The sequence below is a fragment of the Meleagris gallopavo genome, chromosome 22, assembly GCF_905368555.1.
Source record: "Meleagris gallopavo chromosome 22, MGAL_WU_HG_1.1, whole genome shotgun sequence".
Classification (NCBI taxonomy): domain Eukaryota; kingdom Metazoa; phylum Chordata; class Aves; order Galliformes; family Phasianidae; genus Meleagris; species Meleagris gallopavo.
The window spans coordinates 130020-270827 of NC_139425.1; the positions used below are offsets into that span (position 1 = coordinate 130020).

At 50.6% G+C, this 140808-nt stretch overlaps 2 protein-coding genes and 1 long non-coding RNA gene across 16 annotated transcripts; all 3 read left to right on the top strand.

Annotated features, from left to right (window-relative positions):
• Window positions 1–13787: 13787 nt before the first annotated feature.
• Window positions 13788–82405, top strand: EPB41L1 (erythrocyte membrane protein band 4.1 like 1). 14 transcript variants are annotated; one of them, XM_085241942.1, is made up of 26 exons: window positions 13788–14011; window positions 23610–23659; window positions 49828–50017; window positions 50787–50951; window positions 53698–53802; window positions 53885–53927; window positions 54945–55020; window positions 55351–55569; window positions 55665–55752; window positions 56802–56954; window positions 57745–57842; window positions 58359–58534; window positions 58959–59107; window positions 59831–59866; window positions 61917–62108; window positions 63338–63436; window positions 68332–70980; window positions 71519–71626; window positions 72771–73169; window positions 74551–74658; window positions 75061–75141; window positions 75358–75420; window positions 75700–75795; window positions 76976–77056; window positions 77992–78108; window positions 79348–82405. In XM_085241942.1, exons 3-26 carry the CDS (start codon window positions 49841–49843, stop codon window positions 79354–79356), a joined length of 5487 nt encoding a protein of 1828 aa, XP_085098068.1. In that variant the 5' UTR covers window positions 13788–14011; window positions 23610–23659; window positions 49828–49840; the 3' UTR covers window positions 79357–82405. The 14 variants fall into 14 exon arrangements, with proteins under 14 accessions (XP_085098068.1, XP_085098075.1, XP_085098070.1 ...); XM_085241949.1 differs by having other exon boundaries at window positions 68332–70977; XM_085241944.1 differs by having other exon boundaries at window positions 13788–13968.
• Window positions 82406–83221: 816 nt separating this feature from the next.
• Window positions 83222–90893, top strand: AAR2 (AAR2 splicing factor). The gene is made up of 3 exons (XM_085241957.1): window positions 83222–84086; window positions 84921–85150; window positions 89735–90893. Exons 1-3 carry the CDS (start codon window positions 83336–83338, stop codon window positions 89900–89902), a joined length of 1149 nt encoding a protein of 382 aa, XP_085098083.1. The 5' UTR covers window positions 83222–83335; the 3' UTR covers window positions 89903–90893.
• A 17248-nt stretch (window positions 90894–108141) lies between these two features.
• LOC146542901 (uncharacterized) lies at window positions 108142–123729 on the top strand. The gene is made up of 3 exons (XR_014887810.1): window positions 108142–120434; window positions 121367–121524; window positions 122453–123729. It is a non-coding gene; the product is annotated as an uncharacterized LOC146542901 (long non-coding RNA).
• Window positions 123730–140808: the final 17079 nt, after the last annotated feature.

Here is a 140808-nt window from a genome sequence, read left to right on the forward strand (position 1 = left end):
TTTATGTCCCTTGGACTGGAGGGCAGATTTTGGTTGGGAACATATGGCACACATGGCTGCCGATCCTCATCATCTCCCTCTCTTCTACTGAGGCTCATTTGGATGCTCAGCTTCTCAGAGCCGTACCTCTTTCCTGCATAATCTTGCAGCCCACCAACACCAATAAATATTGATTATCCAGATGGACACATAGGCAAATATTTTCCAGCTTCATAGGGCATCTCTTTCCTTCAAGATCTTCTCTATCACTTAGAAATACACCTCCTTCTCACATCAAATCTAATCTGAAGCTTCTGTTAGCCCAGCCAAATTGCTGGCCAGAGCATTCTTGCCCCTCCTGGACAGCTGCATTTCATCCGACATCAATATGCTTGACATCTCAAAGTTGCGTTGAGGATCATAGTACACTGTACAATTAATGAATAAACCGATGTTATGGTATAGCAGTGTACAATCAACGAATATACAGATGGTATAGTATATCCAGGAGCTTGGCTGATGTAATTATTATACTGGAGTGGGAAAAGAAAGACACTCACCCCATCCTGGGCTCACAGAATAGACTCTGGTGGAGCAGATCTCCAGAAGGAGATCCTTCCCCACTGGCAGTCAGCTCTTCATGGCTTAGGAGAGGTGCAGCCAGGCTCCACCCCTTCTTACAGCACAGGTGAATTGCCTTCACCTGTGCTCCCATGGCTGACTCACTGCTCGCCTCGGGTGATCAATCAGAGGTTCAGGCCCCATCAATCAGGTGATTCAGGGGCCCCATACAGTACACATAACCCTAACCTTCCGCCATGGAAGAATTTCTTCTCAGAAGGAGTGGTGAGGTACTGGAGCAGGCTGCCCGGGGAGGTGGTGGAATCACCGTCCCTGGAGGTGCTCTCAAAGAATGTGTGGATGTGGAACTGAGGGACATGGTTAGTGAAGGTGGTGGAGGTGAGCTGGACTTGATGAGCTTAGAGGTCTTTTCCAACCTTTCTATGGTTTCTATGGTTCTTTGGCTCCCTATTGGGTGCTGGGTAATGGTTAACTTTCCAAAGCCTTCCTCCTGGCAAACAGACAGCCTTTCAATGTTTTCTTTAATCCCTTCTTTAATAAGTATCCAAAGAACTGGTTGGTATCTGGTAAACTTTTCTCCACACCAGGTAGAACTGGTACCCACTTTGCAGATCCTCAGTGACGGTGCACCAGGAGACAGGCAGAGATGCTACTGCCAGGGCAGTGTGAGCTGCATCCAGCCACAGACACCAGCAGCAGGATACAGGAGAGGGCCTGGGGAGGGTTTCATTTCACTTGAGAATTGTAGAAGCTTGGTTTGACAGAGGGCTACAGATACAGCTGAGGACCTGCGTTGCCTAACTGTTTGTCATCAGGAAAAGAGCCTGCACCAGGAAGGGGTATGGCAAGGGCACTGGGGCTACATAGCCCTCTGTCTGTTGGGTACCTCTGCAGGGTGAGCTCCTGGTGCACAGCCCTATTCCCGGGACCTGTCTGGGATGTGCACCCAGTGCAAGGTTGGCTGTGTGCTACTCTCTTGGGCCCAGCACAGCGCAAGGCGGAGAGATGGGAACGGTGAGTAGCAGGGAGGGTCAGGCCAGCAGGCTGGTGGAGGGAACCTGGCAGAATGGTGTGTATCCCCAGCACAGCCAGGTTCCAGGCCAGGTGCTGGCAAACATTTCTCTGCAATTCCTTTCACATGTCTTAACACTATGTGGAAAAGATCTTTCTCCCCTTAATAGCCCTCGAGATGGGTGGCTGCAAGGGGCTATATGAATCCCTGTGAGCAACTGTGATGTCAGACTCCACCACCCATCCCTGGGAGTGCTGAGGTTCCTCAATGCTGTAAATGAAAATTCAGCCCTTCTCCTTCTACAAGTACAGAGTAGGTGGGAATGGGCTTGGTGCTCTGATGTACCCAGTGGAGCCTCAGCCTCCTTACCAGCGAATGTAGGCTCTGCCAGGGTATGCTGGCAGCTGGTGCTAAGGCATCAGCTGCTGTGAGCTGCTGGACAGCTGTGGCTGTCACTCTCTTCTAATGAAAGAGAAAACATGTACACAGGTTACTGCTTATACTCTCTAACTATTTTCTTGCCCAGAATTACATGTATTTAAAAGGAAGAGGTTCAAATTTGCTATTAATGGTGCAAAGATGTAGAATATTTCACAATCTTGTTTTTATCTCAGTGATGCCCATTCACAGATGGTTAGCACACGGTGACCCTCAACCCATGGAGCAGAGCAATTGGGTCTGACCTTTGGTGGGCAGCAGCATGGCTCTGTGTGGCCCCTCCACCCCAAGTGGTGAACACGTGTTTAACACGTGTGTTGAAGTATTACTGGATTTCCATTTTCTCTGCCATGATGGAAAAACAAACAGGCATAGAGGCTTTGCATTTGGATAGTTAAATTTTCACAGCAATTTAGCAAGGTTGGTTGGAAGTCATTTTCTACCTAATTTCAATTTGTCTGCACTACTCCTGAGCTGCAGCGCCTGGGCTAAAAATGTGACAGCAGGGAGCTGCTCAGTTGCTGCTCAGAGTCTTGTCATGGAATAAAGCTGACCTGGGAAGCATTGTTATCAGCATTTGGTAAGAGATCATAATACTAATTTGAGTCCTAAAATCTTTTCCTAGTAGAAATCATCAGCTCGGATGTATTTTGTCAATTATAGCTGCAAAGAGCTCACACAATTACAGCACATCCAAGTTCTGCAGCTGAAAGAGGAGATGTTTACATGGATAATGAGAACTAGTGCTAACATGGGTTTTTCAAGGAATTTCTCCACTTGGAGGTTAAAGCAGCACCTCAGTTTTGGAAAATGGGTCCTATTCTCTCTTTGCAACATCTGGCTTTAGTCCTTGCAGCAGCCAGGAGGCAGCACCTGGCTATGCTCCAGTAGCAGTGTGGATTTGTGCTGAAGATCTGACATTTTGAATGGCAGGTTCCATGTGGGCATACAGATCCCAGCCTATTCTGGATCCCAGAGTCCTGACATCTGCTCTGAGCAATGTGACCTGCTGAGGCTTGCTTGCAGAAGTGGACAGCCCACGTACCTAATCCAGTACGTATGGCCCAAAGGCTCAACAGGACTCACGGACAGAGCATGTATATCTCTGCAGTGGGGATGCTGCCTTGCAGCTTGCATTACAATGCCACAGTCAGATCTGCAAGGCCTTTGTAAGGCATAGTCCTGCAAGTTTAGCAGCAAAGAGAAGACAGTTTTCCAGACCTCTGCACTGCAGAGCAGTCCTCAACACAGCTCACTGACTGCTATCTATTAGCAACATTAACACTTAACCTGCCTTCTTCTGCCTAAATAAGTGAAAGTATCTGCAGGCCAATGGAGCTGGTGAGCGTTGTGTCCAGCACTGATGGATGGACAGGAGGTGCCAGGGTCTTCTCTGGCCACGGGGTGATTCATCAATCAAAGGAATCAGTGTGTGCTGCTGGAGGAATGCAGCCATTCAGAGTGGTGCCTGGGCAGCTGAACCTACTGCAGGGGCAGGGCTGGCATCAGTGCTCCTGCCATCACAACCTTTTATAAAAGCTTTTATACAGAGCACTGGAACAGGATCCTCAGGGCAGTGTTCACAGCATCAGGTCCAACAGAGTTGAAAAAGCATTTGGACAACACTCTCAGACATAGGGTTGCATTTTATGTGGGGCTGTGCGGAACCAGGAGTTGGATTCAGTGACCCTTGTGGGTCCTCTCCAGTTCAGGACATTCTATGAGTCTGTGAATCTATGATTCTGTGATTCCGTGTACAAACCTCTGAAGCCAAGGTGGGAGGATGAATTCACTAGTGCGCAACAAGCCAGTCCAACTAATTTATGTAAAGGGGAAAACACTGGCATTTCTGCCTGATCTGGGTCTCATGCAAACAGCCTCAATTTTAGCTTGTTGGGATTTTCAGAAATTTGATTCTTTGAATCCACTGGCTGGGAGTCACTGAACCCATCAGCACTGCCCATGCTCACTCGTGAAGGCCATTAACCATTACTTCACCATACCCAGTCCTCAAGGAACCAGACCTCAGTGGTCCCTTCCAAGACAGTGAAATGTGATTGCAAATGTCCAGGGTCATGAGGCCCTATGTCGGGATCCTGCTAGGCTGATGGTGCAAGGTATGCCACAAGGGATGAGGAGGGCACACTGCTTTTACCTGGTGTGACTGCTCCTGACATCCCCCACATGCTGGCTTTGCAGGAAGGTCTCTGAGGGGTGGGTTAACCCCATTGCTGCTGCTGGCAGTGTGCTTCAGAGAGGAACCAGTAGACAGCACAAAAACTCCTTGTCTCTACTCCTTCCCTGAGAAACTCCTGCTCCTCCTCCAGCAGTCTGAGATCAACTCTGTCTTCAAGAGTAGGGCTGGAGAGTCTGTGGCAGTCCTGAAGCCTGAGAGAGCCCTGCCAGGTCCTCTGGGTCTGCTCCCTCCTCCCATTTCTGGCCCCATTCACTAGCATGAGCCACAGAGGCAGAGGCTGAGGAGTCTCGGCCATGTGAGCAAAAGGGAACCCCACTGCCAAGCCCAGTCCTCCACCGAGAGAGGCCCCAGCTGGGTGCTGGACTCCCTTTCAGGGTTTGGCTGTGCAGAGACTTTTATTTTCCAAATACTATCTGCAACCCTGCATATTATAAGCAATAATAGATCTGGGACCCTGCTATTTGCTGATGCCAGGACTCCCCAGCCAAGGAAATTTACAGTGGTGGCATTGGAAGTGTCTTTGCAGCTGCATTTTGCAGCCTTGCCCCACACCTGGAGGTGTTGCTCATGGCAGGGGGGGCTCAGTGGCTTTGAAGTCCCCTCCAACTCAGCTATGCTGTGGTTCTATGCAGAGGATGAGACCTGTGGCTGCAGTGAGGATGCTCTCTGTGGGCCTGTGGGTTGGGGGAGGCAGGAGTTTGGGACAAAACAAGGTTTGTTTCACCAGCCTCAACTTCTCTCACCAACTCAGCTGAGTGCTGTTTTGTTCTTTCTTCTCAGTGTGGGCATCACCTGGGAGGGTGCTCCTCTGGCCCCACTGCATTTGTGGAGTCAAGGCCAAAAGCCCTGTGTCCCCACCAGAGCCTTGCTGAAGACCTGACAACACATGGGAAGAGTTGCTGCTGACTGGGCCAGAGGGGAGGAGAGCTCAGCAGGCAGTGGGGCATCACAGAGGGGAGGAAGCACCCTGACCAGCAGGTTTAGGTTCAGTTCATCAGTGCTGGTGCTCAGTTTGGAGAAGTTACCCGCCAGGGTAACTGCTGGGACCCAGGGCTTTAGACCTTCTGGGAGCAAGCCATGTGCTGCAGGGCAGACTGGATCTGAGGCAGAGACACTTGGAGAGAGCAGCAAGCAGGGCCCCCACTATTCCTGGAGGTGTGAGAGGGCTGCGGCTTCTAACACTACAACACTGCCCAAAGCAGTTGCACTGGCCCAGCTTCTGCCCTGGGCCTCTGCAGACTCATGTTCCCCTCTCAGGAGGGGAAAGCAGAACCGGGCTGAGAGAGCCCTAGAGAGGAGAGCCCAGCAGTGAGAAGGCAACACCTTTCCTAAGGATAGGGAAGCACACATTTGCCAGTTGGTGGGGATCTCTGTTGTCTGGGCACTCCTCACACTGACATGGCCGGGGCCATCCTGCTGCCCTGGTGGCAGCCAGCACAGGCAAGGAGCAGGAGAGTCTGCAGGGGGGCAGGAGCCCTCCTTTGCCGCTGGGGGGCTGCAGTGCCCCCACCACTGTCACACACCCCCAGTGCTGGGCAGAACTGACACAACCACATAGCAGCCACCCTCATGGCCTCAGCTGCCATCAACACCTGCACCTGCCTTACTGCCGTGCAGACGGAGCTGCAAGCAGAGCTCGGGCTTTTGCTGAGAGTAGTTTTCCATCCAGCAGAGCCAGAGGTGTGGGCTAATCCAGAGCTCTTCCCACCACACTGCTGCTCCTGATCACAGGCTTCCCAGCTTTCTCTCACCCTCTGTTAGATGCTGGGGACACTCCTGCCACAGGAGATAGTTTCCCTTGGAGATGGACCAAAGGCAAGTGTTCATGAGGAGCTGGGACAAAACAGTAGGAATTCAGCATTGTCCAGTGCACAGAGGCTGCTTGTGCTCCAGTGAGGAGTGAGTTAGGTGCCCACCAAGGGAAGAGACCCAGAAGTGCTGGTTCACACCTGTTCAGCAGAGGACACGGTAAGGTCTTACACACACAGGTGGCACATGGTCTCTCTGCAGCCCCGCTCATCCCTGAGCTTTCACTGAGTGTAAAACATGAACACGGGCTGATCCTCACCTCAGCATCATGTGTGAGTGTTGGAAGGCACCTGCCTGCAGGATAGGTGGAGGAGAAGGCAAAACACAGTGACAAAGAGATCTTACAGGCCTCCACAAAGTCATTATGGAAGGTCTGGCTTGGTTCAAGGGGAAAGCCATTCTTCAGCTACCTTCCCTGCTGCCCTTGAAGTCTATTTTCCAGCTTCCTGCTGGCCATGGGCAGAACCTAGCAGCATCCACTCTGCCCACTATGATCCACAGGATCCAGGTTCAGGATGAGGAGGTTTGGGTGGTCTCTAGCTGAGAGCAGACAGCCCAGGTGTAGATTATTTTGAAATAATCCCCTTTCTTTCTCTCAGAAAATCTTGGAATCTGTTCCTTTGGTGCCTGCTGTCCCATCTATGGCCAGCTGTGAGAGTGTGGCTCATGAATATGGTATCTCTGGTGAATTTCTGGTGTGTATGCTGGGATACTTGGCAGGAAATGCAAGACACATGAATCCTGCATGTACACCCACGAGCATCTTGCCAACATCTAGTCCTCAGCCTAGACACTTTAGGACCAAATGTGGCTTTGGTGGCAGTTTTTCAAGCTATTCAACTCTCCTCATGTACTGTTCCCATAGGACTCTAAAGGATCAAAATCTGATGATCCTTGTGGGTCCCTTTTAACTCAGGCTGTTCCATGACAAAATTTATCCCAGGTCTAAGGCCCTTTTGTACTGTCTCTAGAAAGTCCTTGCAGCACAGCTCTCACGGTAATGTCATGCAATGTTGGTGGTTTTATGTCACTGTGTTTGAGAGAAAAGTTTTAATGGAAAATTTTTATTTGGAAGAGTCTTAGGAAGATGCTGTCAGTAACAAGGAGGTATGCTATCTGCTGTGAAGGAACTGGAAGGAAACCTCTGCTCCTTGTGACCCACATCCCTACGATAATTCTGCATTGGTAGGGAGGGGAGTTGTACTCACCTCTTGGCCAACTTCAGCCCAAGTTTGGTGCACAGAGTCCTGAGAATACTTAATAAAGAAAGCGTTCTTTCTACACCAATCCTGTAGCATTCGTGTATGGAGCAGAGTCCAAAACATGTCTTAAAATCATGGGTATTCACTGACGTTATCTATGATGTTGAAAGAGATCCAAAATAGGGTTTGCAAGTGCACTTGGGGGTCATAAGAACCTGCTTAGAAGTGGGAGACTGAAGAATTTCTGCTCACTGAGTATCTAAAGAAGAATGCCCAGAAATGTGATTGGGGGCTGCAGGCACCAGTGTGAGAAGAGGCATGTCTGTAACAGAGAACTCATTTCTGAGATGCATAGAATCATGAAGGCTGGAAAAGAGCAGGAAGGTCAACTAGTCCAATCATCAACCCATCACCACCATGCCCACTAAACCATGCCCTTGAGGGCCACATCTTGAAAGGATGGTGGTTCCACCATCTCCCTGGGCAGCCTGTGCCAATGCCTGACCACTATTTTGAAGAATAAATTATTCCTAATATCCAACCTGAACAGTCCCTGATGCAACTTATGGCCATTACCTCTCATTCTATCACAAATTACCTCTGAGCAGAGGCTGATCCCCACCTCACTACAACCTTTTCAGATCTCCCCTGAGTCTCCTCCAGACTGAACAATCTCAACTCCCTCAGCCAGTACCCATAACATTTGTGGTCCAGACCCTTCACAGCTTCATTGTCCTTCTCTGAATATGCTCCAGGGCCTCGATGCCTTTCTTGTAATGAGGTGCCCAACACTGAGCACAGTAATCAAGGTACAACCTCACCAGTGCTGAGTACAGAGGGACAATCAACTCCTACTACTGCTGGCTGATCTATTTCTGACTCAAGCCAAGAAGGCCACCTGGGCACACGACTGACTCATGTCCAGTCAGCTGTCAGCCCTTAGATCCTCCTTCTCCACACAGTTCGCCAGCCACTCTGCCCCAAGCCTGTAGCACTGCCTGGGGTTGTTGTGACCAAAGTGCAGGACTGGGCAATTGGTCTTGTTGAATTTAATTCCAAGGGTTTCAGCCCATATATCCAGCCTATTCAGATGCCTCTGCAAGGTCTTCCTACCCTCTGACAGATCAACATTTCCTACCAGCTTGGTGTCCTCTGCAAACTTACTGAGGATGCACTCAGTCCTCTCGTTCAGATCATCGTTAAGGATATTAAACAGGACATCTCCAGTACTGATATCCCTGGAAAACACCAGTTACCAGTTGGATGTAACTCCATTCACCACCTCTCTGGGCCCAGCCACCCAGGCAGTTCTCTACCCAGTGAAGAGTACACCTTTCCAGGCCATGGGCTGTCAGCTTTCACAGGGGTATTCTGTGGGAGAGAGAAACAAAGGCTTTGCTGAAGCCTAGGCAGACTACTACAACAGCCTTTCCTTCTTCACCAGGAAGGTCATCTTGTCATAGAAGATCAGTTGGTCAAGCAGGATTTGCCTTTCATGAACCCACATTGTCTGAGCCTAATCCCCTTCTTGTCCTGCACATGCTGCATGATTGCACTCAATATATCTGTTCCCTTGCCCTCCCCAATACCAAGGTGAGGCTGACAGACCTGTAGTTCTCCAGATCCTCCTTCCTACCCTTCTTGTAGATGAGCAGCACAATAGCAAGTCTCCAGTCATTTGTGGCCTCCCCACTTGACCAACACTGCTGATAAAAAATGGAAAGCAGCTTGGCAATCATACCCCTTAGCACCCTTGTGTGGGTCCCAAAGGTTCCCTATTCAGCCAGGACATTCTTCTTCCCTAATAGCTCATCTTACAGAACAGAGTGACAGCCTGGTTGGGTGGTCTATAACAGACCCCCAGAATGTCATCTTTGTTAGCCTTCCCCCTGATCCTATAAGAACTCAACATCATCATTCCCAGCATTGAGCTCTACATCAAAATACTTCCTAACACAGACAGCCACACCACTGCCCTTCCTTCCTTGCCAGTCCCTCCTGAAGAGCTTACCTTGTCCAGAAGGATTTGGTGGCTGGAAATTGGACTGATTCAAATTATGGCTGAGATTCTGTTCATATGGAAGAGGTCATTAGCTTTCTCAGGACAATGGTCCATTCACCACCACTCCTCAGCTTCCCATGGGCACCTCTGCTCAGCCACCAGACCCAGGCCTCATGGAGGCTGTGGGGCCACTTCTTCAGGTTTCACTGTGGAAGGCACCAGTTTGGTAAACTGTAATGTTATGTGGCACCTTTCCTGCTGTAAGAGGACTTCTTGACCCTCTCTTGATTTATTTTCTTACTTTCCAGCTTTTATATTTCAATCTTCTTTCATATCTACAGGTGTTAGAAACTAACATTCCAACACAGCCATCTGGCTCTAGGAGCTGGGGCACTAGGACTTTTAACTGGTAACATGAAAGTATGAAATCCAGAACATATTTTGTTTTGTTTTGTTTTTGTTTCTTTTTGTTTGTTTGTTTGTTTTTGGTTTTATTTTTTTATGTCCTCTTCGTGTCTATGGTTCTTAACATTTGCACAGTCTAAAAATGTTTGCACTGATAAGTAATAGCTTGGGAAGTCAGTTTCTTAGTCAGAAATAGCATTTTCTGCTGGGGCAGTCCCCCAAAGTCAGCACTCCTACTGCAGTTCAGTAATTCAAACATCACCCTCCTCTGTGGTTCCCCGGAGCACAGCAGTTTAGCACACAGCCAGCTTTAAGGAGCAACAATCTAACTAGGGCAGCCAGGGGATGCAGGAGCCAAATGAGAGGACAAGATATTTCGTTGGGAGGTACTACCACATCAACCTCTTCTGCCTCAGAGCAGTGAAGTCAGCAGAGTGGTTTGCATCAAGGAAGAAAACAAGACTGTGTATGCTCCTCAGTTTGTACCTTGTTCTTCATCTTTCTGTTTTCTCTCTCCTTGGTGCTATGGGTTTCTGCTGGGTTGGTTGCAGCTGTTGCTCTTGGTGGGCAGGCTGGCATCAGACATGTTGTACTCAACCCCTGCCATTCTCAAGCTGGCTGTTGATTAAGTTGTCAGAGCCTCCCCTTTAATCAGAGTATGTCAGACCCATGCCACGGTCTCCCCTCAGGAGAATGGATAATTTCCTGGCAGCATCAGAATGGAAAGACACAGGATATCCCATTTTACAGTATCTAGGGTAAAGCCTCAGCCTTGTGAGGCTCGTAACAGGATGGAACTGAGGCTCTCCAGATATTTGTTGCCCAGGATTGCATCCAGCTCGTTCTTCCTTTCCAAAGAAGGGAGAGAGCTCTAACTTGTACGGGGAAACTTGCACAACGGGTTGGGGCTGCAGCTGGAAGCAGATCCTGCTCAACCCTTTCTCTTTCCCCTTACAGCTCACAGAAAGGAGTAATTGGTTGCAAATGTTGTTACTCTCTTCGTTTGTCTCTCCTAAGCCCATCACTGATTCACTGTGGACCACATCTACCCCACAGGCCTGCTGAGACAGCTGTAGCAAAAGTACTTTCCTGGGTTACTTTGCATATTATAGCTCTTCTACAGAGCAACGCATATCCCACCCTGGTTCTTAGATTCGCTGCCTGGAAAGTGGGAAATATTCTTTCTTCCCTGCCTCCCAGAGATGCTACAATTCTTTCCACTGCAACCCTCTTATGCCTGCAAGCTGTTAAGTTGGGATGCGTCACAAATATTAGATGGGCCACTAATCTCTTCTAGTTAAATTTTTGAGATGCATTTCCTGTCACTTTTATTCTCAGTTATCAGTGGTGTGCATAACTATCTGGAGCTACACACAAATATCCAAAGGTCAGCAGGCAGTGATGGCGTTTTCGTACTAGGTCATGTTATTTGGGAAGCAGAAGGAAGGCTGCATATCCCTAAAACATCAGGGCTCTTGACAAATAGGGATGTAAGAGCTTGGCCTAATTTCTCTGATGACATCTCAGTTCCAGGGACTTCCGCAAGGTCTGAGTCCCACTCAGATAACCTGGAAGAAGATGGACCAGGTAGCCTTGCATGAGCAACCAAAAGCTGGATGTGTTTTCTGTGGGTGGAAACATTTGTCTGGAGCTGCTGGAATGTCAGCACTGCATTCCCAACATCCAGAAAGTGCCTCGGAGCCCAGCACCAGGAGCAATGTTCCATTTCTAGCTGGGCTGACTATTTCTGCAAGCCTCTTGCAACTCCTGTGCCTCACGGCAGGCACAGCTTTGCAAGGGAGAAGGAAAGCAGCACACAGGGAGAGTCTCACTGCTCCCAGCTGGCAGCTGGCTCCCCAGGGGGCACAAAGGGCCTTTTCACACCCTGCATAAACAAGTGAGGGCCGAGAAAGGCTGCTATCGAAGAGCATCAGTTCCAGCAGCAGCTCAGGCCGGGACTTCCCAAGCTCACCTCACCTTGGAAGCGAGGGCAAACACAATCTCACTTCAACTTCTGCTGCGATCTGAGGATGAATACTTGGCAATGATTATTAATAACCAGAAGAGCACTTCGCTAATTCGTAGTTGGTTCTGCGCGTGGAAGCGTTAAGTGCTAACAGTTACTGTTTCTGTCAGGGATACCAACTCTGAATAAAATAGAAGTCATTAAAAACAATGTTGCAACAGAGAGCATAGAAGTACCCTCAAGGGGAACAGCTGACACATGTGGTAACCCTCTTTGCTTTCTATTCAATAGATGCAGACGGGATTCCTTGAAGGTATAAGCTGTATAAGAAAACTTGCTGGAATAAAAACCAAACAAATACATAACAGCACAAAAAACAGAGGTTCTCAAGGAGGCCTGGTGACCAAATCTGTCCTAACACTGAACCATCACATGACTGCAAGCCCTTTCAATTTGTGCCAGGCCTCATTTCTTTACACTGGCACTGTTGTTCCAAGCTGATTCTGCCAGACCATGAGAATATGGCCATGAGATCCCCTTTGGTGACAAAAGCACAACCTGAATGCCTGATGGCTTTCCCATGGAGCTGCTGCCCAGGTAGGGAGCGGTGCACACAGGCTCCTTTCTCCACATCATGTCAGATAGGAGACACTGGGCAACCAAGCAGCAGCCAACATGCAGTTCCACCTGGCTGAGTAATGGCTGCTTGCTGTAACAACGCTTCCTGATGAAAAAACTAACTTCTGGAGATGTTTATGTGAATAACCAAAAAAGTTCCTGTTGCTCTGAATTTCTGTATTTTCTTGTTTTGATTTAGTGTCCCTTCCCTCTGTCCCATCTATTACATGTGGGACACCTGAGCAGGTATCTCCATTGCTGCCATCACAGAGCAAGACTTGACAAGGATGCAAAAAAAGCTTTTTTTGTTATTAAATAAACATAAGAGGCCCCATCACGATGATGGTCGGTATTTTGCAAATTAAGCTCTTTTCCTCATTTCAGGGGCAAAGGGCAGTTTGGCCAAATCTCCATATAGACTGGATTTTCCACATCTTCAGTGCTGTTGAGGAGTTTCAGTTTTAGCTGAAAAGGAAGGATTGAGCTTCCTGGCAGCTGGCAGACAGCTCAGGGCCGTTTGTACAGCACCAGCAGGGATTCATCCCTGCAGGGATTTGTCCTGCACATTCCTGCTCTGGCTGCTCAGCTCCACAAGGGGAACACTCTCAGCCATGCACTGTGAATGCACTGAGAGTGTTTGAATGCATGTGGTCAGCCACCAAATTTTTGACCCAAATTCACTTTTAACATTTAAATTTCTTTTTAGGATATGAGAGAACCTGACCCACTGAACAGCAACTGTTCCACTGGGTGACCTGAAAGTAAAAATAGGCAGCAACTCAAGGACTCAAGACTGCACCAAGACCTCATCTTTTTAGCAACACAGCAGTGCCAATCTTTTTCCTGCGACCGTTCCCCAGAAATCCTGCACCGCGGCAGCGAGGTGTGGCATCCACTCAGCAGCACGGCAGACAGAGGGCCAAAGGCAAAAACTCTGTAAAGGGAATCCGTGCAACCAGAGTACACGCCTTCTGTTTGTAAGTGAATGCCACCGCCTCACTCTTGGCTCTGATGCGGCGGTTTATCCCCGAGAGGTTCTCGCTATTTACCCAGCTTTACGAGGCCGCACCTCCCGGAGGGCGATGCTCGGCGGACACCCCAGTACGGGGCTCGGGCGGACACCGGGCCGACCCGCAGCCGCACCGCGCTCCGTACGAGCGCTGCCCGCGCTAGGAGCAGGCGTCCGGGCCGTGCCGGGCCCCGCGGCGCGCTCCGGGAGCGGTCACACCTCTGGGAGCGGCAGCGCTCGCCCCAGACTTCCTGCCCGAGGGAAGCTGAGCTCCTTCGCCGAGCAGGGACGCGTAGCACCGGGCTGCGGCCCCCGGCGGGCTCCGGAGGACCCCAAAGGACGCGGGGGAGCGGGGTGCCGCAGCCGCGCGGGCTGAGCCGCAGCGGGCGAGGTTAAGGCAGCGCAGCGGCAGCCGCCGGGGCTCACTCGAGAGCGCGGCTCCTCCCGCACGGTCCCAACGGCAGTTCTGTTCGAGGCGGCGGATCCAGGCAGGGCCGAGCCCCGCACCATGTAGCCGCCCGGGGCTTCCGCAGCGCGGAGCCGAGCGGCCCGGCCGGGGGAGGCTCCCAGCGGGCGGGGCGGGGCGGGGCGGGGCGGGGGCGGGAGCGCGGCAGCGCGGGGCCGTTCCCTCCGCAGCGCCGCGGCCCGCCCCGCGCTGCGCTCCCGCCGCACGGCGGGCTGGCGGCTGGCGGCGGTCGCTGCGGCGCGGAGCCGCGCCCCAGAGGAGGTCGGCGGCGGAACGGGCCCGGGTGAGCGCCCGCGCGGGGCACGGCCGGAGCTCGGCGGCCCCAGGTGCGTTTGGCCGCGGAGAGCGGCGGGCGGGGCGGGGCGGGGCGGGACCGGGCCGGGCCGGGCCGCCTCGCCGGGCCGCAGAGAAGCGACTGCGGCTCTCCCCGCCCGGTCTCCCTTCCTCGGTGCTCCGGGAGCGGCGAGCAGCGCTTCTCGCCGCCGCCGTTTTTGGCCCGGCCGCAGCGGGGCGAGCGGGGCGCTGTGAAGCAGCAGCCCGGCCGTGCAGCCGGACCAGCACAGCCCAGCACAACCTAGGGATCCGCCGGCCCTGCGGCCCTCCCGCCGCTGCGGATTGCGGTAACTGCGTTTAACCACGGGGCTGTGATTTCAGAGATACGATTTACATTAGAGAGAGAATGTGCAGAGAGCCAGGAACAACTTGGACCGGGTCCTCGCATATTTCTGTGGTTATTTTTGGAGTATCGTCATATGGCAGGAGGTGGGCTCTGGAGGTATCCTCGAGCTCAGCGTTTTCTCCACAGACCGGTTACCCGGGTGATCGTATTAGGGGTACGCGGGTCCCCTTTATCAGTGTTTTCCGTATGAAGCACTCTTCCTACTGCTGCTTCTGCAGTAGTATTGTTCCGCTCCGTGCCTAGCCACGCGTTGCGGTGGGGACCCTTCTGCAGATAAACAATGGTCGGGTACGTGTTATGGAGTATTTGCAGCACTGCAGGAGCGGGCGGTGGAAGAGCTCTGTTATTGGGCTGCAGGCGGTGTGAGGTGACTCCTGATGAGCCCTCTCCTTGCTGACATGCCCTGAGAGGTGTGGCTTTCTCAACACACCTAGAGACCAGTCTCCTCGTCAGTTCCTTCCCCCTGTGGTCTTCTCACGTTGGGCTTGTCCAGAGGGGCTCTTGCATCAAACAGCTGGAGACATGGGAAGTATGTTGTGACCAAGGTCTGCCTCTCAGAGTTGCTTTGCAGCTTTCTGCCTCCTCTGCTGCCCACTGCATGTTTGTGAGTGTCCTTTGGCTGCCATGACTGGGGATCTGCACTCATGGCCTTCAGCAGCCTGCCTGCCCATGTTGCCTTCAAGCAAGTTTGGAGCTTAGGGAAGGCTGGGTTTGAGTGGTGATCCTGACAAGAAGACAATTAGTGTTTAATTGTGTTTTTTGGCTTCTGGTTTGGCAGCGTGAAGCCTGTCTGCAGATCTCCCTGAGTGCTCAGAGCCCTACTGTTAGTGAAGACCCCAGGCTCACAGGGTGTGTTCTGTGAGTTGTGCCAGACCCTGTTTATTGTAGCACATGGAAGGTCTACAATCACTCTCTTTCTCCCAACTTATCCCTTATGCGAGGACAATCCCCAAATTGACTTTTGAATAATCAGCGTGCACGTGTCCCCAGGGGATGTGAGCTGCCTCCTCTGCTTGCAGCCACTGCTGGGAGCAGTGAGCATCTCCTTGCAACCATTGTGCCATGTTTATTGCTTTAACAGCAACTTCAGATGGTAGTGGGGCCATTAAAGCAGACAGTGTTGCATGTAGCAGAGCCCTGGTTGTGACAACAGCCTTGTGAGGGGCCCAAGTGTGATGGACAACCAGGAGGGGGTCTGGGGTGGCTGAAGAAGGCTGTGGTATTACTGCATATGGAATGGAGAAAATTTTCAGAATCAGTTTTCCTCCCCAAGGCAGCTGATTCCTCTTTTTGGCCCTGAGCAATGACTTTGATCCAAAAGAGGAGATCACCTTGATTTACACAGTAACCTTTTCTTCTTTCTGCTTCTAGCAGTCCTGTAAATGACTGAAATGTCTGTTCCTTGCTCTAGCACTGCAGAATAATCATGCATATCTAGAGGAGGTTTTTGTAGATGGACAAACTAGTCAGGTTTCTGGCTAATTTTTTTCCTAAAAAAAAAAAAAAAGTTTCCTGTAGATAATTATGATTTCTAAGTGATGGAATTCAATGGAGAATGGCCTGCTAGTTAAAATGTAGGAGGTGGGCTTGGCTGTGTTCAGGATTGCTCGGTTTCCTGTCTGTTCTCACAGACTTTGCATGAGTGTCTCTTGCCTTAATTCTGTTCAGCTAGGAAATTATATTTCCTCACTGCTTTGGGCACAGTGATACGCTGCCTGAGCGACAGCTGGGATACTGATGGTGCAGTGTGTGTGAGGAGATGGGTTGAGTATGGGCTTAGGCTTGGTGGCAGATCAGTGTGGGCGTCTGGAAGGCCTGTGTTTAGCTATATCGTAGACTTTCATGTGGTGCCTGTCACTTGGAGGCCTGAGCCTGTTTTGAGAGTATATGCAAAAAAAAAAAGAAACACAAAACAGTGGAGATTCCCAAGCTTGGTGGTTGGAAGCTCCTGCATGGAAAGACTTGTGCAGTTACAGATACATGACTCTCATACAGCACGTAAAACGTGCTTGCGCTGGGGCCGTGACAGTGATGGCTGTGTGGCTTATTGTTCTCACTAGAGAAGTCAGATGGCACTGAGTCAGCAGGTTTGGATTTGTCACAGCTGTGGTGATTGTGCTGGAAGACCCAGGAGGTTTGGCAGTGTGAGGTGAAGGGACTGGCCTATGCTGCAGCCATGCTGGGGTTTGAGCTTGGACTCAGGTCTGCTGCCGGCTTGTGCTCTCCTCTGAGTCTGGATGAAGCGGTGGCATTGGAAGGGACTGATAGGCCTTGAGACCCTGCTCTGATATTGTGAATTCATCTGCTTTGTGTCATTGGTTCTGCTGATTTGGATGCCAGTAACTCACGGTGGCGTAGCCTGCAGAATGAACACTTTCTCTCACGCGTCATTTTGTCTGGATTACGGGAGACAGAAACATCATTGGGAAGAGGTTGTCTTTGCTGAGCATGTGTTGCAGTATTTCCTTGTGTCTCCAGATCCATCTTTCCTCTCAGTCCTTGAGTGGAAGCCGATGGTTTGTCCAAGACCTCAGTGAGCATTAATTCACAGAATCCACCATGCCTGGGACGAAGGGCACCCCAGCCCTGCCATGTGCTGGCTGCTCCCCAGCTCAGGCTGCCCAGGGCCCAGCCGTGGCCTCAGGCACCTGCAGGGATGGGGCATCCACAGCTCTGGGCAGCAGTGCTGGGGCTGCACTGCCTCTGAGTAAAGGACTTCCTCCTCACATCTGGTCTAAATCTCCCCTCTTTTAGATTAAAGTTGTTTCCCCTTGTCCTGTCACCACCTGCCTGTGTAAAAGGTCATTCTCCCTCCTGTTCTGAACCTTCCTTTAAATATTGAAGGCCATCGTAAGGTTTTCCCCACAGCCTCCTCTTCTCCAGACTGAACAAGGCCAGCTCCCTCAGCCTGTCTTTGTAGGAGAGGTCTTTCAGCCCCCTGAACATCAAAGAAATAGAAGATTTGGGCAGTTGTATCTACTGCAGCTTTCCTGTCCCAGGTCCTGTGGGCGTCCCCAACTTGGATGACAGTTGCTCCACCCTCCCCTTCTTTTCTCCAAGGAGGTGAATGGCTGTGCCAAGAGCTCTACCAGCTGTTATATAATTGGAGCAGAAGCCAAGGTTTGCTCTCCTTGCACTAGACAGGGGAATGTGGAACTGTATGAAAAGGAAGTGTCATCTTAGAGCCCTCTTTGGTGATTTTGCCCTCTTGTCCCAGTACACAGCTTTGAAGGTGCAGAAGGTGCTTTGAATTGAAGCTGAGAAGTAGTTAGTGCCTTGCACATAGTGTATGCATGTACATCTACATACTCACGCACACCTCCCAGATTTGCTATTTGAGAAGGTGGAGGTAACAGGCAGAGCCTTAAAACCCAGAAAATAATGCTTTGGAAGAGCAATTCCCTTCCATCTTTTACTGGTGGTCTGTGTTTTGTCCTCCAAAGGGCACTACACTGTCGTGTGGGCTCAGCAGTGTGTCAGACTGGATCTGCCCCATGCAGTAGACGATGGGTCTGGTGTGATCACAGAGAAAAGGAGTCTGGGCTGACACCATTGTGCTCAAACCATGAGACAAATGAGGCTGAAGCTGCAGATCTGCAGTTTCCAAAAGGTCAGCAGTTTCATTTGGGCACTTGGCCTTTTTGTGGAGATGAAATGTGGTACTGCTTTAGTATCGGATCTGTTCCCATTTCAGAAGTCAGGCCTCTGCCCACCAGCTGTAATTGGACCCAATGGTAATCATGTTGAGCTTCATCTTGCCAGTTTCCCAGTCTGGTCCAAAAGACAAACACTGCTTTCCATCGAGGCTATCAGAGACACAGTCAAATCTGGCACCAGATGCCAGATGTTAATGTAAAATGCATCCTGTGTGTGAGCAGATAGTGAATGGGGATTTACAGTATGGCATTTTGGCCAGGTTCCACCCACCTGACTCCTTCCAGCTATCTCACTGCCTGTGCCCCACTTGCTGACTGGTGACAGAGCAGAAATGTGTGCTGGTATCCTTTGCTGTGTATCAGATGGAGAGGAAAACACAGGGTGGAGTCGTCTTTTGCACAAAGGAAAAAGTATCATTTCTGCCTTTGGTGGATTTTTAGGTGGCTGGGGGGAAATTAAATAGAATTTTATCACATTCATAGCCCTCTTCCCACCTCATTTTCCTGTGAATCTGTTATTGTCATGGTATCTTTCAGAAGATATTTTTAGATTTGCATTTTTTTCTTTCTTTTTCCGTATCAGGCTTCTGAAGGGAAACACATTTTTATGGCAGAACAGAACGAGCCATTTCATGAGGCATTTTGTTATGGGCAGAAGAGACTGGAATCTGATTGTGTTTTTTAAATGACATTTTCCCTTTGTAATCAGCTCATTGTGCTTGTCATTGTGTTTGCACTGGTGAGCCCGGAGGCAGCTAGGTGCATGCCCTGGCAGGCTGCTGCTGGGGGGGGGAGTTGGCCCTGCTCACCGTTCCCATGCTCAGCCACCCGGGAGCACTTCAGAACTTCAGAACACGTGAAAGATCCATGTGGGCAAACATGAAGGGCTGCAGCCCTGGGAGAAGTCCTGCAAGTGTTTCTCCCTAGCAGTCCTGGCAGGGATGCAGTACCCCTGTGTTTCAGCGAAGCGATTAAATCTTATTAGATGGACTATTGATTTGGCTGTGTCTCTGCTGGCAGGGGCTCCTGCTGAGCATTAGATGGCGTGGTACCTGATGAAATATTGGATCTCCTCTTTGCCAGGGACCAGAGGGAAGTGGCAAAATGGGTTAATGATGCTGTGCAAAGGCCTGATGGGTGGTCAGACTGCTAGGTCTGTCACTTGCTAAGGAACCATGGAATTTTTTATCAGGAATACAAATCCAGTGTTAATGCTTAGCTTCGGGATAGGAAACTTCCAACCTGAATTCTCAGTAGTGCTGCCTTTTAAGAGAGATTTATTGCATGTGATGTTCCTGCAGAGTAATGGTAGAGCAACAAAAATACCCTTTGATGTTTAATCTGTCTCTGGATATATGCGTGCCTATGTGAATCAGGGGCTGTTACTTCTACAAATTCACTGGGACGTGAATTCAGGGAATCAAAAGATGAGGATGTTCTTGTGGGTTACCTTAGTCTAGCATGGGTGCTCAACCCTTTGGCTTGCTTGTGCCACACTAAGTGAAGGGAAGTTGTCTTGGGCCACATATAAAAGATATGCAATAGGTAATGTAAGTAACAAAACGTCTTATGTGTATGTATGGGGCTGCTGAATCACGGCCAGAACCTCTGATTGATCACCTGAGGCGAGCAGTGAGTCAGCCATGGGAGCACAGGTGAAGGCAATTCACCTGTGCTGCAGGAAGGGGTGGAGCCTGGCTGCACCTCTCCTAGAGCCATTGGAGAGCTGACTGCCAGTGGGGAAGGATCTCTGGAGATCCACTCCACTGGAGTCTATTTTGTGAGCCCAGGATGGGGTGAGTGTTTTTCTTTTCCTACTCCAATATAATAATTACATCAGCCAAGCTCCTGGATATACTGTACCATCTGTATATTCATTGATTGCACAATATATGTATTATTTAAATGTAAAAGAAGGCAACAAAACCATAAAACTAGTGGGTTGGAACATGTATGGTAGTGCATCATATGTCTGTAAGAACTACAGCTGGCTTTAGGGTGACAGCCAGAAATAAATAAAGGAGGTAAAGGTAGAGAAAATGCAGCTGCCACTGCTGTGTTTTGATGGCAATTTCCACTGTAGCTATAACCCTCCCTGGCCCTTCTACTTTGGTGGAAGAGCTTTGAAGCTCAGCCTCACCCCCTGCCTGGCACAGCTTAGTATGCACGGCAGGACAACATGCGAGGCTGAAGATGGCTGTGGTGTTGTGGTCCAGTCATCTGCTGAGGACTGGCAAGGCTGCTTCCTCTCAGTGCACCAGAGCTGATGTTACCCAAAAGTGGGGTGCAGCTGTGCATGGCTGGACCTCTACTCAGGTCTTCATTCTTCAGTAAGCCGCCCTGGGGTTGCTGTGCTGCTCTGCCCTATTTATGTTCCAGGACAAGCAAAAGGAACAGCATGAATCCTTGTCCCCTTTCTTGACCTTTGTTGGACTGATCGGGGTTCTTGCAATGCATTGGCCTAGATTTGAGCAAGCTGGGTTTGACAAACGGCTTCTCCTAGCCCCTGTGAATAGATGTGCCTGCCAGCATTGCTGGCTCAGATCTGCCCCTTGCAAGGGCTGTAGTGTTTGTCCGAGTGATCCAGCCTCCTACCTATGGTTGATGTCCCAGCGCCTGCTTTGACAGCCGGTACTTGTGCTTGCCCTGTCAGGGTCAGACTGGATAATTGCTATGGGGTTGTGATGATGTGGGTCACTGTGGAATGTTTTCAGCCTGAAGCACTTGTCTGCAGCTGAGATGGTGTACACACCAGCCTTGTGCTGAGGACAGCTGTGTGGCAGGAGCTTGCAGAGCAATCTAGCGTGTATTTTTGCTAGCAGTAGTAGAGAAGCTGGAAGCTAGCAGGGGTGGGGGAGGGTCTTGCTCCCAGATGCCTGTGTTCTCAGAGCATGTCATTAATATGATGTTAATTGATGCAGTAGCTCCAATTCCAAAGTGTCTCCCTGCTGAAATGCAGCTGGCTTTGGTGAAAGCCGCTTCATGCAGCAGCAGCAGACAGGAAGGAAGGATGGTCTGTGTCAGCTCCAGAGCATGGTGGCTTTGTTTGGTAGTATGTACTGGTGCTGCAACACAGGCAGGTAGGGGGGGAGTGCCGAGTGTCACTGCCCTGTGCTCAGTGACTGCCTCCTCTGTCCTCCCTTCTGTAGGGACGTGGTGCAGCCCTGGTGAGCCCTGCGTCATAGACTGCTGATGGATGCTCATTCCTCAGGCTGGACGAAATCAGGCTGCTTCTATGTGTCTGCCTGCCTGCCTCTGCTCTTATCTCTTGAGCTGGGTTGGAGAAAGCCAAGTGCATGAGATCGGGAGCACTGTGGGGCCCCACAGAAATCTTTGGGCTCAGCAGAAGAGAATCAGGGCCTTGGGGGCTCATCCCTGTGAGGGCAGTGACTGGGAGGAAGCCCTGCAGATCACTGTGTGTTTGTACGGCCATCTTGGGGCAGGAGCATGAGCTGTGGACTTCGAGCCTGCTCAGCCCGGCCTGCTGTGCCTAGCAGCTGGTAGAGGATGGGACAGCACTTCTGCTCAGCTCCTCCATCTGGCCTGCTGACATAGGCAGTGTCTGCCTGAGGAGGTGGGTGTAGAATGTGGTATTGAGGTGTGTGTGTGTAATGACACACGTGGCAGTAGCCTTGGCACCCCAGTGGCATCCCCTGGCCCACAGATATGGGAGCAAGGAGTGTGAGGCCTGTGGTCAGGGAGGTACTGCCCTGGGGTCTGGGGAAAGGTGAACTGTATGCAGATGCTGATGTTGGGGCATAGCCAGTATGAGCTGGCGTTATGACCTCACAGTGAGCCTGTGTACGATGCAGCATGTGGCTAGGCCACGACTGCCATGCAGTTATGGAGAGCGGGGAGGGCAGGGCCTGTAGCTGAAGCAGCCACACGCTCTGTGCCGCATCCCAGCTCTGCTCCCAGTGCAGAGACAGCCCAGTGAGAAAAGCAGGCCGTGCAGGGCTGCAGCAGCACTTTCCTAGTGGGCAGGGCATATGGAGCGTGGCCAGTGGGATAGCATCAGCACAAGAGCCCTCGACCACGGGAGCCTGTGCTTTCCCCTGTGAGGGCAGTGGCAGAGACCTGGGGAAGGGACACAGCATTACAGGGGTTGGCTGAAACTCGCTCTTTCTTTTCCTTGTAGCTCTTGTGCAGATCATCTTGGGACATCGTTTTTTCCCAACCTAAAGGCATTGTTGTTACCTTGGAGGTGCTGATGCTCCTAGCTTACTGCATCGGGGCTGATGGGTGGCAGAAAGTCCTGTCCTTGTTGTTGAGGGCATGGGCCTGAGCCAGCTGCAGTTTCTGGCCTAGCTGCTACAGATTGACAGTGTGAAAAGAGATGCTGTCATTGCTGTGTATCACCTCGTATTGCTGTGCTGCTTGGGGACTCCATCCAAATGGAAGCTGAACAGCTTTTCTGCTCTGAGAAAGCTTCTGAGAAAGTTGCTGTGGATCCGTGTCACTCCTGTGGAGCCAAAGCCTGTTCTTAGAATCTCCATGCAGTGCAAGCTGTGTAGGGCTATGTGCAGCTGATGTTTGCTTGTGGGAAGTGAAAGAGTTTCACTGCATCCATGTGAAATGTGAAGTAAGTGAGCTGTGAGTCCTTGATACTGAATGCTCAAGGGACTTTTGGTTTTGATTTATTTTGTTTATGTTATGGAGCGATTGAGTTTTCATAAACAAGTTATCCTGCCTGCTTTGCATTTGTCCTTGTGAGAGGATTGCCTGTGTGTGTTGAACGTACAAGTTAACTCTTGTAAAAAAAGTCGGAAATATTCTTGCTGGGCTATAGGACTTTGCTTCCTCTTTCATGTAACTGTAGCACTCATTGGACTGCATTTCTTCCCTGGGCACATGAAGGTCTTCTTTCTTTTCTTTTCTTTTCTTTTTTTTTTTTTTTTTTTTTCCTTCTTCATTGTATATAGTTGCCATCTAAAAAGTGGCTCTGGAAATTCTGTTATAGGATCCAGTTCTGAGATCATTTCCTTTTAAAACTGCTCATTTTACTACCTGTGTGCCAAACTGCCTCTCCATGGATGGGTGAGCCAGGTGGGCTCCTTGTGTTGTGTGTGTCACTGCCTGGGATAAAGGTCCTGCCAACCAGATGTTGCCCTTAGTGTCACCAGTCAGGGCTATCATCAGAGGGGCCATGCAGGTGACGCAGAGGGACAGAAGGCAATAATGTGGCACAGATGGCCCTGAAATGAGAACCTGGGTAGCAATTGTCTGTGCAAGCCAAGAGTCTATCTGTTTCACTTCTCAGAGGTACTGCAGTACTGCCCATAGTAAATATTTGCTTTTATTGCTCAAAATTGGCAGAGCCGGCTCTGAACACATGCAGCGAACAGACCTGCTGCTTTTGGAGGTACTGTTTTGACATCGGTCTCTTTGCGAGTAAAGCTGCATATAAAATAATCTGTAGCAGAAAATCTCCAGCAAGTGGATTTGTATGGAGTCTAAATGCAATGCTTAAGCAGTTCAGGCACCATCTTGTGAAGAAACACACTGCTATCCATCCATGTGCTTGTCATCATTCCTGGAAAGATTATTATTTTTTATTATTTCTAACCAAATCCAATTTCTTCTTTGCAGATTCTGAATTGTGCCTGAACAGAGCATTGAGATCAGCCCCTGGAAGCAGTGTGAGTTTATCCTGAAAGCCTTTATTCTGCTTTCTAGATCCCATGTAAGGCCAAGTAGGTTTTGTAGCATAGAATGGGTTGCAGTAGCTGATGGTGGAAGATCAGAGGTCATGCCGCAGTATGAAAGAGGCTTGTATGGTAACTGGTTCTTTGCTAGAAACCCTCTTGTGATAACTGGAAATCTGGCCTGCTACTGCTGGAATGCAGAACTGTTGTAACTTGGATTCCTATGGCTTTCCTAATGTGTTGGGATTTTTCCTATTTTAGGCGTTAGGCAACAGCCCCTTTGCTAACAGAAGGGTTCGTACCAGCTGTCTGACTCTTTGCTTGCTGACAATGCTGTTTTGGGGGAATCGCACACTAAGTTTCCATGTGGTGTGTTTTTGTTGTTTTTTTTTTTTTTGCCCAGTGTTCTGGAGAAACTGGTGTGTTTGCAAACCATAAAATGTGCCACTGAGTTTTGTGAAATGAGGATCTGAGGTCCAAGCATAGATCCCAGGCCTTCAGGAGGGACTGGGCATGGCTGTCATGAAGTGTGTCCCAGTGAGCCAGCTTGGACTGGACAACAAGAGAAGACCAGAGATAGTTCTGAGTTGCAGAATTATTTTTGAGACTCCTGAAAGAGTGGAGGCCTTGTAGCTCAGGCTTTCTCCAAGAGGGCTTCAGGCCCCTTGGATTTGGCTTCTGCCCACCTGAAGCAGGAAATACTCAGTATGTGGGTAGGCGATCCACATCCTTGCTGAGAGATGCAGGTGTGCTCCTTGGGGCTGGAGATGTCCCTGGCTCTGGGCAGAGCCGTTCATTAGTTTTTATGAGCTAAGAGATTATCCTTCTGTGGAACTTCTTTGAAGGTCCAGACCTACTCAAGATCTGGGGTGCATGTCTAAAGGGAAAGCAAGAAGGACAGGGTTTCTATGTGCTGAAGAACCACTTGGCTGTTGGAAATACTGGTTTTGGAACTAGAGGGGTAGAAGTGCAATGAGAAGGGATGTCCGTGTGGCTCCCTGGCATTTCTCAGGGACAGCCTTAAAAACAGAGCCAAAGCAGAAGGTGCTGTGCAGAGCAGACACAAACTGCTCAGGATGGGAAAGGAACACTATTCTCCTGAGGAAGGGAGGAAAAAGATTATCATAGCAATGAGGGAATGGCTCTGCAGGTGACTCCCAGCAGCCTTATCATACAGGCAGGGACTCACCTCTGCAGTGCAGGAGCAAATCTTCCTGACAGGAATCATGCAGCAGCCAAATGCTCCCATCAGTCTTGGCCTATGTGCCTAGCACCCACCCCATTCCTGAAGGAAACTGAGGCACGTGATGATACAGAGTCACATGCAAACAAGCACTCAAGTTGGACTGCATTTCTACCCCTCTTGTTACAAAACTGATATTCCAATATCCAGACATTCTCATAGCTTTACTGGGAGGAACTGCTCGTAAAAACTAGCTAGCCGCTCCAAGCCTAGGGGTGCCAGGTGGCGTGGACTGGATGGGGTGTTGGGAATGGGAAGCAAGAGAAAAACCCCTCTGCTGCTTCTCTGCAATGGGTGCCATACCAGGAGCTGCAAGAGAGCCCTGTGGTGACTCCTAACACCCAGTGATGCCTTTGTTAGTAAATTTGGTGTCCCAGGTGCAGCAGGAGATTGGTGGCCCAGGTCTGGGTATGCTGTGTTTCTTGTTTCCCCTTTTTTAATTCTGCTTTGTTAACAGACGTCCTGGTTAGCTGTCCAAGGCATAGATCCACCAGTGGCTTGGAGCAAATGCACATTAAAGAAAAGTAGAACTGATCTGCTGCTGCGCTCTTGTAGCAGCTCTGGGGAGACTTGCTGAGCCATGCACTGGGGAATAGCATGGAGCCCACAGGTCCCGTCTTTCTGACAAACCTGGGAATGTGGAGCCATGTTGGAACAGGTGTGGCCCAACCTGCTGGTGTTCTTGTGTTGGGGAAAGCATCCACAGACTTCTGGAAGGGTTGGTAGTGCTCCTGACTTGGCATGATTATCATCCTAGGAGTAAGCCTCTAATTTCTGTGCATTTCTGCAGTTCCTTTGCAGCTGATCCTAACTCTTGAGTATCACAAAGGGCTTACTCATTGAGTTTGTCAGGCAGAGTGAAGAGCAAAAGCTTTCTTGGGTGCTTGCTGTAAGGGAATGGCCTTCCTCCTAGAATTGATGCACAAGATATGAGTGGTGAAAATAGAACTTCGGTCCAGGTCTAAAGCAGTGGATACAAGGCTCTTTTGGAGATGCAGAACATAGAGTCACAGAATGGTTATGATTGGAACTTCCAACTCTGCTCCAGCAGAGTAACCAGCACCATGTCCAAGTAGCTTTTGAAGGTGTCAAAGGAAGAGACTCTACCACCTCTCTGGGCAACCTGTGCCAATGCTCTGTCAACCATGTGGTAAAGAAGTGCTTCCAGGCAGCCAATCAGAAGGACTGAGACTATCTTCAAAGCAGAGCCCTCTATGCTGTCATGATGATCATCACAGGGATGATTTGGCCCCATAATTCTGATTGCAGGCAGTTTATAGTGGCAGCCAATCACAGATGAGCATAGAGCAGCTGCTGAGTTCCCTTCTCAGTGCCCCAGGCAGGATCAGCTCCTTACTGCAAGAATTAGCTCAGGATGTTGCACTTCCCACCTTATGCTGTGATTTACTCTAGGTCTGCTTTCCAGAGTTGGCAGGAAGATGAAGCTGCTCTTTCTTCCTTAGTCTTTACCTCATGCAGTGATGGGATGCTGGCCAGGGCTTTGACTGCCATGTCCCCTGGGGTGGCCTGGAGTGCAGACTGTGGGAGCCTTTACTGCTGGGCAGTGGTGCTGGGGCAGCACTGTGCCTGCTCCACCATCCTGGCTCAGGGCTGCTGGTGCATTTTCTTCTTAGAGTCCATACTCCCTAGGATACGTGCCTTGATCAATGAAGATTATTCTGTGTCATTCCAGCTGCTTTGGTGTTGTCTGAGCAAATTGGTTTGTGGTATGCAGCAGTGTGTGCCCTGAAGGCTGGTAAGAATGCTACCAGCTCCCTCAAACTCATCTTGGGAAATGATGGCTGCTGGTGAAGCACTCTGCTTACTTCGACTGATACTTCTAACCTCTTCTGTATCATCTCAGTTAGGAGTCCAGCTTCCGCCCTGTTGCCAAATATCTAGAGTGAACACCCACTGCTGATCTCTTTGTCTCTGCTCAGCTCTTGAAGGCTTCTCTAAGATGTGTACTGAGGCTGTAATCTTTCCCCACCTTTGGATGTACATTCAGTGAGGCCTGCTTGAGTGTCAGGAGCTGTGCCTTTTCTTCGAAGATGCAGCTTTGCTGCTTGCCCCTGAAGTCCTGGCAGGTCTTGGGGTGACTGTCTGAGAGCTCTCAACTCCTGAGCTATATAGTACCTTCATCACAGCCTTTGGCCATGAGCTTGAAGGATGGGCTTCCGCCCTGCTGAACTGATGAACTTCAGCACCGCACTGAAGGAAAGAGCTTTCCATTCCTAAATTTCTCCAGAGGAGAACTCATCACCTGTGGCTGGAGTTTTGGCAGTGTGTTTAGCACAGCAGGACATGGGGATAAAACACTGTTATGTTTGGATCTGCAGGACTTGCTCCCAGGAATGGATACTACTAGAAAAGCAGGTTGCTAAAGCTGCTCGAAGTGAGGCCAGTGGGCTCTGAAGGAGTTGCTTGGGGCTGCTGTGCTTATCTGAGTTTTCCGGGCTCAGCTGCAGGCTTGCTGCAGGATGGGGATGCTGGGGCTCACCTGCATCCCACTACCTCCCTTCTGCCAGCCTGGGAGATGCTCCTTCTGTAATAGCCAAGGGCTTCTTGGGCTTTTCTCAGCCTTCCAGGAGTGTCTTTGGTGGGTTTGGAAAAGGCCAGTTCTCCATTGAGCTATATGGCACCCTAGTGTTCGGTTCTTGGTTTGTGTCCTTTGCTACTTACTGTAGCAGCAGGCTGCATGGTATGACAGTGGGGAAATTGACAGTGCACTGGAGGGAGGTTGTGTTGTGGTGAGAAGCTTTTAGAACTAGAGAGGTGACCAAGCAGGTGGTTTGGAAAGAAACATCGTATCTTCTCCCCTGCAGTGTCACACAAGGGCACTTGTCCTGCTCCCACATGCATGTGGTGGCCAAAGGGCTATTCAGTGGAGCTGGTGCCGTCTTCCTCGCCATGGACACATGTCCATTGAGCAGCTGTTGTGCAGGCCCTGCTTCTTCCAGCAGAATGCCCAAGAAACGCAGTGGGCCCTGTGGGCAGGTAGTGGGACAGTGCTTGTTCCTCACCACGAAGTTATGATTAAACACTGCCTTTGGGATGAAGAGGGCAAGGGAGAGGGCTGCTGGCATTCTGTTACAGGTGCACACTGCTGCCTCCGGCACAGGGCAGCTCAGCTGTGAGTGCCAGGGGGCTGTGTCTGGAGTTGTCATGGAAACAGAGGGTTCTGGGGCTGGGGAGATGGAGATGGTGCTGGTGCTACAGCACTGTGTGTGGGTGGTGAGAGGGGGTCGTCACGGTTTGCTGTGCTGGTGACAGCCCCCGTGCTGCTCCAAGAGCTGTCACAGAGGACACCTCGGGCAGTGTGTGTGCCCACATCTTCCCACAGAAGGTCCTGGAGTGCTGGTGACAGAAACCCCTGGAGGGTGACTCCCTAGCAGGCTGGGCCTACTCCGCCATGGGCTGATGGGTGTCCACAGGCAGTGGAGGCCTCCTGCCAGCCAGGCTGGGCCGCATGGGGCAGAAGGGCTGGGCTGGACCTGGCTGAGGCTGCTTGTCTGCAGCTTGGGGCAATGCAGGTCCCTGAGGGAGCTGTTGTTGCCTTTGCTCCCCTTGTCTTCACTGCAGCCTTGCCCGGTTGAGTTGAAGGACGAGAGGCCCACCAGCCTGAGTCTGCTCTGTTTGGCACAAGCCACTCTCACAGTCCTGCTGGAGTGCTGCTGTTCCTGGCAGCACGTTGTGCCTGCACTACAAAAAGTATGTTCTGTGATTGGGCTGTCCTGGACGCTGGATGCAGATGAGAGCTTGCCTTAGTTCTGCACAGCTTATGTCTGGACTGTACAAGTGTTGAGACCTCTGCCCTATTTTGAAAATAATTCTCTACTTGCCAGATCAGGGGAATAAGTTATCCCCATTTCTTGACTCAGGTTTTTCCTGCACTGTGTAAACTTTAATCTTTTTGTTAATTGCTTCAGTGGTAAAACATTAATTTCTCACTACATGGTGCTTCCCTGGAGCAGGGTGTGCTCAGCTGCAACCCCAGGCACAGGCAGCCAGGTCCTGCTCCCTCAGTTCACATCTGCCTGCAGCAACCTCCTGTGCTGGGTGCATGGTTTTGTGCCCTGCCTGCCCGCACTGGGACTTTCCTTCCACTGCCGTGTGACAGCAGGAAGCACTGGTAGCCCTTTCACTGAGAGCTCTGCCCTTGGGTGTGGTGGAGAGAGGCTTAATTCGGTTCCCCCTGCCTCCACCTTTTTTCTTTTTTTTTTCTTTTTAACCTCTCCAGCCCTTCCTTTTGTTGTCATTTAATTGTCCAAGTTCCCTGAATGCCTGTTACCTGCCTTGGGGGAGGATTCGAGACACATCAAAGCAAGAAGAGCATCTGCAATCACTAAGTATACACCCTTTGGGAGCTAGAGAGAGATTAAACTGCGAGGAAAAACAACTGCTAAAGATTGTCCAAGAAGTAAAATGGAGTGCTGGGGGAGAGCAAGAGAAATCAAACAATATTTGCTTACCAGAAGTTGTGTCTCTTGTTCCTAAGGGACCCCACTGGGGTGATATATTCCCTCAGGGTAAAACCTGGCTGGGTGCTGGGGAGGGCAGCAAGGCTACTGCGTTTTGCAATGGAAACCAAGGGTCTTGGTGTGTCCTTCCAGTTCTGGTCTTGGCATGGGCTTGTACAGCTATTTGTCAGGACTGAGTCTATGCATGATCTTGTGACTGATACCCCCTTCCCCTAGGGAGCCTCCGATCCTTACTCTGCATTCTGGGTGCTTATCCACTCCTGTGCAAGCTTTCCTTCTGCAACTCCCCTGCAATGGGGGCAGCATTTGCTGTAACCTCCCCTAATGGTGTCAGTGCTTCTTAGGAAGAGTTGGCATTTGATTGCGTGTAGAAGGTAGAAAAGAGGTGCTAGCAATGAAAAGTGTTAAGTGGAGCTGTGAACTTGGTGTCCTACCAAGTTTGCAGGTGGACTTTGCAGGTGCAGCTGGGCAGGGCAGCAGAGGGGTACTCAACCAGCAGTGACTGCTGTGTGGGAAGCCTGCCTGGGTGCAGGGGAAGTTGGACTTTGTCTTTCAGCTGAATAGGGAAAAATAATTAAATTTAAAGCTTTGTATTTTGGGAACAATAGAAAGCAAACAGAATGAATCGCAGAATCTTCCTTAGCAGTAACATTTCTTGCAGTCACAGGTCAAGATTAAATCAGTGCTTGGGGAGGTGTCAGCAGCTCAGTCTCTACCTGAAGCAGTCTGTGGTGTGTAGCAGCTGCTTGGGTGCTTGAGGGTGTGAGACATGGGCCTCAGTAGAGCACCCTGCTGTGGCATATGCCATGGCCCTCCTGGTGCCTCAGGCCAAGCCTGTAGGCTTTTTCTTAAACTTGCATTCAAGGAAGGTTTGTTTTTTAATTTTTGAGAAAACTATATTAGTAATAATTTTTGTTTCACAGAGCATCTTCTTCCCACATCTTAAAAAGTAGAATAAGTCATGAACTGGAGATACTCTTCATCGCTTCAGTGAAATGTTTTATCGGTGAGGGGCTGGCAGCAGCATGCCTGCAGTCCAGCACATCCCAGGACGTGGCAGAAGGGAAAGGAAGGTCCTTCAGGAGAGCAGCCTCTGGAAACTCACCCACTGTGTCTTGGGCTCCGTTAACTCAAGGGTCGTTTGTCTCATCCGTGCTGATAGCCTGAGCTCAGCAAGTTGCCTGTCACTGCAGGGTTAACCAGAGCTCTTGAAAACCTCTCATTTCTTTTAGAGTAATTTTAGGGCAAAGCATTTGCAGTTACACTGATTCCTCATAGAGCTGAAGATTAATCACATTTCAGTGTGCCAAGTCAAAGGAAAAGCTTGTTTTCTCTATGGCTTTGATGAGTAGGCTGTGCTCGTGAGAGGCTAGACCTCTGCTGCAGATACTGGTGTTAGGAACAGCTTAAGGAAACCCAGGAAGTCTGGGTCTTTATTTTTCTTTCTTTATTTATTTTTTCCTGTCTTTATTTTCCATGGTTAATAGAGCAATTTCCTGCTCCTCTTTCTAGCCAGCTGCTAATCTGTACTCGCTCAGAAACAGGCTGAACAGCAATATGAATTGCAGGTACCGTCCAAAAACTGTTTCCAAGAGAAATTCCTTGAGCTCCAACTCCTGATTAGTGTTTCACTTACTGAATTGCTGCTTTTCTTCCTTTGAACTTACATTACTTTTTTCCCCGCAATGTAATTTTGTGACATTTGGAGGAATTTGCCCAACACATGGGTCTATATTGCTTGGGAGGCAGCAGTGATGCTGAGGGTTGTGATTTGCCCTTGGAGCAGAGCACTCCCCTCTTCTGCTTGCAAGGCTCTGTCCCTGTGGGTTGGCATGTAACAGAGGTAGAGAAGTGTGCTGCACTTCCAGGGCTTGTTACAGATTAAAACTTGACTGAGACTGGGGTAAGGGCAGAGGTGATCTGTTGAACAGCAAATGAGGGCATGGTATGGTGAAGGATGGAGGCAACCTGATAGGTTGTGAATCCTACTTTGGTGACACAGCTGAGAGTTGGTATGCAGTGGAAGGGGAGCAAGTTTTTGGGCAGGTGCTTGTGGATTCATGAGAGCTTGCCATGCCTGGCTGTTTCCCCAGTGTTTGTAGGTTTGGGACCTGGGACAGAGAAGCTAAGCTGTAAAGGGTGATGCTGGACAGAGCGTATGGGGAGCTCAGATGATTGGTGTCCTTGGGAGCACGGATTGTGTGGTGCCGTGGGAATTGCTGGTTCCCAGCTAGCCAGGCTGGCTTCTTGAAATGGAGCAGAGTGGTTTAGATTTGATTTTCCCTTTTGGAATCTAGCATTAATCAACTTGCAAAGGCAGCAATTAGACTTGGAGTGGGAGGTCAAGCTTGTCTAAAAGCATTGTTCCTTTTCCTCTAGACCTTGGCTACAGCACATGGTGTGGGGCACATGGTCAGGCATCAGGGAGAGGTGGCAGCAGATGCCAGGTGAAGGAGATGCAGGGTTTTCCGGTCCCACCCCTGCTGCTGGAGCTACAGCAGCAGAGCCGGCGCGTGCAGGCAGGTAGCTGCTGCAGGATGGCTCCTGTGGGATGCTGGTTGCTAGGCAACCTCAGAGGTGGAGCTTTGCAGGTTCGGAAGCTGCTGCAGGCTGCTTCTGCCCTGCCTGCATCCTATCCTGCACACTCTGGGAGATGCTGCTGGCTGCCCTGCTCTGCATGGGGAGCTGGGTTCCCCAGTGTAGCTGGGCATTACTATCGAAGGATTTGGGGTTTCTCAGACTGAGATTGTTGACCACCTCGCTGTGGAGATGGGAAGTTGTTTTGGAGCTATGATGGCTTTTTTGTTTGGAGCTTCCACCTCAGTGATTCTGATGGTTTGCACCTAAACAAGGAGAAGAGTTGAGAGCTGCAAGGCCTCAGCAGTTCAGGCAGCACACCTTTGGTCAGGATGGGTACTGACCCCAAGACACGGGGGAGGAGGTGTCCTTGGTCCTCTTTAGGTTGTGGCTGTGTCGAAAAGGGTGTGCGAAGGAAAGGCTGGGTGCTACAGCAGTTCAGATAACCTGTGTAGGCATCAGCAACTGCCAGTTGTACTGGCGCAGATGCCAGTACAGCAGGCTGTCTCCCTGAGCAATTGCAAGCTTGTCTGGGTAAGTTACTGCTGTGGGTCTCTTTTCCTTACAGTTTATTCCCAAGCATAGATGTTCATAGGACACTTGGGGAATCCTTTCTTAGAAACAACAAAATCTTTGGATTAAATGAGATCCAGAAATGCAGCAAGAAGCTGTGCCTGTAGTTGCCCCAGGGCTGGAGTAAAGGGAGGTTACTCTGGGTGGTGGCTTAAAATTTTTATTTCAAAGCATCCTGATGCTTCAACCTGTGGATTCAACATGGATTTTACATGCTGAATGTTAAGCAACCTATTTTCTCCTTTGCTCTTTTTCCTAGCACTTGTGAGTTCCCTGCCCACAGCTGGTGCATCTTGCTGGACCTTTGCTGAAAGTATTGAATGTCCTGGGTGCACCATCATATCGTAATACCCTCTTATCCTTTCTCCTAGAGTCTCCTCTACACTCTGCTGACTCTGCAGATGTGTGTTGTAGAAGGTACTTGCTTGCCTGGAAGAGGCACATTCCTGGCTCTGCAGAACTGCCTGACGTGTTAGAGAAGGCAAACTGTGCAATATTGTCTCTGTTGGAAATACCATCCTGACAAAATTATTTGGATATCTCAGATAAAAGCAGATTTTATTCACTATTGCAATGGCAGGCATCCCACAAGCAGGAGAGTGCACTTATGGACACAATATGACAGCTTTTGTATCTTGTTTCCCCTCCTTCCTTCCCCCCCTCCCCTGTTTCCCCATTGGCTGGACACTCCAAGTTCACAGTCTTATTGAAGGTTTACATTTGTTAATTCGTGTGTTATCTGGTGTCAGTCAGCAGCCATCCTGTTGTTTCCAAGATGTCTGGGTTCTCTTCTTGCCATATCAATATGGTGATTTTCTTCAAAGTCTTTGTTAAACAAAGAGTACCGGGGGGAGGCGGGGGGGTGATGCCAGGCCTTCCCAATGTCTCTTCAGATGTTTCCTTGGGCATGCCATGACTTGTTCTCTGGTTTGATAAGTCTTGTGCAGGATATTCTTTCAATGTGTATGACAAAATATACATACATACTTCACCTATATACTAAGTGTGCGTTCCTGGGGTAGGGTTATCTAGAGGATAAGTGATGCAAGCTATCAGAGACCCCCCCACCCCCCCCAACTAAAGTAGTAAGACTACCAAAATGAATGATGGCAACAGAGACCATGAAATAAAAAATTCTTATCTAATTCTAGTGCAGAAACAACATTTGATTCCCACATGTATTGTGGGAATTTTAGTAAACTTCATTCCTTCTGCACTTTCCTGGAACAGAGGACAGGATGCAGGCAGCCAGCAGATGGGGATCACATGCAGGGTTTGGTGGTGGTGCATGTCTGTCTGCTGGCTCTGGTGTGTGCAGGACTCTGCTGCACCAAGTGCGTCTGTGCTGTGCTGCTGAGCAGCCGAGCTGTGCGGGGCTGTGCTCCAGTCCAGGTGTGAAGCTGTGAGCTGCAGGGTCCCCATAAAGATGCAGGACAGAAAGCCCTTGGCTCCACAGTGCAGGTGGTCAGTGCCTCATCTGTCCTCAGAGCCAGGTGTGGAGCACTGGAGGGAGGGAGCATCCCACCTGCGTTCTGATGGGGGTCTTGAAAGTGGTGCATGGAGAGTGGTGAAGGTTGGCTGAACTAGCCAGTGTATTGCAGTGGGGTGCTGAAGACAACAGTTGTCCCAGGGCTCCTCCAGAAATCTTTGTGCTGATGCAGCAACATGGCCATCCACATGTGGAAGGGGAAGGGTGCTGGAGAGCCAATGCATGCCGTGAGCTGCCCTGCTGCAGAAAACCAGCTGCCAGCTGCCCCGATGTTGGAGTGGCAAAGCCCTTCCCTAGGCTCCTGTTCGTGGGTGCTATCTCACTGGCCGGAGAGCTATCAGCACCGGCAGCCTGCAGAGGGGCTCTGGCACCTAGGGGACTGGGACGGCTCTACAGAATGTAGCGGCAGAAGGAGGAAGGCAGCTGCGCAATGCCTTGCCTTGCAGCGAATGGGGTTTTCCAGCAGGCTGATGACAGTCGGGCATTTCGACTTTTGCTAACGAGCTGCTGGCGTCGGGGGGAGGGGAGCCGATGCCTGAGGGAAACAGTGAAATCGGAGTGCTCTGAAATAGCATCAGCCCCTGCTGTGGCGGCAGCAGCTGTGTGCCTCTGACATCACTGCTGCTGCCCTGGCCAAGCTGCAAAAGGTGCTGCGGAGGGTCGGGAGTACGGGGTTTGGAGGGGACAATGGGATCTGTGGTTGCAGTGGAAGACGAAGTCATGCTACGGGTACTGAACAGGCTGTTGGTGACCTGCTCAGTACATAGCGCTGTGACATTCAGGCATTAGTGATGACACATGGTGTGCTGTGGCCATGGAGATAGTGTCTCATGCCAACAATCAGCATGGGCTGACTGGCCGTGTGGCCAGCTCTGCTTGTCACTGCTACCAGAAGCCTCGTGGGATGCAGGAGGAATAGGGAAATAAGGAATTTGCCAGCAGCAGAGCAGCTGCAGGGATGCTCGTCTAGCAGTAGGCTGGACATGAGATGGGCTCTTGTCCTGCCCCAAACTGTAGGTCTGGGCGCTGGGGTAGAAGCCAACCGCGTCCTGGGCTAACTTAGATGGCCTTATGAGAGAGGGAGGGAAGCAAACCGCAACACGGGATGTGGCACAGGCATCACGAGTTGCAATCTGTGCCCAGTTTTTCAGTTTGCTGTTAGATGTCTCAAGTAGCTCATTATCTGGAGAAATGTGTGGTGGTTTTGCAGAGCTGAATCATGCTCGCTCCCGAGCCACCAGCTGAGAGCTTCATTTCCATGCTAATGGTGCTGTGTGAAAGGTATTTTTTGAATTCCTGATCTGTCCACCTGGAAGGGTTACAGCAGTTTATTCCTGAATTTACATATTCAGCTGGGAGGTGTCACTTGAAAAGATGGGAAGCTGATGGGTGAAACCTGGTTTTAAAATGACTTGGGTCTTGAAAAACAGCTGTTTGCTGCTGTGTGTGGGTGGTAGCTAGACAGCAGGAAGGAGAAAATAATGGTCTTGCATTCAGACAGGCTTGGGTTCGGAGCAGTGCGGTCCCACCGGCCTGGTGGTGGACATACTGCTGGACAGGTGAGCTGCTGAGCCCTCCTGGAGCATAGGGAACATGATGCAGGTCACAGCATTCTTTCCTAGTTTTCTGATGCCAGCAGGACTGTGTGTTGTTTTTATTTTCTTTTAAAGCAAGGCAGAGTCTGCCAGGTGGCAGAAGAGAGACTGTGGAATGTGGCCAAGCTGCCATCATGCCTTGAACTCAAGGCTGGTGTGTTCTATTCCTGCTCTCTCCCTGTGAACCTAGTGACTTCTTCACATTTTTTGCCCCAACTTTCTCATTATTCATCTTTGACCCAAGTTCTGTGTGGCGTGATGCCATTGATTTCACATCATGAGGGAGCTGACCCAGGCTGTCTGAGGATAGCTTGGTGAAATACATACGGACTGTTTTATTGACACTGCAAGTGGGGTTTGTTGTTGTGGGAAGCTGCTGCCTGTCTCCAGAAGGCAATGCCATTGGAGGAGTGGTGTGGTTTGTTTGTGTAGGGGAGGCACTTTTCTGTCTGTAAGATGTGTTGGAAAAGCACAGCTTTGTGTTCCAGGGTCAAATGTCTGCACTGCTGGGCTAACACATGACAAGTAAGCAGATATCCCAACTCTTTGCAATTGCTGACATAATACAATACATAATTGTCCAAATACAATTTCAACACATGTCAATGAAGTCTAATCTCACTGCATGAGAGCAGCTAGCCAGCCTAATTCCAAAAGGCTGAGAGCCCTTAGTTTGGAGTGGGCCAGTTTCCCCATAGCTGGTCTGCACAGAGGGCCCTGTGCTCATCTCACTAAGGCAGAGACATAAAGCTTGTAGAGACTTTGCAGAATCATCTCTTCCTCCTATCCTCACCCTTGTATTTTTCCTACTTGACCCAGTGCATATCTCAGCAGCTCTAGCCTTGGCCGTCATGTAGCCTGTGGATGAAAAGCTGCTATCTGCTGCTCACCACAGTGCTCCGCAGCTTCTTCAGCCCTGGGTTTTTACCAGCCCAACATCCTTGTTGTTCCCAGAAACTCAGGATCAGGTCAGTGGTTGCAGAGCATACCAGCTGAACAGCCCAAGCTTCCCAGGCTGTGCACAATGTTAGAAAGGAGTCATTTCTCCGGCCTACATGTCTGTAGTAGTTGGCAAAGCGTCATGCTGATTTAAACCAACTGGGCAGGCAGACTTCTGCCTGTCTTCAGAGGGGGAACGTTCCAGACAACCTTGATGAGACATTGCTGCCCTCCATCACCAGCTGGACTTTGAGGTAGACCTGTTAATTGCTAGTGAGGCAGGAGCTGCAGGAAAACGGTCCTCTGCAGTTACACTGGAACATCCTCTTGTGGTTAGATGGGCAATTTTCTGTAGTGATAGGCTTATGCCTTTATTGCTCTTTGCTAGCTGGAGATAGGAGCATCCATCTCAGTGACTGAACTGAAGGAAGGACAGAAAATAGAGGGAAACAGAGGACTTAAGGCAAGTGGGAAGGACTTAAGTCAATACTGGGAAGGACCAGACATTGTGAGAAGGAGAGAGGAGCTCTCTCCTGGTGCCAGGGGACAGGAACTGCGTGGAAGGAGGTTTGGGTGTAATGTGCAGAAGATGAAGCCTTGAAGCAGGCTGATGTGCAGAGGAAAACTGTTTTCACTGCAGGAGACTATTAAAGGCTTGTCAGACTGGTATAGATGGACCAGCTCCATGCATTGAGCTGAATGGGATTAAATGACCACTCGAAGCATCTTTTTGCTGCAGTGTTTGCACTGCTGATGAAAGGATGTGGTGACCTCCCTGGGGCTTGCAGAGGAGGCAGCACAGGGCCTGGAGAAGCGCTGAGGGGAGTGAGTGCAGGCGGCTGCAGAGATCAGAGCTTCTACGTCAGCGACATCTGGAGCCTCATCTCTGTGAGTCAGCGGTTTGGGTGGTGATGAGTCATAGTGGTGCTGCAAGATGGCCATGGGCTGCTACAGGGCTGGAATCAATTGTCTGGAAGAATGGCATCTTGAGAAGAGGAAGACAAGATGTTTTCCCTCATTTTTTCAGCAAGCCTGGCTGTGAGGCATGCCAGCACCAAGCAACTCAGCCCTCTTCTGCTCCATGCTGTGGCACCTCAGTGAGCTGGAGCTGGTATCTGGCTGCACCTGCCAGTACATGGCTGTGGTCACATGCATCCCTATGTGGAAAATGCAATTTGTGGTGTGTGTGCTGGGAGACATCGCTAATCCCCTAAACTGGAATCCTGGAATCTACACAGAGTGTGTGCGTTCTGGAATTCAATTACAAGTTGATCCTGGGTCATAGGAACTGGAGGCTGTAAGCTGCTGCCCCATTCTGAGGTGATTGAAATGGCGAGAGTGGACAGAATGGGTTTGAAAACCAAGTGGAGGTAATCCCATAGTGTGCCAGGGGATGAAAAAAGAGGTAGCACTCCCCTCTTTTCAGGCAGCCCCTGCAAGAAGCAGCCTGTCCTGCTAGGAGTCTCTCCTGTTTGTCTGCAGCGTGCAGGTGATCTTTGAGTACGTGTGGATATCCCTGTAAATGCACTGAGGTATTCAGAACCAGTTCAAAGATGGGTAACAAATACCATTTTCATACTTAAAGAAAATTACTCAGGATTTTTCTGCATCTTTTCTGAGTTCAGATAACCTCAATGTGTGATTTGAATCTTCAGAACTACCACAGACCCATTCCTGTCAGAAGGTTCAGCCCTGCCCTTGGTGCTGCAGGTCAGAGCTTCAAGTACTACGTCCTCAATGCATGTGCGTCCAAGTTAGTGATTGCCAGCTTGAGATTTATTTATGGACACCTGAGGGATATTTGTAGACAAGGTGGAGATGTCCTGCAGCAAGCTGAAGCCTGATGGCAGTACTTGTTTGCTACTGTTTTGCAAGTTGTTGAGGGATTTTCCATTTATCTCCAGTTTAAGATTCTGTAGTGTCTGGGCCCTCTCAAAAGCCAAAGAAGAGATTCTCCCTAGCTCTGTGGCAGATGGCTGGTGAGATGAATGCTGCTTACAAATATGCAGAAGTGAGCCTAGTAAAGTATTTTGTTAGCACAGTAGGCTTGGAGTGACATAAGAAAAGTTGTTCAACTCCATGAGCCTCTTGTCTTCCATCTCCAGAAGTTGAATTTTGTCCCTTCTCAGCTCACATCGCCAGGCTCCTGGTTACTATTTCTGGCTGCTGCTCAGTCCTGTGACTTGTTCACTTTGCTTTGACACTTTGTTGGTCCTACTTTCACATATCCATTAAACGATTTTGAGCATGGAAATTTCCAAGTCACAGTTTTTCCCACAGCTGCTGTAATTCATCCCTGCCTGATGTATGTTTTGGGACTCCAGAATACAAGCGAGCACTGCAGTGCTGGTCGCTGTGGGCATGCTGGGGGCCAGCATTATGGTGGCTTTGGGAATCAGACCTGAATTCCTGATGGTCACTGTGTTTGACTGTGAAGCTATGGAGCTGCATTAATGTGGCTTTATTTTCTGTCCTGAATATAAAGCAGAGATGAAAAGCAGCACAGGCAGAGCTAATTGTTCCTTAAAGACAATTGGGGGTGAATGAAGGGTATAAAGTGGGAGGGAATTAAGGTAAATCTGTTCCTGAAAACCAGCTATCCCATGTAAGAATGCTTCTTGCCTTGTGCAGGGCTGAGCTTGCCTCTAAAGGCAGAACCCTTGTCCCCGGGGGAAGTGATGGGGAACAGGTGGGAGTGCTGAGTGGATCCTGTCTCCAGTCCAGAGAGCTGCTACTCTGCTCCCACTCACTGTGCTTGGACCGTGCACTGGGGTTCACCCAGTGCTCTGAGCTGTCCCTTCTGGGGCTAGGAAAGGAGGGCTGGTAGCCCTTGTGTTGTCATCTTGGAGGCACTCTGTGCTAAGCCTAACAAAGCCCAGGTCTCAGCTGTTGGCTCCACAGTTCTCCCACCAGCAGGCACCTTGAATCCAGCCAGCATATCTCCTGGGGAGCTTTGTGTCAGGTCCAGTCTTTGGGGCCTGCTGTGGATCTTTGGTGATCCCAGGCACTGGAACACCATCTACAACAGTGAAAGGGTGAGCCTGGCACAAGGCACTAGGAGGTTCCCCAGGCCAATGGGAACTGCTCGGTGTGTTGGGGAGCTGCAGGACTGCAGGGCTGGAGGCTGCCCTGGGAAGATTGGAGGGGAATGATCATCCTTGCAGCCTTGGGGCTGGCATAGGTTCCCATCATCTTGTGCTATGTGGCAGCTACAGGCTCAACGCAGGGCAGATTCTGCACTGCCATCAGGCCAGCCAGAAATGCTGTCACTGCTCGGGATTCAGTTTGGGTTGCTTGGTGACCTGGTTGTGCACAGATCCATCACTAATGACCCCAGTACTGGGGCCCTTGTACTGCATTGTCCTGTGTACCTGGGGGCACAGTGAGCATGTCTAGAGTTTGGTGGGTGGCAGGAGGCAGGCTAGAGCCCAGAGCCTGATGCATGGCACCATGATGGTGTGCGTGAAGGGTGATGTGGGTTGGGGCACGCCCCAGGGCAGTGACACAGAGGAGCAGGACTGAGGTGCAAGCTCCTCAGCACCAGCTGTTTTTCTGAGTAGCCCTGGATTTGCCTATGTGCCCTGAGGCCCTGCAGTGTCCCCTTATGTCCCGTGTGCAGGTCAGAGCAGGTAAGCTGCAGGATTACCTGCAAGAAGTAATGTGTGCTGCTCTGCTCCCTGCCTCGCTTGCCATCCCAAGCTGCCTTTCCTTTTCTCTCTCTACACTCCTTTCAGCCGTCTGTTCTTTAACACATTTGTTTTTCATCTTTGATAATTGCCTGCAAGGCTTGAACATCTCCAAGACCTCAGAGCCATTCTTGCTTTGGAAGGAGGCCAAATCTCCTGCTAAAAGGTTGTTTTTTCTGTGCCTGGGCACATTCAGAGATTGTAAGGCCCCTTTGCTGCAGCAGCCTGGAAAGTTTGGGATGATATTTCCCTGTTCTGCTTAAGCCAACATCCCTCCTTTTTTGCACGTCTACTCCTCATTTGGGCAGTGGGTCTTCACCAGTGGCCAGGCTGCTGCTGCTACTACTCCTGCCCTTTTTCTCAGGCCCTTCAGCATCACTGCTGGCTCTGCTCTGGCCTTACTGGGAGTCTGCTTGGGACACACCAAGTGCTAATAGGTGGGGAGACCGTGTTTTGCATGCTCATCTCTTGTCACTTAGACTCATTTGGCTCTGGGATTTCTTAGAGTTCTAACCCTACTTTGATCTGTTCTCAGCAATGGGGGCATGGTTCATGTTCTTGTCCAGAAAGACTGGAGCTGAGTGGGTGCTTACAAGCTTGTGTTGGTGTGACATAGTCAGACTGTGTGCCTGCTCTGCTGGCATGCAGCACTGCTTGGCCCCACTGCTGATGTCTTTAAGCATTCAGAAAGAACACACTAGGACTCACAAGAAGAGGTGAGATGGCCTAACGACACCCAACCTGTTGTAGAAGCTGCACCTGCCATCTTTGTGGCTGCCCAAGCAATGGCCTTGCACTTCCACCATGGCCCATATGCGCTGGGCCTTCCATTCAGGCCCTGTCCCCATTCAGTGCGGTGTCTTCGTTCTGTGTGTATTCACACAGTTGCTTTATCAGCGTCTCGCTTCTGTCCTACATCCCCTCTGCCTCCCCAACTTGGGATTTCATGCAGGTATTTGGATGTTTGCAGCTGAAAGATGTAAAGCCTCAGTCCATCTATTTGCTGGCTCATATGTTTGTGCAGTAGGAGGGATGCTGCTGCTCCCACCTCCTGTTGGGATGATGTCTTATTGCTTGGTGTTGAGCTGAGAGAGAACAAGCTTTCAGAGCACTTGAGCTGCCTTCTCACGGGTCTGGCCATGAGCGCCCTGGGTATCCCATGGTTACCTCCAGGAGCCAGGGAATAAGAGCATTCTCCTGAGAGTGGGCTGGCAGGACCTTTACTGTCTGCAGAGCAAAGGGCTGCAGTCATCCTGGCCTTCCCTAGGCATTCCTTACCAATGAAGGCATTTGGAGTGATCTGGGTGTCTCTCCTGTAAGGTTTGGCATGTCTTAGTGCTAGTCCTGCATGTCCAGCCTGACATGTGCACATGCCGGGCACTACAGGTCCCTCTCTGCCTGGCACCCCTGGGGCTCAGGCGCCTTCCTGCCCCTGCTGGAGGGCATTGCTTCTTGCTAGGGACTGAAGTAATTTTGCTGTTTTTCTCAGGCTGCCCTGGAGAGCTGGCACAGGGACATTTCACACCATTAAGAGTGGATCAGATGATGGAGGCATTACACAGTATTGCCTGGCCTGCACCAAGCCACTCGGTGTCCCAAGGAGTGGGTCTGGGGCAGTGGCACGGTGTTGGCACAGCTTTCTGCTGTGGACAGCACTGCCAATGGCCAGGAAGTTTAGCTGTTATGTTGGGCAGTGTGCATGACACAATAAATTAGGTCCTTCCCATCATGTGTCAAGTCCTATCTGAGCCATGGTTATGGTCTCATGGTCCTTGTCTGCACCATCCCATTTTCCTCCTCCTCCTGTCTGTGTTTTGTTTCCTCTCAGCTCTGACCTCACTTGTCCCCCTGCTTTCTTCCCTGTTTCTTCTTGCCTGCAGCCCCACTGTGCACAGCTGGTGCTGGGGATCTGTGGCCATAATAGGCACTGGTGGAGGATTCTGGCTCTGTGCCTCAAGGAACCTGAATCATCTGTGCCCTCTACATTTCCCCTTTGTTTGGGAGCTGTGAAGTGGCTGCTGTCCCATGACAGTGGGCAGGATTATCTATTGGGATGCTTCTCCCAAAGATTCAGGTAGTTTTGCCCCCAGATGCTTGGAGATAAGTGGTACCAGATCAGGCCGGGTTGGGGACGATGTCCTGCCAGCTGAGCTGCTTAGCTGTGACAAGAGGCTTCATCCTGCTGGGTTAGTAGGGGTCACATCCTCAAGTGCATATGCTGCTGGGGTAAGACCAGGTCAGCTTTTGGAGCCTGCCCAGGCAGTGCAGGGAGGTACCCACAGGCTGTGAGGCTGATGTGTGCCCACATTTCCAAAGGGACCAGGGAAGATGCTCGCTTATCTGATGTGTGCCTGTAATTGGACTTACTATTTAGAGAAGTGTGGGATGAGGCCTTGGTCCATGCTCTGTCCTGACATCTCTTGCTGGCTGAGAAGCTCTGAGTGGTTCCTTCTTCCTTCAGTATGTTCCTGGCTGTAACCATGCTCTTGCCACCTGCATGGCATTGAAGTCCCAATGGCTTTTTCAGAATCCTCTGTGCACATCGCATCTGGTGTCCATCCTGCAGCAGGCTCTGTAGCTCTGTTTGAGATCCTCGTGTGTATATGGCACCTACTGTACTCTTTAACTTCAGTATTTGTTTTGGGCTAGGTCCACCTTCCCGTTCTGGCAAGGTCCCCTGGACAGTGTTACTTGCTTTGGGCAATAAGTCCCTGTTGTCTGTGATGGCAGGGTAGAGGAGACTGCACGATGTACCTCTGATCAACACAGGGCAACTGCTGGGATGTGAAGCCATGCTGTGCTGGTACGCCTGGTGTTTGCGTCCAGCCAATCTGCCAGCATGGCCTGTGCAAACCTGGGCAGGGAGCTTATGGAACCCATTGCAGGGCTGTGCTGTGGTCCTGGTCAGAGAGTGCAGAGGTGATTTCCATCACCAGGAGCACTTGTGGCAAAAAATGAGCTCCTTTTTCACTGGTCTTTTCAGGAGAGATAAAAGATGTTTGTACTGTGTGCTCCGCGCAATACAGATGTTCACATGTGTGTTGTGGCTTTATGGTTGTTTTGGCACAAATAGAATGGTGCTGATTCAGGGCAGAGGATATGCTGCAGGCAGATAGTGTCACCTGAACCTCTTCAGGCCATCAAAACCATTTGGCATATTCTTTCCTTCAGAAGGCTTCACTGTCACCTGTATGAGTGATCGCTTGATATACCAGCATCAGCCTGGCTTACCCTTGGGGCTGCAGCGTGGTCCCTGCCCTACTGTTTCTCCCGGGGACAGGTGCAAGGAAGGAATGTGTGGTCCTGACAGTAGAGAGTTGTGAGTATCACACAGTAAGCAGTGGGCAGTTTTTGGAGCTCATGTTGATGGGCAGCTCGGCAGTCAGGGCTGAGAGGGGGTTTCTCCCTCTGCCTTTGGTGGATGTGCTCCTTAAGAGCAAGAGGATGCACACTGCTGCATCATTCGGGGGATGCTGGGTCCATGGGCTGTGATTCTGCAGTCGTGTGTCTCCCTGCTCCTTCTGACAAACATCTCTGCTTGTTGCAGCAGTCTATGCTGCATGAGAGCAGCCAGTGGCCCGGCACTGAAAGCTGCCCATCTCTGAACTCAGCAAGCTGGCTGCCTCTGTAAGCCCAGCCAGCTCCAGGTGTGCTGCAGGTTGGCCCTGCTCATTCTCTGCAGAAGTTAGTGCTTCAGGCAAAGTGGGGTTGAATGCAGCTCCCACACTGCCTGCCTGCCATGGGCTGCTCAGGCTGAGGTGCTGGGCAGTACCCAGAATGTTCCACAGCAGTTCTACCAGTGCCCTAGGGTTTCCCACCACTCACTAAAGATAGGATCCATCCCTCTGCTGTGATAATGTTAGCTGCGGATACTCTCGGGCACTTTGTGCTTTCAAGTACCATGAGGAACAGTACTCCTCTGTGGTGCAGCTGTCAGTGTTTGCTCCGTGCTGATGTTCCTCTCTGGTGAGCAGAGTGGCACGAGGAGCTACATGTGCCATGAGTGGAGCTGTGCTCGATGTCACGCTCTACTCTTTGGTGTGGACAGGGATGAGGAAAGAGCTTCTGTTCAGCTCTTGCTGTCAGTACATCTCCAAGCTGACTGCTGAACTAGAGCAAGCGGGCTGCTTGGATTTCAGAGGAAGTGTGGTGTTTTCTGCCCTATGAACTGTTCAGGAGACCTGTGTGATGCAGAGAATTGCTGCACTGACTCAGGATGAAACTGTATAGTGGATCTAGCTCCTTGCTGAAAACCCCACGTTGCAGCTGAGTGGCAAAGCTCCTTCCCTGCTGGTATGTGTTTGAGAAGGATGCTGGAAGGATTGCAGCTGGTCCTCTGGTGCCTGGACCAGGATGAGTCAGATGTTTGCAGGTCAGAGAGGCTGAGTGCTGAACAAGAGGTGGGTAGAGCTGGCGCAGTCTTCCATGCAGGGTCTGTGCCACCGTGAGAGACTGTGTTTCAGGCACAGAGCTCCCAGTGAGGTGGGAGCCTGAGCACTGCGGGGGGGAGCTGAGGGATGCCAGCGGGCAGGCGGGAAGGCAGCCCAGTTCCCAGCTCTGCTGCGGCTGCAGTACACATCAATCAATGTGCGGGGGTGTTGGAGTTGAGGAAGCGACTGCTCTGCAGAAAGCACTGCCTTGTGTGTGGCATCAGCCCAGCGGAGAGAAGCTGTGCTGGCAGGATGAGGAGCTTGCACCAAGGTAGGAACCACTCAGGATGCTTTGTATCACTGCGGCTGTTTGGGGGGCCAGCTGGTCTGGGCAGCTGCAGCATCTGGGCTTTCACCAGCAGCACCTGCCTATCAGAGCAGCGGCCTGGGTATGTTGCAGGTCCTAGAAGCTGGGCAGGGCGAGAGGGACTGTTTTCCAGCTAGGGAACCATTTGGGACAGTGCAGATCTCTGTTCTTGCCAACCCTGTATGAGGAGCAGTGATATTCACTCTACAGCAGCTGGGAGCACCCCGTGTTTCTGACCTTCTCACCCAAGTGTCAGCAAGGCAGCCACTAGGATTTTCTTGGCCTCGCTGCAGGTCCTGCAGCAGCACTGCACATCAGAAGGCTCACTGCTTGCAGGTATGGTGCTCTGGGCTGCCCACCACAGTGCAGCAGGCTAGCCATGTTCAAGTGGGGTTGCTTCAGGCTCTGCAAGTCCCCAGCTGCCTGCAGTGCTAGGAGACAAGGCTCCCCCCACCAGTGCTGTTGTGGTCAGCATCTCTAGTTGTTCCTACAGCTGCTGCCTGTCCCACAGCTGCTCTCTGTCCTGCAGCTTGGCAGTAGTTTTTATCTGGCAGCCCCATGGAGCCCTTTGGCAGCTGCTGTACACAGTGGTGAGAGAGAACCACATTTCCATTTGGTTGATGTGCAGCTCTGACCAGCCTGGATGCACCAATGGGAGTGCGTTCAGGTATTCAGCACAGGGGGCTTTGCAGGGATACTTGTGTGTGATGCTTCAGAAACAGAGAAATCTCCAGTCCCTACTGCTGCATCCTCAGTAAGGAACAAGGGGAAGAAAGCTGAGCCTAGGAGCAAGGGGGATTGCTCAGCCTTAAAAGTAAGTCTGACAGAACTGAGTGAATGAGAAGTAGAAGGAGAAAGCAGGCTTGGGTGAAACCCTGCTTGTCTGGAGGCAGCAGAGAAGAGAAGGCTTTGGGAGGGGAACACTGCGGAGGCTTGAGCTGTGATGCGCTGTGGAAGTGTGGGGGCAGAGTGTCTGGGAAATCCGTGAATCCACACAACAGCTTGGTGGGGATGAAGAGGAAAATACCAATGACAAGAGAATCAGGGAGATGGTGGGAGAGCATAGGCACTGCAAGTCTGCGTATGATCCCACTAAGGTTTCTTTGCAGTTGTTGTTCTAATGTGCCTATCTCAGCAGCTTGACTCAAGAGCTGGAAAGCAAAAGGGTCTGGAGTAACACGTGGGTGGGCAGAGCCTTCAGCCAGTTGGGACAGAGTGGAAGGGGACTCATGAAGCAAACACAGTCAGGCTATGTGAGAAGGGCATGGCAAGATGATGGAGTGGGAGAGTGAGCAGCAGGCACATATGGGGCAGCGCGTTCCCTGCGCTGGCGCATGGTCCTGGCAGAGCTTGGTGCCAGCAGAGGTCAGTGGAAGCTGTTGGCACAACCACCACCAAGTGCTTTGATCCTCTTTTGAAATGGAAATCACACGACAGCTTGTGGTGGGCCAGTATGGCAGCGGGGCTCTGCATGTGGCACAACTTCATCCCAGGTGCCATGTAATGAATGAGAGTGATGGGACGGCATGGAGGCTGTTTGCCCTGCAGATTGGGGTCCTGTTCTGTTCTAGGTATTGTTTAGAAACAGTGGGACAGCATTTCCACTGGTCTCAATCAGTGTGGCTGCGATCTGAATTGCGATCTGAACCTCTCCTGTCAGTCTGTGGTGTGTCGGTGAAGCTGTCCCTTTGGCAGCTTGCTGAGACCTATGGCCTTTCTCCCACCCATTATTCGCCATATGTCTCTGCAGAGGCGCTGAGCTTTCTGCAAAAGGAACGTGGTTGGAGCTTGGCTTTTGCATCTGAAAAGTACAGTGAGGTGCACAGCCAGCTTCTTGCTATCTGGAAGCATCTCTGTCTTTAAAACATTGACAATTCCTGCTTAATTCACAGAGATGCTCCAGTAATAAACACTCTCTGGTTTTGAAGCTTTTGAGAGCTGCAGCAAAAACCATGGGGAAAATGAACTGATCGGGCTCCCTGGGGAAAGAAGGGGATGAAATTGCTTGCTAACAATATGCTGGAAGCCAGGGCCATGTTCACTCACATGGAGGGAAATGGGAAAGCCAGGCAGAAAGGCAAACTGTAATGTGGCTGCAGGACAGAGCTGGGGCAGCTGCCTTATCTCAGGTGCTCCCCCAGTCTGTAACCAAGTTCTGAAGGTGCCTTGGCATGCTGGACATCCAAGCACTGTGGAAATGATTGGTTCACTGGCACTCCTGCTCTCATTGGAGGCCTCCTCCCATAGCTCCACGGGCCTTGTGATGGAGTGCAGATAGCACAGGGTGGCAGCATCACGCTGGGTTCTGCCATCCTCAGGTACAAGAGGAGCCAGGCCAAGGCTCACACCCAGAGTTTGGCCAGCCCTGGGCATCCCTCACCCTGCTGGTTCCTGGTGATGTCTGTGTGGATGTGGCACCAACTCCCCTGTGGGTCCTCACTGCATCCATTGTGGCTGTGCCCAGGAGGGAGGCAGTGACAATGTGGCCATCCTGGCCTGTGCCGGCTGTGCCTGTGTCAGACACATCTACAGGGTTCAGCTGGGAGGTGTTGTGCCTCCAGGGCCCCTCCATAGCTCTTTCCCTCTCTTTCATTAGTGGCGGTTCCCACCCTGTGCAGGGCAAGCATGGTGGAGGGGGTTCTGCATGAAGCAGCCATCAACCCTAGAGGCTGAGTGGCTTTGTGCCTGTTCCTGCCTTCCCCCAGGACGTGCCCCTTCTGTTGTCCCAGGTTGCCCCAAACCCTGGGCTTGGCAGCAGCCATGGGGCTCTACTCACCTGGCCTGCTGAAATGTGGCACTGTGCGAGCTGGGGAGGTCTCACATCAGGCACTGGTTCAGAGAGCTTGTTAGTTACGGACTGTGGTGCAAGCATACTTACTGTGATGCTTTTCCAAGTGACAACTCTGTCCCAGTCAGCCACAGCCATATAAGCTCCACTAGCATCAAGTTGCAGCTGCTGCAAAAAGCCCGCAGCTTCTGTGGGGTTTGCAGTTAGGCCCTGACCCTGGGAGCACTGTGGCGCTCTGCTGTCCCTCCTGGGTGCTCACACTGCTGTGGTGGGAACAGACTCAGGGATGGACCTGATGGGCCCCCCTGGAAAGGGCCCAATTTGCTCTTCACACACTGTGAGCCCTTGGTCCCTCCTGCAGCAGGGGTGGCAGGTGCTGATGGTCTGATGATGCCAAGGAGCTGGGTAGTACCTGTGTCCAGCGGAGCTGGAGGGGAATGCACTCCCACTGGGACCAGTGAAGGGGATGGAGGGAACTGGGAAAGAGCAGCCAGACCATGGTGGAAGAAGGAAGTGATGGGTTTGGGGGCCGTGTCAGACACCTTCCTAGGGACACTACCTTTGCACTGGTGACTTTGCATGTAGGCTCAGCCACCCTGAACTCCTGCATCGTGCTCTCAACAGCCTCAGCAACTCCTCCTGCTTAGAGCCAAAAGCATGGTCCCCAGAGCTGGTCCTCCAGGCAGAAGCCCCATGTTGCTGCTGCTGCGGCCAAATGTGGATGGCATGGGGCAGCAGGGCCAGGCCGAGCCCCACAGAGCGGGCGCTCACAAGCCAGCCTGGCTCAGCCTCCTTGCCCTCAACCAGAAGCTTTGAGCTGGAGATGTGAGAGCAGCGCTAGCTGGAGAGCGGCAGTGCAACCCTACCTGCCACCTCTGGACAAACTCCGTGCCTGAGCTGAGACTGTTCCTTGGGGCTCAACATGTGGACATGGGGGGGAAGAAAGTTTAGAAACTTTCAGTGAATACTTCAAGGTGGTTTGGGGCCCAAGTGATTGCTTTCATGTAGAGATCCCATATTAATTAAAAGAAGTGTTCTGAAGTGATTCATACAGAGAGCATGTAAATTTTAATCTGAAGTTGAAAAACAGCCCTCTGTCGCATTTCCTCCATGGAAAAAATAAATTGGCAGTGACCTTCAGAGCCTTCTCCTGCCTTCAGCCAAGCACTCAGTTAGCAGGAGCGGAGCTGGGTTGTGTCTCCCTTGCCACAGGATCAGCCCGTCCTGCCTGTCACCTTCCCTGCCCCAGCTCCCAGCTGGGCCCGGCACAGACGCAGCTGTCTGTTTCTGATTGTCCTGGATTGTGGCTCTGACCTGGCTCTTGCTCTCTCATACTGCTGCAGAGCATGTGGCTAGATGGGACTCACAGGGCTGTCAGTGGTGGGATGCAGTGTCACCAAGCAACTTTGCCATTCCCCAGGCAGCAGTGTCCGTGGCCTGGAGCAGGTTTGTGCCCTTTGTTTGCTCTTTCCTGCATTCACCGCAGCTTTTCTGGGAGACAGAGATACTGTGCTACAAAGTGTCATGTGGGAAGGACAAGGACAATATAAAGGTTTCAAAAATCTGTAACTTAGCACCCCAGTGAAGGACAGTAAGCACTGAAACTGCCTTCTGCTGTGTTCCTGGTCCCAGCTTTGTGTTTGCATTGCATATGGACCAGGAGCTGGAGGCAGAGGTCCCGCCCACCATGTGGGCTCTGACCATGCTGGCCATGGGAACACAGCAGGCTGGGAAGTCCAGAGGGAAAAAAAGCCATTCCAGATGCAGCATGTGAAGCTGTCCACGTTTACAATTTCCTGTGTGAATGCAGTGTTTTGATCTGACTCACAGCCTGATTTTTTCCTCCCAGAAAAAACCTTTAGTCGATTTCATAATATATGCTTTTTATATATATATATATAATATATATATATATATAATATAGATATTGTATGCATGATATATATAGTTTTTCTTCTGAATTTAAGAGGGGACCCTGAACTGGGAGTACAGCATCCTCCGTGCCTGTGGGGCTAGGCAGTGAGTGTGATGAGTTCTGTTTCTCTCTTTTGCAGTGCCAGGGCAGCCATGACGACAGAGACGGGCCCTGATTCAGAAGTGAAGAACGTGCAGGAGGAGGCCCCGCAGCAGCAGCTGGAGGCAGCCACGCACGGCCCTGCTGCCACAGCTGCTGGCATTGCCAGCCGGGAAGCTGAGGCCAGCGAGAAGCCTGGAGCGCAGCCTGACAGCCGGAACACAGAGCCGGTGAGTTCTGCAAGGAGCAGGAGCTCAGGTGGACAGGAGGGAAAGGCTGGCTCTGGATGATTGTCAGGGAAGATAGCTTTAGTTTCTAGCAGTTTACAGCAGCTCTTGGTGTCAGACCAGAATAGGGCACTTGTCACACCCAACCCACAAACTGCTGTCTGCAGGGATGAGGGAGCCCTAGCTCTTATATGCCAGACCCTTTATTTATAAGTGCTGTTTCCTGCTGTGCTGTGACTCTGAAGCCTCTTCTCCTTTCCTGGGGGTCGGGCATGCTCCCTGCTGCAGGGTAGGGGCCCAGTAAGCAAGGTGCAGGCTTTGCAAAGCCACTTTCTCAAGTGGCAGTTTGTGTCCTGCAGGCTGGGCATGCACATGAGAAGCCTGTGCAGGTCAGCAGATGAGCTTCGTACTCGCACCAAGGGCAGAAGGCATCAGTGGCCAAGCATCCTAGAAACTGAGCTGCCTCAGCAAGGTTGGGAGCAACAGGTGCACGCCAATGGCCACCACCAGGCAGGGAGCCTCAGCTCCACACTGCTGCCAGTGCTGCCAGAAGACATAGAGCTGCCTCAGCTCCCAGGCAGGGAGGTCTCAATTGCTGAACCAGCACCAGACTCACAGGCATACTTTTTCCAGAGTCCATTCATGGCTATGCCAACAGTGTAGGATGGGGGACCTGCTTATAGCATGGACTACTGCATTGCTAAGGGATGGAGGCAGAGGCTTCCATCCTTGCAGTGGTGCCAGGTTATCCTGTGCATCTCTCACCCTCCAGGGCACAGACATGGAGGAGAAGGACTACAGCGAAACAGATGGGCTATCTGACAAAACAACGCCTAGCAAGACCCAGAAGTCACCCCAGAAAATCAACAGGAAAGTTAAAAGTGCTCTCTGCAGAGTGACCCTGCTAGATGCCTCTGAGTATGAGTGTGAAGTAGAGGTGAGTCGTGTAGGGGAAGGTACACTGGAACTGAACAGGAGATGTGTCAGCCCAAGGCTGGTCTCGAGCAAGTCCCCAGTGTCATGGTTCTTCCAAGGACAGCTTTGTAGTACCTCTCAACAGACAGAATGATCTACAGGAATAACTGTTCAAGTTGGATTTTCAAAACAAAGAAAAAAGCTGGGAAGGCAGACCCTAGAAGGCAATTTCAGCCCAGAGCACCCAAATTTGTTAGCTAGTTGCTGTCGAAAACAATGTCTAGAAAGCAGAAGCTTAATAGTTGGAGAAAAAGCTTTGCCTTTAAATATGTGCCTGAAAGTATGTGCATGACACATACATATGCCGGTGTATCTGTTGACACCTCAGGAGCGCAGCATGTTTGCTGTCCCACATGCCAAGGCAAAGGGTGTGTGTGTGTGTGTTTGTGTTTGTGTGAAGAGGCCAACGTATGCAGGCACACATGGCTCCCCCAGATGGGTTTGCGTGTGCACACAGACCCACACACATTTTGGCAACAAACTGCACCTCACCCCATCCTCACTGTTCCTCCCCATGGAGCTAGCAGTGCAGGGACTGTCTGGGAGGTGTGCTGAAACCTGACAGTAGTGCGTGTACGCATGTGTGTGTATGTGTGTGTGAGTAAACAAAAGTGATCCACATGTGCTGTTGATGCAACTTGTGTGTGCGGGCAGGGCAGCAGGCCAAGCACCCTGCTCTGGGTACATGTCTGCTCACTATTTGTGCACCATCACATGCATGCAGTGTGGGCACGTGATTGTCTGGTAGTGGCTGTCACTGCAGGAAGGAACAGACGAAGTGGTGCCCACCAGAGGCCACCTTATGCTGGGTTATACTATAGGGCTGCTTGAGCTGCTATCAGCACGGTGAGGAGACACACAGCTAGAGTTCGGACTGGTTCCTGCAGTAGAGGACTGGGGAGGGGGCTCTGAGCCTGCTCAGAGGAGGAGTGTTTACTAGGAGAGTACATTTCTGTCCCTCACATGTGCTGTTGTCTCCGGCCTGCAGGATCGAGGGGACAGCACTTCTCTGACATGTAGCATCTTCCTGGTGAGAGGGACATTTCTGAGAAACTTTATGTGAAAAATACAAATACTGAGACTGTTCAGAAGCAGAAATCCTCAAGCCTTTGCCAGGGAGACCTTTGCACTTGCTGCTGATGAGTGAATGGAGGCGCCTTGTTCCCAGTACGGTGACCGCAGCTTGTGAGCTAGCTGCACACAGCAGACCTGCATCTGTATGCAGGTCCTGGTTCTACAAGGTCTCAAGTGTGCAGGATTAATGAATGTAGGGAATGTAGCTTCCTGCTCTCTGTGGCTGCACTGGAAAAGTGAATGCCCCAAGGCAGCTACTGGGGGCTGGGAGGCTGACCTTTGGGCTGCAGCACTGGCAGCAATGACTTTGGTGTCTCAGCTCTGGCAGCCCTGTCATTTTAGTGGTAAGGTCTGCCACAGCAAGCCTTAGTGACTGTGGCAAGATGGATCCTCGTGAAAATGTAAGCTCCCTCAAATAGGAGCTGGAGCAGAGCACTTGCCATGACTGCAGTAGGCTTGTGGGACAAAGTGACTTTGGTCAGCCCTGAAACAGCAAGAGGTGGTGTCATCCTTCCCCAGGCCCCATTTATGTTTTCCAAGCAAAACCTGCATGCAAACAGAAAGCTGGGTGGTATAGTGGCTGGCTGCTTCATTATCAGAACAATACTTCTCGCCAAGCTTACAGTCCCAGCTCTCGCTGGGCTTTGTGTTCAGTCTGGTTTTGTTCCCAGTGCTTGATGTTGGCAGTGTGCTGGGGCATGTGGGACTTTATTCATGGTAAGGTTGACTTCTCTGTTGCAGTGCAAAGGATAGGGTTGACTCAGCAAACAGGGAGCTTCTGCTCTCTGGAAAAGTCATTTGGGGCATAGGGGAGAGAAGAAGAAATTGTTTAGCACAGAAAGGTATGTGCTGAATTTCTTCTTTCATTTTGTTAGGCCCTATAGAAATAGTTCTGCTATGCCTGCGCACAGGGATTGTTAATATTTAATTCTGTAAAAATCAAAAAGATAGGTCAAACCATTTGATGTGGCAGCCCTTGAGATGCTATGAAGTCCTGCCTTGGAAGTCTGGGTCAGCAGGAAAGGGAGCATAACAGAAAGGGTGTTGGTTACCCCTGAGTCCTGAAAAAAGATTTAGAGGTCAGAAGGAACTCAAGGCTGGGAGTCTGTCAGCAGTGGGATGCTGGAGCAGTGCTAGTTTCTGTGTGAGTGGTGCTCTCTTGGCTCCAGTGCTAGATTGCTTGGTGGAGGTACTTGAAGGAATGGGTGCCTCAGAGACAGGAGGTCCAGAGCTCCTGGGCCAAGAAGGCTGTGAGTGAAGAAACACGTGAGCATCTCCATAAGCAGTCCTTATTGCCTCACTGACGCTGGTATGAAGCAAAAATATACAGGGAAGTTCAAAGGACTGGATAACGAGGGCCCTACCATCACAGCAGCGGCTCAGACTTTTCATGCCTTTCTTTCGTCCTGCTGTGCCTTAAGACCTGGCCACCATGTGCAGCTGGGGAGGGTGTTGGGAAGGAGCTTATCCTTCAGGCAGCATCATCTCCCAAGAGGTTTGGGGTGTGTTTGTGCCAGCTCTGTGGTATGAGTCAGAGGTGCCTGGGCTGGCTGAATCCTGCCCTGGTTTGGCACCACCCTCCCCTGGTGCCTTTGTCTTCTGGCTCCGTGTGAGCATCTCCATATCTCCTGCAGAAGCATGCCCGAGGCCAGGTTCTCTTTGACATGGTATGTGAGCACCTCAACCTCCTGGAGAAGGACTACTTTGGCCTCACATTCTGCGACTCCGACAGCCAGAAGGTGAGCCTGGGGGACCCCTCCGCAGCCACCCCACTGCTGAGCAGGACACCCTGCCACCTGACATGTTGTCTCCTCATTTCAGAACTGGCTGGACCCCTCCAAGGAGATCAAGAAGCAGATCCGCAGTAAGTAACTGGAGAGGGCCACTCCCCTACAAGTGCTGGGGCCCACAGGTCTCCCACGTAGCTCGACCCCAGGTAGTGCTCATGGTTGAGATGAGCCCTTGCTGCTGCTTGTAATTTCTTACTCTCGATGGGTTCCAAGGCAGGTCAAGGGACGAGGCAGCTAGGTACCTGATGCTTCAGGGTGTCATGCATGGGAAGCCTGGGCTGGAAGTGGCTGGAAACTGGGCCCCGTGTGAATTCAGCCATTACAGTAGGGAAACTCGCTTTCTCCCCATTCCCACATCAGTCCTTCACCCTGTCCCCAGGTGTGATGCCCCTGACTGCTCTGTCCTCGTTGTGCCCTCTACAGGCACACAGGAGGTTCCTGCAAGGTGTGACACTGATGCAGGGTTGGGGCCAGGAGGTATTGCTTATTCATCTGCGTGTTAGCCCTATCAGCCTTCCCTTCTGCTTGTGACAGGTGTGAGCATCAAAGGAGCATCTGTGCCACTGGAGAGCTGGGAAAGAATGGCTGAGACCTCATCACTCCCTCTGTGCCATTTCCTCCTGCCCTGAGTGGGGAGGATGGAGCTGTGGGAGGCATGGGAGTGAGCTTGCTTGGATGGGTACCAGGATACAAGAGGGTCTTTGTGATGCTGCCTTGCCAGACCATGCTCTTGTGAGGCAGAAAGGCCAGTGCCCATGGTGTCACCCCACTGGGATGTGTATGGCTTTTGCTGTGATTTGTGTTTTGGCATGAAGCAATCTGAGATGATGACTCCCAAGGTTGTGATGCTTCTCTCTCCTCAGCTGTTTTGGGTTGTTTGACCAAATCACATTAGTCCTTCTGGCCAGAGCAGCTGGGAGCTACTCTCAGGGGTTCATCTTCCTTGTGGCAGCTTTTGGAGCTCCTTTGTTCCTGCCCTGCATTGGGTTTGGGTGGAGTCCTGGGACACTTTAGTTAAATGCCTGGATGCTCTGTGCAGTCTGCTGGCAGCCATCACAAGCCCTGCCCTTACTGCTCCCTACCCTTGCTAGGTGGGCCCTGGAACTTTGCCTTCACTGTGAAGTTTTACCCTCCTGACCCTGCTCAGCTCATGGAGGACATCACAAGGTGAGGTTTGTTATTGGGGCCCCCCATGCAGTGTGTCCATGATGGGCAGAGCTGCTGAGGCAGCTTCCAGAGGAGTGGGCAGGAGTGTGTGGAGGGGCAGTGCTCAGGCAGGGCAGCAGCTGGGTGGACAGGGTAGATAGATGTCAGGATCTCACTGCCTCTGTGCATGGCACCTCTAAATAGTGCAGAGTGGGCCTGGGAAAGTGTCAGTGGGAGGTGGAAGTGCCCACAGAAAGCCAAGCAGTGTGAGTGTCCTTTACGTGCAGTGTCACAGAACGCTCTAAGAGCACATACCTCTGTCCCACGCATACTCTCTGCTTCCTCTTGCAGATACTACTTGTGCCTGCAGCTGCGTGCGGATATCATCACTGGGCGACTGCCCTGCTCCTTTGTCACGCATGCCCTGCTGGGCTCCTATGCTGTGCAGGCTGAACTGGGTGACTATGATGCTGAGGAGCATGTAGGCAACTATGTCAGTGAGCTCCGCTTTGCTCCCAACCAGACACGGGAGCTGGAGGAGCGCATCATGGAGCTGCACAAGACCTACCGGTGAGCCCCAGCTGGCGATGAGGGAAGGCACCGAGGAGCTGGCCTGTGCCCCACTGAGCATCTGGTCAAGTGTCCCCTTCTCTGTCTCTCTGCAGAGGCATGACCCCTGGGGAAGCAGAGATCCACTTCCTGGAGAACGCCAAGAAGCTCTCCATGTATGGGGTGGACCTGCACCATGCCAAGGTACTGTGCTGTGGAGCTGTGGGAGTGATGGCCAGCACGGGGCCTCATCCTGCCATAGTGGGCTTGCTGTAGGTACAGCTCTGTTTCCTACAGAGTTGGTTCAGTGATGTGTGGGAGAGATTCAATGCCCAAGTTCCTTTGGGGTGCCCCTTGGGCAACTAGAGCAGAACTGGACTGAAACTATTAGTTCAACAGGGGTACATGCAAAGTCATGCAAATGGGGTGAGAAAAAGCCTGGGTACTAGGACATGCTGGGGACATCCAGCTGGAAAGCAGCTTAGCAGAAAAGGCCCAGGGACTCCTGGTAGACAGCAGGTTGAACAGGAGTCAACAATGTGCCCTTGTGGCAGTACTTTGCCAATGCTATCCTGGGATGCATTGGGCGGAGTATTGCCAGCATGCTGAGGGAGGTGATCCTTCCCCCCTACTCTGCACTGGTGAGGCCATGCCTGCTGTGTTCAGTTCTGGACCCCCCAGTATGCTAAGGGCATGGAACTACTGGATGAAATGCAACAAAGGACCATGAGGATGATGAAGGGTTTTAAGCACCTCCTGTATGAGGAAAGGATAAGGGAGCTGGGACTTTTCAACCTGGAGAAGGCTCAGGGTGTTCTCAATGAGGTGTATAAATACCTGATGGGAAGGTTCAAAGAGAATGTAGCTAGAATCTTTTTAGTGGTACACGCTGACAAGACCAGAAGCAATGGCCAGAAATTAAAACACAGAAAGTTCCCTCTGAACATCAGGAAGCACTTCTGCTGTATGGCACAGGTTGTCCAGAGAGTTTGCAGGGTCTCCTCTTTGGAGATTTTCGAAATCTGTCTGGATATAGTCCTGCACAACCTATTGTTGGTGGCCTCGCTTGAGCAGAGGTGTTGGACCAGGTCTAAAGGTCCCTACCACTTTTAACCATCTTGTGATTCTCTGACCTCTGCCAGCTGGTTGCAAGTAGCCAGAGTGCTAAGCAGGAGGAAGCATGGTACTCCTGGATGAACTGACTCTTACTGGGCAGCTGAGCAGTTTCTTCCTTTCCTTCTTGCCTCCTCCAGGACTCAGAGGGTATTGACATCATGCTAGGAGTCTGTGCCAATGGCCTCCTCATCTACAGGGACCGACTGAGGATCAACCGTTTTGCCTGGCCCAAGATCCTTAAAATTTCCTACAAGAGGAGTAATTTCTACATCAAAATCCGCCCTGGTGAGGTGAGTGCCGTGGGTAGAGCATGACCCAGGGGCACAGCAGGGTGCCTGCTGTGCCAAAGTGGGGCTGTGGTCCTCATCTGGCTTCATCCTTAGCCTCTAAGTCCCAAGGTAATGGCCTCAGCTGGCTGAGAGAGCACAGCTCCTGTGGTGAGGGAGGCTTTGAGCAAGTGTTTTCTCGTTTGCACTCTTGCTCTTTCATTGCCTTTCATGTCTTTGGTCACAGCAGTTCAGAGATCTCAGAGCGTATCATACTCCTTTTGCCATAAGCCACAGGGAGGTGTCCCAGGAATGGGGTTGCGGAATCATTTTTAAAATTTGTCTTCCATACTTAAAACACATGAAAAAAACCTTAAAACATTAGGAGTTTTTTTCTTTTGTTTTGTATCAGTGCTTTCTGACTTTAATTTCAGTCTCTTTACTTTTACGTGCACTGATGGGAGAATTCATTTCTACCCATATTCTTCCCTGCGGACAGTGCATCTGAAATGGAGTGAGAGATTCCCTCACAAAAAAATAAACTGTGAAAGTTTTCTGTTTCTTGAGAGAATTTCTCTTGCACTGAAAATGCATTTACAATTGAGGAAGGTGCTTAGGCCAAAAAATGTAAGGGCGTAACTCCACCAGCCTTTGGGGCTGGGCATGAGCCTTTCCAGCACTGGTTAGAAGACGACGTTTCGTATGGCCATAGCTCCTGCCAGGGGAACTTGAAGGTCTTGGCATATCATGTCCCATCCCATCACGTCCCTTTGGGCAGGATCTGCCTGTAACTGCATGTCTCTATCTTCCCAAGTATGAGCAGTTCGAGAGCACCATTGGCTTCAAGCTGCCCAACCACCGCTCTGCCAAGCGTCTCTGGAAGGTCTGCATAGAGCATCACACCTTCTTCAGGTGAGGAGCCCTTTTCCAGGCCTTGGAGGCAGGCATTCTCCTGTCTCTGGCCTATCCCAGCATGCTCACTTGGGGAAGGGGAGTGTCCTGGGTTCCTGCACCCTGCCTGAGAAAGAGCTGGCTGTCCTCTCACCTGCAGCAGGGGCTATCCATCCCATGCCTCGTGCCCCCTGCATTGACCCACTCTGCCTTCTGTGTGCAGGGAAGGAAGAGTTCTGTTTCTCTCTCAGCCTCAGAACTGCTGTACCCCAATTATGGTAGGCATGGGCTTGTCTTTCCCATGTACGAGGCCGTATCTGCTCCATTGGCTCCACCACACCACTGCCAAGAACCACTTGCTGGTTCAGCCCTGAACTTTCTGTGATGCTGAATTCCTTCTGTCACTCCTTTAGCCCTGCATCGATGCCATCCTAACTCCTTCACTGTGATCTCAGCTCTGCTCTGCACACTGGTGTCTGGGGCCGGTGCTGGGGGCACAGCTGGGCCTCACTGACCACCTCATCTCTCTGTCCCCAGGCTGGTATCTCCAGAGCCGCCCCCGAAGGGCTTCTTGGTGATGGGCTCTAAGTTCCGCTACAGCGGGCGGACACAGGCACAGACACGGCAGGCCAGCGCCCTCATTGACCGCCCAGCCCCTTTCTTTGAGCGTTCCTCCAGCAAACGGTACACCATGTCTCGCAGCCTTGATGGAGGTATGCCCCAAACTGGGCAGGGGGAGTGAGATCGGTCTGCTGGCAGGAACAAGAAGGCCATTTTGGAGGGGTGGGCAGCCAGGGTTACTTCCAGAGGCGCTCTCTATCCAGATTCCCCTGGCAGAGGGTCTTTCTGCCCCCCAAGTGGTACCTCAGTCTGTGTGAGCAGCAGGGACACAGGTATGGCTGGCACCAGCTGCTTGGTCACAGGGTAGGTATGAAGGCCTGGGTGATGCAAGGAGTGATAAAGTACTAAGCTTTGGGTCATCATCACCATCAAGATCCCTTCCCTGCTGCCGGTCCTTTTGGGGCTCCGCTGCCACTGACTCTAAGCCAGACTGGGGCAGGAGGCAGAGGGCTGGGATAGGCAGGGCCAGGGGTGGTGGCTCACTGCTCGTGACCTGGGCTCTCTCTGCGTGCACAGAGTTCTCACGCCCAGCCTCCGTCAGTGAGAACCATGATGCCGGAGCAGAGGGTGAGAAACAGGAGGAGGATGGTGAGTTTGGCAGTGGGAGACGATCTGAGACAGAGGATGAGGAGGTGACTACCCCGACGAAGATCAAGGAGCTGAAGGTACAGACCTCATGGGCAGCAGACCGTGGAGGTGGATGGGTGGGCCGGCTCATAACCAGGGCAGATAAGCAGGGGGATGGGACACAGGCATCAGGGCTCTGTCTTCCTCTCTTGGGGCTGGGCTGCAGGTGGGAAGGATTGCACTGGGGAATGGTCATCTGAAACCCTTTCTCCATGAGAGAAGCCCCAGTTCTTGCTATGGCCCATCTAGTTTGGGGACATGGCTCTTGGCCTCACCAGTGGGCATGGAACCATCATGCCCTACCCAGAAGCAGCTACAATTCTCCCAGCACCCTCCAGGTTGCCTCATGGCTGGTCCCCATGCAGGGCTGGTTGCAGGACAGCCTCACTCTGGCATGCGGGACCAGAAAGGGCCAAGTGTGCCAACAGTCACCACTATGTAAGCAAGGAGTTCCTTGGCTGCTGGGAGCATACTGGGCTCCTGTTCCATTGGTGCCCCATAGCTACATGCCCATACCTGGCACCCTGCCGGTGTGCAGCCATGCCCCTCTGCTGTCTGCCCACTCCTGGACTGGCTTGGGATGCACCCCAGTCCAACCCAGCCCTGCACTGAGCAGGGGATTCAGTCCTTTTGTGCTACTACCAGTCCTGGCTGTGGGCAGGGGTCTGTGTACATGCCCAAATTCAACTGAACTGTGATGCTTATGAGAATTTCCCTCGACTGACTCTGCTGGTTACTTTTAACCCTCTCTTTGCTGCCAGCCGGAGCACGAAACAACCCCCAGGCACAAGCAGGAGGTATTCTCTCTCTGGAGTATCTAGTTCTCATCGGTGCATCATATTGTCCATTCTTTTCAATGCACCACTGTATGTCACCCTATTTACTGGAATACAAGATGCACCGAGGCGGGGAGTTTGACCTGCTAGAGACTCCCAGTGAGCAGACAGCTGGGGATCTGCCCCAGAGCACACACAGCATCTTCTATCCCACTAAGTAAGGTAGTCCTAACTGTATGTGTGAGCAAGAGCCCTCCCAAGGCACATCGGCCAGGCCTCTATGCCGGGTCCATGGCCCGTTGGGAACACCTGGCTTCTGCTCGTGTTACTGACTCCTCCATGTCCTCTCCTCATGTTTTCTCTTTGTCCAACCCTGTGGCCTTAATCCTCCCGCTGAAGGGACAGACCTGGTGCAAGCTGGCCCTATCGCTTCCACCTCCCTGTGAGACCCTGTGCCCTGGCCTGCTCTCTGCTTTTGCCTTCCCTGACCTGGGGACTGCATCACGTGCCCTGCTTTCATGAAGCTCCTTGCTGCCTTTCTGCCCTGCCAGAAGCAAATGAGTCCCTGAGCCCAACAGGGGCACACCCTGACACCCAGCCCACTGGAGTGCCATGGACCAGCTCTCCATCTGAGTGTGGCTGGCCTGGCCAGGGTGTGTTGTCACAGGTGGGAGAGAGTCTGTGCTCTCCTCTTGCACAAATTGCCTGTGTCTGCAGTGCCTCCTTCCCCTCAGAAATGTCCAGCAGAGATCTCCTCAGCCTGGGTCTGCTGATTTATGCCAGCCTTAAGTTCAGAGCTGTGCTCTGAAGGTTTTCTCCTCCACTCACACTGGGGTTTGGATCATCACTGGACCAGTCAGCAGAGGCCAAGGAAGCGCTAGCACCTTCAGCTGCGTGGCCATGAGCCGGGGCTTGCTGTGCTTCAAGCACACAGTCATTGCCATCCTGCTCAGCAAAGCAGGGCAAACCCTACTGGTGCAGCAGGCTGGCGTCTTGCCCCACAGCCCCGTGCCGAGCACGGTCCCTCCACTGTCTGCCTCATTGCTTACTCCTGCTGCATGTGCATGTGCTGCTCCTGCAGCCCCGTGCGCCTGGCACTACCCTGAGCCTATAGAGGTGGGCAAACTGTGAAGCACATGCAGATGGATTGGGGAGCTTTAAATAAATTCTCCTGAGTCTTCAGGATCTGGAAATTTGTTTGGGCTTTCCATGAGACACTTTGGTGTCTCTGGGATTTTGCTGAGGAGAAGTATGGAGAGGGTAGATAATTTAGTTGACTCGTTTCGAACCTCAAACCAGGTTTGAGTTTGAAGTGAAAGCCAGGTTCTTGTTCTGAGCTAGTTTGCCCACCTCTGTGGCAGAACAAAAGGAGCCATCCTGGTTCCTGTAACATCAACAAAGGATGCTTTAACACCTAAACCTCACCATGCACTTGAATTCTCTGAGCTGTCCTCTTTCTACAGCAGGCCAGACCCAACCCCCACCCCAGATTGCTGCTGGGCTCAAGCTGGTCCATGCTGTTGCAGGCTTGGATCCATGTTGGTCATCTTTGACCTTTGTTGGTAGCCTTTGACTTCTTGCCCATTGGCAGAAACCCACTTTGAAGGCACTTCATTAGAAATGCTAGTGGGTGTTTCCTGGAAGCTCTTGCTCAGATGATGGTTTCCTGCCCTCCTGGGACAGAGGCTCTTGGTCCCTTTGTGCCTTGCATGTGGGAGCAGCAGAGTTTTGGTTACTGATATTTCTTGTGCTGGTCCCCAAGGGGACCCCTCTCTCTTCCCCCAGATGGTTCATCTCATCCTCACAAGGCCATGCTGGAGATGCCCTAGGGACAGTGCCCTTCACTGAGGAAAGCCCATTGTGGATGTTCTGCCACTCCGTCTTATTGTTGCTCCCCACAATGGTCTTAGTGAGAACTGCAGCCCAGGGTGCTGAGAAAAGCTGTTCATTTGGCTCATCAGACCCTAAATTCAAGCCCAGTATAAAGCAGACTCACTCCAGTGTCTCTGCTTGTCTTTTTGGCCTTGGCTCGTGCTTTAATCATTGTTACATTCCTTTCTCCTTCCCCAAGTTTTTAGACAAACCAGAAGATGTTTTGCTAAAGCATCAGGCCAGCATCAATGAGCTGAAACGGACCCTGAAGGAGCCCAACAGCAAGCTGGTTCACAGGGACCGGGACAGGAGGCTGCCTTCCTCACCAGCCTCTTCCTCACCCAAGCATGAGGATGAGACGCCGAAGGGAACCCCAGAAAAGGCCAGCGAGGTTTGTTCTGCTGCTGTCTTATGGAGGGGACCAGACTGTTCGCAGGGAGGTGTTCATCAGTTGGTGGGCTCCTGGTCTCTATCTCCACTATAGCCCTGAGGGAAGCATGGTGGGAATTGTGTGTTGGGCACACTGGGTAAAGAGAGGGGCCCCTGGCCAGGCTATTGTCTCTAAGTTTGTTAATGAGGTAACTGTTTTCATGCTGCTGGTAGTGAGCTCCCCTTGTGCCCAGGCACTGCATGGTTTAAACGTATCCTTTTCTGGGGGCTGTGAGTTGGGCTGAGGCTTTGTTAGCCCATGAGATGGGGCCTTCTTCACCCCTTATCCTATCAGAACTCCTGCTTGTCAGCACCTGTTACAGGTCTTTTCCAAGGGGTGTTCCCATGAGTGTGGGACTAGGCTCCTGTGCTTAAGTGCCCCATGTTGCACTCAACTGCTAAGACCTGGTTGATGGGAGCAGGAGAAGGGTGAGCAGTGCTACTGTGCAATCCTGCAGTCATGTCCTTTCCTCCTGGCATTTTATCTTCTGGCTTTGCGGTGGGACCTCTGCCCTGAATGAGAATGGGAAGTGCCTGGGTCCCAGAGCGAGAGGGCTGGGCTGTGCAGACCCCTCACTGCTAGAGGGGAGCAGATGCGCTGCAGCCGAGTGCTGTGTGGGGTTGGGCTATCTGGCTCAACTCAGGCAGCACATAGTGTGGGCATCGGTGGGCTGTGAGCAGCAGACACTCTCTGCTTGTTCTATAAACATTGGCATTCTCTTCTCCGTGAGAGCTGTGCAGCCCACACAAACAATGCACATGGTGCCCCCGGTGCCACAGCTCTGTCCTGAGATGGTCTCACTGAGAAAATGAGGACATGGCATTGCACTGCAAGGAGGTGCCTGCACAACTGGAGATACGGGGCTGGCTGGGTTGGGGTTGCAGAGCCTCCCAGGCAGAGGTGAGCTGAGAGAGCTCACAAGCCCTCATCAAAGCACCAAGATGGGAAGCCACACTATATGTATTTTACAAGCAGATGTGTGTGTATATATATATATATATATATATATATATATATACAAAGAAAGACCTAAATAGAGTTGTCATAGCTGTAATCTCTGTTCGTCCATCCATCCCTTCGTTCTTTCCTTCCTTCTCATGTGCTCTCTCTCTGTCTCTCTCTGTCTATCTCTGTCTCTGTCTCTCTGTCTCTCTTTCCCCATGGGTGCTGGGGTTTCCGTGCTGACACAGAGGATGGAAGAAGACACCCTAGACGATTTTGCATCTGAGCATGGAGCTTCCCTAAGCATGGAGTCTTTCACGCAGAAAAGCCTTGTCTCTTCTCCTGAGGTTATCACCATCCCTTTTCTTTTCTCACCCTTCATTCTCACAGTTTGTCCTACCCATGGTGTCCCTCAGGGGCTCTCCAAACAGAGCTCAAGCTGTTTGTTGGCACCTCTGGGTGGGACCAGGATCCTTAACTGAGTCAAGGCTGTTGGTGAAATCTGCTCCTGTGCCTGTTGTTTTGGATCTTGTGACAGGGTCCTGGGAGACCTGCTGGTGAAGCTCTGATGATCAGTGGTGGTGGGGCATCCCCCAGGGTTGGCTCTGCTCTGCATGAGAGTCTGTGCTGGAGTTGGTACCAGGAGCTACAGCTGGGACCCTTGGCACTGTTGCTCTGCAAATATCTCCTCCAGGTGCAGGACACCCAGCTACAAACAGTCTTTAGCAGTCTCTTGTGTTTTCCTCTTCCTTCAGCTGCAGTTACAGTTGCTTAGGTCCAGGCACCTTGAATTAGGACATCTCTGGATGCATCTGAAATATCAGACTTGTGCCTGTACAAAGCAGGATCACCCTACTTTGAAGTCCTTGTTTCTGTGAGTGAAAGCATCCTTTCAGCACTGCTTGCATGCAGGGTTTTATCTCACATGATGGCAGTTCTTTCTTGGAACAGCTGAAATAGGATAATACTGAATAGAAGAAGACTAGTCTTAGAAACTTGGCTCTGATGTAGTTGGACTCAACCACAACAAAATGTAGTGCACAGCAGCGCTGGGGTGTGTGTCCTTCCTGAGTGCATCCAGAGCAGGAGCAGCATCAGTCTGGGGCAGGTGGATGGGGCCAGTGCATGGCTGGCTCCACTCTGCTTCTGCCTCTCACCTCAGGGTGCAGTGCCACTATGTGAAGGATGATCGGGAGCCCTCCCTGTGGGCTGGAGACTGTGTCTGTGCAGGATGGACAGAAGTGAGATGCAGTCTCTGCTAGAGCAGAACCCTGCAGCCTTTGCACAGAAATCGCAGTAGTTAGGCGTGCACACAGCACTTAATGCATGGCTTCCTGTCTTCTGCCCTGTGGAGGCCCTCAGGGTGCCAGGGCTGCACTGAAGTGTGGGCAGGCAGCTGGGTCTCACATGAGATTTCTCTCTACTGATGTATGGGATCTTGCCCACACGTGACTGATAGTATCTATGAGGAATTCAGAGTCCCTTGAGGGTGACTGCACAAAAATCAGCACATCTGCAAAGTTGGCATCGTGCTCAACTCGAAAGTCCCTTGGTGTCCGCAGAGTTGCTGAGGTTGGGTTGTCTGTCACCCACTGCCTATACACGGCCACTTCTTACCCCTCCCCACTTTGCTTGTCCTGCTGGAGGAAGGGTGCTGGATTAGAAGACGAATGGAGTCCCCTCATCTTTGGAGACGGTGTGTCATGTTGATCATGGTTCATTCATTCTTTCCTCCTTATTGTAAAGCTCATCTGTTCCTTTCCAGTAAGCCAGGACTCCCTGAGGAGGCATTAAAAAAAAAAAAAAAAAAAAAAAAAAGGCAAGTACATCAAACAGTGCCAAAGGAAAAAGCCACCTGTCTGCCCTGGGCTCCTCCAAGGTTGTGAGTTTTGCCTGCAGCCATCATGTGTAGAAGGCTGTCTGCTCTGTCTTGTTTTGTTTCTTTCCTACCTTCCAGTTTGTCCTCTCTTGTAATGTGTAGGCCACTGTGAAAACATCCTTCCTAGCTGTTCCTGTTCTCTGGAGAGAGTGTGTTAGCATTGATGAAGAAGAAGATTTGAGAATAAATTATCCCTTGGGGATGTCAAGGTTGCTCTATGATCAGACCAGCATCATCACCTCTTAGGCTCAGCTTCTACCTTTGCACACTCTGACCTGTCAAGTTCTCTGCTCTCCTGGAGGATGTGCCCACATATCCAGTTATTTGCTCTGAGCGTGCCCAGGAGCCCTCAAGCTCTGGAGACCCTAGAGCTGCCAAGTGCTGTGGAACCAACGCTGTGGTCAGAGATGGCTTTGAGCCATCTGAAGCAAAGAGTTCAAAGCATACCACAGAGTAATCGCCGTTTCCCTGGAATGGGCCATACTCATCCCAACAAATTTGATAAGGGAGCTGGTTTGGAGATTAATCCAGAGATTTGCAGTTTTTCCTTACTTTCCAGTATGATGTACTGCTGTGGATCAACACACTGTTTCAGGCTTCAGAAGACTTAAGGCTCTTTGATATCTACTTGTGTTAGAGCCTTAACTTAGAGCAGGAGCCTGACCAAGCTCATCATCTTTGTCCAGAGAAGGTCCCCTCTGAAGGACTCTGATTTTCAGCCAGAAAAAGGGAAGGAGAAGACTGATGAGATATGTACCTGTGCTCATACCTTATCCACTGATGTGTTGGCTGCAAAAAAAAGGGGTTGAGCAGTGATGCTGCAGTACAGCAGCAGAAGAGCAGTTGCTGTACCCTCAGGGAAGTAAGCAGTCCTCTGGCTTACTCACCCATGAGCATTCCTAGTGTTGAGAGAGTGCCAGAAACTGACATGGACAGGACAGAGGCATCCATTGAGGTAGTGGTAGTGTTGCTTCAGGGATCAAACTCACCCATGAAATACGCAGATACTCCTGGGAGTCACTGACCACCTGTGCTGCATCTTCTGTGGAATAAAAAGGAATGAAATCAGCGTGAAATGCCCACTGAGAGACACAGGTGTAGAGGAGAGGACCTGGAGAGCAGACAGTGTTTTGTAAAAGAAGTTACACTCAGGAGTGATACCAGAGAGGCTTCTGCAAGTGTTACTGTGGGAAGCTGGCAGATGATGGGTCCCCGGAGGGCTCAGCCTCCTTTGGTGCTTCTGTGCAGGGCTGCTGGCTATGGCAGGCGAGGGGAATCCCACCCAGAGCATGCAGCAAACAGGGCCGGCACAGGATCTCTGTGAGGGTGCCCACCATGGTGGGTACATGTGGCCACAAATGAGACAGTGGCAGGCTGGGTGCTGTGTTTGCTCATGGTGCTGCGGGGCCTCCAGCTGAGGCACAGCTCCTGATGGTGCTCATGGCAGATTTTCATGTTGCTGTGCAATAGCTACATGCTCTTATCAGAGCCTCGGAAAGAAAGGAGCCAGCGTGAGGCCCATTGATGGCCCAGATGGTGCTGGAGCCACAACCTAAAGATGCTGTGTGGCAGGAGCCACAGGCCTTTCTTTGGCATCAGTTTTAAACTGTGAGAGTTAGAATTAGATAATATATTAGGAGGAAATTATTTGCTGTGAGGGCAGTGAGGCACTGGAACAGGCTGCCCAGAGAGGCTGTGTATTACCCCATCACTGGCAGTATTCAAGGCCAGCTTGGATGGGGCTTTGGGCAACCTGATCTTGTGAAAGCTGCCCCTACCCAAGGCAGTAGGGTTGGAACTAGGGGGTCCCTAATGTCCCTTCCAACTCAAATCACTTAATGATTCAGGGATTTCTTAATCCTCCTTGTGTGGAAATCTTTCCGTTACCAATTGTTTATCATCCCTTCTTTCTCTCCTCAAATCTTGTCTTACCTTTTCTCTCTCTGCTCCCCTCTGCCCTCTGTTTCTCATTATCAGTTCATTATCAGTTATTAGGTTTCCACTTCAGGTGCAACGACTCCAAACATTCAACCTGTGTAGGGCACTGGCAGTCCAGCTCTCCTTGGCACAGCTTACTTTTCCTAGTTAGAGCAGGGAGAGCACAGCCGGCTGTTGTACACAGTGGTGATGCAGGAGGTCAGTCTCTCTCACTGTACAGAAGCAATGCTGGCTCTGTCCTGCAGGCCTGTGCCTCAGGCATCCCGTGTTGTGGACTGAGCCATCCTAGGATAGCCACAGGAGCCCTGTGGTGAGCTCTGCAGTACTGTGCCCACAGCTCTGCCCTTCATGTGTGTGCTACGTACCCTAGAATGGCTGGGGAGGCTGCTGGGCTTCCTCATCAGTACAAATGCTCATTGTTGTTTCCCTCCTGCTCTGTGATTCTGGGTTATTTTCAACATTCTGTTCCAGACTGAACAGAATGAATTTTAACAGTGTTTTGTCCTTGGAGCCTGTGATGTCTTCAGGTATCTTGCAGGACCAACACGAGTGTACTGAGTGTGCATAGAAACATAGATCTAGCATCCTTCCTTGCACAGCAGCACAGGTGCATTTTGTTGTATCACATACTCACTGTGTCCTTGCTTCAGGATGCTCTATAGCCTTCACTTGGTCCTTGCTGCAGTCCCTGCAGCTATCTCAGCTGCCTCGCCCATGCTCTTTTACATTTTATAGGTAACCTCTTACAGGTTACTTTTCTGAACTGCCTGATCTCACCAGAAACCTCTGCTAAATAATTGGTTCTGTAAGTGAATCTGAGCAGCGGCATCTAGTAGGAAAGGGAAAGGGGCCTTTCCTATTCTTAAGGTGACTTCTCTTGCTCATGCTCCTTCTTGCTCAGTCTGATGCAGTATTAGGGCACGTGGATGAAAGCGAAAGTTAAGCTAGTCAAATAAAGACCGCTGCTTACAACAAAATTTCACCCTTTGCTATCACAGAAACTGCTAGAGACAGTAGTAAAATGGGGAGTCAAAGTTTGATTTAACTCACTGTGCTATCCTGACTCATAGGGAGTGTCCTAACAGCCCTCAGTTTATTGTTCCCACTTCTTTATTTTCAAAAAAGTCACAGATTTTGCAGATATGTCAGTAGGTCATCACCCAGAACAGAATGCAGTCCCCTGTAGAGGACAGAGGGACACCATCATCTTCATGGCACCAGCCCCTTTTTTTCCAGTCCCTTCCTTTCATCTGCGAGTTGCCAGGCTCTTCATATAGAGACTTCCTCAGTCCTTGCATGTATAATAACAGTGATTGATCAGCTCCATCTAAGGCAGGTCAGCTGTCTGTGACTCATGAAATCAATCGCCAGCTGTTAGGTAAAGTATGTTTGATGCTAACTCTTCTTGCTCCAATTGCAATGCAGGGCTCGGAGCATTGGGTATTTATAGAGAGAGAAACCACTAGGCTGGAAGAGGTAGCTCTAAAGAAAGCTCTAAGAGTCAAGAAAGAAGAAGGACGTGCGGGTACTTCAGAGGTGAAAATGAGTGTGAGCAAGTTGAAAGTGGAGATGGCAGTAGGGAAAGCCAAGGAAGTGGCAGGCCAGGAAGAACCAGCAGATGCACATCTGGATACCTGGAAGAGAGCAAAAATGATTGCCAGTCCTGAAGATTTTGAGTCTGTCTGGGAGGATGAGACCTGTGAGAAGGAAACCGGGGAGGAGCCCAGCACAGAGGCAAAGTGCTTGACATGTGAGACAGCAGAGGAGTCCAAAGAAAGGGTTGAGGGGATAACCAGCAGTGAAATGAGTTTGTCCAGGCCATATCAGGAGCCTGAAGAGAGACAAAGGGCTGAGGCTTTGGGGCTAGGCCCTCTCCATGGAGAAAGCAAGATGGTCTCTGAGGAGCATGTTTCTGCAGCCTTCAGGAAGCAGGATGCCAGAGCACCAACTGCAATCACAGAGGTCATTAAAATTAAAGTGAAGTCTGGTGAAGACAACACAGAGACTTCTGCTACACAGAGGATCATCTATTTAGGAGATCTGGAGGGAGAGGAGGACAATAAAATGCATCTGCTCACAGAGGCAGGAGGACAGCTTAGTTCAGCAGTGAGGCAAGAAACCATGGTGAATAGGCCAGGGGAAGGACCAAGGCCCATGCAATGTCTGGGAGAAAGGTCCCAGTGCAATTCCTCAGTGTATGCACAACTGGAAGCAGTGTCAGAAAAACCTTCTGTACTGCCAGACCAGCCTGAAACAGGCTGTGATGAGACAAGCCCTGTAAGACAGCCAAGACAGCCTTCCTCAGAGCAGGAGGAAGGTTTTTCAGTGCAACAAGAGCAAGAATCAGTGAGTCTGACCAGCTGCAAAACACTGGAGGGAGATGAAGCCACATTATGTTCCCAAGAGGTGGGGTCAGATGAGAAAGATCTGCAAAGGTCAGTAAGAGGATTGAAGCCATGCGCTCTCAAGAGAGCTGAGGACCCCAGACAAAGTCCAGGACAGAATCCAACTGCAGGAGAGCAGTGGGGCTTGGATGTCTCCACAGAAGAGTGGGGGCTCTCGGAAAGAAGCCTACCTGGTGGGGGGGAGGAGAAAAGCTCCACAATGGTTCTACAGATGGAAGAGATAGAGACAAAATTACCCCCATCAGCTGTGCCTCAGCAGAACTCCCCTCGTGCCACTGTGGGGCTGGAGGAGGACGAACCCAGCATTCCCACCCCTGGCACTCCTCCTCAGCAAATGAGCTCTGTAGAGCCAGCCCAGGAAATGGAACCCGAGGGCAAAGACCTGTCCCAGAGTACCAGCCTTTTAAGAGGTGTGGGCACACCTGAAGATATGAACCCCTCAACAGAGGTGGCATGCAAGGAGGGAAGCCCTGCAGTAGGAAAAGAAGCACTTAAGGACATAAGCCCTGTAACAGAGGTGGAAGTACCCAGGGATGTGAGTCCTGAATCTGTAGAAAAAAAACAAGATGTGCACTTTGCTACAAGGAAAACATACCAAGATGCAAATCCTATTGCAAGAGGACCACACCAAAGCAAAGGCAGTGCAGTGGAGACAATCCTGCTCAGAGATCCTGCTACAGGGGAAGTGGTCCAGAAATCAGATCATACTGCAGCAAAGGGAACCCTGGGAGCTACAGAAGAGGTGCTCCAGGAGGAACAGCTTGTGATAAAAGGGCTCTCCCAGAACATAAGGCCCACACTGGGAAAGTTGATGGGAGGTGGAGGCATGGAACAGCTGCCTACCAAGGCAGAAGATCAAGAACAAAAGGCTGAGACCTTAATAGAACACCTGCCCCAAAAGGATCCTAAGTCTGGAGGGCTACTCCCTGCAGATACCAACGCACAAAAGCCAGCCTGTGACGTGGAGTTTAATGCAGGACAAGCTCTGCAAGGCGGGAGCTCTATGGCAGGAGAAACTGCTAGAGACCTTGCTCTGGAGCAGCCACTGCAGTCTCCAGGAGATGCTGATGTCTTGCATTCCCACTCCCCTATAACAGGTTTGTGTCAAGGCAACAAGTTGTACCAGCTCTCAACCTTTATGTATGAAGGTGGAGAAGAGGTGCAAGTGAACAGTGGAATACAGAAGAGAGAGTCTGGACCATTGATGTGTATTGCTGCAAGCGAAGCTGTGTGCCAGGAGCACAGAGGTGTCACTGAAGCCCCACTCCTGGGTAGCTGGCAGGACAGTGAGAGCTACAAGAAAACGTCAGTGGCATCTAAGATTAAGATGTTTGAGCAAAATGAAGCTGAACAAAGGACAGCCCAGGAAGGACAAGAGCATGCACCTGAAACTGAGACACCAGCAAAAATAAAGGGAAAGACGAATCTGTCACAGGACACAATTTTGAACACAGTCCCCATCTCACCTCCAGGGGTGGCAGGTGCTCCAGTGGGATCTATGTCCAGTGTGGACTCCTTTGCCTTCAAGCAAGGAGCTGATCCAGAAGACTCCTCCCAGCTCCTGTCTTTGAAGGAAGATGTTTCTGTTGATCTGGAGCATGAAGGAGAAGACAGTGCTGACCTGGCTTCCTCTGACTCCGGCTGTGAACTCACACTGGCAGAAGCCGTGGTAACTCTTCCAATGAACTGTCCAGATGGAAAGTTCATGCGCATGTTGTGTGGCTCTTTATTTACCATGTTCAGTGGCACCTCGCACATCCATTGACTGAGAACAATTGCTTTGCATCCCCTGTCCTTTTATGTATATGTGCGTGTGGTCAGGCTTATTTGCTGAATGCAGACCCGCTGGCCAGTTGGTTCATTGGCTTTTGTTTTGTGACACCTCCCCTCTGCCCAACATTTTGGCTACTTCAAGAATGCCACCCAAGCTTCATGTCCAGGAACAAGAAAGGGAGATGGGGGTGGCTTAAGAAGCTGTGAGTCCATCACAGATGCGCACACACCGAGCAGCAGTGCCCACGCTTCCAGCTTCACCCTTACATTTCTTACTTTGGTATCCCTTCTTGCTTAGCTCGCCAGCCTTAACCATTCTACCCTGTCTTTGGCAAGCTGGTGGCTGGATGATGAAATAGCTTACTTTGCTCTTGTAAGCACTAGATCAGATTCTTGAGTTAATTTCTTAAAACTAACCATTTTCTCTAATCCAGAGCAAATCTCAGGAACCAAGTGGGGAAGAAAAGGATTTATCTGACCTGTCATTAAAATCCACCCTGAAAGAAGAGAATTTAAAGACTGCTGTTCCAGTGGTCTTAAAGGTCTCAGTGCTGTTCTACTAACTGCTTCTTGCCATAGTGTGATAGCTCACCTTAAGCAGCTGAGGACTATATGCTTCCAGCTCCTCTCACCATTGTAGAGCTGTTATGAATGTATTTGTACACGCACACACAAATGTATGCAGGCGTGTTCCTCTTGAGTTTGTTTGTCACCCTGTTTCTCATACCTCTCAACCTCCCAGCACTGCAAACAAAAGGTGCCTGTGCTGTCAGAGTCTGGTACACTGCAGGGGATGGCTCTAGCTGCAAATGCTTGGACCATAGTCCGGGAGATGGGCTTCCTGTTGCATCAGCCAGCTTAGAGCTAATCCTAAAGCTAATGAGGAGCTGATCTCCTAAAGAGAATCAAAAGCAAGTAAACGCATGGGTCTCGATTTCCTATCACTTCATAGCACAATGGCGAAGGGAATGCACCCTCTGATGGCAGAGTTGAGAGATATGTCCATGTCTGGGGAGGAGCTAGTGGAGAGATGTCTTCCCTTGGCTCTGATCGTGCTGTCAATTACACTGACTGAACACACAGTCTGCATCCCTAGGAGCCAGCCCTGGTTGCACGAGCCCTTTGGAGGGCACTGGGAGGTGGGGGGGTGTGATGTGCCTGGCTCTCCTTGGGGCACTGCCCCGCCAGCTGCACGCGGATGCTCCACTTGGGCTGAGCTCAGTGCAATTGGCATGCTCCTTCGCTTCTCCGCCAACCTACCTGGCTGATGGGACACTTTTCTCATGCTCAGTTTTTCTGACATATGATAGTATTGGCGTCTGAGCTGTTTCTGAATGTCTCTTAACAGAACTGTTGTTTTGCATACATCTGCTTTCACCAGGTGCAGTGATGTGCCTCTAAGCTGGCCAAGCTTTTCCGTGTGACTGACCCTTTTTTTCAGTGATTAATTACCAGTAGGCTTTTGGCAAAATCAGATTAAATAACCCTTCTCCCCACACCCCTGCAAAGTTGCTGCTGTCAGAAAGGTTTTGGTTTCTGTGCTTGAGTTGTGTTTGACTCTACTCTGTGATGTTTGCTGCTGCATTTTCTCTTCTTCCTCCCCTCTCCTCCATTGGCACAGCCAGTGCTGCCGTGCCATGCAGTGCTCACTGTCTCTGTCTCTCTCCGCCATTGTGTCTCATTCAGAGAGCAGGCTTAAGGGAGGGCACCGAGGAGAAAGCTAAGCCGCCTCGGCACAGGGCTCCTGAGAGCGACACTGGCGATGAGGAGCAGGACCAGGAGAAGGACTCGGTGTTTCTGAAGGACAACCACCTGGCCATCGAGCGCAAGTGCTCCAGCATCACAGTCAGTTCGACCTCCAGCTTGGAAGCAGAGGTGGACTTCACAGTGATCGGTGACTTCCATGGGACAGCCTTTGAGGACATCTCCCGGAGTCTGCCCGAGCTAGACAAGGACAAGAGTGAGATGGAAGATGAAGGCCTGGTTTCCTTCCAGCATACTGACAAAGTAGTTCCTGGATTGGAAGAGGATGGCAAAGCCAGGGAGAAGGTCGCCCAGCCCAGCCCAGACATCTCCCAGCTAGAGGTACAGAGGGAAGCCGTTCCTCCAACGTTGTCTTGGTCCTACCATCTCTCCATGTTCTCTGTCTTGGTGCCTGGCATTGCCTCGTTGGTGTGCAGTCCCACGTCAGTTTGGAAGAGCATGCTAGCTTTCATACAGCCCTAGGTTTCTGTCCAATGTAACTGTTTTACTGTCATGCACGCTGTTGTCTGTCTTGCATGGTTCATTCAGTTTGGGCAGGTGCATGGCACTGTCTTGTGTTTTGTGAATCTGATAACCAGGAAAGTCATCTTCATCTCTTCATGTGCTGTGTCTAGCTGCCTACCCTGTCTCTTCATCACTGCAGCAAATCAGAAGCTGGAAGGGTGTGTTCTGTGTTATAACCAATGGCCCCGTCTTCATCTTTTGCATGAAATTTGAGCGTGAAGAGAAATGTGCTGCTAACTAACCTGTTTAGTAGTGCCTGGTTGGGAGAGATTGACAAAGTAGCCTGTCGGAGCAGCCCCAAATGTCATGGAGTTTTTATCAGGAGGGCTGAGGAAACTGCGTGTGGCACAGAAGAAAACTGCAAGCGGAAGTGGAGCATGTGCCTCTGAGAGAGGACAGTAGGGCCAACCCCACCACAGACAAAATTATCATGGCCTCTGTGTAGGCACAAGGTTTCCTGTGTGCTCAGCTCAGTCAGCGCTGGCTGCAGCTCCCAGCCCTGGCCAGGTAGGTGCTCCTGGAGCCACCCGCAGCACAAGTCCTGCCCTGGATCCAGGAGAAAGCTACAGAAGAAAGTGAGTTTTCTCTGAGCCAGGCCTTCTGTGGGGCACTGTGCAGCGGGCTGCTGGGCCACAGGCTTGGCTTATAGCCTCCATGGTGCTGTGTGACCAGTGCTGGGCAGGGACCATGGCTGACTCAGAAATGCTGTGGACTTGCTGGAAATTTGTCTCCATTCCCCAAGTTAGCTTCCATTTGACAGGCAGGTGTCACCACAGATGTTGGGGACTGATGCTGTACACAGAATCTTAGATCATAAGAGAAATAGATCTGTTGGGTCTCACATGCTCTGAAAACCAGTTTATCCTGACCAGTGCTGTTTGTGAATCTATCAAAAAAAGATTCTGTAAAAGCCTGGGGATGGAGTATCAGGTCTAATTTAGAATATGTCATTCATATGGGGTGCTTTGTGTGGTAGCCATTAGCCTAGGATAGTGGCCTGGGCTCTGCTCATTATCTAGGTGAGGCTTGCAGGATATCACACACAGGTGGCACTTGCAGAAGATTCCAGGAGAACTGCTCATGCAGGCTGGTTCAGGAGGAGCACTGAAGTGTCCCCCATGCAGGGCTGTATCTCATCACACCCTGGGAAGCAGGGCGGTTTGGAGCAGTGACTGACTTGCTGTGTTTTTTTCTGCAGTCACCAGCCCCAAAAACGGATGCTTTAACAGTCAGCCTGGGGCCAGGCACAAAGAAGACCGAAGATGCCTCTGCTGCCCACCAGATCAGCACCCCAGAAGCAGCCCAGGTGATGCAGCTGAGTCCATCCTCTCATGGCCCTTCTCCCAGTGGCTCTGCAGAGCCTTGGTTCAGCAAAACCTGTCTGCACACAGCATTGCTGTGAGGACCAGTCGCTGAGAGAGCCCACTGGGGTTCCATACTTGCTCTTGTCTTGCCAGAGTCCCCAAAACACCAAATCTTGTCCAAACATATCCTGTGTTTACTTTTTCATGCAGGCATCATTGAACCCAGCCTCTGCACATGATTCCCTTACCCCATCTGCCATGTGTCAGCACATGGGGATGTCTCCAGAGGGCAGTGGCCCATGTGTGTCGCTTCTCTGACAGCAAGGATATAAAGCACCATGCCTGCAGATGTCACCCCTTCACAGGCACTTTCAAACTCACTGGGTTTCCTTTCCCTCTGGCAGGTGGAAGGAGGCATGCCTGGCAGCGGAGATGCGTCAGCCTCTGTTCGTGCTGTCACCACAGAGACCACACCAGCAACCTCAGTAAGTGGGGCTGGCCCCTCAGGGTCCCAGGGCTGCCACCATTCTACATGGGCCTCCTACTTTGAGGAGGGAGATCAGTGTAGATCTGCTGCTGGGGTGGGGAGAGGATGTGAAGGCTCCAGGGTGACCTGCTCTGTCCAGAGCTGCCCTCTGGAGCAAGCTGTGCTCACTTGTGTGTTGTGTTCAAGCTCACATGCCTGTGTGTTCTGATTTCAGGATAATGCCACCAAGCCTGGGAAAGGGGCTGGCCCTACATCAGAGCTTTGCTCCGTGTCACCGGTGAGTGAGAACTGGAGGGAGTCAACCCTGGGCTGGGGCTGGCAGTCAGGGCTGGGCAAGGTGGTCAGATTTCTCCCCACTGCAGAGGGAGCTTTTCTGTATATCCATACAAATCCAACATATCCAGTTGGATGTGCAGTGCAGCATCTTCTTCCTTGCTGTGCTCTCTATTGTGCAAGGCAGAAACATGCTAACATGCTCAGCTTTGTAGCTCTGTACCAGTGGAGAGGTACTGGCAATTTAGAGCCTGGGGACCAGCTGCTTCTCTCTGTCATGCAGATCAGCAGCAGCTCTGCTGGGAAGGAAGTGCTCACCAGCATATTCAGTGCCACTGCAGAAACCCTCTCCACTTCTACCACTACCCATGTTACCAAGGTAAGAGCATCTTCAAACATGGCAGCTATGGAGGGTCTGATGAAAGCCACTGGAATGTGAGGAAGGTGGAAGGCTGTGCCTAGTACATAAGAAGATGCCTTTCTCCTCCTTAGAAGCTGAAAAAGTGTGTGCTGACCTGTGGGGGTTCATCAGCTGGAACAGTGCCCCGGCTCTGTTCAACCCAGCTGTGCTACCCATCCAATTCAGCCAGATGCAACTGCAGGGAACTTCAGACAAGGATGGTCTGTGTTTGACAGGCTTCAGGTGCTCATCACCTGCATACTATCCACATGGACTGTGCCCAAGTGCCATGCCCACCTCTGTGCCTTGGTATATTGGGAAGGAAGGGAGACATTGGGTTGAGAAGGAACTCAGTGTTGCTGAAGCTCTGTGCCCTGAAGGCAGCAGCAGGGATGGAAGTGACTGCAGTAGACTGCCACCAGTATGTGTGCAACTCCCTTGTCCATGTAACTGGTGTGTGTGAACCCAGACATACCTAGAGCCAGAGCCCAGATGCCCCCTGCCCAGAAATCCCACACACAGCTGCCAGATAACTCACATCAGTGCCACAGCACCTCACCTTATCTCAACTATGGGAACTGTGTTTATCTGATTTATTAGAGCTTTTAAGTAAGCTTTTTATTTAAGTAGGGGGGATAGATGACAGAAAATTAAGGAGGGGTAATTGCATCAGTGGGTCTCACCTATGGCCCACTTCATTCCCAAATAAAGTACACATAAATGAAATAATCCAGCGAGAGATCTGCGCAAGCAAGAAAGGTGCTCAGTACCTGCTGCTGGCCCTTTTTCTTACACATCTTACATTCGTACTTCTGCCCACTTCTGCACTACCTGTGTCATGCTAGCTCTAACCATGCACTACATCAGGCTTAATGGGACATACAGGAAATAACTCAAGGAGTTCCTAAGATTATGTTGGCATTGTCTCTTCTCTGGTGGGCAGTTATGTTTTCCAGAAACAACTTGCTGGGTGTCATCTGTCTCCTCTCCCTCACATGCAGGCAGAGGCTGCACTCATGGCTTATGAATTTCATTATCCATCCTGTAACCATGTGCTGCAGGCAAGGCTTTTTGCCCCAGAAGCCTGTAGCCTGCAAGGTGTGGGGATAAGGCAGGTCCTGGGGTGTGCAAATGAGTGCTGTTTCTTCTTGATGCACAGACTGTGAAAGGAGGATTTTCAGAGACCAGGATAGAGAAGCGCATAATTATCACGGGAGACGAAGATGTGGACCAGGACCAGGTAGGAGCAGTTGTCTGTGTCCCCAGGGCATGCAGTGGTGCTCACAGAAAACCCCAGTTCCATCTCAGAATGAGTGATGTCAGTCAGGACGCACTTGGCCTGTTAAAGAGCAGGAATGTTTGGCTTTTATCAACCAAGAGCTCCCAGCCCAGCCCCCATCTGTACCTGCTGCAGAAATGAAGCAACAGTAAAGATTACATTTCAGCACAGAACCCAGCTGTGAGCTCACCTTTTAATTTCCTTAAAATACATTTCCAGTTGCCTTTTCCCCGTTGAAATATTGCGAAGTGACCCAGGTTCTCCCTTTCTTCCCTGCACATTCTCACTCAGGGTTGATGCACTCCAGGAAACCTTGTTTTGCATCTACCTCCTTGACAGAGGAACAAAGCGACGAACTTCTGTAATGAAATATCAGATATTGATACAAATCTCTTAGGTTGCAGGGTCATTTTCCTGGGACCTAATCCTCTAGAATTTGTTGCTTGAAAAATGAAATTGAAGGTCTAAAGTATTTTAAAATTATCTTGAGCAACCTCTAAAGTAATTCTTAGATTTTTTAGAACTATAATAATAAATTTAATAAAACTATCTTAGGGTTTTTGTTTGTTTGTTTGTTTGTTTGTTTTTGGTAGAGTTTTTCTGCAGAGAATAGCTGCTGTTCCTTTGCTTGGGTTTCAGTAGGGAGCCTGGGACATTGCACATCTCTACAGAAAGACAGCAAGTAAAGGGGGGAGCACATGGCCTCCCACTGCTGTATGAACCTGTGGTCAGTAGTGAGCTCCAGCCTTTTCTGCCAGGCCATTATGTGTAGGTTGCACTTTGAATCTCTGCATCTGTGTCTGCCTAGAATCCCATTTAGCTCCAACTACTTTCTATCCATTGGCTGAGAGCAGTATTCATACCAGACTTCAGGAATTCATCATTCTGGTTTCTAGGCACTGGCTTTAGCAATCAAAGAGGCAAAACTACAGCATCCTGACATGCTGGTAACCAAAGCTGTGGTATACAGAGAAACAGAATCTTTTCCAGAGGAAAGGGACAAGAAACCTCAGGTAGGTGGAGAAGTTATCAGGTACAATTTATATTTGCTGTGTAAGAGATGTATGTAACTTACAAGTGCCACTGCATGTACCTTTCTCCATATTGTGTGGAATAACACAGCGGAGTCCCTTGCAAAGGTTCTTCACTGATGCTGGCCCAGTCCCCCATGTGATTGCATAGGCAGAGCATGCATTTCCACACTGCATGGGCTTTACTCACTTTCCTACTTAAAACGGCCAGGGCACATTTCCACAGCTGGCCATGATCGATGTTTGGGACTGACCACCAACTGCATAGGAGTGGCAGCTCTTGGCTGGTGCTTCCAGTGTGAATGCAGGCCACGTGGTTGTTGTTGGAAAGCCAGCACTACAGTCACCAAAAGCAGTGCTGCTGATGTCCTGCTCGGCAAAGGAGTCAGAATCATTTGCATGTGAAGAGGAAGGACTTGCTTGTCCCCTCTGTGCAGGGAGTGAGAGAAGCAATACCCATAATGAGAAGCTTGGCTGCTGGTTTTGCATCTCCCCACATAGGCCTCAAAGCAGACACAGCTCTACACGTCCTCTTTTCCAGAGCAAAGCTGGCTTGAGGAGTCCTGCCCCACTCTTACCCCCTTACTCTGACCCTTTTGCTTCCCCATAAGAGATTGCCTCAGCTCTTCAGCAGCAGAGCTATGGCACAGCCCGAAACACTTTTGTATGAGAGCAGCTAAGGGGCAGAGAAGCATGCTGAAAAAGGGAAAGGAGGTTTGAAAGGCAGCTGCACTACATGTATGAGAAGCTCCTTAGCCTGCCAGACTGTAGGTGCGTTTTGAGAGGAATCTTGGAAATGGATTTGGTGTTTATCTCTATGAAGAGAGGTCTGTCTATCTCTGTGAAGATTTTGAAAGGCAACTTATAAGCTTGGCTCTGTTGCACACTGGAAGGTCAGAGAGGCTGTTGCATCTGTCTATCTCACCTCCTTTAGCACGTATAAAGAGCCCAGATGTTTCTGTATTTCTTAGGGAGCCACCTGATTTTAAGTGAATGGCTTAAATTAAAGAAGCTTTTAGCAGTGACCCGCTGGTATCTCCCCAAACACCAACATCAGCTCAGTGAACGGAGAGGTCCAGCTAATGGCCAAGGTTCCGGTAAAGAAATACAAACTGTGGCCTGGAGGGTTTGCAAGTCCACTGCTTTCAACAAACAGGAACCCTGTTATAGTCAGAATGTTACAGCACCTCGTGACCAGTCATTTCCATCTGCCTTGTACAGGAATCTTGACCAACATGTTCATGAAGTCAGCATCTGCATTCAGACCTGGAGGACAGTGAAGAAGAAGCCTTCATGCTGGATTTGTCAGCAAAACATAGACATCCTGGCTGCAATGTTCATGGCTAGAGACAAAAAGGTTTAAAAAAAGGAATAGCAAATATATATATATATACATACGTACACACACACACACACACACATATATATATATATATATATATATATATAAAACAGGAAACAAAATGCATCCTTGCACTGCTGCTATATGCTGGAAATGAATAGCAAGCAACACTACCAACAAAAAAAAACAACCCTCTTTGCAGAAAAAAATTGAAGAATTTACTGGATTGGTGATAAAATAAGATTTAAAAATCATAATAATAACAATAATACAATAAGCCACCATCTTGCATGTTACGTTAAAGGATACACAATCATGAGTTCATTTGTTGCACATTGAATGAAACAAAAACTGCTTTGCAACAAAGCAAGAAATAAGCAAACTGAAATAAGACAAACACAAGCAGAAGCAAAACTATTTCCCACCTCTGGAAAGAAGAGAGAAAAACATTGAGTTTATTACTTTAGAGTTATTTTCCAATTTGGAACTGTGGTTTCACCCTTCTCCTCATTCCATGCTGGTTCTTTTGCATCTTTTGTTGTTCTGTTAACTCTTCCCCTTATCTTCTTCTCTGTGCACTTGTCTAACCTCTTGTTCTCTGAAGGTATTTAAGGATGGAATTCGTGTCAAACAGAACAAATGACATGTATATGGCTTTTCATTTATAAAAATGCAGCCTGTAGGGGTTTCATATGGATGTGCATTTAAGTTATGTATATTATTATATATAACAAGGGGGGGGGGGAGGGGAAGAATACTGAAATAATCAACAGTGCTGGTAAATATGATGACATTTTTAAATTATTAACTATTTGATTGACTATGGTTGTTGTACTTTGAGACTCTTAGATCACAAGAGGACTCCTTGTCCTGCAAGAAGAGAACGGGGAAAGTATCAGCCACTGCTGTTTAGAGGGAGAAAGGGAGGGGGAGAGGTGAGAGCCATCCTGTTGATTGATCCACGTGGCAGCAAGAGTTCTGAGTTTGCTGTTTGGTATGGGTTGTTTGGAAGTGGTCTGTCAGTGGTGAGTTGGAAGGGCGCAGAAAGAGGTTCATGCTGCTCCTGCAGCCCTAGGTAGGGTCCTCTCCCTGGCCACCAACCAAAGGCATCAGAATCAGCTGGAAACAAGGTGACAGCTGCAGAGTTCATTGCTCCTGTCCAGCTCACTGAGCTGTGATGATAGTTGGGTTGTTTTGGATTGTTTCAGTAATGGAGTTACTCGAGTTTCATAGTAGGAAGGGTTGGAGGCAGAGCAGTTGTTTCTGACCCCATTCCTGCTGCCCTGCATGTGATGGAAAGGCTGCCTGAGGCACAGCGGGTTGGTGGTGGTGCTGGAGGTGATGGTAGTCCTTCCCCAGCCTTGCCTCCAGGTGCTGCCCAAAGGCATAGAGTGAGGAGGTCACATTGTCTCCATCAGTGAAGAGCATCCCAAGTGTACAAGACTGGGCGGCAGAGCCCAGACCCTCTGTGTAAGGAGGCACTTGTCTGACAGCTTGGCCGTTAGAGACAGGCCTCCTCAGTGGCTGCCTTTGGAAGGGGATAACAAGGATAAGCCCAGGGCCTTGCACACTGTGAACCAGGTGGTTAGGGTAGACTTGGAACCAAAACCAGAAAGGAAAGGAAATAAACAGGTTTTCTTTTTTTTTTTTTTTTTTTTTTAATTCTATCTCCTGAAGAAACAAAAGGGGCCACAATTCTGCACCATTTTGCCTTTAGTCTCCCACCCTTCACACAGACTGTGCCCAGAGACAAGTATAGTTAACATGTCCTGCAATGGATTTGAGGATGACAGTGAGAAGGAAGAGCCTGAGCCGTTAGGGTGCTGTGGGCAGACCACACTCAGGTCTTCTGTCCTGGCCTCTGGCAGCCTTGGTTTACCAGCTGCTTGCTATGATGTCCCCATGAAATCTGTTCTCCTTCAGGTTTATCGGTTTCCCCTGCAAGCATGGAAGACCTGAGCACAAGCTGCTTGGGCAGGGGACAGCTGCTGGCGGATGCCAGTACTGTCACTTTCCTGAAGAGGTCGGTGGTGGTGGCTCTCCCTCAGCTTCTGTTCAAGTGTGGTCACCTGCTTGTGACCTGCTGCTTTTAGAGGTGAGACCGCAAGCAGAAAGAGTGAAGGGTGTTGCAAAGAGGCTGCTTTTCTCTTTGCTTTTTAAATGCACTCAAGCCAGCTGTCAGTAGCAGTCGCACTTTCAGAGACACCGGGTGATAGAGGACCTGCTCTCAGTGCCTGCACAGGGCATCCAGCCCTTCTCGCCTAATAGCAATGGCCCGCACGCTGCGCTCATTGTTCTTTGGCACACCATGGTTCGTACTCAGAGGAGTTCACATGGCCTTCATACCCTTACAGCCACCCACTGCTACTCTGAAGCTAAGATACCTGCTTTTGGCATCACCTGCACAGTTATCAAAAGAAAGGTTACTGCTCAAACTAGTGGCCTTATACAGTTAGAGTTGACTTGACGTGGACTCAGACGAGTTATGTTTGGAGTGAGTGGATCCCATTCTGTGGTTTCTGCAGCTTGTTTAAGAGTGACAATGTTTAAAAACTAAATTAGAAAAGGACAACAAACAAATAGGGTGAAACCAAACTGCTGGGGCAGCTCAGCACCACGTTTTCTTCGAGGGGCCTTTCTGCTGAAAGCGGCAGGAGACATGAGTGCCTGTTTTTACCTGATCCCACAAATTTATTCCAAACCTGGCCTGCAATTGCATGAGTAATAATAACAGTAACGATAACAGCAATGTTTATATTTGAAAAGCACCTTACCAACCAACTGCAGTGCTCTGTTGTTCCTTCACTAACTCCCCTTTTCCCTTCTTCTTCTTCTCCCCCCCTCCAGTCATGCTCCTTTTCAGTGCTCGGTGGTGTACGCGTGTGTGCTCACTGTTCTTGTATTCAATAAAAGTGAAATAAATGTGTTTGAAGCTAATCCAGCTCTGCGGCCTTTTCAGACTCTCCCACTAAAGAGAATGGGCAGATGGGGGAGGCTCCAGCCAGGGGCTGCGTAGCAGGCTGTCCCCTGTAGGTGCTCTATGTAGTTGTGGTTGGTGATGCTGCGTGGCTAGCCTGCCATGGGGTGTAGGGTTGTTACCCTGTGGGGTTGGAGGTTGCCATTTAGTGTCACCATTTTTGCGTTCTGTTTCAAAGTTACCCTTTTAGGTTAGGGTTGGGTGTTAAGGGTTATCTTTTGGGATATGTTTAAGGGCTACAGGTTTGGGTAAGTATTAAGGGCTAATGGCTACCCTTTTGGGAGACGGTCGAGGGTTAAAGGTTACCCTTTTGGGTTAGAATTAAGGAGTATGGGTTAATATTTTGGGTTGTGGATACAGTTACCCTTTTGGGTTAGGGTTAAGCGTTAAGGTTTTTCCTTTCGTGTTAGGATGAAGGCTCACCCATTTGGGGTTAGAGTTAACGGTTTGGGGGTTATCAGTTTGGGTTAACGGTTACCCTTTTATGTTAGGGTTAAGTATATGAGTTATTGTTAAAGGTTTCACTTTTCGTTCACGACTAAGCGTTACGAGGTACCCTTTCAGGTTCCGGTTAAGGGTCACTCTTTGGCGTTGGTGTTAATCGTTACCCGTCGGTTAAGGATTACCGCCGCGGGGGGCGGAGGGCGACCGCCTCTGTTTGGGGAGACCGGATGGGAACAGAGGCACGGCCGTCAGGGCGGTGCGGCGAGCAGCGGGGCTCCTCGTGCCGAGAGAGCAGCGCAGCTCCGCGGCCGCGCGGAGGCAGAGCGAGAAGCGGCCCGGAACGGCCGTGCGCGGCGCAGGGGGCGGCCCGGCGCAGTGCGGAGGACGGGCTGCGCGTTTCCGGCCCTCTCCGCCCGCGGCCGCGCGCCACCGCTCCCGGCCGGGTCATGGCGGGGCCGCAGGCGGACCCCGAGCTGGCCAAGCGCCTCTTCTTCGAGGGCGCCGCCGTCGTCGTCCTGGGCGTGCCCGAGGGCACCGAGTTCGGCATCGACTGCAACAGCTGGATCGCGGGCCCCCGCTTCCGCGGCGTCAAGATGGTCCCGCCGGGCGTTCACTTCGTGCACTGCAGCGCGGCCCGCACCGACGGCGGCGCTGAGACGGGGCCGCGCGCGGGGCGCTTTCTCTGTCTGCGGCCGCGCCAGGTGCGCGCGCTGCGCTGGGAGCCGGGCAGCGAGGAGCTGCGGGAGGCCGCGCCGGGGGAGGAGGAAGCGCTCGGGCGGGACCTACGGGAGATGGACGCGTTCCTCGGGCCGTATCCCTACGAGACCCTGAAGAAGTGGATCTCCCTCAGCGGCTTCGTCGGCGAAGCGGCGGTGGAGCGGCTGCGGCCGGAGAGCGGGCAGATCTCCGCCTTCTCGGAGGTGCTGCCGGTGCGGGCGGGGCGGCACGGCCGGGACCGCGCGGGGCAGAAGCTGCCCCCGTACGACGCGGGCTGCGGGAGTTACGCCGAGGGCGTGGCGCGGCTGCCCGAGATGCGGCCGAGAGCGGGCACCGAGATCCGCTTCACCGAGCTGCCGCGGCAGACGTACCCCGACGGCGCCAGCCCGGAGGAGATCACCAGGCACAGCATGGACCTCAGCTACGCGCTGGAGAAGGTGATCGCGCGGCGCTACGCCGGCCGGCCGCAGGAGCTGCTGGGTGAGTGCGCGACAGGAGAGCCTCGCGCGGAGCTCCAGCCGTACCGTACCGTGCAGAGCCGGGCCGGGCCGGGGGCGGGCGGGCGGGCGCGCGCTGCCCGGGGCGCCGGATGGGGCGCAGGGTCGGCTCTGCGGGATCGGGCTCTGGGACCGGGCTCAGCGGGACCGGGCGCCGTGCTGCGGTGCGGAGGGGCCGGGAGCCCGGCTGGGCTGCAGAGCGAGCTTTTGTTTTTCGCGTCGTCCATCGTGTTATACGATTAATTCTTTGTCGGAATTACCGTGGACGGTTCGAGAATAGGTAAAAGTAATCACGTCGGGTGCAGGTAACAATCTTCAGAGCCTCGGAACCGCCGTTCTGACTAGCCGAAGCATCCCGCGAGGCCGAGTCCCGGCTCTGAAGAAGAGACGCACACGAGTGCAGTGCTCACCCCCTCCGGTGTTCCTTCCCTGCACGGCCCAGCACGGGGGATGAAGGCTTGCAGAGCGCCGGCAGTGTCTGTGCAGATCCACACACCTGCGAGGGCTGCAGAAGTGCTTTGGTAGCTGCGCACGCTGAGTGCCGGCAGCGCCGCTCTGCAGAGCTGGCAGTCACAATTAAAAGCCCTGCCCGGTTATGCTGTGCTTTCTCTCCAGATGGGAGAAAAGCAGAGCATTAGGGAATAATCAGCATTGGCAGCAGCAATTGCCATTTGCAGAATAGCTCAGAGGATGGAATAATGTTTATATGCCCAAGCTAAACCTTGTTTGTGCAGTCATCTACAGGGCTTTTTAGAGGATGTGTGCCTTCGTTATACTTCAGTTTATGTGTTTTGTTTTACTTTCTCAATACGTGCAGCTGAGTTGCAGTTTGCTTTTATCTGCTTCCTGATTGGGAATGTATACGATGCATTTGAGCACTGGAAAAGACTGTTAAATATCCTGTGCCGTTCTGAAGAGGCCATTGCAAAGTATCAAGAGCTTTATGCCAATCTCATCTTCGTCCTGTATCACCAGCTGAATGAAATCCCGTCTGATTTCTTTGTGGACATCGTCTCCCAGGACAACTTTCTGACCAGCACCTTGCAGGTACGGCTGTGCTCTCTCTTGAACAATGGGAGTCAGAGCAGAGGGCATGCAAGGCATTGAAGCAAATTCAGAGAGAAGTTTCAAGAGGAAGTAAGCTGTTGTTGAGTCCGCCAAAGATAGGGAAGCCTGTGTCCTCCGTGGACACTTACGTTTCCTTTTACTTTTTCCGGTGTTGTTCACACAGAAATACTCTAACTTGTCATCTATGAGCTTGATCTGCTAATGCTTTGCCTTTGGCAGATCAAGCATTTTAAGCACTATGGACTGGAGTTAGTCCACACGCACGTACCAGTGAAGTGAGGCAATGAGAGGAGAGGCTATCAAAGGCTATTCTGCAGCACAGAATGAGGACTGTGTCTTTATTATGTTTTCCTTGAAAATAGTACTGAAAGTGATCTGGTACATTTGCACAGGTTTGGAGTTTTGGAGTGGCACAACTGACGTGACTGGGTGGAACCAGCATGCTTTTCCTAAAAGTGATTTGGGCTTTCAGCAGTGTGAAGCTGAACATCTCTGAGAGGGGCTGAGCATGTGCAAAATCACAGAATCACAGAATCACAGAATTGTAGGGGTTGGAAGGGACCTCTAGAGATCATCGAGACCAACCCCCCTGCCAAAGCAGGTTCCCTACACCAGGTCGCACAGGTAGGCGTCCAGGCGAGACTTGAATATCTCCAGAGAAGGAGACTCCACAACCTCCCTGGGCAGCCTGTTCCAGTGCTCCGTCACCTCACCGTGAAGAAGTTCTTACGCGCATTCGTGCGAAACTTCCTATGCTGCAGCTGATGTCCGTTTCCCCTCGTCCTGTCTCCACGTACCACTGAAAAGAGCCCGGCCTCACCGCTATGGCCGCCACACCTCAGATATTTATAAACCTGGATCAGGTCCCCTCTCAGTCTTCTTTTCTCAAGGCTAAACAGACCCAGTTCACTTAGCCTTTCTTCATAGGGGAGATGCTCCAGGCCCTTCACCATCTTTGTGGCCCTCCGCTGGACTCTTTCCAAGAGATCCCTGTCTTTTTTGTACTGGGGAGCCCAGAACTGGACACAGTACTCCAGATGAGGCCTTACCAGGGCAGAGTAGAGGGGGAGGATCACCTCCCTCGACCTGCTGGACACGCTCTTCTTAATGCACCCCAGAATGCCATTGGCCTTTTTGGCCACGAGGGCACACTGCTGGCTCATGGCCAACCTGTCGTCCACCAGGACGCCCAGGTCCCTCTCTGCAGAGCTCCTCTCCAGCAGCTCATCCCCCAGCCTGTATTGGTGCATGCAATTATTCCTCCCTAGGTGTAAGACCCTACACTTGCTTTTGTTGAACCTCATCCGGTTTCTTACTGCCCAGCTCTCCAGCCTGTCCAGGTCTCGCTGAATGGCAGCATAGCCTTCAGGCGTGTCAGCCAATCCTCCCAACTTCGTATCATCAGCAAACTTGCTGAGGGTGGCCACTATCCCCTCATCAAGGTCATTGATGAAGATGTTGAACAAGACCGGACCCAGCACAGACCCCTGGGGGACACCACTGGTTACAGGTCTCCAGCCAGTCTCTGCACCACCAACGACAACCCTCTGCGCTCTGCCAGTCAGCCAGTTCTCAACCCACCTCACTGTCCACTCATCTATCCCACACTTCCTCAGCTTTGTTATAAGGATGTTGTGGGAGACAGTATCAAACGCCTTTCTAAAATCAAGGTAGATTACATCTACCGTCTTCCCCCATCCACCCAGCATGTGACAGCATCATAGAAGGCCACCAAGTTGGTCGAGCACGACCTCCCCTTGGTGAACCCATGCTGACTACTCCTGATAACCTCCTTTTCTCACAGTTGTCTGGAGATGGTATCCAGCACAAGCTGTTCCATCACCTTTCCAGGGACGGAGGTGAGGCTGACAGGCCTATAATTACCCGGATCTTCCTTCTTGCCCTTTTTGAAGACCGGAGTGACAATGGCTATCCTCCAGTCTTCAGGGACCTCCCCTGTTGTCCAAGACCTCTCAAAAATGATGGAGAGCGGTTCGGCAATGACCTCCGCCAGCTCTCTCAGCACACGTGGATATATGATGTCTGTTTGTTGATCCTCCAAATACCATTCATTTAAAAATATGTAGTTTAGTGTAAAAGAGTGCTGATGGTTTTCATAGAATCAAATCATAGAATCATAGAATGGCCTGGGTTGCAGAGGCTCATCCAGTTCCAACCCCCTGCTATGTGCAGGTCGCCAGCCAGCAGCCCAGGCTGCCCAGAGCCACATCCAGCCTGGCCTTGAATGCCTGCAGGGATGGGGCATCCACAGCCTCCTTGGGCAACCTGTTCCAGTGCCTCACCACCCTCTGGGTGAAAAACTTCCTCCTAATATCCAACCTAAACCTCCCCTGTCTCATTTTAAAACCATTCCCCCTTGTCCTATTACTATCAACCCCCGTAAACAGCCGTTCCCCCTCCTGTTTATATGCTCCCTTCAAGTACTGGAAGGCCACAGTGAAGTCTCCATGGAGCCTTCTCTTCTCTGAGCTAAACAATCCCAGTTCCCTCAACCTTTCCTCACAGGAGAGCTGCTCTAGCCCTCTGACCATCTCAGTGCCCTCCTCTGGACCCGCTCCAAGAGCTCCACGTCCTTCCTGTGCTGGGGGCCCCAGGCCTGGATGCAGCACTACAGATGGGGCCTCACAAGAGCCAAGTAGAGGAGGACAATCACCTCCCTCTCCCTGCTGGCCACCCCTTTTTAATGCAGCCCAGAACACAGTTGGCCTTCTGGGCTGCGAGCGCACACTGCTGGCTCATGTCCAGCTTTTCATTTTTGGTCAGCTTGAATGTTGTGCTCAGCGTGCAGAGAAGTTGCAGTGAAACCTCATTGAACTGAAGGCATAGATAGCATTTAAGAAGCCTTTCTGCTCTTACCAGCTGTATGCAAAAGTGAAGATTTCCTGAAACCATAGAATTACTCAGGATGGAAAAGACTCTAAAGATCATCAAGTCCAAATCGAGTTCTTGTTCATAGGGGATTTATGGTTTCCTACCTGCAGAAATACACTGCTTGTGCTGAGACAGACATGGGCAAATCTGTAATTCAGCAGTAGTGGAACTAGTTACTCCCAGTTATTGTAACTGCTAACAGATCAGCAATAGACCAAAACTTTAAGGAAAACGTGATTTTAAAAATAAAAAGCCATAAGCAAATATGCCAGTAAATCCCAGCAACAGAAGTCCCAGCAGGAGCAGTTGTGTGCCTAGAGTATGTCAGAGGTGTTTGATGTAAGTGAGCAGTGCTTCCCCTTTCTCAGGGAATGACTCCATTTCTCTGCTGGGCACTCCGGGTTCCTGCTGTGCTCCTCTTTTTGCAGGGGGGAGGAGTTTGTTTTTATCTTGCTGGATGAAGTGATATGAGAAGCATTGCTTTAATCAAGCAAATGATTTTATTTGCCCCCACTAAAATTTTTAAGAATTTAGGTTCATAAAAGTCTTTATTATTATTTTTATTGTTTTATTTTCTTTTACCATTCCTTTAGATGACTGGAAAATCTGCCTCAATCTGCAGCACACTCACAGAGCAGCTCATTTCACTAACCCTGTGAAATGAGAGCAGCACAAAGAATGCATCAGCCAGCTGTTCCTTCCATGCAATGAGAGTTCTGCAGGCACTCTGTCTTGTTGGTTATGCTCCCAGTTCAAGGGCACCTGAGTCTTTTGTGCCCTCGGATTTCATCTGCTTTTGTTTTTTATGTTGGCTGACGAAGCGGATGCCCTTAGCATGGCTGTATTGCCTTCAGTGATCACTCTTAGCCCCTGGCAGCAGGTACCACATTTCTGGTAGGAAAGAAGAAATTTGCCTCTTGGTCAAACAAGCCTCTCTTCTGCAGTTCTTAGCTCCTGTGCGGTTCCCCTGATGTCCTGAAATAGTGCAGGGGACCTCTGGGACTTTTAGCACTGGATATGTGCAAGTGGACTGGAAGTGTGCAGTAGGATGGAGGGGAATGCATGGTCCGAGTGTTCAGCTTTGAGTTCAGCAATTCTGTTTTGGGGAATTTGATCTGAGGCAGTAGCAGTATGCTGTGTCCTTCATTGAATGTGCAACCCTGACAGTGTTTAAAGGGGGGAAAAAAAAAAGATAGATGAAATAAATACGTGTTGGTGATACGGTATGACAGAACTGCTTTGGGAGCTTTCATGATCCATCCAGCTGTGAAAAGCCATGGGTGTAGCCACCTGTTGGCCTTGCTAGCTCATGCTGTGAAGCTGCCCACATGGCAGGTGAATTCTGTGCTTTTCATTCCCTCCTGCTCACACGGGGATCTTTTACTCACAGTTGAGCATATTTCAGAATTCTGTAATACGTATCTAATTGCATGTATGCTACTACTTAAAACAAAGTTATTGCCTTAATGTTTGTAACCCCAACTGAAGGCAGAATGGCTGTGGGATGAGAGGGGACGTGCAGGCTCTGCTTAGGCCGTCCCAAACAGGTGTGGATCCCAGGAAGTCTCACCCTTTCCCGGTGAACCTATCTTGAAGCGTTTCCTGCCGCATCATGTTGATGATGCACAGCATGTGCCACAAAACTCACTGACATCTACTTTGTTCTTTCAGGTGTTTTTTTCCTACACGTGCAATGCTGCTGTTGATGGGGCCTTAAGGAAAAAGGCTGAAAAATTCAAAGCTCACCTAACGAAGAAATTTAAGTGGGACTTTGACGCAGAGCCTGACGACTATGCTCCTGTAGTGGTAGAGCTTCCTGAGGGCATGCTCACAGACTAAGCAAAGTGCTCACATAGAAACAAACAGCTTTTTTTAAAATCACTTTTACTCTACACCTTTCTTAACTTTTCCAGCTTCTTAAGTCATTTTCTGTCGCTAATTTCTCTTGCTGCTGTAAAGACAGATTTGGAAAAACCAGAAAGATTCCTCACCACATGAGAAGAATTGTTGGAGCTGTTTGAACACAGCCACATGGCTTTGGACACCTTGTTTTTCTTCTAGCCCTTCTGCGACAACTTCTCGTTCTGTACTGAACAGCTCCTTACTCTGGTCTTACCTGTCTGGCTGGAGGTGATGCATCTCACACCTGGAGCCTGTGCTGCTCCTGTTTGATGCCGCTGGAATGAGGAGGGTAAGCTCACGACTGGTTATAGCTTTCTGCAGCCTGAACCCAGGCTCTGAATGGAGAACTTCTACTCTTCCTAGGCTCGAATTACAGGAATGTAACCAAAAGCATTACAAAACTGTGTCAGATCCTTAGCTGCTTAATTATGATTTATTGCTATGTTGTGGAGGAGTGCTCAAAGCTGCAGCAGAATTCATCCCATTTTATACCACTAACACTGAAATATCTTTTCCTCTAATTCTGTTGAAACCTTTTGTACTTACTGCTGACACTCTGTTTAGCGTGAAGTAAAAGAATGTTAACAGTTTGATAACATTCATTACTGGACAGTGGTCACCCAGGTTTTGAAACAGAGGAAAATGAGATGCGTGTCAGGCTTTTACATGAACTGCACCCTTCTGTTTTGTTGTAATCAGAAACTTTAAGTACTTTCACAAAAGACGGTCTCTTCTTTCTCCCCATCTTCCCTAACGTGGGTTGTAGGAAAATTCTATAGGGCTCTTTAGGCCCTGCAGTCTGCTCATTAACCTTCTCCTCTGGTAGAGTTCTTCAAATATTTGTCTGTATGTGTATCTAACAAGATAACACTGCTTGTCCTTCTTTTTTAATTAAAATAAATCTTATCTTGGTCTTGTCTACAGAAAACATCTGTACAATTTTGTTATTTTATATATGTATTATATAGCTGAAGTTTATGGTGCTGTGTGGCTGGCCTGTCTCATTGGGATGTCCAGTGTCCCCAAAAGTAACATCACAGTGTTACTGTTCTGTTCTGTTGTGTTCTGTTACATCTAAGTTCAACTCATAATGAGCAGTACATGGCAGGGCACAAATGCAGCATGTTCTGGGAAGGGAGTATGTGGTTGTGTGTTTCCAAATAATCAGTAACCTACTGCAGGAATCAGCTGCCAGAAACCCTCATGTTGCTGCCTTGATACAGTTTCTTCACTTTCCTCAAGGGCTTTAAACTCCATTACTCTGGTGTCTTGGTTTGTCCATTTTCAACAGACTGAATACTGAACATGAGCCCTCAGGGGAGGTCACTGCAGTTTGGTGAGTGTTTTGTTCTTAACTTTATCTTTACGTGCTTTCTTGGCCTTAACGTCCTTGAGATCTTTTACACTCTGACTGTGCTCTTCCCATCGTCTTGCTCTTTGCTTGCCTATATCCAGAGGGAGTGCTGTCTTTGCAGTTGTCATTTGGACAAATTGTAAGGGGCGTTCCCAGATTTGATGAAAGGTGCCTGTTTGGTTTGTTGGCTCTTTGCACCAACACAATGACTGATTATGCTGCTTTAGAGTAGAACACCAGTTACTGATGTAACTCAGCAGCACAGGTAGCATGGAGCCTGGGGACCATCCTGTCTGAAAGATGAAAAGATGAATAGTGCTTGATGCTTGTCCTGGCTGAAAACCAGTTTGGCCCAACAGTGTCAATGCTTTGCAGACTGTCCTGGTGGTGCTCCTGCTTCTTTGATGGATAGGTTACTTTGAGTGTGTCTTTGGAAGTTAATTATCAGGTTTTGTTTTTGAGATTTAACATGTGTAGCAGCCAGATTCCCATAATAAACTGCAGTTTTAACAACCGAGAACAGAAAATATAATTGTTCTTCCATCATGCTTTTGGTGAGGCTGTAATAGATGTCTCTAATTAGACCCACAAAGGAGGTGGGGAAGAAGTAAGCTTTTGGGGGCATCATCCATTTGCTACATGTGAAACAGAAGGAGGGAAGCTAGGAACTTTCAGATAAATATAGATTGAGGTTGAGTGCTTGGAGTTCAACTCTAGGAATCAATTGCACGCTTAAGGGAAGAGGGAAATTGGCACATACATGTGGCAACACAGATTGAATGTTTGCAAGGGGAGATGGTCATAAATCTGGGAGGGGAAGGAGGTGAGGGCTGTTATTCTTGTTGAAGTCAGCAGGAAGGAGGGCATAAATAGAAAGCTGTAGCATGTCATGGCAGAAATATTTTTTTGCCTTTGTATAGCCTGAGGACACCTATGGCTGTGATAACACTACCCCTTCCTTCCAGCTAAAACAGCTGGATAATCTGGTATGATAATCTGAAAGCAAAAGAGAGATTTGTGTGTGTGTAAATACAGATTACTGCACGCTAATGAAGTGTAATAGGTGATGTGTTTGCAGCACTGATTCAGCAATGAATTAGGGTCAGGCCAAACTGCAGTGTGCATTATGAAATGGCACCGATGCATGAGGTATGTTGGCTTTATGTATATGCAGAGAGTTGTCCAGCTGCCAGAGCTGTGCAGTGAGGCAAAGTGGTATTGTTCTTGTCCTCTGATATGTGCAAATTATGTTGGAATGTGGATTCTGCTCAGTCCTGGGTGAAGGTCATCAATTAAGGATCAACAATAATGACATCTACAGTGCAAAGTCCGGTGTGATTATATTCAGCCTTGGGAGCCACCATTCAATTTTCATTCCTTCATTGACTCTTAACATTGGGCAGACCAGAGCTGAGTCTCGATGATAGGTATTTTGTATGGTAACCTCTGTTGTTCTGCACCACCCTGAAAAGAGTAGCTTCGAGAGTTTCATTGATCTTGCAAATGAGAAGATGTGAAACGGGTTATAGAAAGCTGTCCTTCCATCCCAGTGACACGGCACACCCTTCTTTTGTTGGGAAGAGAAATAGAACATCCTTCCCTGCCAGCTCATGCAGCCTCCGGTTTAATTTCCACCTCCTTCTCTCTCATCAAAATGGCAGGTGGACTGTGTCCATCTGTTTTCAGGGGGATTTCTGCTGATGGCTTCATTGTGTTGCCAGTGAGCATCCAGAGTGTAGTTCTGCATATCCAATTGATTTTACGTGGCAGCTATGTCACCAGTGTTTTAACTCCTGTGACAGCAATGCTTAGAGTCCTTGAAGGGCACCAAGGTCATGCAGTGTTAATGCCATGCAGGCACATGGAGGGGTTCTCATCTCACTGCTTGACTGCTTGGTGCTTGACTGCTCCATGCTTTCACTTTACACCACTTAACGGTGAGTTTAATTTTTGTTATTATCTGCATGGTCTCTTACAGCAGCCCTAATGTTCCTGTGTCTGTCTTGTTTCAGCTCAAGTCTTTTCTATTTCTATTAGATGTTCCTATTGTTTGTTACTCCTGTACCCTTATTTTTTCTATTCCAGAAGTAACAAATATGAGATACTTGCTTAGGCTTATAGCAATTAACAGGAGTCTGTTGACAGACAGCACCTCTGTTTGGAGCAGCATTCATTTCTGCTATTGCTAAGGTGCACCTCTGTCAGCTGGATGAATAATGCCAGCTGCTGTGGATGGAGCCTTAGCACTGAGCTCCTGGAAAATGGACAAAGATGAAGCAGAACATCTTGATTCCTTCCTCTGAAAAAGGAAATAACTTCCCTCGGATCCTGCTGTTTGTTGTCCAGCAAAGCTGACAGTGCAGCCCTGTTACTATAAAGGATGTACTGTGAATGGTTGTTCCTTCATGATGTGGTCACCTACTCTATAGCTATTTCTGCTCGTCCTCAGAGAACGTGCAGCTCCCTGCATTCAGGCTGGAAGTAGTCCAGAGCCATCCTACTGAGGCAAGTGCTGTACAAGCCACAGAGTGGAGCTGAAGCACAGCTGGGAGGATGCCCCAAGCAGCATGGCTGTGCTGGAGCCTGTAATTAATGCAGGGGACGCGTTGATTCTGCAGGAGCTGCGTTAAGAGCATAAATGAGTTGCAAGGCAGCCTAACTGCAAATAAATAAACTAAGTCTAAATGGGTTAATCAATATGAGAAAAAATCCATATACACAGCATATCAGAGCCACTGCTTTGGAGTTGTTGGGTCTGTTTCAGCTGGCTCAGGGCTTTGCAGTTCCACAAGGAAGGTGCTCCTATCTGTTGTTGCAGTACTGGTTTGTGTGGCCATGCTATGGCCGTGCTTTGCTGCCTGGCATGCCCTGCTGCTATGCTCACCTCTGCACGCACTGCCCCCAGGAGCTGGCTGAGAAGGCTGTGCTGGGCTTGGGCTGTTTGGAGGTCTGTCAGGTGTCACCTTAGGGCAGGCAAGGAATGAGGGTGAGAAGGATGTTCTGTGATCCTAATTTCTCATCTCAGGCCCCTTTACAGACATTGTGATGGCTGTGCTGGGGGCCTGTCTGGCCATTCCCTTGTCCTGCGCCCCTGGGGTCAAACAGGACATGTATCTGAAGCACTGAGAAGTTTCCCAAATTTCACATTCTCAAAGCCATAATGCTTGCATGTTTTCTCCACCTGCTGGTGAGCTGGCATTCACTAGAACTCTGCCTTAATCCTGCCGTGTCTCTGCACATTTCCTTATTGTCTATTTGCCAAAATTACTCATCATTTGGTACTTGAAAGAAGCTTCTGAACAGGAGAGAGAGCAACTTTTTACATGAGCCAGGTGACAAGACAAAGGGAAGTGACTTTAAACTGAAAGAGGAGGTTTAGGTCAGGTGTGAATGAAAGTTCTTTACCCAGAGGCAGTGCAGCCCCAGCACTGCTGCCCAGAGCTGTGGGTGCCCCATCCCTGCAGGTGCCCAAGGCCACAGCAGGGCCCTGGGCAGCCTGAGCTGGGGAGCAGTCAGCACATGGCAGGGCTGGGGGGCCCTTCCGTCCGAGCCGTGCTGGGATACCATGACTATTGTCGCAGACCATGTGTCTTCAAAGTGGTGTCAGTGTTCTCCAGCAGTGTTGACTCCACACCTCTGCACATCCCAGTTTCTGACCAGGCCAGAAGTAGTGCTTACTTTCGGTCCTCAGTGAGATCTCCTGGAGCCTTCTCTACACCATGCTGAATGAACCCAGCTCTCCCAGCCTTTCACCACAGCAAAGGTGTTAAGACAGAGCTTTCTTTGTGCCAGGCTGCCTGCCAAGAAGGCAGTGGCTCACCTCCCCCTGGGGCCTTCACATGCTGGTCCTGAAGGGGCTGCCTGCTCAGGTGCTCAGCATCACTGCCTCTGCAGAGCAACAAAACAGACTTTGCACTGTGACATCTCCAAGCAAAGGTGACTGTTCTTAGTCACAGAAAGGAGAAGGATTCCTTTAATATGGTTTTCTCCAGGATTTTATCTAATGACATCAATGTGTTCACATTAATGAATAGCCAGTGCCTCCTACTGTTCCATGCAATCCCCTGTGCCCACCAGGCGTCCCCCGAGGGACCTGCTGTGGGGAACACCTGGAAAAACCCCTCTGTTGCAGCACTGAGGGGCAGGGAGTGGCAAGGAAGTGGGGAGGAGGAGTGTGCAGACAGTGCCAGGCATCATCTTTGGTGAAAAAATGAGTTAGGATCACTGTGGCCCATTGGTTTTGGGCCGTGTTTCTGTAGAGTATCTCCAGATAATGTGACTACTTTATGAGCAAGTGCCTTTTATTTCTTGAACTGAATAATCTTGCCAACAGACTAAATCCACATGTGTTTGGAAATGGTGTGGTTCCCATCTGGTGATGAAAGCATCCTGCTCAGCACTCGGTGGGAGGCAGAGCTCATCTTGCAGCCTCACTGACCTTCCAGGAGCTTGGCTGGCAGGCGATCTGAGCCTAGAGCTGTGCGAGGGGACAAGGATGATCCAGATCCTGCTGCCCATTACTGCCTGTTGGCCTGTGTACAGTTGGGGTGGGCTGGTGGCTGTCACATCACCAGGGCTGGGAGTCCTTCCAGTTGGGCTGAGCACAGCTTTGAGCCGCTTGAGATTCTGCTGGTCATTGTTGAGAGGCTCCCAAACTTGTGAGAGACCTTCTGTCTGTCTGCAATCCAGCAGGGACCTGTTAAACAGTCACCCAGCTGTGGTGTGTGACCACTTGGGGCCTCTTGTGGCTTTATTTCATTAGGAGGAGATCACCAGGGAGGACTGCATGTATAGCATTACTGGAAGTTCACGCTCTCTAAGTGTGTTCATTTAATGGCCAGTAACCAGTTTGGTCTAATGTTCCTTTGGGGGCTCTCATACACTTTATCAGAAGACACAGGCAGATAAGGAGCTCTCTGCATTAGCAAGATACTCCACCTTCCTTAATATTCATTGTTCCCTGCAAGGACTTTTTTGTACTTGCAAAGAAAATGTATCTTTAATTTACATTTTCTCCCTCTTCCTTTGCTTTTTCAATAGCAAAGCACTCATCCATGCTTCAAAAGAATGTCCAGATTTTCCTGCCATGTCAGGAGTCATAGTCCAGTTTTAACATGACTGAATCTATCTGTCTCCTCTGTGCTTCAGTACCAAAAGAAAACTGCAGCTTTTGTCTTCTGCCAGTAATAAATGTTTTTTTGTTTTTTGTTTCTTTCCATGTTCCTCTCATGCTCAGTAAAAGCACCTCTGAGCTGGCTCTGCTGTGCCACCATGCCTATGGTCTGCAAGCCAGCCTTCTGTTCTCTGAATGTGCACTGAGGATGCTGTTAAGCACAAAGCAGGTGTGAAACATTCAGTGGAATAAAGGGCAAGGGCAACTGAGGCCTCAGATGCTCTGAGGATGTCTCAGTAATGAAAGCACTGTTTCCAGGCAAATGAAATCATTCTATCTAGCATGTGAGCAGAGGGTTATTGCATCCAACCACAGGCTGTGTCTGGGAAGTGACTTATGCAGCTTTGACTGTCTTTGGTCCATGAAATTACAGCAGCAGCATCTTTATGCCTGCTCTATTGTTAGTGGAGCTGAGGAACAGAATCTCCTGCTTAGCTGCTGCCTGGCCACCATTCTTCACCTATATCATGTTTGTGCACAAAGCTGTTTTACCTCCACTCCATTTCTTTTTCCCTCTGCTTCTTATCCTTGCCTCTCTCAATTCTGCTGACTTGCTGGAAAAACATGAAGGAGGAGAGTTCTGCATGCCTTCCCTGCCCCTCTGACCTGGTCTCTTTCACAGAGGAGTGAAAACAGGACAAATCACTGAGTAGGTGATGTGGGTGATCGGTGCTCCAGGCATTTGCTCTCCTGCAGCTGACATGCAAAAGGACTGCTTTGCTCTGATTGCCCAGTACTAGTTTTGTCAACACTAAGTAGGCTACTGTATTTGGAAAATGCTCTCTGTTCTGACTTAGGACCATCACTTGCATCTCTTGTGTGACTTCTTTTTGTTGTTGTTTTTTTTTTTTTTTTTATCTTGGCTTCAAGTATGGGAATGGCATCCAAGCAAATCCATGTGACTTCTCTGCCCAGTGGGCTTGCATTCCTCTAGGTCCCAATTTGCCAGGCTTTACAAGTGATTTGTCACAGTCTTTCCTGAACTCACTGTGGTTCATCTGTACAAGTGGACTTCAGATGAGACAGTAAGATGCCCAGGCTGGTGGTTCTGCTTTCACAAGGATGCAGCCTATGACAGAAAGTTCTGCTTTGCAGAACCAGTGGGATACAAGGTAGGAGCACAGGCTGTGCCTGGGCTTATTCATTGGTGACTAGGATGCTTCTCAGATCTGGCAAAACATAGCTCCTTGAAGGTGTGAAGCAGGTCTGCAGATGTTGAGGAGACTACGGATCAGGTTGAGGTGCATAGGGCTGAGGACTACAGAAGCCATGGCCTCAGTGGAGACAGTGCTTGGAAATATCCCCTGCCCTCCTCTCCTGTCTTTGGATCCCATGCACAGCATCAGTCCTGATGGGTCCAAGAAAGTGCACGGTAGGACCTCCGTGAGAGCTCTGTGTTAGCTGAACCTCCGCACATTCAGGGAGGAACAGTGGTTTGCTTTGAAGACCTTCTCCTGCATGGATGTCCATCTTTGTCTCCAGGTGATGAGTCAGTAGTGGGATTTAGGATATGAAAATGTGAATGCTTGGATTTGCCAGGAAGAGACTAAGAACATAGTCTGGGGAGGTGTTTGACTGAGATGAGGTGTTCTATGAGCAGGATGGGTGCTGACCATGCAGTCTGGGGGAAGTGAGATAGGTTGTGTCTGTTGTGATGTGGAAGAACAGCAAACTCTGACAGAGCTGCAGGGTTGGGGACATGGGGCCAGAATGAAGCAGAGCTCTGTCCCCACAGCTGCATTTCTTCCTCCCTGCTGAGCAGCTCGGCCACGGCTCCCTGGCATGAGCAACACAAGCCCATGGCTGTTGGTGCCCCTGGCTGTACTGCTTTCTGGCTGGTGTTGAGTAATGGGCAAGCTGGTGGCTGTGGAGGAGAGCAGCATGGCCCTCCAAGCAGCCCTGGGAGCAGAACTGGGGCTGTAAGCAATATCTTTCCAGCAGCACTTCCCTCGGTGCACTGCAGCCAGGCTGGGACAAGGGAAAGGACAGGGTTCTGTGGCTTGAGCATAGCTGGAGACGTAAGTGTCTGTGGCAGGTCCTGGTTCTGCAGTAAAGGACCTGATTGGAATCTGGCAGTTACTACTTGACATCAATTGGAAATATACTGGTGAGAAAATGACTTTTGGGCCTTCTACCAGCCACTGCAGCTTGATGAGCTACCTAGTTGCATAATAGCATGTACCTAGAGAGCAACCTGTCTGAGGTGCAGCACCAAGCAGCTCTGTATTTCTAGCAGTTTGAAGTCAAATGTTCTGACTCCAGAAGCCCTCCTTGACTACTGCATCGGAGATGAATGTAAAAGCAAGAAAACCCCATCTGTCTTGCAGGCTGAAGTCTGTTTGCCCTGATGTATGCAGTCTTCCATAGAGTGAGCACCTTCTGTTAGCAGCGAAACAGGAGGCTGCTCAGGGTTTATGTGGCAAGGTTTTGGTAGCAGGGGACTGCAGGGGTGGCCTCTGTGAGCAGAGCCCAGCAGCTGCCTCATCTCAGATCAGAACCAGCTCCTGACAGTTCCAAAAGGAACCTGGTGCTGGCCAGACCTGAGCCATGAGTAGTGCCGAGTGCCCCTGTGAGAGCAGATGTAAGAAGGGAAAAAAATGCTTCACAATAGCAGCTGGGAGCGAGGAGTGAGACATGAGAGGGAAGCAGCCCTACAGCCACCAAGGTCAGTGCAGAAGGAGCACAGAGCAGCAGCTCCCTGCAGCCCAGGAGAGGCCCACGGTGGAGCAGGCCATCCCCCTGCTGCCCGCGGGCACCACACGGAGCAGATCTGCTCTTGCAGCCATGGAGGAACCTGTGGTGCAGCAGTGGATGTGGACTGAAGAAGGTGCAGCCCACGGAGCCCCACAGGAGCAGAGCCTGGGCCGGAGCTGCAGCCCGTGGGGAAGAGCTGTGGGGAGCCGAGGGTCTGGGGGAGGAGCTGGAGCAGTGCCTAAAGGATGGGCCCCATGGTATCGAGCCACAGCGGAGCAATGCTTGGAGAGCTGCGGCCCACGGGAAGCCCAAGTGGGATCAGTTCAGGAAGGACAACATCCATGGGAGGGACACACCTGGAGTAGGGGAAGACGCTGAGGATGAAAGAGAAACAGATGATGGAGTGTTCTGGACTGACTGCAATCCCCATTCCCTTCAGGAGGAGTGAGAAGAGGGCAATGGGAGGAACGTGGTTTTAGCTTGCTTTTAGTTCTCACTGATTTAGTCTATTATCAGTAGGCAATAAATTATATTATTCTCCCTTATTGTTGAGTTTTTTTGCCTTTTATGGTAACTGCTGAGTGTTCTTGTCTTAACCCATGAGTTTTTTCATTGTATTTTCTCCTCATCCTTCGCAAAAGGGGAATGAGAAAGCCATGGAGCAAAGCTGCGCTGCCCATTGGTGCTGAACAATGCTTCCCTGTGTCCTTCTGCCATCTGAATCACCCCTTTTCTGAGTGGCAAATACCTCTTCAGTGCCAATAGTGCTGCCCCAGGCTTGTTCTCTGCACGGTGGCTCCCCATGCAGCTGCTATGTGCTAGCACATTGGTAATGGAGGCTTTGGGAAATAATCTTTCACCCTGTGTCCTGGTAAGCAAGGGGAGCTAATGTGAAGGAGGAGCTTGTTGCTGAGGTGACCTTTCCTGGAAGGGTTCTGCTTTCCTTCTGATCCTGCTTGAAAAACATCTGTCAAGTTTTCTGTACTCTTGCAGCAGAGACAGGTTAAGATGCTTGCTGGCTGTGCTCCCTTGCCGTAATGCTGATTGAGGGCAGCTGTCATATTTTAGTGGGACATCATAGGCTACTGAATGTGCTGGATGCTGTCTTTGGCCTTGTCCCCCTCACAGCAAAGCCAGTGAACAATGCCACTCTGGAAAGCCGTGTCAGGGAGAAGCAAGCACTTTACTCCTGCAGTGGAAGAAAAGAGGCTAAAAGCACAAGTTTATCCCTCTGCCTCTGAAGCCCGGTGCTGGGCAAGGCAGCACCCAGCACACTGAGGCTTGGTGGAGCTGGGAGGAAGCTGGCAGCCACCACTGTGTGGCTGAAGGCCTGTGGGCCTGGGGAGACCTGCTCCTGTTACAGGCCAGGTGCAGGTCCCTGAGCTGGCACGAGTGCAGTGCGTGTGACTGCCTGACTGGAAGATCTGTGCTCACAGTTGTAGCTGGAAAATGTTTTGAAGTAGTCCAAGCATTTGTCTATAGCTGTCAGAGTTGTGCTCTCCTGAGGATACGTGGTGGCATGGTCTTGACTTGCAGTGACAGAGTGACAGATGTGAGCAGACCCAGCATTCTTGAAACGTCTCCATTGAGCCACCCCTCCAGGCAGAAGGGGTGGTGGGCAGCACAGGGTTGTCTGTTGTCAGGAGTTTGGGATGCAATTGTAGGAAGGCCCCATTAAGTCTGGGAAACGGCCTTGATCAGTGTCGGGATCAGATACGTAACATGCAGCCATGTTCCAGTGCCCTGTGCATCTGGCCCAGGAAAGGAACACGTTCCCTACCTGTGGCAGGGTCTTGCTGAGGCCATGCCTGCACAGGCAGTGTGGGGTGCGGTGCTGTGGCCTGTCAGCATCTCATGGTGTGCAGTGGTTTGGCTGCAGCAGGCAGCCTGAAGGAGATCAGACCAGCTCACTGCAGCTAGAGGCAGGAGGACCAGACCTTTCTCCACTTTGTTCTGACCTTGGAGTGAGGATCTGTTCTGTCCATGGATGGCAGCCAGTGACCCCCAGCTTGTTTCTTCTCTCTGTATGTTCTTTCTCCCACAGATTTTTCTCTCTGGGCATTTATTTTCTCGCAGGCAAGTGACAGGCTGCTCGCAGAAAGGTCAGACTCAGGAGGGCACACATCTCATTAGCACTGACAGCAGAGCCCAGCTGCTCTGTGCACATGCACCACATGTCCCCTGCACACTGCCCATGGCTTGCTGCTAGAGCGCTGCTCCCTTGACCCTCTGTGCAGGGGTCCCATATTGCCAGACCCCAGCTGGCTGAGTCTCTGTGGGATTTCACTTCTTCTCTAGGATGAAGCCTGTGCCACGTGTTGAAACCAGCAACTCTCAGATGCAGCAGCTACAGGGCCGGCAATTGGGATGAAGTGGGTGGGAGGAGCAGCGTGCATGGATGTCACCAGATATCTCTGTCTCCTTGGAGCCTTTCCAGGATGCCTGTACCCTAGCTGCAGAAAGACATGGCCATTTCTGTGTAAATTCCTTTCACTTGACCTGGAGCTAGTGTCTCACTCAGTGAGAAGAAGAAAGCTGGCTATGTTTTATGGCTTTTTCCTGCAAGCTGTGTGTTTTTCCTCAGGTTATAAGTGTCTCCGGACTGTGCCACCCCCAGACCTGCTGTGCTAGGTGCTGTGTGTATGCAGAATGTTACCCCCACCCACTCTGGGACTGGGAGGCTGCAGCTTAGGAAAAAGCTCTGGCATTGTAGGCATGACAGTTCAGGCTGTGATAACAGCTTTGCTGAATCTCTAAACCTTAGCACCAGATGAACAGGCCTAAATTGATGTTGCCAGGCAGAGATGAAAATGCTACTGAGCATCCTCATACTGGCACATCTGCTGGCATCTGGTATAGCAGCTCCCCTTGGTAAGACCGAGGTACTCAGTGTCCCTCTGACTGATGTGGCACAGGCTGATGAGGGCAGGTTTGTGTATGGCTTTGAGCATCCCACTGGCAGAGCCTGCAACAGCTCTGGCACATCCTGTATCCCTAACAGCCAAAGGGAGTCCTCTAGCCTGAGCCTGGATGAGAGCAGAGGTTGCAATGACAGACTCCAGAGCTGTGGCTTGCAGAGGAATGCAAAGAATGCTCTTGCCCTCAGTAGCAATTCCAGCAAAACATCTGGCTGCCCATGTCAGGGTTTTTTATATTGCTTCCTTGAAGAATTTCTGCCTTTGCCTGGCACTGAGAGGGGCCTTGAGAAATTGTATGGCATCATGGAAGTTGACAGCTTCAAAGTAAGAGTTACATGCTTGGAGGAAGGGGCTGTGGTAGCCAGTGTGGTCTGGTGAGGAGGTGGTGCTGAGCTGAACATACTGTCCCTGCACTGCTCTGGTAGATGCTTACACATCTAAGTACTGCCACTATGGCACCTGACAAGCATGTTAATGAAAGAGGAGCATGGAGGTAACAGAATGTCCTGTAAGCCTCATGCTGTTGACCACATCAGATGATGTTCAGTACAGTGCTGTGCTATAACCCCATACCCTGGCTCACGTGTAAGACTCTAGAGCACCCATCTGCCCTTCCCCAGCTGCTGCTCCAAGGGAGATCATCATGTCAGCAGCACAGGGCAGGTTACCTCCCACTGACTGCCCTCTCCTGTCAGTGTCCTGGCATGGTGCAGGGGCTGGGCAGGGGGCTAGCATTTTCTGGGAAGTGTCCCTCTGAGTTGGCAGCTACCTTCCTGTTTTATCTCTGTGCTTGGCTTCTCCTGCTTCTTTATATCTGCATGCCCCAGTCAAGGCAGCGTGTGTCTGTGCAGCAAAGTCGTCTGTCTTCTGGATGGCTGGTAGTGCTAAGGAACGCAGCTTAGTGTGGTGAGTGCACCCACACACAGCCCCTCAGCCCCGCGGTGGCACTGCTGTGCAGGTAGGAGCAGGCTGAGGGCTGAGGCTGGGTGCTCAAGGCTTGATGCCCATCTCACCCCTCAGTCCAGGCAGGCATGGTGCACAAGCACCTCCGTGGGGACTTTGACTCCCATTGCAGGAGAAGATCTCAGCCATGGCTGTGTGTGGTTTTAGCAGTCAGGCTCTCCTGACTGGCACAGTAGGAAACGACAAATGTCCCCTTCCTATGTGTGGCAGCCCCGGGTGCAAAAGTGTTGAGGAGTGCCTAATTGCTGTGCTCTATAAAAAGAAATAAGTAAGAAGGGCTTTTGCAGAGAGTGTAATCTCCTGGGGAAGAAATAGCTGCTCTCTTCCACCCACACCATGCACAGGAGGCCTTCATGCATCGACTGATCCTTTCCTTTCTACTGACCATGGTCAGACAGTTGGAGCCTCCTGCTGGGGCACACATCTCCTTCCACCATGGGGCAGGACTAAGGCTCTCCTCCCCCTCTCATCTCTGTGCCAGGCTGGGCAATTGGCACAGCCATTCTCAGTAGGATCCTCTTTTGAGGATTTTAGTTATGGGTGTCTCTATTCCTCAGCTGCCTGCAGTAGCTCCTGTGACTTCAGCTGGCCACACATTGCCCAGTGCAGCTCACATGGCCTTGCCAATGCTCCCCCTCTCTGCACTCTGTCTCCCACTCAGACAGAACCTCCTTATGATCCCAGGGCCCTCAGTGAGTGTTCCTGGCCATGCATCTTCTCTGCAGTGACAAGACATTGACAGGGGGATGCTTGGTTGGTGAGGTGTGTCTGAGTCTCAGATAGCACCAAGACTTGGGAACCAGAAAGCCACAGGGAAAGAGATGGGATCTGGGGCAGGTAGAGCTGCTGGGAGTGCTTGCTGACCTTGAAAGCATTCTTCCACCCAACAACTGATTTAACTGGGGATAAAAAACAAATCACTATCTGTTGCAGGATGTTGTAAAGATCAGAAGTATGAAAAAAGATTTGAAACGCAGTTGGATAAAAATAATTGGGTAAATATAGTAATATATCTGCAACCTTTGGCTCAGAAAATGACCTAAATCTGGTTGATCAGGGAAAGGTAACAGGGCCCTGAAGGAGTGGAGGTTGTAGGTTGTGCAGTTTTCCCAAACTACTAGCTGTGCTCATGGGAGCTGGCAGAAAAGGAGGGCTGTTTTTTGAACCTGATTTGTTTGCCTTTGAACTATACAGGTTCTTCTGGATTTGTCACTCCCACACGTTTCTGTCCTCTCTTCATTTTCTCCTACTTAATTACATCACGGTACGCTTCACAGAATCTCCTTCTCTGTAAAGCATCTGGAAGCCTGAGGTCAGGGACTGACTCTTGGCCTTGCTCAAAATGCAGCACTCAGCACTGACTTGCTTGTGGGTATTAGGGGTGAGCAGTGGAGGAGAAGCTGTGGCTTTCAGAGTGCTCCCTCCCCACATGTTGCCAAACATGACTCAAGAAAAGCTGCTCCTCCTGAATATGGAGCCCATTCTGCCCCTGCCTGTCCTTACTGTGGGTGAGTCAAGGAGGGAGTTCCAGGGCTCTGTTGTGGCCTCCTGACTCCAGCATTGCAATGGGGTGCTCCTTCAGTATTTTGCTCTCCAAATGGAGTGTCTTGGTTCTGGTCCCTTGCACAAGCTTATCAGGATTGTTGCAGCAAGGTGATATGGACCCCAGTGCCAGAGTTAAGGGTGGGAGGTCTGGCAAGTATAGCAAAGAAGTGTAGCTAAGGTTTCTCCCGGTTATTACTAGGTTGTCAAGCTAAGTGAAAAAAATATACATCCAGTGGAGCAAATGAGGCTGCAGAGTTTAGAAACGGAAGAAAGAAAACTAGCAGAGGAGCTACTGGGAGCTCAGGGGCTACCTGGCCTTGAGTTCACACTCCTTGCAGCAAACTGGGCAGGGAACTGTGAAATGGCAGCCTGCAACACGAGCATCTGCTGTTTCTTCTACCCATATAAAAATGTGCAACTGCTGGGGGAGCTCCAGACAGCAGCTGATGGGCTCTCCATCGCAGTGAAGGCACACCAAGCCAAGCTCTTGCCACAGCCATGGAGCGATCACAGCCATGACTGGAAGGGGAAGGAGCAGCTGGTGAACTCCTCGACACAGCCAGGCAAACTGGGCACAGCATCTACAGCAGTGTCTTATCACAGACACATAGGCCTGGAGACTGCACCAGGCAGAAGTAGTTCCCAGCTGCAGGGAGCTGGGGCTCAAAGCAGCTGCTTGGGGGTCATGCATGGGATGATGGGCAGGGTATGAAAGCACATGGCAGATGACAGGTAAGAGTTAGTGCTGCATTACTCATCACAACAGAATTTGCCTGGCTTGTACTGAATGCAGCACTAAGCTGCAAGGAGCTGCCTCTCAGTGAGGACACAGTGTACCAGAAAATCAGGTGCATAGCTTGATAACGATATGATGATACAGTTTTGGCTCATACAAGCAGTAACAAGAGACAGGAGCAGAATACAAGGAGCCAAGCATCCAGTGAGAAGACTGGGAGAGAGGGGGACGTGGGAAGGAAGTAGGGAAAAGTAGATACAGTCTGCAATGGAAAAGATGTACCTGGGTTAGGGCTGAGGATCTGCCTGTCCTGAGGAGGAGGATGGCTGGGCAGAAGATGGCCTTTTCCTTTCCCCTCCACCTGTCAGAGGGATTCTGCTTTTGGGCTACAGTGTCACCTTTGCTGGAAGATGATGATGTTTGTTTGTCTGCCCCTCATCTGGAATCTGCACTCTGTTGGCAGAAAGGGATCAACTCCCTAGGCCTTTCTCATTTTTGCTTTGGATTTTGTTTTCTTAATTGGACATGCAGCCACCAATTCTGTGAGCAGGCTGCTGCAGGGACTGGTGTGCTGAGGGGAAAGCTGGCTAATGATGCAGGGAGCTGCACGAAGCATCACTGGGGGATGCCTCATGCAAACGCATAATATGCATAATTTACTGAAACTTTAATATTAATGTTCAATCTAGCCTAACCCCTTGTAAAAACAATTAGCAACAAAACCGCCTTTGCAGCTACACAGATGTCTTATTCTTCCAGTGGCAGCAGTAGGGCTTTTCTTCCTCTGCCCCATTTTGCCATTCACTCTGCTTCTCAGCTCCTAGTCAGAGGGCAGGAACGAGGAAAGAAAGACAGCTTTTAAAAGCTCCGTGCTGCTCTGTGGGGCCATCGAGGAGCTTGTCTTGTCCTGTATCTGTGAGGATCTGTGAGGATCTGTGAGGATCACCCTACTTCTCTTTCCAAACATGGAGAAGATTTCGCTTTGTAACAAAGTTTCTTTTCTCTCTTTTTGTTTAATTTTACCATCTTGGGCCTCACTTATCCTCATGCCTCTCTCCCACCCAGCTGCCATTTAACATTGTAGATTGTAGATTGACTTTGTAGTTGCCATTCAAATGGAATTTGTTTGGCTGGTATGATACCCTGTACGAATTGATGCAGTCAGTGGCATTAGGAGTGAGCTGATACCTTATGCAACAAACCTCCATTCCCACATTCAGCTATGTTCAGGCCCTTGCTTCATGAATTGCTGCCATACATCCATCCCAATGGAAGCAGAGCCCAAGCCTGACCCTGGTGGCTATGGCTCTGAGGGGACAATATCCTTTTGGAAATTGCTTCTAATTTGGGCAGCTTCTAGAGACAAAAGCCTCTTGGAAAGCATCGCTGGAGCCTGATCCATAGACCTGCTTTAGCCTCATGCATCACCTCATTGTTTCATCCCCCCCCCCGCCAAGCACCATCACTCAGTTCTGACTCCTCCATCCCCAGTGACAAGGGCACCTGGCTGAAGGCTTCTCAAGTTGGGGCACTATCAGAATTTAGCTGAGAGTGGCAGTGTGGAAGGAAACAGGAACTGGGGAAAGGATAATGCAATATCCACTTTTCTGCCAGCCTTCACACCCCAGAAAAGGAGAGTGGCCAGCTAGGGATAAGGCTCAAACACCTCTTGTAGCATATTCTTGTGTCTACACACAAACTACTGGAAGGGCTCACAGAGAGGTCTGCAGTACACAAAGCCGGGTGCTAGCAGGTCCCTGTGCTCATGGCAGCACTTTGCCTCTGTTAGGATTAGAAGTGAAGAAGCTGTGGTCCTTCAGCACTCCCGCTCTGACCTCCTGTGTTCTTTCATCTCAGCAGACAGCATAGCCTTTTTTCCCCTAGAAACTCTTGAACTGTGTGTATAGGAACTGCTGAATCATGGCCTGAACCTCTGATTGATCACCTGAGGTGAGCAGTGAGTCAGCCATGGGAGCACAGGTGAAGGCAATTCACCTGTGCTGTAAGAAGGGGTGGAGCCTGGCTGCACCTCTCCTAGAGCCACTGAAGAGCTGATTGTCAGTGGGGAAGGGTTTCTCTGGAGATCCACTCTACTGGAGTTTCATAAGTGAGCCCGGGATATGGTACGCATCCTATCTTTTGCTGCTTTGGTGTAATAACTGTGCAGCCAAGCCCTCTGGTACATCTCTTGACTATGACATCTGTACATTCGTTGATTGTACAATGGTGTAAATCTGAGCAAGCTTTCTAGTTTTGGGGCTGGGATGTGGGAAATGCCTTCTTCTTTAATGTCTGCATCTGAGCAGTTTTTCTTCTTAGAAAATGGGAGGGTGAACAGAGAACATCAATTCATAATGCAGCCTTCCTTTCTCTTGTTTGGTGACTAGTGAGGGGGGGAGCACAAACTCTCAGCTTCTGCCAACTAAATGATACACTGTCACTAGAGCTCTGAAACAGGAAAATGCTTAAGAATATCTTTAATTCCAGAGCTTGGAGTGAATTCTCACAACTGTGGAATAAGGCTGAGGCCCATCGGGTTCCTGGAGAAGCTCTCCTACCCCAGCTCTGCAGCTATGGATCCACAGCCCATATGCTCCTCTCCACTCTCTGGCTGTCCATGGCCAAAGACTGGCCTTCCCAGTGGCTCAGGCTTCTTGCAGAGGCAGGCAACGTTCCTGGAGATGTGTGGAGAAGTGACTACAGGTTTCAGTTTGCTTTATGTTTCCTTTGCAAAGCTGACCACACACTTGAATTTCTCCATTTGCTTCCTGAAGTTCAAAGCCAAGGTGAGGAGCACATTTAGACTGAATGACCTAACTGTGTTTAGTCTTTCAGGGCAAAAATGAAACTATTGCATGCCTTCCAGAACAGAACACCAATGGGACGTTCGGGTTGCAGTTCCCACGCAGGGTGCCTGGTGATTTCTGGAGCTCCCTCAGTGCTGGAGACACCATGCAGGGCTGGCAGACTGGGGCAGGACCTAGGGAGCCACTGGGATGCTGGCAGCTGCGACAAGACCAAGCTCAGATCCTCAGAAGCCTTGACTCAGAGTTATGTGGCCATGCCCAAAGGCTCCCTCTCCTCCCTGCCCCTTCTGTTCCTTTGGGCACCACCCTTCTCCCTGCCCCACAACTCCAGTGCCCCACAAATGCCCTCACTGTCATGGAGCAGGACAGCGAGGAAGGGAGCAGAGATAGGGCCAGCCAGGCACTCCCTTTCTCACCATGGAGAGTAGGGCACTGCTGAGCTGGAAGGCATTGCCTCTCTGCCCAGCGGCTGCATTGCATTGCTCATCTCTCCTCCTCCCTGCTGCTGCCCTCATTTGGCTGATTCTGTAGATGAAAAGTGGCCTTTAAAATATAGGACAAGGTCACGCTTCTCTTCCTGCAGTCACAGCCCTGTGCGGCTGTGCCCTGATGCTCACTAGCAGCAGCTTTGAGGAGGCACAGTGCAGGTGCTGAATGCCCTGTGGGGATGCAACAGCAGCAGTGGTACACAGGCGGCAGCAGCAAGGGTGCAAGTTGGTGGTGATGGGGTGCCCACCTCCAGCACTACCACAGCATCCACCCAGAGAGGCTCTGGACTGGTAGCTGGGAGGCTAGGGCTGGCCTTCAGTTGTGCTGCTGCTGTTCCAGAGTGGGTTTCTTTCCATCGTGTGTCCTCTGCACCGTTTCCATGAGACATATTGACAGCTTTGTGCCGTGCAGTAGAAATGCACAGTCCTGCTTGTGGGTCTCCAGAGCAGAGGGAGTTGGGCTGATGTGTTTGTAGTTGTTCCTGGCCCAGTAGTGCCCTCCACTATGGGAGGAAGGTTGCTTTCCTTGCAAGCAGGAAACACTGCTCTTGCTCACCACCAGTTCCTGCTTGCCCCTCCTGGCACTGCCAGTACTAGTTACAGCTCTGTTTGTCCATGGTGCATCTCAGCAGAGGAACAGGCATGCCAGTAGTCCAGTAGCTTTCAGAGCTGATACTTTGCAGACTAAGAAATGTGATGAGAGTTAGGTGGGCATGTTGTGTTTGTGAACAGCATTAGAGTGGGACACAAGGGTGCTGTCTGGGAGGGCTCACCAGTGTTAGGCTGTCCTGAGTGCTCCTTACTGCGCCTTCCTGCTCCTATTGTCGCTGCTAGACATTGTCATCTGTGGTCCGAACTGTCAGTGCTTCAGCCTGCCTGAGCCAAGGCAAAGTGTGCAAATGAACTTCCCTGGGAGCAGTCTAAGCCTGAAAGTCATCTGCTCTCCCCACAAGCATGAAGAGATTGAAAATAACATGCTTGCTATCTCAAGGGGAAATGAGTCGAAGGCAAAGCCTCCCAGAAGCAAACACTGAGCAGCAGAACTCCATCTCGATGAGAATTTTTCTCACTGCAGTCCCCGCTGGTTTTCCAGGTGGATGCCAGGACTCCCATAGCGCTTTCAGTTAACAGAGGAAGAGAAACCTGATGTCCTGGCCAGCACAACAGACAGGACTGTGTCAGCAGCTTGGACAGCCCTGGGCACTGCACAGACAACTGTTCTGCTTCTTGGAGTTGCTGTGTGCTGCCAGGATCTAGCTCTCTGACAGGAGTGCTCAGTGTTCCCAGGAGAGGGCAAGCTGCTGCCCCATCCCCAAGGACTGCTGTGTTCTCCACGGTTCTGCATTGTCCAGCTGGAAGTGATCCCCCCCAGGGTAGGGGAAGAGGCAGCGCTGGCCTGGATGCTGAGTGCACTTCTCACTGAGCTGTTGGCTGAGTGCCTTCTACCTGCACACCTTTCACAGAAATCTCTTGGAAAAGAGCTGCTATTGCTGAAGAGAGGCAGCAGGTTGTCAATACACAATAATCAGATGTGTGCCTCTGAATGTAGGACAGGGTGGACCTGTAGCTCTCAGTGTTCTTGAATTGAGTGGTGTCTGAAAGCCTCCTTTCACCTCTCTGAATAGCAGTGCAAGGCTCAGACATTTGCTGCCAGCTCCTGACTGTCAGATCGGTGGATCTGATGGGTCCCCATTGGTGCAGTACTGGAGGTAGGACAGAGCTGCTACAGGGGTGAACTTGGCCTCCTGGAGTCGAGAAGTAATTACTGTAACATGGCCCTCATGGACCTGGCCCTCTGAGTGGTACCAGGTGAAGCATCCAAAGGACTGATCTTTCTCCAGCTTGAAATTCCTGTCTCTGCTTGAAATGTCTGTCTCTGGCTGAGACTGGAAGATGCACCCTTTGCGCAGATTCTGTCTAGGAGATGATGCAGAAGTCCTAGGGGTGACTGTCTTGACAAAGGGGTGTCTCGCTGATTTTTCACATTTCTCAGCAATGCCTTTTGGCCCAAAGACACTCATTATTTATATCTTTCAAAGCCAAGAACTCTGAATTAAGAATTTATAACTTCATTAGAGTATTTTGTTTATTTGCTTCCCAATTTATACTGGGGCATGACAATCATCCTCCTATCTTTCTGTTAAGGAGTTAAGCCCATGACTAGCTGCTAATTTATTAGCCCCCTTGACAGTGCATAAAGCTGTCTGCAATTAGGTGTTGACCACTCACACAGTGATCTTTGGGTTTGTCCTACAGCTTGGGCTGTGATTTTAGCTGTAGGAGGGAGATGATTGGCTTGATCCTTCCCTACTTGTTGTCCCTTGGTCAATCAGAACTTTACAAATAACTGAGTTGTGCTTGATTATGCTTTGGGTCCCTTCCAACCTGGAATATTCCATGATTCTACAATAATGAGCCTGTTATCATACCAGAACCCTGGGAAGTTGGTATTTGTTATCAAAGTGGAAAGACATGCCCTGTTTTACCTGCTTGTGCCAGGTGTTTCTCTGCCACCTTGTAGTGCTGTCAATTGCAAAGAACAGAAGAGGCTTGGAAGATGTCTCTTTGAAACCATAGTGTTTCAGGGTGATCATTCTAATCTTTTGTATGGTGTAGAGCTGTACAAAAACATCTCTCGTCCATGCTGTGATCACTGGACAGGCTCCCAGCCAACTGATGTAATGCTGGCATGAGGTGTTTACATCTTCAAAGTCATTGAAAAAGTACCTCCAAGCTCCTGAATGTGCAATGTCTGAGACCCTGTTTGGCTCTCAGGTGTCAGATCAATACCTACCATATCTCAAACAGCAATGCCCAGAAAGACTTGGCTCTGTAGAACCCATTAAAGTGGGAGCCTTCCATGGGTGCTAGTCAACAGAGCAATCTAGCCTTCAGGTTAGTATTTTGGGGTAATCTCCAAAAGCATTACAAATACCTCGGTTCTTATGGAGTATTACCAATGGAGCTTCTTGTACTTGACATGGAGTTGATATAAACTGGCTCCATTAAGGACTTAAACCCCTCTCAAAGACTCAAGCAACTTGATGCCTTTGGCTTCAGGATGGGCTACAGCATGAAAATATAGGCAAATGTGGAAGCTCTATTCAGGCAGATCCCAAAGGTGCTCAATAAATCCATAATAGAGGTGCAATTGTTTGCTCTTTCATGCATATGGTCACAGAAGCTGCTGACAAACCTCCTTGATTCCACGTCCTGTTCAGTTCTATCGGCCTGTTTGGCCCTGCTGCTTCCAGATGTCCTGAGTGTTTGTAAGACTGCTGTCTGAAGACTCTAAACCTGCCTATCTTTATTCAAATAAAACCCCATGGTTTTGGGGTTTAATACATCAAAAGTGTATATTTTGGCCACTCATTTACACAAAATATCCATAACTTATTGATATTTGTTCTCTCATAAGCAAAATGTCAGGTGGCTCACAATTGCTTACTCTTGGTGCCAACAAGTTGAGGGAAGTAGACATAGTGGGGATAAGCTCTTCCACACTGCTTCCAACAGGGACTCTGGAGAAGAGCTCTGCTGTAAAGCACTATCAGTCATTATTAAATATCATTAAACTTCTCCCAGAAGATTGGCATCATGAAAATTTTGTATTGTACTACTGCATTTTAGTAAGGCTGGGCAGAGTGCTTAAAGAGGTCTTGAGAAGGATGCAGGAAGAAATCTAAGCCAGGCCAGGCAGTCAAGAAGAATTACAGTGAAACCAGACCAGAATGATTTCAGGCTGAGAAGTGACCTGTGGTGGACCTCCAATTACTCTGCCAAAACAATACTGATGTCTGAAGCATCTATTTGATTTTGGGGGCATGGATTTGGGAAGTAGCTGCTTGTTGCTGAAGACTGTAGAAACTCTGACCCAAGATGACCCTTTTATTCCTCTACAAGTGAGGGTAGGGAATGAATGAAAGGAATATAAAGGAGACTTGTACTTCTGGTCCCACTGCAGCTCACAGCAGCAGATGAAAATAGGAACAAGAATGTGGTAGGCATTGGCTGCTGCCTGCTGCTGCTCAGCCACTATAGGCAACGTCAAAGAAACTGCCTCAGTCTGTCAATAACCATCAATTCAGCAAAACTGAAAAGATCAAAGCTTCCAGCAAAGGAGAGGTTTATTGTGCAGGCCCACTAGGGTCTGTAAACTCGCTTCTACGAGAGATCAAAAGCTGAAAGGGTGCATGACTTGTCCAAACTTCACTTTTGGCTTCACAGGCCCCATAGGCATTGCCAGCCTTACACTCTTTTGGGAGAAAGAACCAAAAGCTGCTATTCCTCCAATCCTTTAGCCTCAGGCAAAATACCTGGGTATAATGATATTCCTTGGGAAAGGAGGGTTTAAGTACAGAAAGCCTAGCTGACAGTGAATGATGCATTGCTGTACAGCAACAGGACCACTCTGTTTTTCCTAACAGAGCTGTGACATGCTGGACTCTGTCCCAGGGCACAGTGTTACAGATGGAGTGAGAAAGAGACACAGAGAAGAGAAGCCTTCTGCGTAGTGGTATATGGTCCAAGTGGCAGGTACTGCAGACAGTAGCATCACCCCTGGCCAGGGGGTCATTCTGGTCATCTTCCAGAGCCTGCTTTGCATTCACACTGCCTGGTCCCAGTAAGGAGCAGTTGGCACAGCCAAGTCAGTGCCCACACTGCCAGCACATTCCCATTTGTGTGGGGGCTTTGGGAATTTCCCATGAGTGGGAGTCAACTGATTCATAGAATCACAGAATTGCTCAGGTTGGAAAAGACCTTAAAGATCATCAAGTCCAACCAATGAAGTCTAAGCTCTGCTAAGTGATAGACCTGAAAGTTGAGCTGCAACTCAGCAATAATTAATGAAGTACTTGTTTTAATGTCTGTCACTAACTGCAAAAGCAGAAAACGCAGCATGACACTGCAATGGCAGATGATCCGTGACTCCTCATTTCGAGATATGACAAAAGGGAGCAGGATACCTGGCTTCCATCCTGCTCTCAATGATGCACCCACAGGTCAGACTCCCTTCTGTAACAGTTGGATTGTACGAAGGATTCCTCTTGCAGATTGCACCCGCACTGCAATGTAGGAGCAGCGCTTGGCATGAACAAACTTCTCTCCAGTCCAACTCATCAGATGTCATAGGAAGATAATTTTACACTGTGGGGCCACTGCAGCTGTAGCAGGCAGCCTGGTGGTAATCTCTTCACCTGACCTTTGGACCTTATGGTCCTTTATCCATAGCCTTTCACAGAATCGCAGAATCGTAAGGGTCAGAAGGGACGTCTGGAGAGGTCTCAGGGATGCTGGTGGGTTTCCTCTGGGATAACCTGGTGTTGGTCACAGGAACTCTCACTGGCATACAAGTGTCCATCTCCGTTTCAAAGTCTCTTCCTCAAAGCCTTCACCTGAATGTAGGGGCCTCCCCCTCCTTCCATTTCTGCCCTCCTCCTAAGGGCTGGCCCAGTGCAGCTCCTGCAGGCTGCAGTGCTGCTGGCTTTCTGATATCACTCACAGGGTGCTCTTAGCCAGAGGCAGCAATGTCACAATAAATACCCTCTTGGGTGCACATGGGAGGACAGAGATGGAATTGCATTGCCCCCACCATCAAGCTCCTCAGACAGAGCAGATGGCCAAGCAGAGCCATTCCATCATCCTTTCTGACATGGCTGTCCCCAACCCACCCTGAGCCCAACCCTGTGGTCCGGGCTCCTGCTCAGCACTCTATGCCCAGCTCTGCTGTGCAGCATGGGGCTCAAGTGCTCTCGTGGCACCTGAGATCAGCCCTGTTCCCTGAGACATCACACAAGTATGGCTGGGGGTGTGTGCAGGGAATTTATTAATAACCTGCCTGATTTCACCTGCCTGCTCCGTCATAACAATCCCAGACATACTGTCTTTCCTCCCCCGTTTTCCATATGCTAATGCTTTCCTCTCACCTGCCAGGGGCGGCTAATAGATTTCTTCATGTCAGCCTGATAGACAGCCCTTTAATTTTCTCCTCCTGCAAACTGCGTGGTCCAGGAGAAGGAGGTCATCTGCCAGAGGAGGTCACGTGGTCTGGTGTGTTTCCAAACCATTTGGGGCCCTGAGCGGAGGGAGCCAAGCCATGGTTTGGGGCAAGTGGCTCCAGGTCCCTGCGCCATGCTGCTGTGCCCAATCCATCCCAGGGGTTGCTGGCCATCAGCAGCAGGTGCTGCACTGTCCTGCACCAGCTCTTCCGAGCTGGACAGAGCTGTGCTCTGGAGCTGTTGCTCATGGCTCCTGGAAACCTTTTCTGTCTTTGCTCCTTAAAATGGCTCTGTGTGCAGCAGGGCGAGTCTGGACACGGCCCAGGCCAGCTGAGCACTTGGCTGCTGCAGCACCAGATGGTGCAGGTCCTGCAGGCAGCAGGGCTGCAGTAGCCCAGGGAGGGACCATGGGGCCACGTAAGAGTGGGGGCAGGAAAGGCCAAGTTTAGGCCTTAGAAGCTCCAGAGTACCTTTGCCTCTCCTGCCTGCCGCTGCCCACAGGGTTTTTCCCCTTCCTGTCCTTAGGCCAGCAGGGGGCTGAATCCATCCCCTGCAGGATGCTGCTTGCTTTCCTGTATCCCTCTGCATTCAGTTCCACAGATCCCCAAGCAAAGGCAGTTCTCATGCTGTCCTTTGCTTTGTTTTAAGGCCTTCAATAACCAAGAACTTTCAGAAGGTCAAGCATGAGGCATAAACCTCCATTTGTCATTTGTTCTGCTTGGCGTCTGTTCTGCCCACTGCCCTGCAACAAGCCCAAATGTTTCCCCTCTCCACACCCTTCTCCCAGCTAGTGGAGGAGGCTGGTGTCCTGACCAGGACCTGCAAAGAGCTGGAGATGGGCGCCAGCATTCCCTGGGCCAGGCTGGGCAGCGGGGGCTGGTGCTCAGCAACCCCCAGGGCCCTGGCGAGGCCCTTCCCAAGCACCCTATTGAGCCTTCTCTCTCCCCTCAGGCTCCCAGGTATCAGGCTGTGTTTCTCACTAGTTATTACCCATGTTGAGCACCTCCCTCTATTCTTGGTCCTTTCGAGCATCTTTCATTTCCCAGGCATTCTCCTCTCCTCTCTCCCTTTATTTTTAAACTAAAAAGGATTAAAAAAAAAAAAAGATAGAAGATGTTTCCATAGGAACTTTGGTGAGAAGCTGATCCCGACCTCATTATTTGCTCAGTGAAAGGAACTTTATTTTCATCTGTTTGTGTACATTGTCAGATTTTGTCTAAACCTACTTTCCTGACTTTGTACAGTGCGTTCTTTTAATCTTCATTTCAAATGCATTCATCCCATGGCTTAATTTATCCCATATTGTGATCAAATTTAGCTGAAAGCGATCTGCTTTGCCAATTTTGAATATTCATCAGCTGCCTCGTTCATTCACCAAAGCAAACCCCACTCAGAGCGGGCGGCCATGGCTGCAGCAGCCTCTGCCGGGTGCTGGCGAGTAGGGCAGTGCTCAGGGTGCTGCTCCCAGAGCTGCCCCCCAGCCCAGTCAGAGCTGTGTGCCTGCTGCTGGCAGTGCTGGCAGCCCCGTGCCATGCTGGCAGACTCACTGGGAATGGGTGGCCCCGACATGGGCTGCCTGGCTGCATACAGCGTGGTGTGATGCAGTGTGGGGCCGTGGGGTGCTGGCACTGTTGGTTTGGAGCTTGTCTGAAGGAAGAGGAAAGGAGGCTGCCCAGCCCAGGGGAAATCATGAGATCAAGAGGTAGAGGGTTGGATGCCTTTGTCAGGGTCCCCTATGGGGCCCAGAGGTGGTTGAGGACAACTCCACTCTGTACCTGTTTGGAACTTGTGCACAGATAGGATCTTCCCAGTCTCTCCTCATGTCCTAGCCTTGTACATCCAGAACCGTCAAGGTTTCATCCTACATCCTTCTGGTAGCGTGTGAATGTTGAGGGAGGGGGCTGTCCCCACTGCTCTGCTGCTGTGAGGCCCCACCTGCAGCACTGCATCCAGCCCTGAGATAGGCTGAGGGAGCTGGGGGTGTTCTGCCCGGAGAGGAGAGGGCTCTGGGACGACCACCGTGCAGCCTTCCAGTACTTACAGGGAACCTATAAGAAGGATAAGAAGAGACTCTTTACTAACAAAGGGAAATGGTTTAAAACTAAAAGAAGGGAGAATGAGGTCAGATATGAGGAGGAAGTTCTTTACTCAGAGGCAGTGTGGCCCCGGCACTGCAGCCCGGAGCAGTGGGTGCCCCATTCCTGGGGGCATTCCAGGGCAGGTTGGATGGGGCTCTGGGGCATTTGGTCTAGAGGAAGATGTACCTGCCCATGGCAGGGTTGTGGAATGAGATGACCTAACCGTAGCCCAAACCATTCTGTGATTCTATGAATTCAGTATCCAGAGAAAAACTCATGAGATCTTTGGGAAAACACGGTTAGCATGGGGTGTACAATGTGTTTTCTCATAGTGCCCAGCTGCCACTAGGGGACAAGCAGCTCTTTCTATGGGATCATCACTTCTCCCTGTTTTAGTCCTGTCTTGGCTGTGACCATCTGCCCAAAGCACAAAACAAGGGTCCCTGATCTCAGCTATTAACAGTATATCTCAGTATTAACAGTAGTGAAGGTCAACTGTGGTTTCTTTCCTCAAAACTCACCAACTTGTTCTATCTGTGCAAGTCCTGCACTGTGAGCACAGCTCCAAGAGGCAGAGCGGGGAAGCAAGGCCCAGCCTGGGGTCCCTCAGCCACTGTGCTGCTCCATGCAGCCACTGCATGGGGGAAAGAAGCGGGCGGCCCACCAACATCTGTGTTGCTGCTTGTTGGGATTTGGTTTACTCTTCTATTTTCAGGCTACTAGCAAAATGATTCTATGACGAAGTTGAAAGAAAATGACGTTGGTGATGATATTGAGGTTTCCAGAAGGAGCTTTAGTACAGAAACGATACAGGATTGCCCCATTCCCTGCTTTATCTTTGTGTCTGTGCATTAGCAGTATCTTAATGACATGAAAAAGCTTGTTTGAAAACCAGGATGAAACAGTTCTATTCACTAAATATTCATGAAAAAAAAATTTAAAATAAAATAAAAAAATTCCAGGGTGGATTGTTTTGGCATCAGTGTCTCTTCCCACTCCCCCAGGCTCAGCCTCCACAGTCCCAGGGGCCGAAGGAAGGAGAAAGGCAGAACTGCTTGCACCTCACAGAGCCACGTTCCCACAGCCACTCCTCATGGGCGCTGCTTTGTCCCCCGTGCCCTACTGCTGCTGTGCAGATCAAGGGTGAGCACACGTGGGGAAGGGATGCACTCACAGCTGTGCAGCAAAGAGGTGTTTGGTTCACGGTCTCATGGCTGTTATATTACACTTCTCTAGCTGACCACGTCACATCCTTATTAAATTATGCTTTCAGCCTCAGTTTCTTCATCGATAATAGGCATAGTCTAATAAAATCTGGATAATGGATCAAAATGATGTTCTTGGTATATCCAGCTGGAAAATGGGATACCTGTGGTGCCTGTGAGATATTCATAAGCCAAGAACCAGTCTGAGAGCCAAATGGTGGGCTTTTCCAAGGCAGTGCTCAGCACACTCAGCCAATCAGTACAAGCTGTGTCCTGTTCTCCTTCTGGAAGACGTGAGATTGTTAATACGTAAACAAATGAGGTTGCAAAGTGTTTCAGGAGAAAGATCGGAAGCCGTGGGTGAAGAGCCAGCTGGGAGACGGACGTAGCATTACAGTACTGGAAGAAAGCGTGGGCTTTGGGGGTATGAATAGCCCCAAGTAAACACCAGGAGCAAAGGGCCTCAGCAAAGCCAGAGGCAGCATTTCTAAAAAGGCTTGAGCATTTTGTGCATCACCTTTCTCTGCAGAAGGTCCAGTGTGAGATGCCCAGAGTAAGACAAAGCAGAAATTCATGCAAATGCTGCCACCGAATCTCCCATTAAATCCATCTCTCAGTATTAATGTCACTTTACAGCTCTTGCACTCACATTGCACTGCCCCTAGAGACTAGAGATTACCAGGAGGGAAGTACACTGGGGCTTCAAGATGGGCTCCCACAGCATCACGCCACATTACACCAGCTGAGCATCTGTCCCTAATCTGGTTTAGCTGAACGCAGCTCAACAAAACAAAAAGTGGATTGTCTTATCTCTTCTCCACTAACCCAATCTGTGAATCAGATCTGGCTGGTTTCTGCATGGTGTACGAGTTTGCCCTGCAATCACTCAGGAAATCTGTACCATTATTCAGCAGAGTTCCAGAGCCAGCTGTCTCCAGCCTCCTGATGCCACCATTGCCACACCGTGCAGAGCCCTTTGCTATGTGCCTCAGCCATGCAACCCCTGGGCTATTGGGCAGAATAAATGTGCCCTACCCCAACTCCTCTGCATCCTTTTCTGACCACAGTCACCTCCCATCTCCCTTTAGTGGTACAGCGAGGCCAAGAGCAGGATGCATCGCTGTGCTGATTCATTCCTTTATCAGCAGCACTGTCTGCACTGACAGGACTTTGAAGGCACAAGCTGGGAGGTCTACACAGGCAGTTCTCCTATTTTCTGCTCTCCTGGTACGGGTTCTGGCACAGGTGATGGGCGAGGGGAAGAGGAAGGGAAGAGGCAGGGGCATGACCATTGGAAGGTGGCCAAGAACACCTGTATGAATACTGCAGCTCAGGAATCAAGATCTTGTTCCTTCTTTAACTCCAACAAGACTATTTCTGGTTCTTGAATCCTTCAAGCTTGCAAGGTAACAAAACTAATGCTCACAGCCCACGTTCGTTTCTCTACCTGCTTGCAGTAGACAACAGCTTCCAGCCCTGGAGCACAATCTCCAGCCCTGCCTGGACATGGCATTGCTTGCCTGTCTTTCCCAGGTCGAAAAAGCTGCGACAAAGAGCAGGTGATCAAAGATCTTTTTTGGCTGGAGATCTCAGGCTGAGACCGAAGGGGCACCAGCCAAGCACAGCATGGGGCAGTAGCATCAGGTCACTGCTGCAGGGTCCTGGTACAGACTGGCAGTGTGACAACAGGGCATTCCTGCCACCACAACAGCAGGCACAGGGCAAGAGCAGTATTGCCCTAGTAGCTGAGACAAAATATCCTGATAAAAACTCGTTATGCATGGAAGAAAATAAGTGCAACTCAAAGCATTCTGCTCCCCAAGGAAGATGGGGATGGAGAGCATCCAGATGTGGGGATGAGAGCATCTACATCAGGGAACAAGAGGTTGCCTTAGCAGAAATGAGCAGATTAATTTTCCGCCTGCTGCTTGCCAAGGACAAGCTGTGTTTGCAACCTACAACACTGCAAGACATGCAGTCCCTGCTGGAGCCACGTTACACCAGAGACATGCTTGGCGTCTTGCAGCCTACTTTATGTCTCCCTGGCCTTTCTGATTACTTGTTGCTATCAGTTCTTGTCTGTGACTGGTACCAGCTTTTTAATTCCCCAAGCTGCTTGCTAGGCAGAAGCAAATTGCCTGTTGGAATCAAACAAGATTGGATATGAGTTTTACCAGGACAGTCACTTTCTTTTTTTTTTATTTTTTTAGAAGAAAGGACAACCCCCTCCAGAGCTTTCAGAGACAGGTTAAAGGCCACTCAACTCTTCAAGGCTCCAATTTAGATCAAGATTCTTGTTGTGAACGTAAAGGACAGAAAGAGAATTGCCTCTGGACACGTCCAGAGAGCTCTTCCAGAGAGCAGTGTGGTCAAGTGCACCCTCAGCAAGTTTGCTGATGACACCGAGCTGTGGGGTGCAGTTGACATACCAGAAGGATGGGATGCCATTCCAAGGGACCTAGGCAGGCTGAGCAGTGGGCCCAGGTGAACCTCATGAAGTTCAACAAATGTAAGTGCAAGGTCTTGCACCTGAGTCAAGGCAACCCCCATTACCAATACAAGCTGGGGGATGAAAGGATTGAGCAGCCCTGCAAAAAAAGGTTTGGGGTGGGTGGGAAGCTGGACATGAGCCAGCAATGTGCCCTCAGCCCAGAAAGCCAACTGTATCGTGGGCTGCATCAAAAGAAGTGTGGCCAGCAGGGCAAGGGAGGGGATCTGCCTCTGCTCTGCGAGACCCCACCTGGAGCACTGCATCCAGATGTGGAGTCCTCAGCACAGCAGAGACATGGAGCTGTTGGAGTGTGTCCAGAGGAGGGCCACAAAAGTGATCCCAGGGATGGAACACCTCTCCTATGAGGACAGGGTGAGAGAGCTGGGGCTGTGCAGCATGGAGAAGAGAAGGCTGTGAGGTGACCTGAGAGCAGCCTTGCAGTATCTAAAAGGGAGCAATAGGAAAGAAGAGGACAGACTCTTCTGTAGTGATAGAACAAGGGGACATGGCTTCAAGGTTAGGGAGGGGAGATTTAGATTAGATATAAGGAAAAAATCTTTTACAGTGAGGCTGGTGAGGTACTGGAACAGGTTGCACAGAGATGTGGATGCCCTGGAGACTTTAAGGCCAGGCTGGACCAGGCCTTGGGCAACCGGATGGATGTTGTGTCCCCATTGCAGGGGAGTGGGCTAGATGGCCCTCAGAGGTCCCTTCCAACTTTAAGAATTCTGTGATTCTACGATGCTTCTCTCAGATGTACACCTGGCTCAGTTCCCATCCTGTCCCAGCTGCAAGCATCCTTTATACTCATCTGCTGCTCAGCATCATTTGCAAAAGGGGCTGTAGTGGAGGTGAACATTAGATTGGCTTTAATTTCCAGACTTTGTGACACTAAAACACAATGAGAGAGAGGCTGATGTGAGGTTTTGTGTTTTCTGCTGGCTATTCAGGTCTAGACCTCCTGCCCTTCCGGAAACCACCACCCCTCTCTACTCCCTCTGAGCAATGGCAATCAACCAAGCTCATGGTGCTTCCATCTCTCTCCAGTGAAGCCTGAAAACAGGGCTGACAGAACTGGGAACCACAACTCTTTCCTGTAGCAAACAAGGTAGGAAAAAGTCACACAGCTCCAAAACCTTCAGCTCCCTAGAACCTTTACACCTCTTCCAGGTTGCTGTGCAATCCCCTGTGTTTTATGCCCTTTGTGTAGGTGCGCATGCAATGCCCTGTGCAGCAAGTTTTGCTCTTCTGCAGTGCCCCAGCATGCCAGCATTCAGTGCTAAGAACTGCTAGTCACTGAGCTGACTTGATTTTTAATGGCAGAATGAGGTGAGCGCTGTGCCCCAGCGGGACCTCATCTTCCTCCCTCAGCACTGCTGGCAGGAAGAAGTAGAGGTGTGCTCCTTGTTGTGCTTCATCCCTGGGGGCAAGGAGCAGAGGAGTTTGTGCTGGTGGTAACACCATGAGACAACCAGTCACCATTTCTAGCGACTATAGGGTTACTGAGTCCTGGTGGATAAGCAAAAGACAGCATATGCCTCTTGCTACAAATTGGGAGGGTCTGAGATCTTCCATGAGCAGAGTAACGGTGGAGGCTTTCCAGGTTCAGCTTCAGCCATGACAGTTTACAGTGGATTTCAGCCCTCTTGTGCTGTGCTCGCTGCACATAGTACTGGGCTGCAGGTCAGTAATGCTGCCAGCAGCAGGGGCTCTATGTGCTTCTTCACCAGTCCTCAGTTATTCACAGCACACACACTGCTGTGGGCCTTGCACTCCCTGGGCACTCCCCATCTGTGGCTCATCTCATCAGGGCACCAGGTGAGGATATAAGACAGTCCCACATCTCCTCCAGCCACATCAATAGCAACTCAGAGTCTCCCAGCCCTGGATGTAAAGGCAGACTCCATTCACCCCAAGAGGAAGGTGCTCAGCACCTCCAGGGCAAGCACAGACCTACTAGAAGTCTGCTGCAAGGCACGGTATCTTGCAAAGATGGGAGGGATAATTCTAATGGTGCTTTCTTGTTTCTCTTGAAGTTGTGGATGAACTGGAGGAGGAAGACTGTCAGAAGGCAGCTTAATTTCTTACAGTCTGCTCTGAAGCACACAATGTTTTTAATACTCTCAATTAAGTCATGCAGAGGAAGCTAACTATCACAGGGCATTACAGGAAATTGAGAAGTTGCCTCCCCACACAAAACCTGAGCAGCTGAGAGGTGACTCTGAATGAGGTGCAGAAATCAACAGAGCACAGAAGAGTTTGTGGCTTTTATAAATCTAAAGCAGCAGTATTGGAAGGGTAGTGGATCCCCAATAGGAGATGAGATCTCTTAGTAATTCAGATACAGCAGAAAAAGCTCAGAAAGTCAACAGAAAAAAACCACAATCAAACAAAAAAAACTAACACAGAATTAACTGCAAACCAACTAGAATTTGTTCACCAAAGAAGATGTCCAAATTGTCTGGCACTGCTGACCTGATAGAGGATGTGATCATTACAGGGTTGGACACAATGATCACTGGAGGTCCCTTCCGATCTGCAATCCATAATTCTGTGACACCCTGGCTCAGAGTTTACACAGAGCAGTCACCTCCACAGGCAGAGAAGTGACCAATGGGAAACAGCTGTGAAGGGAAACAGATGACCCCTATCTGCATGAAGTTGCCTCAGGTGGGATGAGAAGAAGCTGCTTCAGCATTCAGGGAAAGGAGGAGTGCTCTGGAGGGGCAGTGCACACCATGCAGCAGCCTGGCACTCATCACGCAGCACCGACCCAATGTCATTGGGATGACACCATGGCACAGTGACAGCACTGTGCAGCACCAGCTTAAGTGATGGCAAATGTTAAGCATTTTCATATGATGGCTGAACGCAGTCCTATGGACAGCAAAAAATAGGCACCTTGCTTTCCACTGTGGTGGAATGTGAGAGTAAGTTTCAAGATTGCAGAGAAATAATGAAGTTTTCAGTATATTTGTGACTCGATTTTCAGTCCGAATAAATACATGACCTAAAAATTGTCAAATGAAATGTATAGTGTTGCAATCAGGCATTCAAATCAAACCTTCGATCATCTCTCTCTCCTGAACTTTCACAAGCCCTATCTTAGCAGAGAGAAATATCCCTCGCTTCACAGACATGCCTTATTCATGTCATTGCTTTTTGGCAGTATGTACATTTATAAATAACTATTCTCAAGGATGAAGCACAGGAAAAATAAAATTCCATCAAAAATCACTGACGAATATCTGAGAACTCCCCCAGAACTGCAGCCACCACTGATGGGTACGTTTCGCAAAAACCAGGTCACATATCCCACTGGTTTTATGGCTTTGTTGCTCTGCTTTTTATGTTCTAATAAAAAAATATTAAAAATTAAAATATTTTTATATTCATATATGTTAATGATGTTATATATTATATGAGGGTGGCTCCAAAAGTAATGCCTGCTATTTTATGGTGTTGGTCCACAGTGTCAGAGGTGGATGCTGGTAGTACAACAGTAGATGCTGGACCTTCCCACCAATATCCCATTATGCTTTGTGCCATGCGAGAGATGGCAGCAGAGGGGCAGTCTGATAGCATGGCATCTGACAAGGGAGTGAGCATGGAGCAAAGTTGTGGGATTTAATTCCTCCATGTGGAAAAAAATGGCACCCAGTGACATTCATCAACGCTTGCTGAGTGTTCATGGAGACCAAACAGTGGATGCTGGCACAGTGCAGCAATGGGTGGTGCTTTTCAGCAGTGGCAACAGCAGCAGTGGGGCACCTCTGCTGGTGCAGATGTCTACAAGCACAGCATGCAGGCACTTGTTCATCACTGGTGAAAATGCACAGCTAATGGTGGTGACTATATTGAAAAATGGTGTTATGTAGCTGAGGACTTGCACTAGCTGCGTTACTGTGCTCATTGTATCTGTTGTAGTTTCCATGGAAATAAATAGGAGGCATTGATTTTGGAGCAGCCTACATGCATGTGGCCCAAGGCAATCCCTTTTCACTCAGTGCACCCAGGCAAGCCAAAAGGTTGAACATCATGATCTGAGGGAAACCATCAGAGACCTTGACCAGACCTGGGAGAAGTTTTGCGAAGAGTGAGGACTAATGAACTAAACTCATGAAAACTGTATACTCTGTAAATAACAAGTCTGGAACAGTGATGAACACCGTAAGGTGCCAGACTTGGCTGTGGGAGGTTGTTGTAAAACATCAACTGCAGAGGCAGGAGGAAGACCTGGCCCAGTTGGCAGCTGTGGGAAGTTGACTAATGTCTTCTGGAGCCCCAGGAACACCAAACGGGTCTGAGCAGCAGCACCTGTGCTCTCTCCTGCTGTCACCACAGGGTTTCCTGTAGCTTTGGACCCTTGAGATAGAAGCTTACCCTGGGGATGCAAGGCTGGGAGCTTGGCACTGCCCCTGCCCCAGCGAGGAAGAGGGTCTGGGATGGGCTTCTGCTGCCAAAGGTGAGGTGCACCCTGCAGAGAGAGAGGTGCCCACAGGTCAGACTTTGCTGTGTTGGTGCAGGCATGAAGAGCCACAAATCTGGAGATGTCTGCTTTCCCACATGGAAGGTGGTAACGTGACTCCTGGTGCACAGAGCAATCAAATCCAGGGCCGGCTCTCAGTTTGCATGTATTCTCCTGAGCAAACGTGGGCAGTGCAGAACTGTGCTCTGGCTCTGTTCCACTGCGGCAGGATTTCCTAGGACGGTCCTGGCTGGTGCTTAACTAAAGGCTGAACAAAGAGGCAAAGGAGTCAGAGGCCAGGAAGAAGCCGGGGCCGCTGACCCTGGGCTCTGGGCATTGCCAATACATGGCATCCACCATTTGCAGTGCTGTTCTGTGCCACAAGGTTTTTTACAAACACCCATGGGGACACTACCAGAGCTGTGATTGGTCCCCACAGTTACCAAGGGGCCATAAGTTTGCTGAGACAGTTTCACATGAAGGATCTGTCAGCTTCCAAGGTTGTCTGGCAGCAGGATGATGTGCTCTGCCAAAAGCTGCTGTTATCAGAAAGGGGAGAATGGAAAATGTTGCAGCATCAAAATCCTATTGGTAAGAAGGGGGATGGCAAGGCTTGGTTAGAGAGGCAGCAGCACGTTTCTGTGGCTCAGCGGGAGGATGGCTGACCCTGCAGTGTCCACCTGCACAGCTGCTGCTGGGGCTCAGTGCTGGAGGAGAACCGGCCCACCCTGCTCCCCTCACACTGGCAGCCTCAGCCTCTACCTGCTGCAGCCTGGGCTTGGCCATTGCTCCTTGCTTCCTCATGCCAGATCCTTTCTGTGCTCCTTCCCTACCATCCTTAGTTTAAAATTTACTCTCTTTTAGTTTAAACCTGTTACTTCCTGTCCTACCACTACAGACTCAATTTGTCACAGGTCAGCTGCTGGGGATTGCCTGTGCAGCCCAGCATGGCATTTCTTGGTCTTTCACATTGAGGCAGCTGTCCCTTTGAAGGAGTATTTCCTGATGTGTGCACCCATGTTGGTGTGTGGAGGTGGACAGCCTTGCCCCAAGTGCCCCCCAGCCGGCCTCTGTCACACACCGACGGGCACTGCCATGCAGTGCGACACAAGAAGGATTAATCTCCTTTGACCTGTGCTATATGAATAAATGCAGAAGTGAGCCAAAACCTGGCTTTACATAATAAACCATGTGAATAAATCATGGCTTTGTGCATTTGGCTGTTCCCGGCGGCTGAGGGAGGCACACAAGCAGCATGGCCATCCCTGCAGGGCAGTCGCCCGGTGCCCAACGTCCCCCCAGACCATAGGCACTGTAATTTGCTGAACGTCACTATATGAAAAGAGCAGTTTTTACTCAGAAGAAAGGAGCAGAAAAATGTGTGTAAGGAATTGAGGAAGGAAGCAAAAATCTCCAAGCTTTGCTCTGAATGGGCTGTGGCCAATGAGGATGCTTGGCAGGGAGAAGCGCAAGGAGCAGATGAGTCCCAGCTGCCCCTCCCAGCCACCCCATAGTGGTGTGTTCTGAGGTTATGCGCACACCATCATCTTAGATTGTGTTTTAGACCTGTTCCAGCTTTAGTCTCTCTTTGCCAGTGTGACACCCTGTGAAGGTCCACAGCTTGCTTGCACCTTCGTATGGACAGGCCCTTCCTTTTCCATGTTTTATATTTCTACATGACAGCCTCTTTGCTGGCTCATCTCCTGCGTTGTGAGGAAGAGTGAATGACTGCTGTGTTCCTGTCCTCACCTCCCCATGCAGGCCCCACAGTCCCCACAGGAGCAGGCCCGGCCACGGGGGGGCATTTGACATTTCTGATGGTATAATTCCCTTCAGCGTGTTTTCTTTCTCAGAGCAAAGTCTTTTGTACCCCTGAAACTCCGAAGAGAAAGAAGTGCACAAGACCAGTGTACAGTCCTGCTGCCATCGGCACGAGCCAAGCAGCAGGCTGCATTTCCATGGCTTTCTCTTCCTGGGTCCCAGGAGGTGCCCTGTCCTTCCCTGCAAGCGCTCTGTGCCAGCAACCGCTTCTCTAGTGATCTGCTCCTCCTTCGGCTCCAGGAAGTCCAGCCCTGGATTGTAGAGCAGCTGGCTAGACAAAACCCGTCTGAATTGGTAGAAATTAAGCAAGCTGTACGTGAGATTGAGGAGCCTGGGCTGAGCACAAAATGGCTCTGTCCCTCCCAGCTGTTAATTCTGAGACTGTCAGAGACACTTACAGATGTCTTCCTGCTGCAGACTTATCCAGGAATATGATTGTAGACAAAAAAAAGAGATGAATAATAAAATTGAACGTTTTTATCCATTAGCTGTGTCTCTCATACACATGCTCATTTACGCAGTACAGCCATCTCCTGCTACTTGATAGGCGATAGGCTGCGATACAAGCACACCTCTGAGTGCGCTGACAAGAAGGTAAATCACTTGCTAGACAGATTCAGGCAGACAACTGCCAGGCAAACACATGGCTAGATAAACAGAGAAGGGAGCAGGTACGGTAGCTGATCAGTAGGTGGAAAAGCATTAGAGATGCCTTCATGCTTCATCTATAGTGCAATAAGAGTCACTGAGAGCACACACGCAATCTGCAGGAATGTGAGTGATGTACCTTTGGTGTGAGCCATACAGAGGGATGAGATGGTCCCTCGTCAGCACAGCCAATGACTTTTGGCTCCTAATCTTCCAAACTCAATAGTATTGAACTGTGAGCTGAGATGTACAAAAGGAAGGAGGATCTCAGCACTGCAGGGACAGAGGTTTCTGTACAGTTTTTTTCACTTCTGAGATTTTCTTTCTTAAAATTTAGTCTTGTCCCTGAGATTCACAGAATTTCCATGCCAAGAGCCACCCAAACCACACTTAATTTTTTGAATATTTCTAATATCAAGGCCAGGCTGGATGTGGCTCTCAGCAGCCAAATCTGGTGATTGGCAACGCTGCACATAGCAAAGGGGTTGAAACAAGATGATCTTTGAGGTCCTTTTCAACCAGGCTATTCTATGATTCTATGAATATATATATACTTCTTAAATTTCCCTGATAAGTAGAGAAATGGGCCATTTTTAATTAAAATAATTTGCAAATCTATGGTGAAAGCAGGATCATGCTTGCATTCATAGACAAGAAAGTTAAGGAGACTGGCATCTCCCTATTTCATTGCACGTGTTGGTGAGAGGGAAAAAGAGATGCATACAGATGTCAAAGCAAGAAGAGAAGGAAAGATCACTTTGAGAATGTGCAGATGAGGACAGAAAAGGGGAGGAACAGAATGGGAAATGGAGCACAGGGCATTCCTATGCAGTGAACTTCCTTGCACCTGAGAACTGCGTACTTTTCCCTATGGACTTCATCCATGCTTAGAAATGAACAGGAGGCAGGCAGCATTCAGACCCACCACCAAATCCTACCAAGTCCTGATATTTTTCCAAATTTCACTTGAGAAACAATATTTACATGCAGAATTATTCTAACCCTCCGTTCTGCATCACTTACTGCTTTCATGTGGTAATCCAGCATACATATCGCATCATCAAGAGATGCATCACATCATGTACAATCACTGCTGATGTATCCTAACAGAACTGTTTTGTGGTGAAATGTTTTGACACTTTGAACGAGATCGGAAGAGGAGCACGCGGCGTACTAATTAGAGGACCAGCGGTTTTCAGTATATTAAATAATGATTTTAAACTAACACAAAGCTGTCGTGTCAAAGTATTTCATTAAAACACAAAGAAAGACTTTGATCTGGAAAATAAGATGTTTCAATCAGAGCTAAGCTAAAGTCATTCAGAATGATTTAAAACAAATAGAGCGATTTAAATAAAAGAGCAGAAGAGCCAGACTCCTCTGCCCCAGCGTGAGTCCAATTGCATACTGCACAGTACTGCTGCTCACACATCTTGAGTGATAGACATGTAAAGAAATGCAATTTGTATCCCTGGGAACAATAGATAAAATAAAATGAGAAAGCAGGAGGAAACGAGCTTTCTTACTTTGAAACACCACTTGCTCTTCGGTCTTCCAAACTGCATTTGCTCCAGAACCGCTCACTTTACAGGACGGTTTTTCTCCGGAGCTGGCATTAAACGCGTTTTTGAACACAACAATTGCATGTCGAGCAGAGGCATCAGGTTTTGGTGTGTGACATGCATGCCCATGGTGGTGTTTGTGGGGCTCCTGGCAGCAGCACATGGCTGCACCGCACTGACAGCCCGCCGCCTGCTGCAGCCACCACTCCACGCCCTGCGCTGCTGCAGCAGGGACATGGACTGCTGCATCCTCCTCCCCTTTGGTGCCGATGCTCTCTGCATGGGTTCAGGCTGATGGGGACAGAGTGGCGGCTGCTGGTTCCCCTCGAACTCCTGCCAACACAGGATCCATGCAGCACTGCAGGGTGAGCGATCTGTAGGGAGCACTGAGATCCTCCATGGCCTGATGGCATCTTTAGAGAACAGCATCTGAGGGAGTTATTGTCAGCCTCTAGATTTCCCTCTCAGCCCTCATTCTGCTTCTCTTTCACACGTGGAGTGGCCCAGCTGCCTCAGGAGACTGCAGTGTCACCATAGGCACATCCTGAGCTCCCTGAGAGCAGAGCTGACCCGTCTGGTGTGTCACACACTGTCACCATGTTGGATAGAGGATGTGTTCCCCACTCCACAAGCTGTGAAGGAGCAGCAGGCAGCCTGAGATGAGCTATATAGCATCAATGCAGTCCTCACTGCTCTTGCTGCCCAGACTACCATCTCCTAGCCCTACCACTGCCTGCAGTATTTCCACAGGCCAGAACTGATATCTGAATATTAATAACCTTCCTGTGGACTTCATTTATTTTCATTTTTTACATTTACAGTCACACTTATTATGGCTGAACCCTCACAGGTTTCTCTCTCAAGCAGCTCTCTGGTTTCATTCTGTTCCCATATACTCTCATCTGCAAAATCCTGCAGCAAGGAATACCACAGGTACCCCCTATCCCAAAACTCCCGTCTGATCTTACCTTGCTGCTTTCAGTTTCATTTCATAGAATCACAAACCACAGCATGGCTGGGATGAAAAGCATTGGGGTCTCTCTGCCTCTGGGTAAAGAATTTCCTCCTCACATCTGACTTAAATCTCCCGTCTCTTAGTTTAAACCATTCCCCCTTGTCCTGTCACTATCTGCCCATGCAAAAAGTGGGTAAGACTTCAATTAAGACTCTGAGAGCTTTCCTCATTTCTATTGCTTTGTGTGCTTGGGGGAACAGAACCACAAAGGGTGTTCAGGAGGTGGAAGAATGGTGTGCTTTGTCTTGCATGGTGCCTCTGCTATTTCCTTCCTCCTCAGCCTGTGGGACTGGGTGCACTGCAGTGCCAGAGCAGATCCCAGCACCAACATGGCCACACTCAGTACACAAAGGCAAATGATGCTCCAAGCACATCATAGAACCATGCCGGCTGAGCCTCTCCTCTCCCAAAAGCAGCAAGTTTCTCAGTGGGAAGGGAAGGGGTAATAGAGGGAGAAGAGCTGGGTCTGCACCCAGAGTCCTGCAGTCCCCAGCACAGCACCACAATGGCACCCATGGGTGCAGAGCTGAAGCTAGAAAGGCAGCAGTGCCCTGTGGCCCAGGCCTTGTGCCTGCTGGAGGAGCAGGGAGGCTGGCAGCTCCCGAAGCACTGCAGCCTCCCCTGCACTTTACAAAGGCCTTTTTATTTTGCCTCTAAAATGTGCCTTGTGTGCTTTCTGCATCTGAAAAATACAGGGAGGGGGTGAAAAAGTGGTATCTCCACGCTGCAGGGAGGTAATTAAGACTAATAATGATCCATGCTGTAAGTGATTTTAAAAACAAAGCATTTCTTTTTCTATTTCTATTAGGCCTTTGTAAAGGCTTTATAGGTTTTTATGAAGCTTATAGTTGGCTTTTTTGGATGATTAGCTGTTGGCCCCAGCCTATGGGATGTTGATGCTGCACCTCAAAAGTAGCCATATCAAGCACCCCATCCAAAGCATACCTTCTTATCTACTGAAAGAAAATCCTTCCCAGTGATTCTTGACTTTCCCCTATGCCAGTATTAAGCTAATTGGTCTGTGACGGCTCAATAATCCCACTTGCTGGATTTGTAGATGCTCAGTCCCTGGAAATCCTACTTTTCTTTTGGGAACTCAAACCTGACACTAATCTGGAAGCAGCACTTCTCTTGTCTCTGAGTGAAAGCTGGTTCTTTCCCCAGCTGCATTTCCCAAAATAAGCATCCTGCAAAAGGGGAACTGATACAAGGCTGCTTTATCTTTGCTTTGACCCAGAATAGTATCTGGAGATGGAATCCAAAGGGATCTGGGTATTTTAGCAAGGCCCAAAGATGCCAGACTATGAGAATGGAGCAAACCCAGGCCAAGGCCATGCCAGCACAGTGGAGGCATGAGGCAGCAGCAGGAGCTACTCTGGAGCTGCCCTCAGTGCCAGGCAGTGCTTGCACAGCCAGCAGTGAGCATGTGTGCCAGCGGCCTCCTGCTCACCAGCAGCACTGTGCTCACCACTGGGGCCACCCCGCGTTAACGAGATGGAGAGAGTGAAGGATGTTTCTGCTGATATGCTGCCGCTATGTTATTTGTAAAGCAGAGGTGTATTTTAACCAGGAAAAGGGGATTTCGGTCTTTCTGTGTTGACTTACTAGGCTTGATTATTAACCATGTGAAATTAAAAGAGACCCTTTCTTAACCGTTGGATGTGTTTGCCTCACATCAACAGAGGGGATGATTTTATGGCATAGGTGATGTTCAATCCAAACCTAACCCTCAGAAAAACAAGGGAAGTGTTCTTTGGAGTACATCTATGAGAAGAAACATCTCATGCTGCCCTCCATTTCAGGGTCACTTACTCCACTCAAAAGAAATAAAGCAAGGTTCCAGAGTCCTTTTAAGAGCGTATTTTGCAAGTAACTGTAAAAGTTAAAAGAAAATGTGTTAGGTATGGGCTGCCAATCAAACGTCTTACAAGATCAGCTGAATATAGCATGAGGAGAGGCAAGGAACATGATGAGAAAGATAAGCCTAGTACTGAGGCCTATTCATCATGGTGAAACATCCTCAAAATAGCAAGAGCCGCTGCCCAGCAGGTGTGTGCTGAGCCCAGTGCACAGAGCAAGTCCTCCCTGGGTAAAGCCTGCCGTGGCCTGAGGTGAGAGGGATGGGATGGGGCTGGAGAGTGTTCTCCAGCCTGACCCAGACCAGCAAAACCTGCAGCACCCAACATGGCTGTGGCTGCCTGCCCACATCTGCTTTGCTCTGCAGATGACAGTTTCATCGTTTCAAAGCATGTTGGTTTGAATTCAGTCAGGTTGTAAAAATATTCATTTTATCCCTAGCTCAGATGTTGAAATCAAATGTCAGTTAGAAGTAGAAACCCAGAATTATTCTGCGAGAAAAAAATGCTAAAAAGAGGTTCTTCAAGCTCTCGTCCAAAAATAAAATAAATTTTCCACTGAGTGGAGCGCTCTGGCAGTTCCTGCTCCCCCCAGTCCTGCTGCCCCCAGCAGGCTCCTGCAGCACCCTGCCCATTCTATATAACACCCCGTGAGCTGGGCAGTGCACCCAGCAGCTCCGTGTTTAGTCTATGCTTCCTACTAGAAAGCCAGTTCTCAGCCATGGCTGAGTCAGCAGCACAGGGTCATGGGGGATGATTTCAGTACCCAGGAGCGAGGGATGCAGATGCCAACGCCATAAATCCAAGCTGTGCAGCCCATCCCAGCATGGAAATCTCCGACTGACATCGCACTGCCATGATCTGTGTGGCTAGTACACTGGGTTTTCTGCTCCTGTTGTGTGTTACAGTGAAGCCTTCCTCATTTTTATTTCTAGGTCACATTCTAAATCTCCTTTCTTACCGGGTTACATTCATTTTTTTAATCGAATGCTTTTCTGCTGAGCTGGTCACATAACTCACCTGCATCCTCCCTGGCAGAAACGTGGCTTGCTCCTGGTCATTTGCATGCTGAGAACTACTACCATGCCCACTAGAGCAGAGAACAGTGTTTAAAAATACTGAGTTTTGGGGAGGGTGTGTGGATTTTAGGTGCATGGTTTTAATTAGAAATTGACATTTCTAAGCCTTTGGCTGCCAAGCAACAAGCATCTAGAAAATGATCTCAGTTGTGATATGTAGGTACCCAGCGTCCATCCAATATTCGTCGCTGTGTTTAAAGCCTTGGGGAGTTAAATTTGGTGTGAGGGTCCGCATGGTGCCCCAAATCCAGGCTCTGAGCCCCAGCTGCATAGCCCTGGCTGCTCTCTATGGGCCAGGCCTGAGGACTTGCCCCAGGCTCTGCCAGTGAGTGGGAGCAGCTGCAGTTCAGAGCCCATGCAAGCAAAATGGAGCAGGAGGCAGACAGCACGGAGAGATGCTTGCACAGCAGTGCTGGTGCTGCCATCCAGACGCCCCGGCCTTGCCTCATCCTCACAGAAAAAGCAGCTTCCTCCTTGTCCTTCCTTTTTGGAAGAGATTCTTCTTTCAAATTATCTGACTGACTCACCCCGCTCTGTGCAAAGCAGCATTCTGTGCAGCACCTCCCATAGAGCTCGGAGCCCGGCTGGCAGCGGAGGGGAGCAGCAGGGGCAGCCTCCAGGAGCAAAGACCCACAGAGCCAGCCTGCCACCCACTGCCCGTCCCCACCACCCTCCCCTTCCACAGAGGCAGAACTGCCTGCTGGCTGTGGCCAGGATGGGCACCTGAGCAGAGGGAAGACAGGCCAGGACTGCTTTACTTGTTTCTCTCTTCCTTTCTCAGTACAGACTCATTTCTCAAACACAATTACTCACCTTTGCAGAGACAAAATACCTCTAGTGGAAGAGCGTAACAGTGTCATCATTTCCTAGTGCCCAAGCCATGACTTCCTGTACTAGAAATGCGCAGGAGCAGACCAATGGCGTGTCTGGTGTGGCACCTTCTGTCCCAAAGTGGCTCACGGCAAATATTCCTGAGGATGTCATTAAATGCTGATAATGTACTTTAGGCTGCAGTCTTCCTGTAGGGGAGATGCCCCTAATCCCAATCTTTAGCATCTTCTGTTCCACAGCAGGAGATTGGCTGTCCCTCATTCTCTTCCCTATCTGGCTTAATGGGACTGCAGATGCTCCTCTTCTTTGTAAGTGACTAAGCTTTATTTCTAAGCTCTTTCCCTCAGTTTTATCCCATTACTCCTCAGCCTTCCATCCCTGACATCCCTTCAGATAATGAGATATGGCCTTATACACTCAGCCCAACTGTAGTCATGGCTTGTCTTATCATGTATTGAATTGACTTGGAGCATTACAAATGATAGAATGTGACTGAGTTTTGTCCACTTCATCATTCCACTCTCCTGAGCCCCCAGCTCTTGGTGTGCCCTCTCTTGCATGCTCTCTGAGGAAGGGTTTATTACCCTCAACAATCGGCGATGCATGTGGTCTCTGTAGATCCTGCCTCTCCTCAGGTGTGCTGATGGCCTCTGGCTTTCCAGGTAGTGTGAGAGATCCTTAATTTGGTTGTAGATGCCCATGAGGTAACTGCTCCATCCTTCCTTGGAGAGAATGCCACTTCCAGGCCCCCAGCTAAGTCACATCTGGGGAATTAACCATTCCCCGGTTAGGGGAGATTTTGTGACAAGGAGCAGCAGAGGCTGCTCTGAGGGACTATTCTCCTAGATGGGAGCACGCTCTGAGAACTGCTGCCACCGCAGGCCAGGGCAGAGAAATAATTTCTGTGAGCAGGACACAGAGAGCATATAAAGACATGGGCAGAGTTTTGGGAGTGTGTGCCTGCTCCACACAACAGTGCTGTGACTTCTTTGTGCTTAAGTCAGAAGTGCATTATGTGGGCCTGCCCCTCAGCCGGGCCAGCAGCACTGCTGGATGCTAGTTTTACACTCCCTGCATTTTGTTTTCTGTCTTCTAGAAAACAAGCCTCTGCTTTTGCCTGGAGACTTCTCATATTAGACCGGACATTAAAGGGGACCCTCACGGGTCAGTGCCAGTTTTTGCAATGTCTGGGTCACACATTCCAGCTTTCAGCTGTAGAGGTATTGCAGCTAGGCTGTTACTCACCAGCATTTCTGTTCAGCAAGGAGCACAGAGGAGAAGAGTTAATTTCTTAGTGATTCATTGATAGAAGATCCAGGCAAAGCGGGCCTGCACTCAGCCTAGCTGGGAGGCACAGGAGGGCTGCACTGAATCCAGTTGTGTGCATGCCTCTGAACTTTCACAGCCCACCCCTCAATGTTTTCCTGAGGCGTCTGTGCTGCAGGAGGCTGCAGGTTCTCAGGAGAAGATCCACATCTCTCTCCTGTGCTTGAGGAGTGTCCATCTGCCCTGTGTTGAGTGTCCATCCCCTTTTCTGTCCCTCCCTGTGTCTGAGAGCACTGGTACCTAGACCCGAACAGGACCTGCTGCTTCCTTGCTTGGTCAGGTTCATGAGATGCCCCTCTTGTATTCCTTAGCTCCTAAGCAGTTCTGGCTGTTATTCTCGTGGTCCTACAGACTCAACAGCTCCAGCATTGCTTTGTGCATGCTCAGCAGCACATTCATCACTCCACGCAGCCACCTCACTCCTCCTCTGACCTTCCTCTCATCCCTCCCCACGTCAGTTGCTCCCCGTGCAGAGCCAAGTTGGGTCATTTATTCTGTTGGCGGTGAATGTGTGTCCACTATGACTGAAACGTTCAGCACCATCTTGACAAATTATGTCACCCTTAGACAGTGAAGTGCCAGAGGAATTGTTTCTGTTTAACAGCAGAGAGCTGACTGTAGTGTGAGTTGCAAAGACATTCCCTATCTAAACTTCCAAAAAAGTGTAACACTTGAAACAGAAAGGCCTTTTGTGTCACTAAGGTGGCTTTTGCTCTCACATTCTCCATCCTTGTTAAGTCCATGTGTCTACTGCTCACAGTGCAAGACGCATTGAGTCCTCAAAGAGAATTAAAGCAGTTCTCGTTGGCTTTGGTTCTGCCTTCTCCTCTCTAAATGACTCTGCTCCTCTCAGCAGAATGACTTCCCACACAGCACCCTGCTGTTACCTCCATAAGGATGTAAGAGACCCTGGTTGGCCAGACCTGTCCTCCTCCTCTCTACGGTGGAACAAATCTCCCTGCTCCCTTGGTGAGATTCTTCTAGAACCCCCTGTTTCTTCCAGCAATCCCTTCCTGTCCCCTCTGCAGGAACAGCCTCCTCACACCCTATCCCTCCTCTGCTCTGCTTGCCCCCTGAACTCTCGCAGTGCTGCAGCCCATCATGTTTGCAGTGCAAACATCTCAGTGCAAGGGAAATGCCCTCAGATCACCATCCCCGCTCCTGCAGGCCTTCTCCTCACCCCACAGTCACACTGTTTGTGTCTTCTGTCCCCCTCACTCAGCATGGGGTTCTGTGTGCAGGCTTCTCATGATAGCCTCTAAGCTATGCTCGCTCCTCATCTTTCTACTTTCTCCTGGCCTCCACACTTAGCCATGCTGGCTAAGAAATCTGATCCTTCTGGGGTTCTCTGATGTCCTGCCCTGGTTTTCTGCCTTCCTTTCTCATCTCCGCTTCTCTGCCTCTTCCTTATGCCTGTCTCCCTCCCCTCCTGGATGCCCACAGCATCCTGTTCTCCAGCCCTTTCTGTTCTCCTTTCACACATTAGCTCTGGGTAATCTCCACAATCTCCACCACCCACTAACTCCAACCACTATCTCTATGGTGATTCTCAGATCTAATGTGCTTTGCCAGACTTGTCATTTTTTTTCCAAAAAACCAGCCAGCCTGGCTGACATTTCCTGGTGGGGGCTTAGCCCATCACTCCATTTTTGGCACAGGGAAAGCAGAGCTCGGCACCTCTCACTGCAGCCCTCTCCAAGCAGATGAGGCTGTGTGTTCCGTGCCCTGCACCCTTGGACACCCCCTGTTCCAGCTGTGCCTAAATCCCGCACGTTCGCTCCACAGAGTGTTTCCAGATTAAGCCTTCCACGTTAATCTCTCCAGCTAAAATTCTTGTCTGGACTCGAGAATATTGCAGCTTGATCCCCAGCACTCTCCTTCCTCTAGCCTGACAACGGGCTTGTGAGCTCCTTCCTGTAAAGGCTGCTTCCCCTCTGCCTGGCTCTGTATGCCCTGTTTCTATGCCTCCTTGCTAATCTTTCCTTTACCAACAGGAAAGTTTGTCTCCATTTGGAAAAAGCCTCTACTGCCAGTTTTCTTGTTAGAGTCCAAGTTCCCTCTCAGTTCCTGAGAAGTGAGGTTTGGGTCTGTTTTCCACATATTCCTCTCTGTACTCTCTCCCCAGCTCCACTACATTTCCAGCCTCCTTCCCTAACCCACCATATCCTCCTCCTCACCAGGCTCCAGGAGGCACGTCAACCTGCCAGGGCTGCTCTCCATCACTCTGGGCATAGCACATGGCTGGGAATTCCTCAGGACACAGAGTGGTGTTTGCTTTTTTTTGAGAAGTGCACAAAAACCCTGGTAAAAACAATAATAAATAGAACTATTCATGACTTGATAGTTTCTTTCTCTTGGGCATTTGGGGCTGAGATGCGGCTTGGAAGGACAGCAGAACAGGCAGGATGATGGAAATGGCGTTGCCCCACAAAGCTGAAATATTTCAGACTGAGCGGTCCTGCTATGATCTGGAAGCATTCTTGCCTTTGACAGAGATTAAATGTGTTCTCCCTCTGCAGCAGCATGGTGCTTTTCGAAGTCAGCCCTTCCCTCAGCTTCTGCTCTCTCTTCTCTGCTCTCTCTTCTCCCCCACGTCTGGGCCCCAGTCTCCATTACCAATAACATCCCAAACTTCTCTTTTGGAAGAGAAAGAACATTATGAAGCTGGTAGGTGTGCACAGAGCATGCTCTTCATTGCTCTGCAAAGGGAGCCAGATATCTCTGGAACTTGGGGGAGGAAACCGCCTGGGCTGAGAAAGCCTGTGGAGGGTATAGAGAGTGCTATGGGGCTCGCTATTCCTCTCAACTTGGCCATTTCCCCTTAAGGATGAACAGAATTCTGTATTCAGGGCTGAGAAGGCAGCTGCACTTTTGCTGAATCTGCTGCAGGAAGGAAAAAAAAATAATTGTGTATTTCTGTTTTCTTTAGAGAATGAAGCCTTTTTCCCCAGAAAGCCAAGCTCCCCATTTTCAAAGATGCTAAGGGTGAAGTGATGAGAAAATAACCATGAGCCTTGTTCCACACTACCCCCAGGCCCGACGCTGAAGATTTTGAGGTGCACAGCAGCTACAGGGTTGGTGGCCGGGTGATCTCCAAACACCTGGCTCTCACACTTCCTGAGTAAGCATTCACTTCCAAAACCATAGCTAACATACACATAATGAAGAGAACAAAGCCACGGGCAGAAGAGAAGCAAGTGAAGAACTGAGCCCAATCTGTGCAGTGCAGTAAGGAAACCGCTGCAGCAGATGGTCAGAGGGTTAAGCAGCCCCAGATTAGGAAAAACTGAGAAACTTCGATGTGGGGTGCAGGACACGGTGCTGAGGCTTGGGACACGTGGACACCATCGCTTTCCAAGGGGCTCCGGGCGAGCGGGGGGTGGCGGGGCCCTGGCAGGGGGCAGCAAAGCAAGGGCAGGTGCAGGACCAGGCACGCGGCCTCCCTGCTTATCAGCACTTCGGGCTGGCAGCACAGGAAAGGGTGGGTGCTCCTCAGCCTTTGGCACTCTTGAAGTTCCTGGCCAGGCAGCTGGGCACCCAGGCTGGGGTCAGAGCAGTCTCAGAGGAGGGTACTTCCATTTCGCGGGGAACCCTGGCACTGTCCCGGCCCTGCACAGGGCCTCGCCCGCTGCCTGCAGTACCGAGCTTTCGCCCGCCCTTGCCGCCGTCACGGCATCCCCGGTCACCGCACCGTTGCCGTGCTCGTCCAGCGGAAGGGGGCTGTGCCGGCCCAGCTCTGCTCCCTGCCCTGATTTCCTTGTGGAAATCCCAGAGTCTCCTCTAGATCCAGCTCTGGTTTTGGGGGCAGCCATCTCTCGCTCTCTCCCGCTCCCTCTCTCTCTTTCCTCTTCCCTCCTTCTGCTCTCCTTCCTCCTCCTCTCCCTCCCTCATCTCTGCACTGTACTCTCCGGGGGCTCTGGGTACCGCTGCAGCATCACCAGCTACCTCCATCCAGGAGGCTGGGAGCGCGGGGCGGAAGGGGAGGGCTGCGGAGGACAAGCTGAATGAATGGGCATCGCCTCGGTGCTGCTGGAGCCTCCGCATAGGGGAGAGGCGGCCGGACCGCGCCGCGGGCAGGGGGGAAGCGGCGGCCGGCCAGGGGCCGGGGCCGGGCCGGGCCGGGCCGAGCCGAGCCGGGCCCCCCGCCGCCGGGGCGCTGCGCGGAGCGAGCGCTGCCCCGCCGCGGGACCGCTCCGGCCCGGGCGCCGCGTCCCACAGCCGCGGATCGAGGTGAGCGGGCGGAGGGGGCGGCGGGGGCTGCGGCGGGGCCGGGCCGACGGGGCGGGCGGCGGGACGCGGCAGCGGGTCGGGGGCGCCGGGCCGGCCCGACGGGGCGGGTGCGGAGCAGAGGGAGCGGGTGGAGCCCGGCGTGAGCCTGGCCGGACGGTGCGGGAACGAGACCGGACGGTGCGGGCGCGGGGCTGGGTGGTGCAGAGGCCGGGCCGGACGATGCCGGGCGGGTGGATGGTGCAGGGCGCTGAGCCGACGGTGCCGGTATCCAGCCGGATGGTGCTGAGCTGGGCTTGATGGTGCCGGGGACAGGCTAACAAGGAGTTAAGCGTTTGCGGAGCAAACGGGTTTCGTGTGTGTGTGTGATCCCGTACCCGCGGAGGCGTGGTCCTTAGCACTCCACGGGTGTCGATGAAGGGCGAGCAAGGGGCCGTGGGAAGGCCGAGCTGAGCAGGCGCCGGGTGCGGCGTGCCGGGGCTCCGCGGCTGCACAGGGGTGTGCGCGAGCCGCTGCAAAGCGTGGCCCTGTCACTGCGGTCCTGGGAGCCACACTGCACTTACGTGTGCGCGTGTGTGTGCGCGAGAGCCCCGGGCTGAGTGTTTGTGTGTGTGTGTGCATGCGTGTGGGAGCCACTGCGGAGCCACTGTGTGCGTTTGTGCTGGGGTGTGAGCTCCACGACAAGCCTGGATGTGTGCGAGATGCAGAGCTGAGCGTGTCCTCGTTTCCGCGTGCATGCAAACCGCATTGAGCCTGTGTGTGGGAGCAGCACCAGCCCAAGTGTTTGTGTGCATGTGAACGCATGCTGGTTGCATGTGTGTGCACCACTCTATGGGCGTGCACTGAGTGCACACGTGTGTACTAGTCGTGCTGTGCATGGGTTGGGGTGTGTGTGCTTTAAGGTGTGTGTGTGTGTCAGTGTGTGCTGGAGGCTGCGGGTGGGTGCAGGGGAGCACACAAGCATGACGGAGAGAGCAGGCAGGCATGGGGAAAGCAGGGGTGGTGAGAGTGGTCTGTGAGTACCCATATGCCACGGCTGCCTCTAGGTTGGGGATGGCATCTGGCAGAAGTGCCTGGGCTTTGGACTTGCCCAGCCCATGGCCCATTGTACTGCGTGGCTGCCGGAGGGCTGCATGCCCCTTGCAGATTGGAGAGGCCAAACTGAACCCTCCCTCTCCTAGTAACCCCAACTGTCCCCTGCGCTATTCCAGGGATGGGGGCAGAGCCTGATGTGCTGTGCCGTGCTGGTGGGCAGGCAGGCGAGCCTCACCCTCTGCTGCCTGTTAGATTTTGCCTGTGCTGGCTGAGGTGCTCCTGCTTGACACTGGATGAGGTGTGGAGGGGCTGCAGAGAAAGGAACCCCTCCTGCAGCAAGCAGCGGGGCTGTCAGGGCCGTGACCCCTGCTCCAGCAGCGCACAGCTGGCAGGCAGGCCTGAGTGTGCCCCCAGCCACAGCATGTGCCCGACCTGCGGCAGTGGTTGGGCTGCTACCCCTGCATGAGGTCTTTGGGAAGCAGACAAGGGTGCCCCCACACATGCTGGTCCTTCTGCCAGGAGAT

What these genes read in the sequence shown, in the direction of transcription:
- EPB41L1 (XM_085241942.1), top strand. Translation starts at nt 49,841, where the DNA reads ATGACGACAGAGACGGGCCCTGATTCAGAAGTGAAGAACGTGCAGGAG. An exon ending in ACAGCCGGAACACAGAGCCG is followed by an intron (nt 50,018 to 50,786) that starts GTGAGTTCTGCA and finishes CTCACCCTCCAG; the next exon opens with GGCACAGACATGGAGGAGAA. An exon ending in CCCCCAGGCACAAGCAGGAG is followed by an intron (nt 59,867 to 61,916) that starts GTATTCTCTCTC and finishes TCCTTCCCCAAG; the next exon opens with TTTTTAGACAAACCAGAAGA.
- AAR2 (XM_085241957.1), top strand. Translation starts at nt 83,336, where the DNA reads ATGGCGGGGCCGCAGGCGGACCCCGAGCTGGCCAAGCGCCTCTTCTTC. An exon ending in CCGGCCGCAGGAGCTGCTGG is followed by an intron (nt 84,087 to 84,920) that starts GTGAGTGCGCGA and finishes CAATACGTGCAG; the next exon opens with CTGAGTTGCAGTTTGCTTTT. An exon ending in TTCTGACCAGCACCTTGCAG is followed by an intron (nt 85,151 to 89,734) that starts GTACGGCTGTGC and finishes TTGTTCTTTCAG; the next exon opens with GTGTTTTTTTCCTACACGTG.